Source organism: Rissa tridactyla, chromosome 5, assembly GCF_028500815.1.
Source record: "Rissa tridactyla isolate bRisTri1 chromosome 5, bRisTri1.patW.cur.20221130, whole genome shotgun sequence".
Classification (NCBI taxonomy): Eukaryota; Metazoa; Chordata; class Aves; order Charadriiformes; family Laridae; genus Rissa; species Rissa tridactyla.
In genome coordinates, this window is record NC_071470.1 from 31,060,192 (window position 1) to 31,204,370 (window position 144,179).

General features: G+C 38.2%; 2 protein-coding genes across 5 annotated transcripts; both read right to left on the bottom strand.

The window, feature by feature from the left end:
• Positions 1–548: 548 nt before the first annotated feature.
• RGS12 (regulator of G protein signaling 12) lies at positions 549–89,453 on the bottom strand. Of its 4 annotated transcripts, none has more exons than XM_054203237.1 (18): positions 89,295–89,453; positions 81,172–83,118; positions 65,658–65,777; positions 44,804–44,825; positions 36,840–37,009; positions 33,560–33,652; positions 32,627–32,770; positions 28,050–28,229; positions 26,652–26,805; positions 25,365–25,441; positions 23,419–23,619; positions 22,378–22,451; positions 19,502–19,628; positions 18,436–18,532; positions 16,920–16,996; positions 16,248–16,401; positions 13,029–13,607; positions 556–1,365 (listed from the first exon to the last, which is right to left on the bottom strand). In XM_054203237.1, exons 2-18 carry the CDS (start codon positions 83,026–83,028, stop codon positions 1,001–1,003), a joined length of 4,491 nt encoding a protein of 1,496 aa, XP_054059212.1. In that variant the 5' UTR covers positions 83,029–83,118; positions 89,295–89,453; the 3' UTR covers positions 556–1,000. The 4 variants fall into 4 exon arrangements, with proteins under 4 accessions (XP_054059214.1, XP_054059212.1, XP_054059211.1 ...); XM_054203236.1 differs by having other exon boundaries at positions 12,990–13,607; XM_054203239.1 differs by lacking the exons at positions 65,658–65,777; positions 81,172–83,118; positions 89,295–89,453 and adding an exon at positions 55,588–56,236 and having other exon boundaries at positions 549–1,365; positions 12,990–13,607.
• A 13,837-nt stretch (positions 89,454–103,290) lies between these two features.
• MSANTD1 (Myb/SANT DNA binding domain containing 1) lies at positions 103,291–139,150 on the bottom strand. The gene is given in 5 exon segments (XM_054203390.1): positions 103,291–103,531; positions 113,644–113,928; positions 124,806–125,070; positions 138,887–139,084; positions 139,087–139,150. Coding segments are annotated over 5 exon segments (1,053 nt in total).
• Between the last annotated feature and the right edge of the window lie 5,029 nt (positions 139,151–144,179).

Here is a 144,179-nt window from a genome sequence, read left to right on the forward strand (position 1 = left end):
CCCAATGCTCTCATTTCTTCGTGTACCCTTTTGCTTGTCCAAACTCGTAACTTCTTCTGAAGAAAGGGGAAAGGAGGAAAAGGAGTGGGTGGCAAAAGCAACATGTCAGTAGTCTTAAGTATCTTTTCTTTCTCAAAACTCTGCCCAAGGCTAGAAGATTAACTGAAACTAGAATTAACGACAAGAAGATTGAGGGGCGCTTAACCGCTTATTGACAGAGCAATAACAAAATCCACCTTCCCCCACAGCTACGGCACCAAGAGCAGTGATGAGTAGGGACCTGGCTGACCCTCCCACCACTACATAATTAGTATACGCATTTCTGGTACGGAAACATCACCAGTGTTGGCTACAGGAGCAGCTATTATTCCCAGAACAGGAAATTCACAGCTTTTTTTTTTTTTTTTTTTGCTTCCTACTGCTTGTATAACAACGGTCTTATTGCATATATCCTTCCAGGCAATGCATTAGACAAGACTGAATTCCACCTGGACCTCTTCCCAAATGTTATGAGACAGATAGGAAGATATTAAGAAAATAATCCTAAGCTTTTTACACCAGCAACTGATTTTACTTCCACTTCAAAAGTCTACCGACACACAGGGAATCCAGCAGACCAGGAAAAAAACATTAGAAGATTAAAGTGAAATTATCTTAAATAAAAAGTTTGGATAGGGGAATTTAAAGTGAGTTTGTCTTTATTAAAGACAAGAAGGGTAGGGTTGGAAATAATAATTTTAATTGCACTGTGCAATGGAACCATCCCAGGGAAAATGATATAGAAACGGTAAGAGAACAAAACCACATAGGTCAATACTTGCATTGAAATACTATTTTCTCACTGTATGGGCTCTAACTCGTATCAGAGGAGATGGTCTGGCAGGCTTATTGAAAGCAACTGAAAACTACTTATAACTTGCAGAAACACGTCTCTAAGGGATATCTCCGTTGCTGCCGATGCCAAGCAAAAATACCAGAACTCTTAATTAAAAAGAGAGATTTAAACGAAAGTAGCTTTATACTGATTCTCAGTGCCCTTATTCTTCTCACTCTTGACAGAAATCAGAGATGGAAGGTCTGATGTCCTATAAACTCCAGTCCTCATCCTCCCTTGGCAAGATCTCAGTTCAGAGATGTAACCTTCAAAGCTGAGGTTCCCTTCAGAATCGTCACAGAAGCGTGTGCCAGCCTCTTCCAGCTTGACTCCATCCACGTCAATGATCCTGTTCACAGGGAGCTCCGTACGAGGGTTCTCTCTCACACCAGGAGGATTAAAGCTTCTGCTGGTCTTCGCTTTGTGAGAGGTTTGTTCACAAGAGTTTCCTGAAGTCCCTTGTGAATCTCTTTTCTTTCTGTGGTTTGCACCTAACAGAAGAATTAAAAACAAAAAACAAAACAAAAAACAGAAGAGTTACGTATCACCTGGCTTTTAGCAGTTTTCAATATTGCAGCCTCCTCTGAGGTCCTAATGGTAGACAGTCAGCTGGGATGTTCCTCTGCCCCATACAGGAGACTTGATGTACCAAGTAGGTAACTAAACAGTAGATCTCAAAGATACATGTAAAACAGTAATATGTATCTGTCCTAATTTAGCATTTTTCAAAGTTTTTAAAAGAACTCCATTAAAAATACCTTAGTATAAATTTTTACAGCTCTAGAACAAAAACTGCCACACCAGCAAACCCAAAAGTGAAGGAAGAGAATGCAGAGCTTCCACTGGGGCAGAACAGGAGATGTTCCTTGACTTGAACTGGCCTCTCATACCAGATCCCTGCTGAGGTATTATATTTACTTGGCTAGAGATTAGTTCTCTAACAGGCCAAGGAAGGATGATTTGAAGTTGGAGTTCACTGTTCTGAACTGCAACCGAGCAATTATGGGCCATGGTTTACAAGAGAAGAAGAAAAGAAATAGATCTGCTGAAGGGCTTTAGACATTCAAGAAACACCTGAGTTACATGTGATTTCTTTAACCTTGAGGTTTCTTTTTGGTACAGTGCCTCTAAAATCACAGTCATTAGGATTTGGGTCTATTCTCTACAACTGCTCATACAAAGTCGTTACTATCCCGAGGTAACCCTAGATTAAAAACTATGAGCTCCCCAAAAGGTAGTTTTGCATTAGGTGTGATACTGCAAACTGTGAGGCACTTGTTAAACAAATGCAGATAAAGCTGCTTTTCCTGTGTCAAAGGCAGCTTCTTGTGAAGGGAAGGATGAAGAATGAGCTGATTTCATGATTTGCACCACCGTTATGAATATGATTTCTGTAGTTGAGATGCTCGCACCATAATGATATAAAAAGGGGCAAAATTTGCAGAGAGAACTGCTTTTGTTAGATCAACTGGTATCCAGGAAAAAAAAATAGAAAACCTTTGAAGGCACAAAGGCAGACCCGAGGAAGGCCTTCCATATTTAATTTCATTTTTCCATGTACACCAGCTGGTCTTTTAAAATATACCATCTTGTCTAACATGTCTTACCTACACCATTTTTAAACTTTTTACCACAGTACACACATGTGTCTGACCAGCACATTTAGCCACATAAATCCCATGAGACTTGTGTGGTAAAATCCCATAGCTGGCTTTGAAATTTTTCATTTGTGTTTGTTCCATAAATTGATGCGTACTGGGCTTTTTGCAAGAAAAATAAATGTTAATGTATAATCATCATAATCAAGAACTTTTTGATATGAAGAAGGGTAAAAATGCAAATGAAAGGGACACAAAAAGCCATTTCATACTGTTTCAATCAAATCACTCCTCTCAAGGGTCTGCTCAAGGGTTAAAGTTTTCTATTTAATGAAAATAAGTTAAAATTCTAAGTAGTGCAATATTATTTTAGTGCTTTAGCTGCAGCGCAACCCCACATTAATAATGTGGATATTACGCATCAGTAATGCTTGCCTTTTTTCACATCCCGAGGAATTAGATCAAACTGCAAACAAATCAGCTGAGCAATAGCAGAGAGAAGGCAGAAAGCTTTCTCAGCCCTGTTAGCCCAGCACGATTCCAGCCTACTAAATTACAGCTAACATTTAATGGGACTATATTACGCTTCATGTTTACATCTCCCTACTGCAGCCGAACACTGGCTTAATTTTAACTGCTGTTTGCATGGCTGTGGTGTAAAATGCTATTCTTCTATTCTAAACTGTTTATCTTAACATGAATGTACTGAATTGTGTTCTTGATCTTTTTAATCTACTATTCCTCCCTTTGAGGAAGATCTCTAATTCTCCTTTCATCTTGGTTTAAGAGAGATATTAATTTCAAAAAAGCCATACTAATGAAAAATTACACCAAATAGTTTGCATTGACAGAGCATGAGTCATCCAGTTGTCCTAGTACTGAGGATACATCTTTCTACTGGATGGAACGTAAAGAACCAACTTCAATGGTAGTGTAAGATCTCATAGCTCTGTTGACTTGAACTAAGCTAGAACGCTTTCCACGGTCAAAAGACACAGCCTGCATTAACAGGGGACAACAGATGAAAGAGCTGAGGAAAGCCATGGAAGGCATAAGTGTTGCTGTATTCATTTGGTTGCTAAGTCTTTCTACAGCTACGTGCAAGAAATGCCATTAAGTCTTGGAATTATGGTGTTGCTGAGTCACCACATGGAACAACAGGACTTGCGAGTTGTCTAATAGGAACAAAGCAAAAACAAGGTCAGCATTACCTCTCAGGCTTCACAAGACATAAGTCCATCCGCAGAGGAATAAACCTGTACTATGGGCAGTTTCTTCTATTAATGCCCTTTTCAGGAGCAATCCCTCTGAAGTATCTAATTTATTATACTAGAGGCAGAAGAGTAACAGGGAAGGTCTTATCTAAAATACTGGTTCAAAAGAATATGGAATGACTAAGGAATGACACTGTGAAGATAATTTCTTGTTTCCTGGCAGGGTACAAAACATCTTGGCTCATCTACACCAAACGGGAAGATGATTTCAAGAGTAGCACTACACTGAAAAAACATTTCAATGTGCTTTTTTCCCCCCTCATTTTTAAAAACAAAACATTTATGAAGCAAGGGTATTTAGCACAAATAGTAGAGGAGATTCCCAAAACCAGTTTGTGTATAAACTTATCCCACAAGTTTTAAAATAGACTCAAGATTTGCATGAACTCAGTGGAACTTTATAATGAGGTTTAAATGATGCCTACAACATTTCTGCACTGGTCTCCTACTTGTCTTCTCTTTTTGAGTCACAAATACCCGCGCAAACTCAGCTGTGCCGGGCACCATCGAAGGTGCAGAGGGCTTTCACAGATAACATTTCTCTTCACACATTCTTGCACAGAAGTGACGAAAACTTCCATGGATATCTCTGCGGATTGCTTTGCCTTACATAAAGCATGTCAGGAATTATACCACATTTTCCTGAATCTGACCTGTCAAATGTCCTACCTAACTTCAGAAGGGAAAGGAAGCCAGTGCTTAGAGCAGCAGTTGCACAGACCAACTTCCAAACAGACTGGAAAAGAATAATCACGCCTATTGGTAACCTTCGGCTCCCCTGCTAAGCATTCCATGCAGCTCTAAGGGAATTTTCTTGCACATCTGGTCCCATTAATGTGTTCCAGCTGGTCTAAAGATGGGACGATGCATGTCGTCTTCTGTCTTTAAACTGGAGATCTGCTATTTTACAGGCTCGCACCTAAATGACTGCTTAGAAGGCTGCGTGTACTGGTCTGCATTTTTCAAAGGTAAACGACCAGGCAGTGTTTTGGCTGATCTCCTCATTTCCTTTACCAATATTCCTCTTTTTCTGAAATTTTGATTTTGTGTACTATTCTCAAGCTCTCTGAATTTAATATTATGAGTATAGAAAAGTGTCTTTACAGACGAACACAAAGGGATTTTCTGTTCTGCTGTATAAAATATTGCTCAAGCTCCAAGTAAGATCTTAGCAAGATATTGGAAGACATTGTCTTCCAAATAGTTTAGGACCAAAGGAGCATTTGGCTAAATTCCAGGCAAAGAGGAGGTTACAAAAAACCTGGAAATTTCAGGCACAGCACTAACTGTCAAATGCAGATAGGATCAAATAACCGTAACTCAATGCAGATGCTTGGGATTTAAAGGCCCACCCACAATGTCTTGCAATGATATTATTTCTATACCATAATTATTAGATCTATTTATTTTCAATGTTCTAATTTCAGTTATGATTCACTTGTTAAAGCATAATTTAGATCCGATCTGAAATTCAGCACCTTTATTTAAGTGATCAATACTCGATTTAGTTCCATTCACTTTAGTTCCATCCATACTTATCTTTTTTTATAAAAGCAGGTAGACGGTTATTAAGTTTCACTGTAAGAGATGAGCTTCAAAGTCCGTACTTAGTGGATTTCATATATGACAGAATGTTAAAATTCTATTCCGTAATTTTCCCAACACTATTTCCTTATAGACAGACACCTCTTCCATGCAGATTCAGCATTTCATTTAGCTTTCTGCCTTTGCCAAAATCCTACTGCTCTTGTCAAAACCATTTACTATTTAGATGGCTCATTCCTACTGAAAGATAACAAGAACATTCTGCTGACTTCTACACCATTGATCCCAGGCATTCAACTTCTAATGCCAGAGAGGATCAGATATTCTGTTAAAAAGAAACGAGCTCCAGTTTAATGATTTTGTGCTTACAGCAGATAAGAGCCTGTTTGAAGTATTTCACAATACTCATAACTCTTGTGAACAGAAACGACTAAAGTTTTCAGGAACAACTCCTGGAATTGGTTATTTACTGGCATACACCACCTCCAAATGCAATCGCTCATTTTCAGTCCCCAGATTCTTTAATGCAGGAGGTTGGGCAGATACTGTTCTCATCACTGATTTCATACAACAACCTGTCCTAAAGTGATAACACGCTGGCTGAGAGAGCATTTTTTTACATGAGACTATAAAAAAGGAGCTTTGCGAGGTCACTTCTGCAGTGGCATTCACTTCAATGTCCTGGAAATATTTCAGTATGAGTAATTCTTTTTCCTTAAAACACGTGTAATCTGGCAGATTCACTCTGGGAAAGACACTTCTCCCTTCCTATCCTAAACTGTTGTGAAATGGTACTTGAAAATTTTAGGCATTCCCACACGTGGATTCTTCTAAGTGGTGGATACATGACTTCCACACTGGCTGATGTACTGTTAGCACTGTAAGAATCTTTTTTTTTTTTTTTTAAGTTTGCAAAGCGATCTATGCTTCCAAAGGGGAAAGGATACTTCACATTTAAGATTCAGAATTCTGCAGGTTAAATTCCCTTCAAAAGTTTCCTTCCTTTTATCTCTGAACGGATACAACACCAAGGAGAAAGAGGATTTAATAAAAGATTCCTACCTACAGTTTACGTTAAATCTTTTCCAAGGAAATTTGACTTTATATGCTGCATTTCACTTGCATGATGAAACACCAATTGCAGCATATGCTCAGGGCCTTGAAATCACACTCAATAACAATGTGGGCATCAAGCTAGGAAATGGCTTATTCTACAAAGCAGCAATACTCTGCATTATCAGTCTATTTACTTTTGTCCTGGGAATTTCTGGAATACATTTGCAGCATTACGTTTAGAAGCACAGGGCGGATAGAAATTCTTTCATTGCGCTCACCTCAAAAGCATTCGCAAGAAGAACAAAGCACAAAACATTTGGAAAGACAAGTTCTGAATATCCCATAGCAGACGGAGCTGGTATAACTACTACTACTGCTCACCGGTGGCATAGATCATCAAAAAAGGAAACACTGCAAACTGTCTTTGCTGGGGGCAGTGACCTTTTATACACACGGCTACCCCAGCTGCTGAAGGGAACTGCACACAACACCGTTTAAAAGTCAGGAACGGTCTGAGTAGAAATAAAATACGAAGTTCTGAACGCTGATCCCAAGTGGCACGCGTGCCCTCAATAACTGGCCAATTTGCTTCAACTTTCTGTTTCTCTACTGCTAAAATTGAAGTAATTTTTTAATTCTTCCGAGCAATAGGCATGACAAAAATCTCTGCAAGAGCCTAAAAGTATTCAGCCCTCGGTTTGATCCTCCAGCATTTCTTGTTAACATTGGTTTTGCTTTTCCATCAGTAGACAGAAACAGCAGGTTTAATTATTGCGGAGAGTAGTATGTTGGGAAATAGTGGGCTGAACTACTTCAATCAGTTTTAATTTAATCTGCCATTCATTAAGTTATTTTTCAATTAAGAAACTCTAAAATGCGGCTTAGCAGGGCTACCAGTTACATTTCAACTAATAATTCACCTAAGTTCATTTCACCGTCTAAATGTAAGTCACGCATTTGAACAGCTCGGGTTTTAGCCTGGGTGCATTTGTTTCAAAGAGCAGTTGTAATTTTTCTAACATTTTATCCAGTCAGTGGTACAATTTGTGATTCTCTCCAAAATGCGTATCTTGCTGTTTGATTGAAATAAGCTTACATTTCAAGTAATTACCCCTCAAGGCCTTCCTCGCTTCCTGGTTGTCTACTCTTAACATAACTCTCCTTCTCCTTTGTTTATTATTGATCTCAGTCATGTACTACATTTAATTCTCCGATTCCATCGTGCTCTGATTAAAAGAGGATTAACAGATTCTGGCCTTAGTATTACTGGATCCCCACGAGTACTGCTTCATATTGATCCAGAATCCAATTATCTTCTACAAAATTACACAGAGCCAGTGAGGCTATAATTAACTGCAGGACAATAGCCTTTGTCATAAATAATGATTTATATTATTTTTACATCTTTTAGTCATAATCCCTTCCTTTTCTTAAATTTTTATTTCATTTACTTTTTCATTCACTTGGTTGTCTTGATTTACATAGGAAACGGCTGGATTTTCTCTAAAATATGCCATGTGAATTAAGGGATTGTGTAAAATATTAACTACATAAAAATATTATAAAATTTCTTACAAAAATAAAGGTTTGGTTTGAATTTTGGAAGATACACGCGATTGACTTTAATCTCCTTAACTATCACAAAGTTTATCGCACGTGGAATTCATTACCCTTATAAGTGAAAAGTTTAGTAGCCAAAAAGTGAAAGTCACATAAATACTGCTGATATTATCTGATCTCTATTGCTTGGTTGCAGCGCACGGCGTCCTCTCTGTGACTAATAAAAAAGAGCAGTTGGGAATTTTTTTTTGTCTTTGGGAACAATAGCCAGCCCCAGGCTCTGAGAGTCCACCCTGCATTTTATTTCTGCATAATTTATCTTTCAAAGCAAAAAAAAAAAACCAACAAAAACTGGCACAAACTCTCCCATTTCTGAAAGAATTCTTTTCAATAAGAAAAGCAGCAAGTTTATTTTGAGGATACCATTGCCCGTCTATTTCAGAAACAAAGAAGCATCTTCAGAACAAATGAAGTAACTGTTTATATAGTCTAAATTCACCCTTTATCTTCCACAGCCTTATTATTCAAGTATAACTGCAGAGAGTTCACCACGCTTTTATTTTCCCTGGCTGGCTCTCTATCTTAACGAATGACATTATCCACCTATTAAAAGGGAGTTTTGAATAAACTCTTTATTTGACGGAACTCAATTGCTGGATCCAGGCTATGCATCTACTCAAAAAAAATACCTTCTTACTTGGTAGGCAATAATTCCATTGACTGTAATTGTAATTTCCTTTTAAGAATATTTCTTATTCAGAATAAAAGAAAAAAAAAGGGATTTTTTTAATAACAGGAGGAAGAACAATTTGATGGAATCAAATCTACAGTCTGCACTCCTTCAGTCTGTTGACTGAGCTGGTATAACTACTACTACTGCTCACCGGTGGCATAGATCATCAAAAAAGGAAACACTGCAAACTGTCTTTGCTGGGGGCAGTGACCTTTTATACACACGGCTACCCCAGCTGCTGAAGGGAACTGCACACAACACGGTTTAAAGGCCAGGAACAGTCTGAGTAGAAATAAAATACGAAGTTCTGAATGCTGATCCGAAGTGGCACGCGTGCCCTTGATAACTGGCCAATTTACTTCAATTTTCTGTTTCTCTATTGCTAGAGTTGACCTATATAAGGACGAAATGGCGCTCGCTGAAAAAGCCCAATGGCTACTAAGACTAAATGCCCACCCACCCATAGAGGCAACAATCCCAGTGAACAACTCACTGGCCCCCGTGGAATATCGCTGAATAAATTATCTAGTGCAAAGCCTGTGGCCTGATATTCACAGCTCCCGCGGGCACTAAAGGTCTGAATGGCTGCCTCTCCCATGACAGCTATTTTTCGCTTGGGCAACGAACGTGCCTAACCACCTGGGAAAAACTGGACAACATTCAAAGTATCTAGACTATACTATGCAATTTAAAAAAAAAAAAAAAACAAAACAAAACAAAAAAACCCAAAAAAACAACCTCAAAACCAAAGAGATTAAATCAGTATTTTAACACTTCCAAAAATGAATGCAGCACTTCAAGCCAATTTCACCACACAATAATTAAGTTATTTCTTCCACAGATGGGTACCACCACCATTATATGTAGAGGCATGAAGTAAGCGCATTTCAGTATTAGTGTTCAGACTCACAGAAACCCCTGACTTTTAAAGTGGGAAATTTGCCAGAACTAGCAGGCTTATTTAAAATAAAGGCATTTTCTTCTTGATGAGTAATGCAACTAGAATCAGTAATGATTCTTGTATTGCAAACTGATTTGATATGTACTTCATAGCTAAATATTACTGCAGTATAAACACATTTCACCAATTTAAGAAAGTTAAGATCTGTGTTTGAAAAACTGTTCTCAAAAGCTCTGAGCGATGCAAACCTCATTCTGCTGTTTTCCGTTATGCATATTTTGCTTTCTAGATCTTCAAATGAAAAAAACCTCAAGAATTACCTGTTGGAGGGACAGATATTGGCCTGGCTTTGCTACATCGCTCTGCGGTTAGAGAATTGCCCCCTGGAGAATGTGAGGGACAGCTACAGCCCTGCCCAGCATACACAGACCCAACGTATACAAACCCAACGCACAGTGTAAGCACACATGTCATTTGCCTTTATACCAATTTGAAAGCAAGATTAGAGACCACTTTAAATTACGTAGTCATTATTTTTCTTTTTATCCCAACATTCTAATTCAATAAACCAATCAGAAATGCATTTTCCATTGATAGGAGATTATGAATGGAGAACCATTAAAGCACTTAAAAAAGCAACCATTATTAATGATTTAGTCCTTTGAAATACTGATTATTGACTGGAGATAGTTTCCAGCAGTCTTTATTATAATTACTGTACATCATTGAATAGTCTTTCCATGCAAACTCCATGAAATCATGAAAATAGAAAAGTTTTGTTTCAGCCCACATTTTTTCCATAAAATCACCGTTGTTTTGTAGAATACAGTTCCCATAAAATAGTAGTGTACTATGAGAGGAGTGTAGAATACAGTTAAGTGTATGCAATAAAGTTGTAGAAAAAAAAAAGGTGTTTTACATCTTTCTTTTAGATTTTTGTTATTCCTTAAAAAAAAAAAAAAAGATAAAATCTGGTTTGTCACAAAGCTAAGAGAAACTAAGATATTAGTTTTGCAAAATTATTTTGATTACTTAAAGGTCTCATAGGCGACTATGATAGAAAAATAAAACACAATCACCAGTGAAAGTAGACCAGACCAGTTGGAATACATGAAAATTAAAATCTGTAAAAAAAATAATATTAAAATAATTCAATATGTAGGATATTAGTTATTTGTTGCGGTAATGTTGAAATAATTTTAAAAGGGGAACTGCTACAGAGCTTTCAACTGCTTCATTTTCTTCCATGGAGGCCCACAGCTATGTGGGAACACAGTGACTTTTGGAAAAACTATATTTTCAGCCCCCAGAACACAATGAGACCTAGCTAACAGCACCACAAGCCTCTCGAGTATTTTTTTTTTAATTAGGCTTCACAGCACCGTTATGTAGGACCCATCTCTAAGAATGAAAAGGGTAGTGTGGTCTCCAGCACCCACCCAACCCTTCCTTTCTTACCCAAGACTACTCAGTAAAGAGGTTGTTACATTGGTTACGCCACATCAAATGAACCGAGATCACCAGCTCATTTCTTAAAGGCCAGGGAAGAATTGCTTTAGTTTAAAATAAGAAGGAAAGTAATGAATATAAAGTTTAGCCCAAGAACCCAAAGACAGAAGAGACTCTCCTTTCAGGAGTTCCTGTTATGACTCATTTAAAGAAATCTCCTGTCTTATCTGCCTTCTGGTGCACATGTCAATGCTATGGATTTCACATGTGACCCATCAGCATCTCAAGACAGCATTTACCCTTTGATATCCAGATTATTAACAAATATAACGTTTGTCAGCTTTGTCTCATGGCAATTGCTAGTTCATATCTATTAATCTGTTTGTTATTAGAAGATAATTTCAATCAGAATTCTTAATCCAGGACTGAAAGAACCATTTTTAAATAATGAAGAAAATCAAAGCTTAAAACCAGTTTGCGTAACTAGGTCTAGAATTTATTACTCCTGAGAGAACAAAGATACAAAATACATGTGAAAACTACACAAAGATTTCTACAAAGTAAAAAGTAGAAAGTGGGAAAAGGGAAAGCTACAGTTCAGTGGTTACACAGAAATGTATGGCATGCATTAAAATACTGTAAATTCATGAAGTTTTTTTTAAGTGCAAATGGTTTTTTTAACAGTTCTCACTGAAAAATATGCAAATTGATACCTATGTTGTACACTTGTCATATTATCAGAAAGACACCAACACAAATCTATGCATATACACATCAATAAGTCTGAAGTACATTTTGTGTTTTTGTTATGTGTAGGCACTGATTACAAGTCTGTTCAATACCCAGTTTCAGAAATTAAGTGGTAGCGCTTATAGAACATTTCTCAAACACTACTAATAAAGGAATTTGTTTTTAAAATACCGAGAGGAAGAAATAATCTGCATTGCCATTTATAAGCATCCAACAACCAAAGAAGTATTTACAAATCATTAACCATACAGATAAAGAACAGTATCAAATACTCTGTGTAAAAAGATAAATAATTAAAATGTATATTCCCACATCACAAAGAAATGTGATCATACAAATTATGGCACCACATGTTTGTGAAACATCAAAAATAAATGAAGCACATAGATACCTCTTCTTATATTTTACATTAAAATGTACAGTACAATGACTGTAAAACGTCAATGTCACAACACCCATTGTCTTCAAACTCTTGTTTCCGGTAATACCAATTACGATTAGAGTCCGTGTTTATAAAGAAATTCCATACTTCAGCCTTGCGCTAATATTGCTCTGTGATATTGCTAGACCATGAAACTTACATCCTAAAAAAAAGTTACATATTTTCTTTAAAATGATCTAATAGGAAGAGTTATTTCACATGTGAATATTCTGGGAGAAAGCGTGATAGATGCAACCTATTTCTCTGTGTAGCAAAGTATGGGTTAAAAAAAACCTAACATTTTTATTTTTAGTCACAAAAATCTAATTTACTAGAGAAATATTTCTTAAATTAAGGTTTACCCATTTCAAATTTTAATCATAAACAGGAATGCAATTTTCAACACATAATTAGGGTTCCTGCTAAAGCACTTAAAACTTCCAAACCCTAATCATGTATCTCATTATGACAAATGGATCAGAAAATCTGGAACGCAACAGTGTTATGCAGCTCAAAATGCTGATATCGTGTTTTGTACTCCTAGGGTAAAGAGTGAGATAATTATAGTACATGGATGTATTTTAAAGGTTTGTCTGCATGTGTCCATTTCCGGCCACATGCCAAAGCCAAACAAAAGTACATTGTTAAAGGCAACCAGAAATATTACAGTTAGTACAGACTAAGGCAATGAAAATTTTTTTTTTTGTAAAAAACTTAAGGTGCAGAGAGAATTTTCTTTCTTGTTTTAATGGGTGCCAAATAATGATTAACAGTGCCAAGGAAAAGTAGTTTTACATGAAAGGAAAGACTATTAAAATCTAGAAATACCTGAATTGGATCTTTGATATCCAGATTTTTCCTGATTACCTGCAAAAGGAGTTGGGGGTGGATAGTTGGCTTCTGTGAGTTTACTGATGTCTGACGGTGGTGTTGGTGGTGGCGGTGGTAGCAAAGTGCTGTTAGGACTACTAATATCTCCTTCAGCCACAAGAGTCAAGTCTGCCACATTCTCATCATCTACCGTCTGTATGCCTTCAGCTTGCAATTCTCTTGACTGCCTTTTCCATATTGTTGCATTGTTTTCCTGTGCATGCGGAATTGGAGACAATGCAGTATTAAAAGGAACACTGAAAGTCTTCTGACTGTGGAGTGCTGTCAAAGCAGATTTATGTTTATTTTCTGAGTAACCCATTTTCTTAACTGAATTTTCATTAAAGTTTTGCAAGGATTCCTGTTGTCCAGTTGGTGATGTACATCCATCCTTGCCATCATTTTTTGAAACTCGCTTGTTGAGGCCTTTAGGGCCTACGGGAGTAGATGAGGATGGTTCTGGTCCAGTGGGCGGTAAACGAAGAAAGTCAGGAAGAATAAGGTCTTCTTTCCTTAGCAGTCCACGTTGGTCATCTGCTCTGTTACTTTGAGCTTTGGATATGAGTTCAAAAAATTCTATTGGGGAAAAACCCAAAATTGACAAGTTTTTGTCAGAAAGTGCAATGCCATTAAAACGTAAATTTTCAGCACATTTATTTTCCATGAAGATCTTCAATTCTTTCAATGCTGCCTTGAAATAAGATCCCATGTTAATTAGGAACTTTTTCAATTGCAGCAATGTTCGCTAGCATCACTATAATTAAGACCATCAGGATTGCTATTGTAAGAGTTTTGCAGTTTAGAACAGCTGCAATTCACTGAGCCTTGAACACATCTTCTATTTTATGCAGTTAATAAATCCGTACACACACACGGGATTTTTTTAATTCTTTATACAAAACAAGGCTCTGGTCTTACTGACAATGGGTGCGCATTTTTATATTCTGGATGGTTTTTACCCATCTTAACTCAAAAATAGCCATGCCATTTGAAAGTTCAAAGATTCAAAATGTTGCAAACTTCCTTGTTATACTGAATTTATCTCAGTTTAACGATATTTTATCACAGTTTAAATTCAATTCACGGTATAGTTTTAATCCAGGATGTTATCATCACAGGGCATGATGAGATGATTTTTTAAGTAACCCCATTTTCATTTGTGCTGCAATTAATCAGTAGCATATAGGCAGTCAATAACCATCAAAGGCACCATTACTAAAAGCGATGGGGCAGCTTTTTTTATAGAGTTTTTAACACAATTAGAAGTGATTTTCTGATCATGCCCTTAATGATGTCCAATGGTTTAATATGTTTCTATATATAAATAATACTCATAGTAAATCACCACTGTTCTAGAAAGTCTCAAAACTTGGCAACAAGAAACTTATCAATCATAAGCCAAGAATTATACCACTCCTCAAAAACGAAGCATCACAACAATAAACAAACTCTTCGGTACAAAACATATAAATATAAAAATATTTAACTCTTAATATAGGGTCTCTGCATGTCCTAATTTTTCAAGAAGAGAGCATTGAGACTACAGAATATTAAAGATGCTTAAAAAGACCATCTCCAACAGATGAATTAAAATCAATAGCTTCAACCCAGCTTATAAATATCGCTTGAAGCAAAAGCCATTACAAAATAAAGCACAGAACCTTAGTATCAGTTTTAACTTAGCATAATATGAGGTCATACACTTGCACTTCTATGACCTTGTTCCTAATCCTCTATTCATATTTGGCAGGCTTTGCAACATGTCTGTAAAAATGCCATTTTAACATGCTTTGTCAAATGCCATAAAATCTGAATGTGGCCGAGATGGAAGCTTCAAAATGCTTCTTATTGCCAAAGTTTTGCAAAATGGCGGTATGCATATTAAAACATGCAACATTTCTGAAATATGCGTCATACAAAAATGTTCCTTTTTGAAATTTCAAACTTCATAGAACAGGTTTTGTGGTTTTTTTTTTTTCATTAAAAAACAGTCTACAACATTTGGTACGTATTTTCCAAACTTGGACAAATTTCACAAAATGCAAAATAAAATGTGAAAGCCTCGAATTCTGAAGTTTTCAAATTATGTTAATGTTTTACTCAGCCCTAGGAAGAAAAATGAAAATATTAAAATATGGAAAACAAGTTAACAAAATAGTAAGCAACAGAAAATAATTTAAAACGCACTAATATTTTGTAATAACACTTATATTAACAAATATTTATTTTGCAATAAAAGTTTCAGTCACAGCATTTTTTTCCTTTCCGAGACATTTATTCACAGATGAACATTCACTTGCTGTATAACTATGCATAACCAGGTCTTGGATATGCATATTAGATAACATCAGCAGTAAATTTTAATCTGTGGGTAAAACATGTCCTCTGATTTTTTTTTTCTACTTGGGGAAATAGGGAGGAACGTGTAGGGCTGACAAGACTGGCAATGGCTTCAGTTAATGCCCTAGGGCACAGGATAGTATTTCAAGTTTTCTACTGCTACACTGGTTTTATTCCTCTTTATCCCATGGACATCTTTCTACAAGAAAGCAAATTATCGTATGAGTTCTTTTCCAATGGTATTCCCCAAACTATTAAGATGTAATTGGAGGTAAAATAGGCCTCAGAATATACAAGACTACCAATAACCTCTTTGCTCATTTCTGCTTCTAACCACCTTTTCAGAGCAGTTACTGAACATAAACTAAGCTTTTACTTTTGCTCATCACAGCTCCTCCAGAGTCATCAGATTATACTGCCCTGACTGTTATAAACTTTAGCATAAAATTTTCAAAAATCCTTTCCTGAGTAAGTTAGGGCCTATACCACTGTGCAGAATATCTTTCAGTGAATTAAAGGCTCTTAGGTAAAGGTGAATAGAAAGGCAAGCTTTGACATGGCTTGCAAAGGGTATCAAATGGGATATTCAACTGCAATTGAGTAACTAATTCCTTCTTATTTTACCTGGAGTTAGGTAGCTTTCACTTCTTAAAATCCCACTAGGCACCTGCGTCTATCTTTAGGTATTCTTGAAATTTTACCTTCAGCTTCAAAAACTATACAATTCAAACACAGTATCAAACAAAAATATAAGGATCATGACTATGATTTTCACAATGCAGTATTAAACACATGGTACCTTTTCCTACACAGATACAAAATCCTAATTTTTCTAAGACTACTTATGTTAATACATAAACTATAAAGTTCACATACCCTCTGCTTCATCCAAATTTATTTTCTGACATTTTTTTTTCCCAATCTTTGCAATAGAGTCTTCTCTCTTTGACAGCCGGACTTCCCTAGCATTTTTTCCATTTTCGCCTTTCATTTTGATAGAATTAGACTTTCCTAGAGTTCTTCCCTCTCCCTGCATTAGAAGGAAAGTTAAGGTACTACTTACATTTAGGTTATATCATTTTGTATATAATATGGTCTAAGTGAATAAAAAAGTTATTTTGAAAACACATTTCTCTCACACCGCCACAACAAATGTTTTAATCTTGATTATTTTAAAGAACATTTGCTATAGTACTTCCCAAAAATGTATAAATAAATATAATATTCTTTACTCTGAAGAATTCACATTACAGAAAGGGCCTTTGAATTTCAGAGTAATTCAATCATTTTCAAATATAGATAAACCAATGAGACACGAAACAACAAATACAACACAGTGAAAGAGCTATTTGATTCATCATGAAGACAAAGTTCTCACAAATAAATGCCGTTGACAGTGCAAAAAATATCAGATGAATTACAGCTATACTCAATCTAGTTACATAATTTGATCGACTAAAAATCATAGATGAATGCAGCTTTTAGTACAGAATTCCAGAAGGAAACAAAAGATGATCTAAGGGACAAAAATCATTGCAGAAGACTTACAGTAGATACTTGATTTCTTGAAGTAGTTACAGTTGCACTCTGTTTTACTGATGCACCTTTTTGTTTATCTGTAAACACTGAACATAAACATACCTTCTATAACTACAAATTTATAATTTCCCAAAGAAGTAATATTACAAGTGACAATGATGCACAAAACAGATTTTTTGCTTTAAAATTTCTCAAAGATAGAGTGAGCAGTTGATAACCCTGATACTTTTCAGTCAAAACCTACTAGAATCTCCCCCTCATCTTCAAATTTTTCTAATACAAGCAATACTTTTAAAGATGCTGAAGTTTCATTTAAGCTCGCCTAAATTTTCAGTTGATTTCAGTTTGTAATTCTCAAATTTAGAATTTAAACAAGAATCAAAATTCAGCAGAGAAGACTATTGAAAGGTCCTTTGAACCTTTTCCAACCTGTTTTATGCATCAATTGTTTTCTAGACATTGCCATATTCTCCTTGTCTACTTCTAAGTAACTAAATGGCTCCTTCAAATACATCTGCCTACAACAAATTTCCTAACTGAAGATGGGGCTGCAAACACAGATTCATGGCCCTTTTTCACTAGTACATTGCCACAGAATCAGCCTACTGCTAGAATGATTTAGGCTTTTACCGCAGCTGGCAGCACACAGGATTACAGTTTTACTTGTAATCCTTAAACTAATTATCTGTGAGAGTATTTAGATTGATACCTTTTTTCAAAATGACAATTGGTTCTGTTTCCTAGAAAAATGACCAATCTGATTCTCCTCAATAAATACCTCCATGTTTATTCTCCTAGTTCTTCCTCAAAGAGGATGCCTGCTTTAAGTCAATTTAATTTAACTATATCTAATTTCATTTTTAAAACTAAATGTTCTATATCTATAAAAAGGTTTCCTAATGAAATTGAACCTTTACTCTCAAGGCTGCTTATATGAATCTAGCGTGTTAATTGTGACAAAAGATTGTCAGCTGTTCAGTTGATCAGCTTCTACTTTTCACATTATTTTGTCCAGGGAAATCACAAATTATATCTTTTTTACTATTATCTCCAGAAATCATCACTTTAAACTGGAGATGTAGGCTCTGCATGATAAAGAAGGGGGTTATCTCAGCAGTATCTGTAGCTGCTGCACAAACTACATCTGTTTTACTTATATAGAATGTTTCTTTTGAATTAATTGCCAAATCCACAGAAGTTATCTGGCATTTTATTCTCATTATTCTCACTGGGTACTATGTCCCTAAATGTGTGCACGTGTATCTATGGCTGAGCTAAGCATTCAATTATTACTACTACAAAATTTCTTACTGCAGCAGTAAAGTACTTGGTATCAACAGATGAATTTAATCTTCAATCTTTACAAACTGCACTCCTTTTTAGTTAAAAAGAATATATGCCACATGTGACACGTCCAAATCTAATCACATTTACCTCACCTTCGCATCAGCAGAAGAAACTGACCACAGTCAGGGTTAATGAAACTGTTTTGACATTGTAAATAAAAGCTTTTATTCCAACGTACCTCTACCCTTTGTTGGCTCTTTTTCATCTAGAACAACTCGCTGACCATCCAGATTAGATATAGGGACACCAAGATCAAGTGGTTCCTGCTCACCATTCTAAAGTCGGATCACAGTTTGTATATAATAGAGAAAAAGCTGTTTTCAGAACAAATTTATGCAGTCTTGACATTTTTTGAAAGAAAATGAGCAAAGCATTTTTATGTTTCAGTGTAGGCTCAATATATCTTTCTTCCACCATTCTAAAAATGTTTATTCCATTTGTGTAAAACTACCTTGATTACAATGAGTGTAACCCATACACGTGAGGAGAACGATATTTGGGGAAAAGAAGATACAAGGAGAAAAAAAAAAATTTAAAAATCACCCAATTTGCAAGCATACACAAATACTCTAGGGCTATTAGGGTGTATGTTCAGCAAATCATATTTTTCAGAGGAAGCTTGAGATTATTTTTATATTCTAAATTGGTTGTACTCTGTTAATTTTTATAATTCATTAAATTAAGTTATCTTTATACCAACATGTTTTCCAGTTATTTTAAAAACATGGACTGGTTCAGCCAAGACAACATACGTTCTAGAAATATCACAAAAGTAACTTTCCATTCCCTGATATTCCATCGTAATAGAATAGAAAAAATGCTAGTCAAGCGTTTTACTAGTAAAGAAGTTGAAGTAGTCTGCCTCCACAGAAATTTTCTGCAAGGAGATTTGAGGTAACTTTCATGATTCCCAGGATAATGGAACAATAGCTTTAACTAATCTCAATAAACATTCCCTGGCTAATAACGCAAAAAGTTGAGCTCTGGAAGAAGCTAAATTCAGGCTTTACTACTTAGGATGTTAGACTTATTCTGAAAGAGAATATAAAACAGATGCAGACTACTTTGAGGTAGTTACTATTATGCATAATGGTTATGACTACTATGCATTCTCATCTCAACGTGTAGTTATAAATACAGATTTTAATGCCTAATTATAAGGATAGGAATAGTTTCAGGGACTATCATATGATCTTCTCCAGACAAAAAGTACTGCAGCTTGAATTACATCAAAAGATACTTACTAGTCTTGCCACAAGTTCATTAAGATTTAAACCATATTTTGCAACCACAGGCCTTAAGACCTCTGTTACTGGTTTGGTGGGTTTAGCTTTCAAACCAACTGATCGATTGATTGGAACAAGATCCAGCCTGAAACATATCAATTTTAACATTAAGTACGAAATATTCCAATAAACAAAATGTACAAAATATACAAAATCCAATCTACAGCAAAGTTATACTGGTTTACAGCTACTGACCCTGAAACTTCACTAGCACAAATCTATCACAACCTGAAGGTATAAAGCACTTTAAATACAAATAAAACTTCCACTGTTTCACTCGCCAGAGCTGAGTGAAGACACGAGCCAACCTAATTGCATGGTGATCCTCACACCAATTAGATACATTCCATAGCACTTGCATCTTTACAGTGAGGTTGCTGTGACCACTCTGGTCCAGGAGTGCTTCCAAAGTGATTCCATGCCTTGGATGGAAGAAAAATATCTCTCCCACTTCCACAGAAGAGGATCACAATGTCCTATGCAATTACTTGAGATGGGCTTGGACGAGAATTTTTATTTTTAAGCATAGGAACAAATACAGTGAAATTCCAGAGGATGCTAATTTCATGCTAGATGCCACCATATCACCAAAAAATTGCTGTAAAAGAAACTTATATGCCAAAGCTGTAAAAGCAATTCAGTTGTAATTTAAAGAATAAAGACAGCCCTGTTCAGTCTATTATGCAATTTTATATCATTTCATCAAAATAGCAAAAAAATAATGAAATAACAAAAATTTTAAAACCCAAACAACTATTCCATTTTTGTGTTTTCCTGCATAGAACTGTACCTAGTTGGTTGTTTGGGTTTTTTTAAATGCTCGTCATCTGTGCCCCAGTTCCTCCATAACAGCTACATTTGACTATAACGGCACTATAGTTACTGACAAAACTACCAAAAGCAGTGTACATCATCCGAAGAAATGAAAATTATTAGTGATTTTGTCAGTCACGATTAAACGTAAACCCCATCTTCTCTCTCATACAAATTACTTAAATACAAGATTTTTAGTCTTATTGAGTCTTCCCCTCCACAAGAAACATGAATAACTGAAACTTTGTCTTTCATATTTTCTTTGAATACAACAGCTACTAAATGAAATGATCAATTTTAATCATTAACTGGTAATTGACACAGAAGTGGCAGACATTCAGGTAATGAAGTATATCCACATAGTATTTGTCTTATGCCTGAAAATATTCCAAATATTTGAGTATTTTTGCTTACACAGTGTCTACCCACAGAAGGAAATAATGTAGAACATTTCTACACTTTAATTAACACACAAGTAACATATGGTACTGCCTACTTAAAAGTTCCTTTTTAATTTGGAAACTCAATAAACTCACACCTAATAAAAGACTGCTCAATCTCAATTTCGAAATTGAATATGCTAAACCACATTCATTAATCTGAAGTACCCTTAAATAGAAACTAGCCCTATTTCCTGAAGAAAAGTTATATAAAGCCACAATGAAGAATGCCTGTTAAAACAAATTTTATTCACTTCAAAAACTCAACTCAATAATATAACACAAACATTCTACTTCATGACTTTTTTTTCAGGAGTTTTCATAGCACTAGTTTGGATTGTTAGAATTTAGGAACTTTAAAACATTTTCTGGCATTTTGGAAAAAACAGAAACATAATTTTGAAAAAAAATGTATAATATTACATAATACTAAATATATGATGTACTGAATTATATTGTACCCAAATTAATAATAATATTATAATATTGACTTAAGATTCAGGGTTAGAAATCTATACTCGGATGGATTTATATACTCAGAGGAATTTATATTTATATACTTAGTCTTACTGTAATCTGCCAGTTAGGCACATAATTACAGATGTAACTAAATGGGAATATGTACTCCATAAATACATCCATTTAATCTTAAAGGCCTAATTTTTTATTGTTGCATTTAGGATTAGACTTGGAGGCTTGCAGTTCAATTTCCATCTCATTCTCATGCTGCTCCATCCTACTAAACATGTCTCTGACTGATGTGGAAGGTCCCCCTGTGCCTAAAGATCTGTCCTATATGCGTGTTCACAATTGCTTCAGCTTAGGCAGTTCGACATCATAATAATATTTAAAAGTACCTAAACTGGAACACTGGCATCAAAATCCCACTTGTATCCAAGACAGCAATCCAGAAAGCTTCCTCTTGCAGCATTTAAAACTTGCCATGTGCTGTTCTACTCAGTTTGAAATGTTCCTGGAGGCCCACATTTCTCCCACTGATCCTTACCCTGGTTGCCCTCCTCTGAATTACCTTTTAAAGATACCCTAATCTCACCATTACCTGTAGAGGAAGCACTTAGCAGCTGACTCTAAATCTAAGGGATATCAGTGCCTAAACGCAGGCACGGTATCTAACTTAGGCACTTGTGTAACACGAAGAATCCCCATACTAAATGTATGTCTCTTGCCTAAGTGTTCTTGCAATCTAAAGTAAAAATGGACTTTTACTATAGCAGAAATTCAAACTGTGACTTAACTGCAAGATGTGGAAGTCAATCATTTTCAGTTATAAATGTTACAATGCCTTCCTTCTTCACATGAGACTCTTTGCTTGATACTAAGGTCTATTTCTTCTAATGTGCCTGTACCATGAATGGGAATCTAACATTCCGTAATGCTGGATTCTGGATTACAGTCTAAATGTTGCATTGCATGGCTAACTGGATTTTTTGCTGGATTCAGATAAATTCTTTTCTGTGTTAACTACTGCTTTGCTGCACAGGTGATGGACAATATACTTTAGTGCACTGACAAAAAGTAAAATGGAAAATGCCAGAGGAAGATAGTATTTTTGACTCTTACCGAAATAAAGTGCGTTTTTCTAAACGTAGGTCCCGAGACTCCAGGATACTACTGTCTTGGTGCAATACAAGCGGCTACAGAGCATATATCAGGAACAAAAGAAGAGAGCAGGAATTAATTTTAAAATATGTACAAAAGAACAGCTAAGTGGTTAAAAAAAATAATTTCAGATAACTCAGAAAATTATTGATATAGGTTGCATGCATTCTAGTGGATATTCATTTACAATATGCAACATGATTAAAGTGTATTTTCTTTCAGCTAGTTGTGAGACAATGGCCAAACTTCAACTTCCCGTGGAGTCAGCAGGTATTCAGGAACTCAGTGTTTTAAAACAAGCCTAGGTTCTTCAACTTAAATAAGTCATTACATAGAGTGATGCATTAGAAAATATGTCAAGTTAACAGTCATTAAAATATTTGAAAAAACAGGCACATATCTATGCACATTCATTGATTTTTGTCATTGTAATCATCTAGATTTATCATAAGCACAAATTTAAGACAATAAATGTTTCACATCCACAGCTTCTATCTGAATCGAAGATACTTCTGTCGGAGTAAGAGCCATCACCCCCCACCAACGTAGACTACTGTCTTGGAAATTTCCTTCAATATTAAAACATATATCTAGTATGAATTAATCTCATTTCACCTTTGAACAACTGAATGTCATTATGTTTCTTTGCTTTAATGAAGTACCATCTACTGCAACACGTTTGTTTTCTTTGTGGATACTTTCAATTAAGTACAAGCTAACCATTCCCCTGGACAAACTACGTGGACTAGATACCTAAGTTAATTTAGTATTACAAGGAAATCCTTGTCATAAGCTCTCTTCTGCTTTCTGTAATGTATATACCCCAAACACAGTACTCCACCACTTCTAGTTGTACTAAAATTCTTCTTCAATCAACTAGCATTGACAATGTAAAGCTATAGGTAGAACCAGGAGATACACATTGCGATTGTCAGAACAGAATTCCTTATTAGTAAAATGAGTATGAAATCGCCTTAAAAACAGCACAGGAATATGCAATACCTTGTCACCTCCAACTAAAAAAAGGTCCACTGCAGCTATGTTAATGCCATGTTTCTCACAGAGCCCAGACAGCACCTCTTTGATAGAGAATCCAGATTTAACAGCCATTTTGCTGGATGAACCATCCGGAAGGTTTATACAGCAGTATTTGGGGGATTTCTCTTTATCTGGTACAAATGCAGGTAATCTTGAGGCTTCAGACTTGACAGGGGAAAGAAAGGAAAGTCAGTGCCCAGTGGGAAAATTAGGAATATGCATAAACTTTTAGAGTCCTTACAAATCAAATCAAGCCAAGAAGCATACTTTCTACCCTGTTTACAGTTTAGAAATCCTTTTAAATATCACAAATATCTAATAAATTTAAATCCTGAAAAAAAAAATGTTTAGATAAAGATAACAGCGCTGCAAAAACCTAAATGTATTTCAGGAACATATGAAGTTTTAGACAGCAAGTGTGTAAAACAGATTACAAGATTCTCAAACTGTAGAGCAGAACTCCTAACCAAAAAGTATAAGAAGTAAATAAATCTTATTCGGCTTCCAAATAGTTACGTGTCTATACTCAACAACGACCTGCTGATGTAAAAATTACCATTGGCACATTATGAATCAACATTTAAGTGATGACGAACACCTTTAAACACCAGACTCCTCAAACAAAATTTCCTCCTCTTTTAACATCATCTGAATGCTACACATACAAATACACCACAGAGAAATTAAAATTTTAAACTAATTCACTTAATGACCATGCTTTTTTTCTTATTAAAGGGAACATGAAGTACAATATTACGGGTTAAGGCCAAAGGGCACACCATTAACTTTTATTCTTGAGTAACACTAGAATAGTAACACTAATATGACATATCAAAAGTATCTTTGAAAATTTAACAAAAAGCTCACTTATAACTTAAAAGGATGCTACCAAAAATACTATTTTCTACAGTCTTTTATGGTACTCATCGTGCTTTTTCTCTTCTCTAATTTGTTAATTCTCAGCCAAATCACAGTAACTTTCTGATTTAATCAGTTGGAGTGGGAGAGAAAAGAGGGGTTGTTGCTTTAGGGAGGCTTTGCATTTTCTGTTTCTGAAGATAAGACTTTTCCACAACAGAAATAAACACGACTGCCATGCTTGCTTCCCTGATCAATATTTTAGCATAGGCAAAATTACATAGTTGCTAGAATCTAGTCTGTTAGAGGGGTATCAAGACTACAAAAAAACTTCTTAAAATTTCCTTTTTAATAGTCTTCCTCCATATCAACATAGTTATAGTATTACATTACATTCTATTATTAGCAGTGTTTTAATTTGGCATTTCATTAGTTTTACACTGCAAATGTAGAACTTGATGCTTAGAACTTACAGCATCTTCAGTGATTATTTTCCTACATACTATGACAAAATCACAGTGTGTGCAATGACATTCCCTACCTCTCTTTTCTCAGATTTTAGGAGAAGAGTTAAGTCATAATGACAAGAATCAAAACTCACAACTTTACAAGAAACGGGGGAAAGAAGGACAACAGACAACACAACTTGCATACAGGTCAAGCAGATGGAAAGCTTTAGCATGTGTCTGTTCAGAATAGAACCTCAAAGCACTGGCAGGTGGAAAAAGCTGTTTATAAAGAGCTACAGTAGCTCCCTTTGAAAGGCAAACTTTTATCCTGGACGTTCACTGGTGCCTGAAGTTAAGACAGACAAGATGCAAAGGATGTCTTTCTGTTACAAGGACAAAATCAGAAGAAATATACAAATGCAACCTCTATTACATTCCTAGTATTCTAAAATTGCTTAATACTACATCTTGCCCTCTAACTGTATCACTTAAAGACCCTTTCTCAAAATACTACTTCAAGCAAATTACTTCACACTGCTTAGAAAATTAGTAATTCAATGTTTTCACTGCTTCCCCACTTCATTATAAAGAGCCGTCCATTACCAAGTCAAGACTAGCAGTTGATGACATGGAGCCTTGTGATTCCCGTCTGTATGACAATCCATTGGACTGAATAGAATCTGTTTGTAGAAAGAATCAGTGATCAGAAAAAGGCTTATTTTTATTATTTATTATAATAGAGAAAGCTATTTCAAGTATTAGCACCTCTGGTCACAAAAATAATTCTTTTCATTAAAGGAAAAAGAAACACATCTTCATACTGTGCACTGAAGCATGGAAACCAAAACAAGTATTTCTTGGTTATGTAGCCCTTCAATAACCCCATTTGATTTTATATTTAAAAAAATTAATCTTAAAACGTCTTTGAAAATTTAAAAATTATTTTACATCTCCAGGTATTTTGAAAGAAGATAAATATTTTTAAAAGTGCAAGTATGGTGGTAGAAAACTAAAACCTAAGACAATTACTAGTTGCTTTCAGAACTTTAAGTCTATAGTTTTAGCAAATGCTTCTGATGTCTTTTCACATGTGACTATAATGAGAACACTTAAACTATCCATATGATCAAAGATATTTTGTGGGTCTGGGCCTTTACTAGAAAATAGAGAAGAAGAAACCACAGTCACATTATGGTCCAAATTTGGTGCCTTGGTGGAATTTCTCTATTATTGTTAACTCAATTGAATGAGTTAATGCAAAACTTTAATCTCTTTCTCTAGAGGCCATGCACAGGTGCTTTCATAGGGGTACTCTTCCTTGAACTCTCAAAACCAGTTAAGTAACAAAACAGCAGATTACAAGGGTTTTCACAACTCTGACTCTTCTTTTTCCATTTTAGTCAGGAAAGGTGGAAACAACTAGTGAGCGTGTTCAAAAGTGAACATACCTGTATGGTACTAAGAAAAGAAAGAAAGGTAGGATAATGCAGATGGAGGAATTTTTAAATAGCTGTAACTATAGCACTATTTGCATGTACAGCTCTTGAACTTCTCTGTAAAGAAATCATCTTGCTACAAAAATAGTAGGCCCTCTGTTTGAAAAAGCAATTGCTAGCACACAAAAATGCAGAGCCTACTGGAAAGCAGAAAAAAAGTCTCTTGCAAGTCAATAAAAACAAATTTAAATATTTTCATACTTTTAACTATCTATTTGTAGATCTGCTTCCACAAAACTTCCAGTGATACTAGCCACGCTATGGCGTTCTGACTTGACAGTTTCTTTTCCTTTGTCACACCCAAGGATGCACTTAGATGCAAACTAAACACACTGAGATTAGTCACATCTATTGTTGAAACAACTTTGCAACAAAGTGGAAAGTGAATACTCACCATTTGGATAATCACCATTTTCTTTTCTCTTCTGTGATTTTCCCAAACTCTTACTTCTTGACCATGAGAAAAATGTTCCCCTTTTTTTCTTCTCAGTATCCTCCTCTCCTGACTCTTCATTTAAAGATCTTCCTGACTTTGATTTGCCACTTAACTACCACAAAACAGAATTAAATCATTGGTTGGATCACAGCTCTAAGAGTATTATCTAAAATAAACCTTCCTACACTTCTTCCCAAAACAAGAGTGTGATGGTCAGGTTAGCTGTCATCTTTATACCACTCAAGCATATACGACAACATCCCTCTCTGTAGCAATCAAAAAAAAACAAAACCCAGTGGAAACAAAAAGAAGTATATAGATGGAAATGTGCTACTCGGTAGGAAGTACAAAACGGAAGGTGGAAATAAGCCGCAGAAAGCTCCTGCAAATATGAAAGAACTCTCCACAGCTCACCAGTAATGCCTAAGTTAACATGAAGAGGACACTTGCCTTGCTTTTAAAACACAGAATTTCATTTCAGTATTTCAGATATTTTTCCTAGGCTAGGCTTGAACATGAACTGCATTTAAAGACAATGACAAAGTATTGTTTAACATTTACAAGTATAATCAAAGTATTTGTTAGTGCTGAAGAATACAAACATCAGGTATGTTTGATATTAAACTAAACTTGCTTTTAACAAGCTAGTATTCTTCTTAGATTATTAGAGTATTCCTTAAAATGCTACTTTTAAAAAGATTCCTAGTCATAAAAATACATAATAGCAGATGGGCTGATGTGTAGTGATTGACACAAAAAATGCAAAGTTATAATTTACCCATACAGTTATGTAATACTATGGTGGTATTATCTACATGAAGAAAAAATAAACTCTAAATAATGTTAGGAGACCGGTAAGACTTCTGATCTGATTTTTAAGAACTGTATCTGTTTTACACAGAATTATCTTAGTTCAGTAGGGGCTAAGAAATTTAAAAACTATCCTCTGCAAAGATGAGTTAGATTAGGTTAAGCATTCTCCAATAACATCTCATAAAATGTCTGCTCTGAGCAAAGGTTAAGATACCACACCTTAACTCCAATATTCAATCAAAATAAGCTTCTGAACTGATGCATTAAAACAGTCCTAATTTTTTATTTGTACAGATATATTTAAACAATAACAAAGATTTAAAATTATATTCAGAAAGTCAATCGCTAGAAATCTGATTAAAAGGTACAGATTTTAAAAAAATAAGTTTTTTCCTGAGTGCATAAAGATTTTGTAATTATATTTGCCAGCACCACTAAACAAACATTCTAATTGTTTCCTATATGTTATCTTTGATCTTCTGAAGAACTTGAAAAACATTATTTAAGAACATAGTTTTCAGATAACAACAAAACAAAGGTAACCTTTTTCGGTGTTGAGATATTGGACTTCTCTGAACTGATACTGTGTTTAGAAGTGGGGCTGCTGGGAACACGCTGAGGATCAGGAAGAGGTCGACCTTCTACTTCAGCTAAGATGCATTCTTGGTACAGGGGGGATTTGAGAAAGCGAGTATAGCTATCAAACTTCATCAGGTTAAATATCTGAAATTAAAATGCAGTGGATAATGGTTACATAGCTTAAATAACACATCAAGAAAATGAAGCTATCTCACAACAGCCAACTCCCGCAAAATTTAGGGCATTAACCTGTAAACAGCAGTAGGCATGATTTTGTTTAGACCTGGTTAAGTACACTGCACCAATTTAAAGTGAAACATAATTTGATCTATTCCCTTAGCACAAGTTCAGAAAAATGCTATGATTTGTGCAAAATGCATGAGAAGCTGAGAAGCTGTAGAGTTTTGACAACACTATCCTCATAGCCATCTTTTACTACATTTATGCCTTTGTACATTCTATGCAAAGCACACAGCAAGCTATCCATTTTAAATATTATTTGAAGATTATTATATCAGTGCTATATGTGACAGGATTGAATTACATAAGTGTGTTTTAAGGTAGCTGTGAGCAAGAAAAGTTTATGGTCTAAAACTCAGGAATATTATACAATCACAATACACAATACCATGCAATGATACAAGATACACTAGGTTAATTACTGACGTGGGGAAGAGCAAAGAGTCCTTTACAGTATTATATGCACAATCATAAAGAAAAAAAGATCAATATCTTTGGAAGATTCAATAATCAAGGTGCTGTAAAATCAAGACCTCGAAAAAGAACAGTTTACATAAAATGGCTGCTCTGGGCAAGATCAACATTTATCTTTAAATACATAGGAAGGAAGCAGCTCTACACCAGGCCTGGAGCAAATGTCTGAGGCTAATTCAGCCAAAGCTAAATTTATGAAAGTAAAGGAAGAGAATTTCTTTATTAAATGCTAAACAGAGTATTTTACTTTCTTGTTCCATTCTTGCAAACCTTTAGTTTTAAGTGAATTCATACTTTTACTTTGTATCTTCTCCAGTGGTTCACTTGATCTGAAAAAACAGTATGAATGCCACCTTCTTTGGACGTGACAAATTCCCTATAAGTGAAGAACAGTATGTGCCACACAACTAGTTATGGCATTCACAAAAGTCTACAGGGAAATCCATCACTAAATCACAGTGGCCCAGTTGCACATCGAAATAATTTTTCAGGTTGTGTCAAGACACCGTTCTCAACAAGCATTAGCCCAAAGTTTTTCTGGCAAACAGCAAGATAACGCAGAGAGAACTTGACCCTGCAGAGTCACAAAAACCAATATTCAAACTGCATGCTGACTTCCACGTTCCTGCCTTCCTCACATATATTCCGATTTCTGCTCAAGTGCTACCTGTCATGTTTGTTGGGCCTTCTAATGTGCTGTTTTCCACACGGTAAGTTATGGAAAAAATACTTTTGTAGCGTTAGTTTTGCCAGCTTAATGTGCTGAAATGGCTCAGCACAAGGCCTGATGTGCCCTCAATGCAGTGTCAAAGAGATAACCCAGTGTCATAGATTTCCCACTTGAAAAACTGCTCACAAAGGGGAATCTCTCTCTCACACTATGAAAAATATCTCTGACCACAGGTACGCTGGCAAAATTCAGAGAGACAACTACTTTCAGAGCACACATGGTCTTCAGGCCAAGGCTCAACAAATTATTCAGCACACACAACACACGTAGCTTCAAAACATTGCTTGAGTTCTGTTGAGCTCAAAGAATAATACTTTTGTGTATTGCCAAAACAGTGTAAAATACAGAACAATTACAAGAAATCAAAATGCCTCAATCTCAAGGACTCACAGATACACTGATACAAGGTTATTGGGGAAAAATGCTAAGTACAGTCTGCGAACACCAACACAGATGCAAAACCCAAGCTAACTGAAAAATACAAAATACTTCATCTGTCCTTGAAGTTTTTAAGAAAATGAAACTTAGAAGGTTACCTTCCTCAACAAATCACAAAATTTTAAGCTAAATGCAATTTGTGCCTCCCAAATATAAGACATGATTCTACAGCACAGCTAACACTAATACCCTAACTTTAATACAGTTTCAGGATGAAAACCAAAGCTTTTCGTAGTTGCCTCCTGTCACAGAATCTAGCACCAAATGAAGATAAAATTGTTATTCCATGATAGGTAGGAAGACTAAAGGAAAATATTGCAGAGAACTAAGAGACAAAGGAGTGTTACTGCAAAGATGAAGTCTGTAGATTAAATATACTTAATACAATAAAACATTCCAACCTTTTAATTTTGCTGGACAGTGTGATGATAGCTTAACTAATTTACCTTGAGATGATCATCATCTGCCCTACTGTTGCTAGCCCACACTACATCCCCAATTTCCTATATTTAGCATTATTATCATATTAATTTACACATTTGGAAAAATCTAGCAGATGCTATTTCTTGTTCCTACAAATGAGAATGAGAAATATAGCTTACAAAAGTGTAATTTGAACTTTACACATAAACAAGGGTAGAAAAACTTACATGCATTTACACAACTCTACATGAAGTAAATGATCTTTTATTCTTATTTTAGTATCTTCAAGTGACCTACACCGCCTTGCACCCAGAAACACTCAGAATGCTTGTTCTTATTCTATTCTAAGAAACAGTGAAACCCTAACTAGGTATTTTGGCTACATCCACACTGTCACATTAAAGCATCTCTAACAACAGGCTCAAGGGCAAATTTGTCAGACTATGGACAGAAAGCAACTTCCAGCAGCTTTCCCAATGGGCAGTACTTGAGAGGTAACACCCTCAGAAGTCCTTTCCAAGGCACTTTCCCACACACACTTGCGCAACTCCACTGCAGCCTTACAGAAACACTCCCTATTCCCCACCATCATGTAACACTTATCTGACAACCACCACAGATCAGCGCCTTTGCACTCTATGCTCAGTGCTGAAATCTAAAAAACTCTTGTGAAAGACCACAAAAACCAGAGCCTTCGCATTATTAAAACAGTGTCACCACCACAAGCTGAATGTTGGAAGTCTGTGGGCATGTTGCAATAACTACACGCACCCAGAGTTCTGCGTTCCTAAGGTCATGCCACCTATCAGGACCACAAACTGACCTACTGCAGAACCACCACTTAGTGAAACCAAGATACTAAGGGCCATCAAGGCAACTGATCACCCAGCACCGACCTCAGCCAGGCAACACACCATTAGTACCTCAGCTGTACCAGCACCTAGCTCCAAGGCTGCTTACTTTGGCAAAAGTAACTCTCATCCTGCTTCACCTAGTTTTTCAGTGGGAAGAACGGGCCTGACTGAGGGATCTGATGGCAGAACTACAGAGGCATTGATAATTTGAGAGAAGCAGGTGAGGTCCAGACAGGCCATGTGGCTGGGATTAGACCCACAGCAGCACTTCACATCAGCATTGTCACCCACTTTATAAGCCCTCCAACCTAAAGACACAGCATTTTCAAAGAAGGAGGAAAACCTGCATCAGCCCAGCCACCAGACTCGTAAGAACACCTTCTGCTCCACCAAAAAACTGGGAGAGGATGAAGAGGAATTCAGGCTCGGGCTCCACAAAGCCAAGATGAGGAATACATGAAAAAAATCTCTGGGAAGATCATGGCTGGTAGTTCCCACAGTACCCCCAGGCCTTCGTAGGTGCGTGGAGGGTAGCTGTAACGCTAGAAGCTACCAAACCAGCAGTTAGCCCTTCCTTCCTATCTTCACTTTGCAGATTGAGTAAGATACTATACCCACCTGCTCTTATGGCCCAAAAGCACACAATCTGAGGTTGCACTAAGACTGTGACCTGCTTCATTTATGCAGTTAAAGCCACAGCCTTGATTTCTAAATAACATGATCTCAAAATTATTTCTACTAATAAATTATTAGGGTAGGAGTTACCAAAGAGATTACTTAGGAGAAAAAAGAAAAAACTTAAATTCCACAGAAAATGTGAAATGTATCCTATTGTTACATAACTGTTCTGTTCTAAACATTAAAAATTATTTAAAATTAATCCACTTCTAAGATCTTCAGACACCAACAGTTTTAACCAGCTCTTTGTTTGACAGTTCTATTAAAGCACAAGGGAAGGACTCCTTCAATACAACAGACATATTTTACAAACCACTTTAACCAAAGTTAGATGCTATTTGTGTGCACAATTGTCCACTACAGAAAAGAATAAGCAACTAGATGCAAACACCATATGCAATGTTATTGACCACATGGCATTATTTACTTGCACTAAACTTTCATTTCAATAATAGCATTTTTCAGATTATTTTTTTAGTTAACATCGTTTTTCCATACATATGCAGATGTACAGAAAAAGTCAAGACACATTCCATTATACAGTGTCTCCCTATTCTGCTAATAGAATCTATATGATCTTGACTTCTCTCTTTTTATGCACAGTAAAACATACAGCATGTGAAACTACTTTTATAGATTTTAAAGCACTTCAGTGGAAAAGATAATAGACATAAAAGTACAACAGTAATGTTTTTTATGGTTACCTGAAGTTGCTGTTCCTTGAACATATCTGGATGTGGAGAATTGAGAATATCATCTGCCAACTGTGCCTGGCTATCAATATTAACTGGGGTTGTAGCTTTGCTACACAAGAACTTACTGAAGATCTCCCGTGCTCTGTAAGAAAGCTAGAGAAAAGAAATGCTAAATGTATGTTTGCTTTGCAAGCATATTTTTATACAGGTATTTTTTACACTGATATATTCCACACAAACATATACAGCCACTCCACAGTTTCCTTAATATATAAGCATTTTTCATTTGGTAGTTTTTGTTAGTTTTAGTCATATAAGTAGGGCTTTTCCTTGAATATTACAAATATTCATAAAATATTTCTTAAGCAGTAAAAGTTGCCATCAAAATAAAACTTAAAATAATGAAACTATGAAAATAATAAAGGTAAATCACATCAAATCCTGTCTTACAAAGGAGAACGGATTTTTTTAGATTTTAGACCTTTTACATAACAGCTACTATTTAAATAAATCCTCTAAATTTCAATTTCTAGAAGTTACAAAAATGTAAACATATATTTGGATATTCACTGTTAAAAACATTCATGCTCTGTTTTTAACTTGTTTACTTTGAAACATCCACATTCTGGAAATAATGAAAAAAACACCAAACTGATCTTAAAACCCTTAAGGAGAGTGTTCAGAAAATACACTGTTCAAAGACAGAAGCAAGTGGGAAAAATCTGAATGGTCCCCAAAAGAGCAAAGAGGGACTTGCAAGATGAAACCATTTCCACAGTGTAAACTTGACTAGATTTGGCTGTGGTCTCAACAGAAGTGTTGCCAACCTGCACTGAAGTCACAGTACAAAGAACAAGCACAGCTCCAATAATTTCAATAATTTTGAAGAAGTAACAATTTTTAGTAAGCAACACCATATACTGAAATACCACATAGACTTACCTCTTTTTTATCATGTGCAGGTACATGGTTAAAATATTCACAGGCCTGCCAAAATAAAATATTTTCTTCACTAAATTCTTTACGTAGAAATTCCTAGGGGAAAAATAAACAAATACAAAATGTCTCATAAAAAGACATTACTTGCCATTTCAAAAAACAAATTTGTAATGCTTGATAAGAATATTAAAGTTTGCTTAATGGTAGCATCTCAGTCAGTCTCACAGTCCAGTTTTCTTCTAAAGTAAAAATCAATGCATGCCCAATATAGGCCTACTGCTTCTCCTCTTTCTCATTTCTTTTTAAACATATACAATTTAGAAGAATCCATCAAGTTACAATCAAATCATTTGCATGTACAAAGACGAAGTTTGATACTGCATGTTAAGTAGCGCATAAACTAGTGAATAAAGTTTTAATAAAAAATTAAATAATTTATAACTACATTTAAAAATTACACTGTTAACCAGCTGTCTTTAATTGCAGTTCTACTAGTATAATAGAGTAGATGTTTATCAAGAAGTGCCCGTAATCAATTCTGTATTCATCACAGCGTCTTTCTGCATCACATGGCAACTACAAAAAATCGTTTATCACTGCCTGCTGATGTGGTTACATGGTTCTCCTTGGAAAATGCATTCCTAGAGAAAAAAAAAAAATAATCTCCCAGTACAACATACAAAAATTAGGACATTAATATTATAGCATCCAAAGGTCCAAATGAAGACCGGGATTCCATTCAGTGGAAAACTGTACAATCACAAAACTGTCCCTGACTGAAATCTGTATAATTCAATATTCTCTCAGTATATGTTCCTTGAAAGCGTTTTAACCATTGGGGAGAGATATTAAAAAAAAAATTAACTTGGTCCTCTAAAAAAATTATCTAGGCATTCATGTAATTGGAACAATGCTTGTTTACACTTTAGAGCTTTAGGTATCAGTGTTTAATTGGCAATTTCATTTTAAGTCAGCCTGCAAGCAACAACCTTCACACAACTGTCACGCTGGTAAGACTCAAGCTTCCTTAATATACAAGGCAGTCCCAGTAAGAGGAACCTTCACAGAAATACTTACTTGTGCTTTTAAGATTTAGACAGAGTTTAGGGAGTCCAACCATCAGAAAGCAATTGAGATAAACTACAATACAGGGAGTCTAAATCCACTAGCAACCTTCTCAGTTTAAACTAAAAGTTCCTCAGATCCCTAATCTGAGACACCAAAGGTATAAAAGACAATCCAGAGAACAGTCAGGGGACCTTTCCGTATTTTACATGTAATTACAGGTTAAAAGAGAATCAAATTACTGAGCAGGAACTGGAACTCAACTACTTACTTCCTCACTCAGTGCCTTCACTATGAATCTACCATCAATCTCCTGCCTGCTTTCTTTCTGGCCACGTGATTTGGGCACAGCTGGCTGTACAACATTTCAGCTTTGTTGGGAAGACCGAGTGGTGCCCCAGTTGGAACATTATGTAGCCCAACCGTTGTCACACATGGCTGGGAAGCTGGAGATGTTGGTTTGAGCCACTTGAGGAGGGAACTTGCAATCAAGTCTCACTTCCTGGATGACTGCTCTAATCAGCAGACTATTATGCAAAATATGAGTATTTGCAAAACATGCAAAATCTTTTCTTCTTAGAGAGTAAATCCTGCTCTGTGACAAAGCTGTCCTCAGGAAAGGCCTATGCATGATGAATTCCAAATGCACAAAGATGCTTACTAGGCAATTGTAAATTAAAATGCTGATGTTCCACTGTTCTTGAATACTGGCAGAAATCTGTATCTTTCAGATAGTCGTAGGTGAATGCCTTTGCAGTTCATGGGCTTTCTGAGCTTCCCTTTGAAGGAATATTAACGATTGGCTTAAAACTGGAAGAAGGTAGATTTATATTGGATATTAGGATGAAATTTTTCACTATGAGGGTGGTGAGGCACTGGAGCAGGGAGGTTGTGGATGCCTCATCCCTGGAAGTGTTCAAGGCCAGGTTGGGATGGGGCTTTGAGCAACCTTGTCTAGTGGAAGGTGGAACTACACGATCTTTAAGGTCCCTTCCAACATAAACCATTCTATGATTCTATCACTTAAAAAGGCTCAATGATTCGGCTTTATGCCAGACTCTAAGGCACTCACTCTTAAGTGTATGTTTTACTGGTGTCTCAAAAGTAACGAGAAAAGACAACTAAACTATCAGTAGCACTCCCTCAAACTATATCAGTTTTCAGGTGGATTCTAACATCAGATTAAAATTGTATTTTTTCTTTCAGTCTGAGTAGTCATCTCAGTTATCTAAGCAGAACCGCTAATAACTCTTGGGCTACTCTACTAAGAAAAATGGAAAGACAGGGAATATAATATCCAGGATACATTATTTTCCTTTCATCTTCTCTGTTTCCTCAAACAGGTTTTCACTGTTAATGTGGTTTTTTGGGTCCCCACACCATTTAAGATGGAAGTCCGCTTATTAATCATTTGATATTTTAATGTACTTTTGTATCAAGTAAAAGGAGTCTGAGTTACTGCAGATTCCAACAATCTACATCTCTCAAATCATGGGTTTCTTTAGGTCCTGTTTGTGAAAAGTATTTGGGCAGCAAAAGATGTCCTTGTGATTCAGAATCAGCAACAGACTTTCAATGCAACAATGCAAAAGTGTATAAACTTTTATTTCCTCACACGTAAAAGATATGATAATACTTACAACTTCATAAAAGTCCTGCGAAGAAGCTTAATTTATTTTTGCAAATACTCAGCACCATCCCTGCAAGCTGCAGCTTTAACCAGTGCTGTTAGCTACCTTAGAAATACTTTTTGGAAGTAATTAAAAGCCTTTTGCCGGAAGATAAACCACTGTATCATTGAAAAAATGTTCTACGTGGCATCCAACATTTCAGTAGGCAAACATGAACAGATTACCAGTTCTTAGGAAACCACTGAAACTACTGCCTCTTTCTTTTTTCAAAGGCTACAGATACAAATATAACCAAATGTAATTGTTTTATAAAATGGGGAAGATGTCTAGAAGTTCAGATTCAAAGAAAAGTACAGCCCTCATTTTTATCTGAAACTTTTGCTATGCATGGCAGTATGTGTATTACTATGAATTCTTACTCAAATGCGAACCAGTTCAAACTTAGATGCCCAGATAACAACTGTGCAACAAGGAACGCCTGTCTCTTGTCCTATGTCAGAATACTGTCAAGGGAGAAAAAATACAGAAAAGTTACTGCAGCAATATCAGGTATTTTGAAAGGCCTCTTACTGTTCCTCCAAACTTACCGAAAAATATTTAACACCAACAGGATCCTGAAGAAGACGCTCAAATGAAACAGCCCAGCTTGCAACTCTTCTCTCTCGAAGTCGTCGGCAGCTCTGTACACTGGGAAGACTAGCATTGCTGCTGAGGCTGTTTTCACTGATGCAGTCTTTTAAATCAGTACTATTCAGCTCTGTAAAAAAAAAAAAAAACAAAAAAAACACCAAAACAAAAAAACATACTTGTCAATAAAATATTATTCACTTTTACTTTTCAGCATTGTTTACTTGATTTATCACACCTCCTGCTGAAGCTGAAAGTAGTGCAGACTTCAAAATATGCCTCTCCATGTTTATTAGGAGGACCTGCATAGAAAAAGCAGCCCCAACCACCTCTCAATTTTCTTCTGTTGCACTGCAAAGTAAATTAAACGAGTGTCTTAACGGCAATCCCCTGCCAGAAGCAAAATGAGCAGACACAAAAGGAAATCTCTTTTCTTGCTCAACAAAATAAATATTTTGGACAAAATTTACTGCTCACATTCCTCACCCCATGGACTGCAATCCTTTATAAGATTATCCAAGGAAGGTAGACCACTGTTCACCAGAAAGTGGGCAAAAGCCCATTTAATGATAGGAGATAGCAAAATCTCATAGAGTCTTCAGTCAGTAGACAGGGACTCTGAAGTTTTTCATGGAAGTGAGAGATTCCTGTTAAATGCAGAAAATTTAGGGAAGGAGTCAACTAAGGAAAATACCAAGGGAAATGATCTAAGTAATGGATGCCTTCCTCATCTGTGGAAAGTAAAGGTATCAAACCATAGATCCTAAATTTATCAGGGTTTCTGACAGGAACAAGGGTCTGTGACTCCCTCCCAGATGCAAGCAACATAGTGCAGCTGGGAACCTCAAGTTGTGAAATGATAGAATTCTCTAGATCTCAAAAAACCAGGAATTTCTTTTATATTCCGAAAGACAAATTAACAAGAGCCCATAAATAATTCAGGAAAACACAACCTCGTGTATGTCATAATTTCAAGTATTAACCCCAGATCATCTTTGTCAATATCTTTTATTGATATAATAAAACAGAGTACCCACAAAAAACTCATAAGTGACCGCTTGTTCACAGAAGAGGAAAGGTGAAAGAAATAGCTGCTCTAAGTAAAAGAGAGAACTGTATACAACAGGGTTCTACTCACAGACTTGTCATTTATTTGTTGTGTGCCCTTTTACAAATCACTGCTCTCCATCTCGCAGTTTACACAAATGTAAAATTGGTATAGTTCTCCTCACAGATACCAACTTCACAGAGGTGATCTGAAGTTTAATTAACTGTGAAGACACAACTAAATAAAGCCCTGAGCTACCTGGTCTGGTCTCAAAACGGACCCTGCTTTGAGCAGGAGAGGTTGCACTGGAGAGACACCAAACTGAATAATTCTGTGATAAAGGGAGAACAGTAAAGCAGACATTCAATTCCTTGAAAAATTAGCAGTAATAGATGTGAGAAAACAGTACCTTCAAATAAAATAGATGGTATCTTCAATAATTCTATGCCAAATGGAAAAGCAAATATACAGCTCACTATAAATGTAAACTGATTGAGAAAACTGAATTCACAACCAGTAAGAAATGGTCTGTTCTTCACAGAGACATTTCTACTGGTGTTTATTTTCCTCACTTAATCACCTGGACTAACTAAAGCTATTTATAAAGATAAGAAAAAAACAAACAAAAAATAGTTTTAAAACTTCATTTTTAAATGTATTCTGTAGCTTAGAAATATTTACTCAGATGTAACAATTAACTATTACAAATTTCTGTAAGCAAAGCTATTGTTTAAGACAAAAATAAGTCAAAATAAGACAAAGATACAGAATTAGATTAGGGAGGAATGAAAATGTAACTTTATATTTTCAACAAGGATAATATTTGAGGACCATAATAACACATGAGGTATATAAATATTTTTCTTTGCCTAATCGTTACATTAATCAAAGCTAATTAAAAACAGCAAATAATGCCAATTTTTCGTATAAGAAATATGTATTCATTTTTTTTCTTTAAGACATATGAAAAAGCATAACTAAGTCAACTGTTAGCTTCATTAGAGAATACCTGTCACCGCAGTGAAACTATTGTGAAAGAAGCTAATGTGAATCTGAAAAGAATTGTATCTAAATTTATTATCTGAAGTATGTTGCTTTAACTCTGCAGGTGGATACATTTTATTTTACAGTCCAGGATATAAATAGACACCCACTTCTTGATATATCTGGAACAGTTTCAGATACCGCCTCACTCCTAGAGGGTTCAATCCCCAGTGTTCTCCAGTGATGAATGATGAAAATTTCCTTTTTTCAGAAAGGTAAACTCATCCCACACACCAAACCGTTTAAACCTACTTGGCTGACACAGGGAAATTAGAGAGTAGCCACACAAAATGCTCAGCTCTGAATCCACAAGTCACAGCGCCTTAGGACTCAGAAGGGATTACAAAATGGTAGGCACAGCAGTCATTAACAGGTCAGCTTCGCCTTCCTCCCTCCAAGTGGCGGCTGTTCAATTTCCCTATGGCAGGCAAGAAGACCAAACTGCAATTACAGTCTCTGGGTGTTTACACCAGTGGGTGACTGCTAACTACCTTTAATTGCTAGCAGCTGCTCACGCTCTCTAGCTTGTCAGAGTTACATTTGCTCTTAAACTACACTGGGTTCTCGTTCCTCTAATATGCTGCAGACTCTGGAGGTCCCATGAAAACAAATGAACCAAAATAAGACTCCATTTTCAACAACTTCAAGAGCTCCTGGCACAGGTCGTCCAAAGTGTTAAGGCAGCATTAAGGAATTACTCATTCACAGTAAACTGTCTCTGTTCCAGTGGATTTTATTTAGCTAATTCCAATTTTTTTCAGAAAGAACTATTGGAACTCATACTCAACCCTGACACTGCTTTGTTTTCCCTTCAAGCAAAAGTGCAGTTGGTTTGCTTTTAAAATCTGTATAGATTTCTGCTGGGGTACCTATCAACCCGAAAACAACACAGAACAAGGCTGTTTCCCAGAAAAGGCTTGGTTATTCTAGTTACTTTTACCACATGTATCAACAGTTGCAATTAAAACAGCTACAACCTACTGCAGATAGACCATTTAGAATCAGCGAAAAAGAAAGGTCGGATGGGAAGGAAAAAATCCCACCAACTCTAACAACAGTGTGCAATTTATCCAAATCATGCTAAATGAAGACTGCGTACGCCATAACTCCTGCTCCACTCCCTTTGCAGAGGAACGTTTCTGATGTAAGACTTCAGTGTCAGGTTTCCTGACTCTCACAATTCATGCATTCCTAGGTACACACAGCCCACCTTGAAAAGCAGGAATGCAGAAACTTTCGAACCGAGTCACATATTTCATCCAATGATCACTCTGTGATGATCGTTAGAGGAAACGTAGAGTCCTGATTCCCACCCTCAAAGGTTCTAACCGCAAGGCTGTTGTGCAAAGTGGCCTCCTCTCTCTTTTTAAGTGTTTAAAAAAGGAAGATTAGCCACTGGGAATCCCAGGATGCCAAAGGAGCCAACTCAGGTGCACGAATGATGTAGCAGTGTGTGGAGTTTCCTAATGCCTGCCTCCCTTTCTCCTTAGTGCGTGGAAGCATCAACGCATCTTGCATTACCTGTAAAAAGAGGTAAGTATCAAGTATCCTGAATCCTAGGGACCTAAAATTTCTGTTCTGTTCAAGAACCACCATACCTAGCGAGGAAGCACTACTTTCTGTGCAAACTCATTCAGGTTCATTTATTACCTTCTGTAAATCGAGAATTGACACACAATGTTTTCTAAATATCCCGCAGAAAAACAATCTTTTAGTGTTTACACATTCTGTGGAGGTTCTTGGTTTTGTTTTACAAAACCAGCATTATGTAAGAAAATACACGCATTTAATCAGCTAAAATCTTGAATGTATGCAGAATAAGATGGCTTTGAAAGTTTTGATTTAAATAATACAAAGCAGTAAATCTGAGTACAATTAATTAAGGATGGTTTTCTGTGCATTTGTTTGTAAAATCTGTATGTACTTTTAGACCTATGAATAGGTTTTATTATTGTGAGAAGCTAGACATAACTCCTTGTAATCATCGAAGTGCAGAAATTCATATAATTAAGATATTCCAGTTAATCACTAAGTACATTACCTGGATAAAGCTGGTAAGAACCACTGTGGTGCCACTTAATCAAATACTTCAAGCCATTCACTAAAAGCCATCCTTCTGAATCCATACCAAGTTCAGCTGTAACGTCCTGGAACCCACCGGGTGCAGATTGGTCTTACTATACGGCACATTGTTCCTCTGCAACTTCGGGATAAGGGAAGCGAAAGCATTTCCCCCAGCAATTCCTGGTAGCCTCTAACACCATTCTAAACAAATTGATTCTTTACCCTCATGGCTTCAAGCAGAGGAAAGCAATAGTATACTTAACACAAAGCATTCTAAAATGCTACATAAATAATTTAAAGAAAAGACCTTTTGCCACTGCTGTTAAAGGAACCTGAATTATTTATGTTACAGTGGAACACAGCTACAACAAGCATGCGCTGCCAATGTAACTGAAAAATAAGTCATATACATGCTGCAGGAAATAATCCATCTGTATTTATAATGTAAACAGCAGAGTTTTGTTTTATTTTGGATTTCCTTGCGGATTTTTTGCTCTACCTTCTTTAGTTAATTTTTAAAATACAGTTTTACATTATTTATTATTGTGAACACCAGCTTCCTTTCAAAAATGACTTTAAGAATGCTTTTCCTTATGAAAATTCTTTCCAGGTGATGAATACTAAAAAATCAGCAAAAACTACAGCAAAGTAGTACCTTAGGAAAAAGACACGCACACAGTATCTGTTATGCTTAAGTATTTGGAAATAACAGACTTCAGCTTTGTGGAACTGATCTCTGTAGGGAATAGCAGGCAAGAACTACCTTAGACTTTCTCAACAGCTCAGATATCTCACCGCCTGTCTGTCTGGGACATGAATGATGATGTACTTCTATTATATGTCCTTTGACCTTAAGGTTTTCCCTTTGTAAAGCACCATCTAGGTATCAATAGCCAAAGTCAGACATTAGCTGGGGCTATTGATCATCCCTGTGATGATTTAGATGGCACAGTGCTCAAAACATCCGCCACAGCCAGCATGCTGTGTACGCACTCTCACTATTCCCACAGTCAGCAGGAACATACAGTTTCCAAGATAGGAAGTGGGAGAAATCTGCTAATTACAGGTCATTGTATTAACATATAATGGTTTCTGCTATTCCTAGAGCATAGGCGCTGCAGATTAACCGATCTATAGCAGTGATCTTGCATCTAAGCATTATTACAATTTGCATTCTCATTGTCTGCAATTCATGAAGCAAATCAACTACAGTTAAGGGTTCCTACTGGCCCCCACCTCTGGAAACAACACTATTTCAAGTACTTTTATCTTTTACATGTTACCTATCTTGCAAAGCCCAAGTGCAGAGTTTTGGCTAATAAGAACATCCCAGCCTTGCACAAGCTGAGTCACCACGTAAAATAAATGTAACAAAGGGTATAGTTGGTTTCCAATGCCTGGCTCTAATGTAATAAAGGCCGTATGACATGAGGCTTCATTGACCTTGGAAAGAAAACATACAGAGAGCTGTCACGCCTCCTATTATGCTGAAGAGATGTATAAAACCACATAAAATTACTTTTCACACATAAGTTTCCCTTCCTGAACTAAAGGCTATCAACAGTATTTATAGTAGCTATTTGTATGTACAAATACTATTTATTAAGATTTAGTCTAGGAAGGGAAGTAGGCACTGCTATACTAATGGTTACACTAGTGCAAATTTCTCTAATCTAGACATGCCCTAAAACGTGTAAATCTGTGGATCTATTAACAAATTAGTGAGATTAGAGAAGACTGAAAAATTTCAGTGCTGTGACATATTCAATAGAAGTGAAAGCCTGAAAATGTAATTCAGACATGAATCAGAGCTTTTTATTCAATGAAGCTCTAAATGAAATAAATTAGGATTTTTCTTAGGATTCACTTTTTCTGGTTACAGTCTCTCTGGTTCTTATTTTTCCAATCCACTTTCTAGGTATTTAAGCATTAATACAATATTACTTAGGATAGCTCAACTACCCCTTTTTACATAAAATACACTACCCCGCCCCCAAAAGTAGCATATAACAATGAAGAGAGAGTCCATGTTAAATCTCCAGCACTAGCTGAAAAAATAGGTCATGCAACTCAGCAGAAAAATACATATAATTTATTGTCTGTTCTTTCACCTCTGCAACCTACATGGGCTTAGATTTCATGACTTCAGAAAACTGTATAGAATTAATTGTTAAAACAAAATTACCTATGGAATTGGAATGAAATACACAAGTCATATTGGAAGAACTGAAAATAAGTCAGAACTTTAAAATAAATTTTCAGATGGAAGCATAAAAAGCTTGAAGTGACTATCACATGAGTACTATCATAGAGATCTCCAAGTTTGGGTAGGCAACAGAAGTAAAACAATTTTCATTAACATGGAACAAGAATCTTTGTGGAGACAAGAGGCAAGTACATTCCACTTTAGCTACAAAGCATCAATCCCTCAGCACCTGGAACTCAATTCAACTACATACACAAACCAAAAAAAGTCTGTGCTTTGTCTTGATTTTTGTATCAAACAGGTAACATCTGGGGGAAAAAAAACCAAACATATTTTTACTACAAAAACATAGGCTGCATTTTAGAAACAGAAAGCAGAATAGACACAATTATTTTCTGTTTCCTTCTTCTGTCACTTTGCAGACAAGACAGATAGAATATAGAGTCTATCTTCTCATCTAGACAGAAATACTGTTACATCAGCAGAGAAGGAAAATACCTGATAAAGTCAGTCATCCATTGGAAAACGGCTCTGTCAGAAGGACCAAAACAGTGACATTTCTCTCAACTGTATTTTCAGTTTTGCAAGGAATCAGAAATTAGGACATGATGGAGTTTTGCAAGTAGTATTTCTAATTTTGCATTTACATTTGCATGTAATATAAAATATTATCCTTACCATTCAAAATATTTCTTAATTTCACTGCTCTAACTACAGCAACATAGTCTGTCCCCTTTTTATTTAATAAAATTGTCTTGTACTATTGTTAAAGAATAGCAAAAGTAATAATATTTGTGTAAGTGAGTTTCTTTGCAGGACCAAGTGAACCAACTCCTGCCAAGCAAGACAAGTGAGAAAAGCCATCTCTTGTGCACGCTAAACTATACAAATTCCTTTATACCATTAAGGAACCATACTTAAACTGTTTCAATTAACTTCAAAGGTTCAGAGAAACCATCTTCTAATGTTTAACAAAGAGTGGCATTAAAGCCATGTTAACATCAAAACAAATAAGCTTAGGCGACATAAAGAGGAGTTTATTTAGAAGTACTCCAGAACTGCAAAAGCTCCATGCTGGGATTTTACAAATACCAAATTACTTACCTCCTTCTCAAAACGCATCACACTGTAAAGAAAATTCAACCTCGACAAATGCACCAACACAGCTTACAACTTATGAGCTAGAGCATATCTCTTCAAAAGCAAACAGCATACGTAAAAGACAATAAAATACAGAAGAAGACTTTATCTACCATCTAATTCTACAAAAGTCTACCGGCTCTGCCCCTTTATTATTATGAATGAAGGAGACTAGTTACAATAAAAACATGCATATCTAGAGAGATGTGCTTCCAAAAGAATTATGGAAATAAATCAGTGCAAGTATGTGAACATAATCCTGCAATATTTTCACTAGCACAGTTCCCAAAGAAGTCACGGACTTCTGCACCACTTTGGACTCACATCTTGTAATGCATCACCTTATTTATCACATATTATATTGCTTAATGTGGAAAATGGATTCTTTTTCAATGTAAAAGTAAAAACAAGCTTCAGCTTACCTCCATCAGAAACAGTTGCTGACTGCAATAAGAAAAAGAGAAATACGCGTTACTTAAGTTTCATGGTATTAGAAACCTCTGAGCTTCAAATATGTGAAGTGTTAGCTACTTTTGTCATCTTATTAACAGATAATATGAGAAAGGAAAATCTAAAGAAACCAGCTGTTGCTTTCTCACTGGTGTTTCCTCCCCACCATGAAATTCACCACAAGCCCTTTAACCACTGTCCTGGAACTTGATCCCACAATATTTACTGGACAAAGTACTTCCTGCTGTGAGTAGCTACAACAGTCCTTCTTCGACGAATAGTCAACTGGTTGGTATATGTGAGAAAGCAGGTACCTTAACACTGACCTGAAATAACTTAAAATGAAAACACCACCTCGTAATACTTTATTTTGCTGCAATATCTGGAGATATGTGGAATCAAAATTAAAATTCGGTATTTCATCAGTCAGATGACGTTAAAAACGTCCCCTGCTGATCATTTCTGACTTCCACAGAGCCAAAAGGATGTTAAAAGTGTTTCCAATAAGCTAGGTAAGAACTCCTCACCATCTCTACTAATATTTTACATCAAATTTTCAAGGACAGTTAGTCTTCTAGTGAAATGTTGAAGTTTATGTGCTAAACTTCTCAATTTGATCGCAAATTACCTCAAGGCAGCTAACACTTCTGTAAAAACAAGTAAGTGACCATTTCCCAAACATGTACTCCAGAGCTTGCACTTCAACACTCAGCTGAGTGAAAAACTACAAGGGCAGCTAATTTTTAGATTGAAGTTTGTATTGATTTTAATCACTATTAAAAAAAAATTATTATCTTAATTTGGGGAATCTTTTCTTGGTCATTTAAAGTATCCTTGAACCTTTAAATAACTTTCTAAATAGTTAAAAAGAAACACTTTTGTTTTGTACTGCTCTTTAAAAAGGTAGAGAAGAGTGCATTATGTATCTACAATATTTCCAAGACGGAATACACACAGAAGAAAAAAACATACATACATAAACAACTCAAAAGAAAAGCTATTTCTCCATAGTTTGTCTATATTTTCCAGTCTTGGCAACAAACACTCCCTCTCCCCTTCAAAATCCACAAAAACCTTAAAAGAATAATATCTTCTCCTATTCTTTTAATTTGTATTTCACTGCAGGATTTCCTACTGTTGTTAATACTATCTGAAAAATAATATCACCTGTTATAAACTGCTGTGGCCTCAACATTCAAATCATCAGCAGAGGATCTGATCTCGTTTTTAATACAAGTATTTTGGAACTTTCAAAGTCGAAACTAGTCCCTACTGACATCATTCCTCTGGTTCTAGTTCAGATAAACACAAATAAATCTTTCATGGAGAAGGTCAAAAACATGATGGCACTTCTTATTTAACTACACAAAAATAAATGCTTCTGAATCTGGGAAGCATAATAATATAATCAAAAGTGTATCCAGGCCTCTTACATTTTTTAATGTTTCAGATAGCAAAAAAGTACTGCTTTGGGTACAGTTCTTCAGTGAGGCTCAGGACATCCTTTCTACTTCTGTTTTGCACATAGTCTAGCAAGCATATTATGCATTCAGAAGTTGTACCTTAATTCTTGCTTGTAAATTAGAAAATTTAATTTACATTACTGAACTCTGTTTTATACATATGATTGCTTCTAATTTCTTACTCACATACAGTACAGAACAGCTGATGAATAAACTATTTCAATGTCATTTCTCAAAGAAGATAGAAAGGGATGAATCAAAGCAAAGTAACAGTATCAGTTTACACAGTAGACAGAAAAAAATAAAAATACTTTCAAAATGTATTCATTTTAGGAATGATCATTTTACTTTGTCAGCTTGCATGAACCTAGATTCAAACACCAAGCACAATTCTCCTCCATGTTTTTGAAAGGTATCAAGTAAAACGAAAAGGATTCCCATAATAATAATCATAATATTTACACTTCTATTTTCAAAAACTGGGAAGTTAACTATTGTAAAATATAATTTTAAAGGAAAAATTGTGTGATGTCATAGAAAAGCTCAAATATTACTGTAATAACACCACTTAATTAAGTTCTATGGACAATGAGATACTGTTTTACCTCAATCCATTTAGCATAACTTAATGCAGTGACCTTTCTACTCACCATGGGTTGGTTTTTTGTGTTCATTTTAAATTCTTTGTGTAATGCACATTGCATTACATGTATCAACATCTTAAAATCTCTCCAAGCAAGGACTTAGTTATTATGTTTAAACATTAAAAAAAAAAATAAAAGAGTACCCACAGGAAGAACACAATTTCTTATCTAAATATCAACCACCTATTTCTGTGCTATCAAAGTATTTCAAATTTCCCTTTGGTTTTGATATAGTCCAACTTTATGTTATTTTTTTTTTTTACGTTACATTGTCACTAAAACTACTCAGCACGTTCCAAGCATTATCAGTTTACTTCTGTAGATCACAGAATAAAATTTATTTTAAGAATATTTTTTAAATTCATTTATGTAACTGAACTAAATCCATCAACAAAGCCAGCTAGCAACTTAAGCTTGTAATTATTGTGTAAGAATTTACAGTACTATGTTCAAAACATGTTTGCGAGTACTTAGAAATCTTAATATAAACCTGTCAGAAACTGCATGGAGTTCACATTTAGACAAAGCAGTTTCTTTTCTAAACTGTTCAGCTGAAACTTGTCTAGATTTGTCCAAAGGTATAAGTTGCAAGACCAGATTTTTTTTAAATGCTATGATGATCTCATTTTAAAAATTCACTATATGTTGGGGGCTGTTTTTCATTCTTCAGCGCTCACGCTTACCACCATTGGAGGCTCTTCAGGACAAAATTTGATCTACTGTACATATAAAGTTTGTTTATTTGATGAAATATAACACTTACCACATAGGTATTAAGAACAACCTATTAAAAAAACAGATCTATTAAAAAGCTGTAAAATTTAACAGTTCCTGTATGCAGCCATTTCTGAAAGATAAGGAAGGATAGAGTATGACCCTGTGCCAGCTAGGGCTAATGTGAAGATTTAAGAAAAAGTATGTCATTCCAAATGACAGGACATACCTGTATTCATTTTGTGAATGTACATATGAACTATCACCCAGAGATAAAATCTAATTGTATTCAACCCTCAAATCTTTCACAACCAGATAAGAACTGAAATTAGTTCTTCAAAGTACCCTGACTTTCAATTGGTTTAGGAAAAAGGCCATGGTATATGTCAGGACTCTGATGGTAACAAATTACCAAAATTTAAAAAATGAATCTAGTTTAGGAAAACTAAAATGTCTTCCAGTATATCTCTTCGTGGGAACTCTGCTGGCTCATCTAGCTGGATCAGCAGCTGAGCACACACCACAAAGGTGGAGGATGCAACTCTTCCCTAGACTTCAGTTCAAGATCTTGATCCCTGTGATCCAAGTGAGGAACCCAGTGCCAGGGCCAGCAAGCTGAATAGTGACTTCCCAGGTATCATACACCATAAAAGATGTTCTAGGTCTCTGTAAATTGGCAAGTGCTTCAGCATATATTATATAGCATAAAGTTCTGATTAAGAGAAAACATGTAAAATTTCTCTTTGTATCATCTCTATTTGCTAGGTGGAAAAACCAGAAGGGCTCATGAGTTTTTTGATGTCATGTTCAGGATTTGCTTGCAACAAATCTAAAAGAAAATAAGTTTACAATAATTAACCGGGACAAAACTACTTTGTGAGTACATAAACCTTTTGTTGCAGTCTAGAAGTCAACAATGTAGTATCTTGCACCAACAACAAGGCAAAAAGGGAGAGAGGGCACGAAGGAGAATAATTCATAATGTTGAAACAGCCTATAACTTTTAGCTTTCATGGTCTATAACCTGCTAGATGTGTGCACCACTGCATGAAACTAGTCTGATGACATCTTTCAGTTGACAGAAACTGTTAGCCAGAAAATCCACTTACTTCCATTTTACATGGACCAGGTCACAGGAAACTAAGTACTATCAAAGTCTGACATAAAACCATGATGCAGAAAACCCAAAAACACCCCACCCAGATCCCAGACATGACATTGAGCAAATAAAACCATGTGTACAGACTACCCATGTAACACAATACATAAATGTCCTTTTTCTCCACCTCAAAATTTGTCATTCAAGTCAAAGTCATGCTCAAGCACTTGAGAAGAGCAAAGGGAAAGACGGGAATAGCAGGAAGGTTGACAGATACTGGGAAATGCCAGGCCTTAGCAATAAAATGGAGCAACATGAAATCATCTGTGCTAATATACTGTGGGTGAGTGCCTTCTTGAGTCAAAAAAGATATATATATTTCCAACTGCTTCTGAGATGCAGAGGGATAAAATCTACAAGGAGGCTGAAGAAGTATTCCTCTCTCCCACCCTAACGATGACAAAATCACAGACTAAACAGAAACATCTATTTATTCCCTGTGCATCCAGAAAGATTCAGAGAAAAAGGGATCTAAAATGACCTCTCTATGTGTCCTTTCTAAAGCACACTTTCTTCCAACACAGGCAGGCATCGACTTTTTGCTGTATCCAAAGAATTCTCTGACTGCTGCCTTCAGAATCTGTTAGAGTTACCTAGTACAATATTATACTACACACTATTTACATTAATTAATTAAGCCTTTCAGCTTGGAATAGCATACCTAGCTCCACCAACCCTCTAAACTGATTTTCTTAGATTATTTTAATATACAAAAGAAGTTTGGGAAGCTTGTGCTGCTTACAAGATGAAGATTTATAGACCGAATACAAATAGCCAACTTTGAAATCTGTCACTTGGCTCAGGGAAAGCCTATCACTCAGTCAACTGTCTGCTTCCATCGAGCTTTGTTCAAACTCCTTATTAAATCACCTGAAGCAACTTCTTTTGCCAAGGTATGAATTACGAGCAGGTCCCTAGATCTTCTGTCACATTACTCCAAGACTTATATTACATACGTGTATTTTTATCCTTTTAAATGCATTACAGCATTAACATTGTACAAATGCCATGAACTCTAATGATCTCTGGGACACAGATCACGCCTCAAAATATGGTAAACATTGTTTTAACATTTTAAATAAAAAATAAAGCCATATTACTTATAAATTTTGCTAGATTTCCCTTCTAATAAATACTCCCAAGTGTCTTCCTCACCTAAATATTTGAGTAATATTATTTTTATCCTCAGTTAAAAATATTATTGCAATTAATTTAATGATTTAGAATTCCACAAAAAGGATGCCCCTTCAGAATGCCACTTAAAGGAGAAGTATTACATAATTTGTCTTTTCAATTCTCTGCCACCAAAGAGGTGCATTTCTAATAGTTAATACAAAAGTATTATAAATGTAAGAATTACCCCCCCCCAAAAAAATACAGTACAACTACTGTACAATAATTTTACTGAATACATTCTTCTCTGAAGGTTAAATATTTTCATCAAATATTTTAATGTACAAAAACAAAATATGATCAGTAAATGATGTGACATTTGGAATGCCTTTAAGAAATAAATGTTCAACTTTTTACCCCAAACAAAACCAATCTTATCACACATAAACACAATGCCTTAAATGCCAAATCCATCCCCAAAATTATTTTGATAAAGACTTATACAAAATATACACAATTTTACCTAAAGATATAATGTTGATATAATAAGACAGAAATCATATACAAAATATATTGCACAGAATTAAAAAAATAGGCATAGATTATAAACATACTGATTTTTCAGCTTTATACATATTGGGCACAGTTCATAAATACATCTCAAAATCTGAATGTTAGTTGGTACAATAAGATTCCCTTTACTCTTCTTTGGTAATAAAACCCAATGTTTCCATTTACAAAGGAATTTTAACTCAAATACTTTAAAGTAAAAAAGCTTAAAGGCTAAGCAAAAAGCATTCTGAAGCTGATAACATTCTTCTCCAATTTCTTGCCAATAACAATAGCCTCTTTTAATTTCTCACTGCAACAATGCCTTGCCTTAGCTAAATATAATACATATCACTTACCCGCTCTTCGTAAGAAACAGCAGTTATTTTTCCTAACAGTACTCTTCCTAAATTCATCTTCACTTAATAGGGAAAAAGCATTTCCTTAACACATCAGCTTCTCAAAGATTAAACTAAAAAATTCAACCCCGTTCCATGCCTGTACATGCCAGTAAAGTTTAAAGGCATTTCGTATGAAGTTCTATTTTACTCCCTTTATGTTACCCATAGCAACAGGCCAATGCAGGAAGCTGTGGTTCGTCAGGGATTCAGATTAGATCTCAATTATCTCTCAACAGAAAAGCTAGATCATTTTATATAAATCATGCTGATTGTATTTTAAAACATTTCCTACAACAAATCAGGAAAACAAAATCACGTTGAGTTGTGTGATAGTCCTGTATTCAATAAAGCAGATTTCCAAGACAGTTTTCAGAAAAACATTAGTTAATCACCCTAACATTAGTTATAGAAACATTTACATAGTAAACCACTATTTTCAGAGGTTTACATAATGCAAGCCAGAATAAAGTAGGACTTCAAACCGTCTATTCTGCTTAACTTCTCAGTGGTTAACACTATAAATTGCATGTAAAAATCTGCAGTACAAGGAAACTTGGCATATTTGGTTTAACCCAGGGGCAGCCTGTTGTCACTAAAGACAAAATTCTCCTTTCAGAAACTAACTGATATTCTGCCCTTTCTTCCTCTCTACCCAAGCCTGTGCTGAAGTGATGTCAAGGCAGTTCTGTGCACAGCGCCTTGGGAACAGAGAGCAAAATAGGAGACTTGTAATGTAAGAGGGAAGTGCTATTAACTTGCCTGTGACAGCAGTGTCTTCAAGAGACTGTATATGGAAAGTATAGGATTTCATGAAGTTTGCTGCTATTCACTAATACATAGGAATATGACCTAAACCATTCATTGCTGTTATTTTTTAAGCAGACAGAATACGATTTTCTGCTAAAAATAAACACCAGAATTGCAAACTGGGAAAGATCAGTGGGCATTTTTATGCTAGTGGGATGTCCTTAAAGCCAAGGTGGACTTACTACTACTAGTAGTTTAGGAAAGAGTAATCTTCTCCCTTGCTCAGTGCAGCATGTGGAATCCCCCACATCCATACTGTTCCTAGGTTGAGCCCCTACTATAAAAACAACTCTATGAAAAAGGCAAATATTACTCTGAACTTATAGAGAGAGAAAATGAGGCCAAAAGAAGTTAAGAGCCTTTACTCAAGACCTCACAGTAAGATTGCCTTGCAAAAGACAGTCCAAATCTGCACATCTTCCCATTTTTGGATTTAGGATGAAGAGACTTCGTTAACAGAAAAATTCAGTCTTCTCAATTCAATTTAGAGTGATCAGAGAAGTTGTTTTAAGCTAATTGCAGATGAAAATGGAGCAAGCATACTTCAACAAGCATTCCAGAGACATAAGCAAATTGCTGCAATGGACAAAGTTCATTTTATGACTGATTACTTGTTTGAATAGGCACACCACAGCACTTTAGCATGCTGTCTTCTACAAGTATTTAATATCATGAAGAAATGCAATGGAAACAAATGGGTAGGTAGACAGGGAAGGAATGTGTTTTACAAATTACACCCTCCATTATCTTAGGACTTAAGAAGCAACTTTCCTATGTCTCTTGCACTGAAGAACAGTTTTACTATGTGTGATAAGTATTAAAAATGTATAATTTTATAAAGAAAAAATACCAGAGCTGTTTAAATACTGCATTTTGCTTCACACTAAACCAAGAGGAATGCAGAATGTATTTCCACTGCCAATACTTTAACCAAACAGCACCACCATTACAAACACGCAGGTGACCAGGTACATAATAATCCTTACATTGGATAAGTAAATAGCACAAATGGATCAGAAATGCCCAGAGAACTTTCCTGTGAACACCCCTTTGGGGTAACACAAAAAAGGACTTTTATCAACAGAGTTTACTTAATGCTCAACCTAAGCCCTCTAGGAACCCCCTAGAAAGATCAAATGTACTAGCAGAGTTTTCACAGGGTACCCAGGGATGTTACCCAGAAGGACACAAGAACAATTAGGAGAAAAATAACCCCACATGCAATGGGATGTAGCTGCAAGACTAGCAGTTCACCAGAGCAACCACAGTGAACATTGCTAGGAACACTGTGTGTGGGCAATGCTTTATACGTTCTAGGCACTCATACTTGGTGTTATAAACCTAATAATCCCTTAGTTTAAACAGACCTTTAGAGTTGTTGATTTTATTTCATTGAACTAAGCATTGCATGTCCACATTTCTTCCATACAGTGACTCTACTGCAAATAAGCTCTACCAATTAGAAAGTAACAGTTAATGATAATGGCTACGAAACATTATGTGACTCTGAAAGCCCTTTAAAAAATTCATATCCCTCTAAATTTTCACAGGTTATTTCAGCATCTGCCAGATTCAAAATCTTGTGATTTTGTGTACCATATTCGTAAACCAGGCAGGCAACTCAAAGTTCAAAGGTCAAAAGCAGAAGGAATGTTAATTTGCCAAGCTATTAATGGAAAGTGTTAAAATATGACACAACAGCTTTAAAAACCTTATTACGATATACCAAAGATGACAGTTGTAAACCCACATCCATCTGCTGAGAAGCTAAACTGTGGGAAGGGGTAGAGACCCCAGATATGGTTGATCCATTTTTCTCTTCCACCCTCCCTCCACTTCCTGCTCATATTTTCTTTTGTACATTTGTTTTTGGGGCAGCAAAAGCTGAAGAGAAAGACAGAATGACAGGAAGCCTGGATAAGTTTTAACTTGTCAAAAGATGAACAGGATTTAATATATCCCTGAGTCCTAAAAGAAGAAAACACACACAAAGAACACCAGGCAACTAGAAAGAGGCAATCCCCTGGGCCAGCTCCTAGTCCCACAGATTCCTAACGTAAATTTGACATTGGTGGAATGCACCATCAAAAATCTTAAATCTCATCAATACCAATTATTTCCTTTTTTTATCTCATATTAAAGAAAGTAACAGCTACTTGCATGAAAGCCAGAGAAAAAAAATAACTGTTAAGAGTATGACTTAGCTCACTGACCCTAGTTACTGAAATAAACGCAGGAGTATCAAAAAGCCTACACACAAATTAAGGAAACGTTGCTATAAAATAAAATAGAGGTTTTTTTCCTAATTCTCCAAATTTTCTATAATCTGTCCAGATATATTTTTGTCAATGATTTGGCAGCTACTCAACAATAAACAGATCCCATACGTTCCACTGATTAAAAGAGGGAAGATTCTCGTATTTACAACATTGTGGTTTCCCTCTATCAATTTCAAAGATAAAAGTCCTTCCTATTCCAAGGCGCTAGTAACAAAAAATATTTTCATGCCAAACTATTTGGAATTTGTTCGTTTATAAATAACTGAAATACAAGCTGCCTTCTTAAATACCAAGATATCCTATACAATAAATTCAGTGAAGTGACTGGATGCAAACTGCTGTTCCGAGTGCCCCCTGCTGTCTCTGCCTACACTTCTGAGACTGACGTACACATTTTAAACTGTTCAGTTCAGGAAGATTTGCCATCCCAAAATCTACTCTAAAAACAAATATTTGGTTTGGAAAGCCATGTTGTAAATTTTGAAAAATACTTCTGTAGAGCCTGACTGTAAGCTGACAATAAAGAATACACTTTTTCACAAATGTTTTTGAAATAATTATATTTTTTTCCCTTCTGTTGATCAACATTTTAAGACAACTGAATTCTCTCCACTAATGCAAACATGCAGAAACAGCAGCGTAACTTGAACATCTAGATGGAAGGTGACTTGCAGCCCAATAAAAAACTAAAATTCAATTACATATTAAGGAGGATATGATTAAGTGACTGATCACTGTAACATGTTGAGCCACTTCTGAATTTTTTACTACTGCAGATGGAGCCTCTAAAAATCAACAGATTTTGAGGAAATCAACGTAAAACTGAGCATGAAAACTAGTAATTTTAAGTAAACAATGCATAGATATCTTCCTAAGCCTTGCAACTGTTTCTTTCCCTTTTCATTTAAAAATATCTGATAGATTTGCTGCTGTACTTTTAGCATTAAAGACAATATACTGAGATATATACACATAAAGAATAAGACTATAATGTCAAAAATTGGTAATACAGCTAGGACCTTTACTTAAAAAATACGTGTTTTCTGAGCAAAAAGAAGCTGAAATTGGTTTGAAGTCTCTACACCTCAGAAATTTTGTGTTCTATAAAACTTTTCATTTCTTTTCAGTTATTTTTATAACTCATACCATCTGGATTCTGTTTTATCAGATGAAAATCCAGCTGGAAGAAAAAAAAAAATCACTTTAGCTGCACACCTTAAAAAATGCTGTAACAATTAGAAGGTAACTTATAATTTTAACATGACATTCTTCCTTTACAGAAACACATGTGCAAGTATAGTGAAAATTAAAGATTTATAAAAAACTTAATTAGAGAATTACCTGTATATCTACTAAACTCACTCCACATTTTAAAAACAATACAATGCTAAAGAAAGATTTAAAACACGTCTATAAAAAAGGTGTATTCTTAATTTCATAATAGAGCTTATATAGAAAGTCAACTTAAATACTTATACTTACGAACTTTGTCTCTTTAAAACCTCATTGAATCCTTAGAAGCATTATTTATCATATTTCACTGCAAGATTTCTTAGCTCGGAAGGCTACTCATTAAACCATATTCCTGTTTTCTGTTCGCTTTAGACAAACAAAACTTTATACTTACAGACACTTGACTATCAGTAAAAGTTTTCTCCATGTATAAATAGTTTAATAGCTCATTGTTAAGAAACAGTCCCTCCAACTTTATTATTACGCTCTTTCTGAACACATATTTACTTCTTCCAGAGTCCAGTGAAAAAATGAGGCTTCTCTGTCTGTTGCCCTATCAACACCTCTCCCATTCTCCTCCCTCCCCACCACATTCTCCGCCCTCAATACTGGTTCCGTATCTTCTCATCAAAAGGAACAGGCAGCTTTTAAAATGTTGTTTAGGCAGGTCCTGTGTAACAATAAAGCCTCTGTAAAGACAACAGCATGCTGCTGAGGAATCTGCTAATGTAAAATGCATTCGGTAAGGGCCTACAGGACTCTGTCTTAAACGTTTGTCCAAACTTGTTTAAGCATTGAGTCAACATCATTTTCTCCTCCAAAGTATTTTCTTTTTTTAATACATTCCCCTTTGATGAGTATGTTATCTGAATGAAGTAGGCCATCAATCCCTATTAAAAATACTTAAAATATAATCTAAAAATCCTTAAAGAAAAATATTGTTAAAACTTGTAAGACTCACAGCAAATTTATTTCAGTTTCTGGCGTGTAGGTACATGCCTCAGTATGATTACAATCACATGTATGCATATTATGCAACCTATCTCATCCTACCAAAACTCTCCGTGTTCTTTTGAGTAAGCAGGCCATTGGCATTTACAAGGATCGCGTTCCAAGTGAAACATGATTCTCGTAATTTTCAATACCACACCTACTCTCCAGACAGACCAGCGAGAGACGTGTATTTTCAGAAATAAATGCATACGCTTTCTGTCCAACAAGTAATGCTTAAGTACTATCCTTACGTGATGGAACTTAAGTTCCTCAGTCAAGAGCGAAAGAGGGGAAGGACTTATACTATATATTTTTAAATATCAGAAGAATGATGAAATGTTTTGAGGATTTAATATTGAATTAAAAGCAGTAGCTCATCTTGTAGAAGCTCCACAGGTGATTCCTCTGATTTGTTTTTTGTTGTTTTTTGGTTTGGTTTTTTTTCAGACTTCACTGGACTGATATATCCACAAGGACAATGAAAATTAAATAGTACCAACACTCAGCCAAAATCTCAGCAGTTTAAGCATGGAGACAGGATCAGAAACAATTCACAGATTGCTACAATGGTATCATTTCTGCCGTACGTATTCTGTGATTATACTCTAGAAACACCAATTCAGTTCATTCAATAAGGCCTTAATATATTCCCTAACATTAACCAGATCTCATAGAGCAAAAATCCCTCCTCACCCCCGTTAGTACGTGACACAACAAAAAGGCATACCAGGTAACAGGAAGAGCAGCTGAGGGAGGGCAGGAACAGAGAGGCACGAAAACAGTCACCCAGTTTCTTATTCCCACCCAGAATTACATGGGCAGCCTGTTTTGCAGCAGAAGCTCTACACAATAAAGCTGCAGGTGCCCTCTCCCGCCCCCAGCCCACAGCAGTTAGGCAGCGCTAAGAGATACTACGATCAGAGAGCCCTTGGCTCTGCAAACAAGTTTACACCAAGTGAAAGGTAATGCGGCTTCCTGTGCCAACAGCACAATCCATAATCCCACAGCTAAGGAGAAGCAATGTCCATCCTTGAGTCTAAGAACATAAGAATCAGTTCAGAACACAGGTTTATCAAACCTAGTATTATGTTTCCAGCAGCGGCCACGTATGGATGTCTACTGACAAGCGGCACAGGGCAACACATGGGACATTTCCCTGATTACGTTCTCCCACACTCCAGGGACTTTTAGTTAGGAGATTTCCTGAACCTGGTGTTGCTTGTCTCCTTAATAATCCCCAGTGGCTTTCTTTTACAAATACTTGTCCACTTTCCCCGCAGGACATGCAAATTTCTTGCATCCACAGCACTCAGTGGTGGGGCGTCCCACAGACCGACTTACCTCCTGCATGAACAATCGTGTTCTGTTTGTTTTGCTCCTGGCTCCAGCTACCTTTAATTAATGGAGCTGACTTCTTGTCCTGAAGGAGACAGCAAGCAGTCAATCCCAACTACGTCTTCTGTGCCAACCATGACTCTGTACTCTTGTTAGGCCTTTCTCAACCTTTTCAACTTCTAATATATTGTAGCCTTTTTGAAATAGAGAGACCAAAACATAACACTCAAGCTGTGGGCAAATCATAGATATATACAATAGAATCATTATGTTCTTCTTCCTTTATTCCTTCCCTAATAATTCATAATATAAGATTTTGGTTTATTGCTACTGTATTGAGGTGGTGTTTTCATGCAACTGTCTCATAACTCAAAGACTTCACTTGTGAGAGGAAACAGTCAGCTAAGAGACGTATATATATCATTTGATATATGAAGCTAGGACTATTTTGCCTCATTTGCATTGCTTTACATTTATCTGCATACATTTTCACCTGCCATTTCTTTGTCCAGTCATCCAGTCTTATAAAAGCAGCCTGCTCTTATCTTCAGAGACTGCTCTTGTCCTTACTACCTTGAATAACTTCACCTCACTGCCCACCTTCTTGGGAGGAGCCTTAAAAGAAGCTCTTGAATCAACAAGTGTAACACAAGCAATTGAAGCAAGGGCCAGCCTTAAGCAGCAAATAATCCTAGGTTTCAATAACAGACCCCAGTGTTGTAAGCTATTACTATGCCTTAATGTCAGGTGGTTAACACGCCTCATGAATTAGACCCAGGAAAGCAAAGAGTTTTAGTTCAAAGAGAGCAAGCACAATTTTAAAAGAATGCTAGGTACCAAAGGTTATGGAGAAAGACACCCCTGAGAGGTTGCTTGCCTACCAAGAGTCCCAATCCAACAAGCACTGACTGTTTCGTCACTACACAAAAAAAAACCAGAACCAAAGGAACAGACCCAAAATGAAGGTCTGATACCTTATATTGCTGAACTAATGGATAAGACCCCTCTGTAACTTCAGGTAGTTACCCTAACTTGTTCACCCTGGCTGATCCTTGTAGTTCCACAAAGGTGACTGCATCAGAGACATTGAAGCTTATGAATTCACCTGTGTCCATTTAATCACACGTCTTAAGAATGGCCAAACTGTCTACTGACAAGAAGTAAGGCCTGCTGACTGAGGATTTAAGCAGACTTCAAGTTCTCATCTAGTCCCTGAAAACATATACTGTGCCTCTGGATCTGTGACAGAAATTGGCTTGTGTTGGAGAGCCAAGCCCAGAGGCAATAAGGCTTGGACAGCACTTGAATGACAGGGTCGGACAATGTACTGATTGCTTCCTCAGGAAGAAATTTCTCCATACAGTGCCAACCGTCTTTGCACATATGGGGACTGAATTCCCTATAGAATCCATCCTAGGCAACACTGTTGGTTTCTTCTGAGGCACCAAAGTATGGGATGAGCACTGCCGTGATGAGCAGTGCCATATGCACCTCAGAAAGCAGAGATGAGCTCTGGCTCTCAGCACATTCTCTGACTACTCAGCCTTTTACAAGCAAATTTATATGGCAAATTTCTCCACAATCTGAAGTAAAGAAAATATCCCAAAAGCAGCAGAAAAGAGTAAACAGTAAAATTACAAAAGTACAGTCACTTTACCAATTGCAAGCACAGAAAAATAAAAAAAATCCTGTTTTTCTCAGTGTATGGAAAAAAAAATCTCACAGTTTAACATTCTGGATTTTATCTAGAGATAAATATCTCCAATTCATGATAAACAAGAGGTTACAGACACCTGTACTCATCTGTTGACCAAGGCACCTTTGTGCCTCTGACACCTTAAAAAACAGTGTGAAGAACATAAGAACTTTCCATGATAAAGTCTACAGATGTAAGGAAAACTTAGGAGCATATATTGATAATTTTTAAACATTATGGTACAGTATAAAATACCAGCGAAGACTTAAGGTTAATGCCAGTGCACAATCATGGAAAAAATTAATGAATGTATAGCGCTAGCATGATGTTGTAACTCCTTTAGGTAGTAACAATGGATATAACTAAAGTACCTGATAAGATCACACATGCCAAAGCAAAAGCCTGGAGAAAATCCTCTAGAATACACTGAAAAGAGTTTGAAATTCTTAACAGAGCAGTCTAGAGGAATGATGTTTTTGTAAATCTTTTAAGCACATTAAGAATGACGTCAGAAAAAAAGAAGAAAAAAAAAAAAAGAAAAAAAAAGAGACTAAGGGTCACCATAGGCATCATCCAGAACAAGATGACAATAACCTACAGACATTCTGTCTATATCACTATATCACTACTAGTCAAATAAATATTGCCATAAGCTACTGCGTAGTTCTAAAGACAACTGGTGCTTTCTGGCCACTATCATACCACCAAGGTCTCACAACCTCCTATCAATAAAGGTGGTTGCGTCCAAACTGCCTGCTGGGCACAGTGATAATAGCTATTAGGGCTAACATCTAAACCATGTCTGAAAACATTTGAGAAAATGCAGTAGTTGGCCCAGGATGAAGCCACATAAATGACAACTCTAACACTGTGACAGTACAAACATTGCAATCCCCCACCTGCCCCCGTGTCCTGGCAGTGTTTCATTTACCAGCAGAGGTGTGCAGCCACTATACAGCACAGCAGGTAAACAACTCCAGCCAGGACTGTAACAGTCAAAGGTCTGAACAGAGCAGAAGAATGCTTTGCAAAAACCACTGCATGCTTTCAATGCCTTATGGATCAGCCCCATGACCACATACGCTACAGTAATTCAAGGTAAAGAAATCAACATTTAATGACTAACTTACACTATTTAAAGCTATATATTATAGTTCGACAAGAGGGTCTGGGCTATTATAGCAAGTGACTGTAAAATCACTAAGCATACATCTTATGCTTCGCACTGATTTAAAAGCTGACCCCTGGTGGCACACTCCAAGAAACCGGATCTGTCAGTCATTGCTCCTCCATCGAGCCACACCAGACAGGTCCTAGCAAAGGGAAACAAGAAACAAAACCTAGGCTGTGGTCACAGATCCATGAGGCTTCCAAAGAGCCATGCCAGGCGCTGGACTGTGTTAGCATTCAGCCTTCAGAATGTATGTATGTAAGACAGGAGTAGCCCTTTAAGAACTCTATTATTAACATGCTAGAAATACAGAACTTCCTTTCACATACAAAAATGGAGACTTCATTCTTGCATGCAGTTTTATTTCACAACTGGCCTTTTCTCCACCTCCATGAAAGCAGACAGCAAAATTGTCAATTGGTCAGTTACATCTTAGATAAAACTTCGGACAAAATACATGCAAAATATGCAATACTTAAGGGTTGTACATGGTGGAACCTGTGTATACTGGCAGCCCGTGGCGAGTTATCATAGCTTAAAAAAATTGGTGAAACCTAAGGCAAAAATGTACATTCTTTTCAAATTTTAAATTCACAAATATAAGCTGAGAATGAAGAGGCCTCTTGATTTCAATCACGTAATTATAGTAGCCACAGTGGTGGCGTTGTGGCTGTGGTGATGATCTAAGAACATCAGTGAAGCAAGCTCTGCAGGGCGCATTAATACTTTTTATTAGATCAACTGACAGGGTGGGAAAAGTTTGGGGCATGTTTAGCTCTTCTTGTCTGGTTTTCCTAGTATACTAGTTGGTCTCATATAAGCTATTATCTCCCTGTGTAAGCTTTGTCTGATTATTTAAATAAGTCAAACAAAGACAGGTACCCACTTAAAAACTCATTATTAAGTCAAATGAGCATTTAGGGGTTTTTGCCACCCACAGATGCCAAAGCTAATATCCAGCAGAGACATGTCATTCATTAGTATAAAAACCTCATACCAAAGAGATGCGTTGTACGCTTTTAATTAGCAGATGAAATGCAAAAAAAGTTGCTTCAGTGGAATTAACAAAACAGAAAAAATATCAAGCATTATTATCTATAATAACAGCTAATAATGCTACATTATTAATGGTTATAATTAAGATAGAACATTCTCACAAAATTCCTCACACTGATTTTTAAAAGGAATATATGATACATTCCAACTTTGAAAAATTACTAAACTCTAGAAATTTGATCCAACAAATGTTCTTTTTCATATGGGATATAGCTTCAAGGTTTCCAAAGCGGGATGAGGACCAGAAGAAAAGCAGCAACACACATCTTTTTTGTCCTGCTATTTACTTAAAAGAATAAAATAATCTTTAATTTTACAAAAATCTCTACATGAAAAGATTATTTAACAATATTCATTACATCTCTCATGATAATATTCTGCCTTATTTTTAACCACTGCAAAATACCAAAAGTACAAGTGCTACAATGATTTTCAGGAAACACAACAGCTTTGAATGTTTTCCTTGGTGAGGAGGAACCTAAATTTGTTGTCTTCAAGGGAATACTGCAAGGCTCCCCCATTTTTACAGACCTCAAGAAAAACTAAGATATGAACAGAACGAGCTACAGTCGAAAGTGTATGGAATCTGGTTCCAAAACTGTTCATCAGTAAAAGGATTACTCTGTTTAATGTAAATTTTTACAAAGGCAGTGTTATAAGTCTCTGCAGTCTCACAGAGTCACCTTTAATGTGTTTATAAATCTATAAACAGTGTCTTTGCCGGGACAGAATCGTGCAAGAGGATGAGAGTAGTGGCACTTATCTACAGGGAAAAAAAGTATGAAGAAAGATAGGGTAATGCTCTCTTACCAGTCCAAATATCAAATAATCCTAAATCATGGCAAGTTCCATTTAGCTTAAGCTACACCTTGCAAATATGAAAAAAAAATATGAACCAGCAAGCATGCTATAAAGTAAAATTGGTGGAAATCACAGAATTTTAATATGGTTGTTAACAGATATTATTTCATAACGACAGTTGATTCATGTAGGAAAATTTAGTAATAAATACAAAATAGGAATGTGTCTGTTCTTAATAAATATCTTGCAATTTAATAAAGAAAAAGTTCTAAATACATTTCTTGTGAAAACAACATAATTAAGGTATATAACAGACACACTAATTTTCTGAATGCAGTTCCAACTTACAAGATATTCATATTCAGCCCTGGTATCAATAAGCTCAATTTCCACAGTTCAGAAATAAAATTGTGCATTTTGTGACACGTTTCCCATACAATAGTCTCAGTACAACTGCATCCATTAATTTTGTACTCTCATCCTATTTTGATCCCTGCAGATTTAAAATAATCTTGTATACAGGTTCTATTAGTAAAAACAGCATCTAGAGGTTAATCCTACAAACTTGCCTAGTTTTTCCTATGTACAACTCACTTTCTGCAGGTAAGAGGAAAATGCTTAAGGGGGGGCAACTATATCATTACAGCTAACTCTAACCTTATAAGACTATTGTCTCTGCATGTATAGCCAGCCATAATCAACAATTTAGATAATAATAATAAAGAATTTAAAAGAAAAGGTGACATTTTATCTTGCAATACATTTTTATTTACTAAAATAATATCGATAAAAATATGTTTTATGCTTGGATAGATTTAAAAAGAAACTGCAAAGAAATCGCGCCACCTTATGGCAGAAGACAGCAAAACTGACGGCTAGCATTTCACAAACTACAGGTCCAAAGACAAGAGGAGCAAGTTCATACTTCACAAAAAATCCAAATACAATCTTCTTCAGACCTATAAGCAAATGAACAGTGTTCAGCATATGCCCATAAAAGAAACTTCATGGAACCTACTTATATTGCTCAATTTAGATGACTAATTTGGATGCCAGCAGGAATCAAACCCACAAGCTGAGAGAAGCATATTCATTTTCAAATTTCATGTTTGGGTTAGTATCTTATCCATTCTGCTAAGATAACTGGAAAGAATACAAAAGAAACTAAGTAGCCTATATAATATGTCCATGATCATTATTCCAAAGGTGGAGTCTCTAAGAATTTCCTGGTATTGTTATTTCCTCTTCCAGTAACTCTAAATAGATGGCCTGAGATAATCTAAATGTGTACGAACAACATTGTGTTCTACTACACTTTATGTAACAGTACTTGGGAAAAGTGCTGCAGTAGCAACGTTAAAGTTAGAACCAAAATTGAAACACCTCAACACTATCTTACTTATGAAGTTTTTTAAATTCTTCTCTGCGTTGGTATTTCTCCTGGTGGCTAGGATATCATTCTCTAATGACATGCAGATGAAAAAAAAGAGATTTCAAAGTGAAAAGAAGCAATTGATGGAGAGCCATCCACACCCAAAAAGCTACATGTAGTCAGGGCATTCATCCAAATACAGATTTTGATACAGATTGTTTCTTTCTCCGATTCATACCATGATCTACAATGTAAGTTTCCCCATCCTAATTAGGACACTGGGTAACACAGAGAGCCTCTCAACCCCTCTTGTTGGTGCTACTCAATTTATATACAATAATGAATATCAACTAAGACATAATGAGAGAAAAATGGACTTTTTAGGCCAGTGCCTATGACATCTTTCTGAAATTAACAGAAATTAAGTACCACATCCCTATTTTATTGAATATTTATGCAATGTAAAACAGCTCCTACAACAGTGTTTAAAACACTCTCTCAAAATACGAGATACACACATAAATCTCTATGAAATTTCAACCTGGAAGAACGCGGCTGAACCACGTTCTTCCTATTGCAAGTGCACTAGGTTCTTACATATTCTGAGAGGATTCTCTCTTACTGTGACCAGAAATTCTGTCAAAACTGGTAATATATAGTAGCAAGCTTTTTAATTTAGAAGAATTGCTGTTTTCTGATGAAGAAGATGTAGCTAGACAGCTCCCAAACAACTTTATCCAGAGCATCTTGCTCTGTTTTTTGTTTTTTAAAGTTATGCACTTACTGTATTACTGTATTAAATGTCCTTTAAAGCATCTGAGAAATAAATAATTACAGTTCCTACCTGCATTCCCCAAGAACGCCAGAAGCTCCTTCCATATATTCTGTTCCCTAAAAATCCAGTGCACTGAGCTCCCCTCTCCTTTAGTTCAGAGTCAGTGCAATGCCATTCTTCCTACATTTTCCCATGGCACCAAACTCAGAATATCTCCTTCTTTCCTCCTCCCATCTCAAACGCTTTTTAAACACCTCCTTCCCATCTAGAGAAATCAGTGTGCCACATTCCCTCCCATGCTAGAGAGCAGTATAATATGCATTACATGGCTCCTATGCCAAGAGCTCTGCACATATGTTTTGTTTCTTCCCAACCACAAATGTTCTTACGGATAAGCACGATAAAGGGGTAAGGGAAAAATGTCTCTATTTGCCTTCACATCACTATGGGTCAGGTTTTCCCAAGGAAGTGCGCAAGAAGATAAGATACAAATGAAGCCACATTCCTACAGCTGGTTGAGGGAGGCTCTCAGCAGAGCAGGAGGAGCATATTTTTAAATTCAGATGGCTTTTCATTCCATGTTTTCACCAGAATCAATAAGGTTTGGCCCCTGGGGCCCAGGCATCAGCTGATGTTATACCAGATGTGAAACAGCATTGTTATATTACCCTCAGAAAGACCCAAAATCACCATAACCAATGACCAACACCAACCTGATTAGGAATTCCCTTTTCTCAACGGCTGACATGTAAAGAGTAAAAACCTATTTAAGCATTTTTTAAAACTTTTCCATACTCAGTAAGCTATGTTCCTTAGGAAGTTGCTGCTGCTCCAGCAACAAATTTTAACTCCCCCCCCCCAAAATTTTCTCAATGCCATGATCATCAGCTTAATGAAAAACAAGTATGATAAGCATTTGGGTTTTTTATATGATATCATGATACAATGATTTCTAAGATATGATGAACATTTTGGTCAGCAAAACTGTATTGTTTTGCTTTACATGAACAACTGTGGTGGGGAAAATAAAGTTAAAATTTCCCACAGAAAGAATGGTCACTGATGGCATCAGTGTAAATTATTAAGGAAACACTGAAAAAGTCAGACAATACCTGAAATCTCTATTCCCCTCACAAAAATGTCATGTAATGATTAGTAACTTTATTACACTACAGATATTACTTTATTTCATTAATGATCAGCATTAACTACTGTAAATTCCTCTCCAGGACTCACTTAGAAAGTTTTAAGTGAAAGCTGATTACCTCAAGGTCATCCAGAGACCGAGTAATACTAAATCGCTTAGATCTTCCAAATGATCTTCGAACAGAAGAACGCGGGGGAGGAGCCTGATTTAATCCCATTGGATGTCCAAATTTTGCACCCTAAACAAAACAGGAAATATGTATTATTATTATTTTACTTCTTTAATTTTAGTACATTGCTGGTCATAGCGACAGCATCTGAACTTTAAGCATTGATAGGTACAGAATTCCAAGGAGATGGACTTGCAAACCTGTAACAGGACGCTGGTTACTTGCCGTGCCCCTGTAAAATCACGTATTAAAATTGTTAAAGTTATGACTTTTCCAGTCTCAAGTCAAATATCATAAATATTCAGCATTAAGGCACTGTATAAACATGAGTCATCAGTTAGGTTGCTAAAGTTTACAAATACTACATGTCAGTATTAGTATACAGAGCTTAATTAAAAACAAGACCATTCTAGCTCTTTAGTGTCTTAATGGAAAATATTTACAATGTCAAAATATTTGTTCTTTCTATAGAAAATTACCATCCTAGAAATCATCTCACCCAGCTTCTGTTGGAATCTTTCTCCACACTTTTAAATATCTTACTTTCACTACTCTTTTTTTTTTTAAAGGCTTCCTACTGTCGAATTAAACTTTTTAAATCACACAGTACAAAATGGAGGAACTTTTGTTCTGTGGAAAGAAACTACCTCATTGGATGTTCCATGACTAGAATTGGTGCTGCAATAATTAAATCTAATGGCTTTCTCTCTTCCCCATAATCATACTCTTTGTCCTTAAAAAGTCACCAGATGTCAGTTAGGCTACAACAGCTCAGCATGTACATATCTAGTTTATGCTAATTGGCAAAGTGTAAGTAAACCTAAGACTAAGCACACAGTTAGTGACTGGTGCTAAGCAGATGTACATAAACTCACTACATTATGAAAACTTGTGATTATGTGCCTGAAATTTTGGATTCCTTTCACTGTAACGACATTCAGTGCAGGGAAAATTCCTCCCTGTCTTCCAACGCTTTTTCGCTTTAGAAAATAACGGAGTTTAATTCAGAGTAAATTTTCTTCTATTTTATTTCAGCATTTTTTTTCATCACAGTAAGCTTAAAAATATATTTATTAGTACTTTTAAAATTGCTTATTGGCAGCTTTGTTATATTTCTTGAATTTTGTATTTGTATTTGTTTCTTCCTTTGGACAAGTTGCTGTGTTCTCAATTCTGAAATATTTTGGCATCCCTTTGGTAAGTTGTTTGAAAGTCTACATACATCAAATTAACAAAAAGAACAATCATATATTTCACATTCTTATAGTCTCATGCTAACAACCCCTCATACAAAGTAGAGAAGAGCATCAAGAATATTAGACAGCCTCCTTACTGCAATAAAAGATAAGGTATCCAACAGAAGCTGTCTGCCTGTTTGCTTATTCCTTTGGAGTCAACACTATTCTTCAGCAACAGGGCTCCGACTGTCACCAGCACTCACAACAGACTGTTTACAAGCTCATAGAATTGTGAAGACTTAACACAGTATACAGGAGTCTGGATCCAAAGTATGTAGCAGGGTTCATCACTGCAACAGGCTGAAACTCCAGCTTCTTCATTCAGTATTAAAAGTGATCCATTTTTACATGAAATCTCCTCCCCTCAGAGTTTTCAGTTTACTAAGGGGGGGGGGGGGGTTATTGGCTGAGAAGAAAATTGGGCACGTTCTGCCACGGAAAACTAGAAATCTAGCAACTGGAGATTAGCTTCTAAGGTTTTTAAAAGAACATTTACAAGTGCAGTATAAACATGCTAAAATGGCTTTTGCTAAAATGATCAACTAAATGTGAAGACAGGAAAGTTGCTCTCTGTAAACATTCACAGACAGCACCCACTGGAATGAGGATAGTGCCTGTCTTTCTGAGCAACTTTTAAAATCACCTGTTCATCCAGGTGGGTCACCCTTGGTGACTACCTTACAGTCACAGTGGTTTTTGCTGTCTAAACTGACAGCTTATACCTAATGCAGTAACCTGTGTCAAACAGTGAACTCCACATTAACCCATGACTAAATTCCGCAGTATCCATTACTATTACTGCATAACATACCAAAACACTGACATGGCTTCTCCTATATGAGTGTGTTCCTGTTAAAGCAGCCTGAATATATGTGTACAACTACTAGATTTCACCACTAGTTAAGTATGACCACATCAGTTTTGTAATTTTAAAATTTTTAATCTGTGAATTAGTGAAAAAATTATCAGACTACAAACAGCTCAGAAAATTCTAAGGCTAGTGAAATTAATGACATCATTAGTGTGAGTACAACAGGTATTTTGAAACTAATGAAATAGTTAACACAGTATGGATTTTGCTTAATGGTCTTTCATGTATTTCTCAAAACAAGATGCATTCCTCAGACAACTTTATCTTTCATGAAAGGAAACAAAGGGAAAAAACCTATCAATAGCAGTCGTATCTATTTTGAGTAACAAATACATTTTCCCTTTTCTTTCTAATGCAGCCCCAAAAGAAAATAAACTGTCCAGTATATGTTTAAGTAATAGTGGGGATTGCCGTGTGTGATCCTGGGAAGTTAAGACATACAACTAGAGAACATACACTCAAAAGATTTTGAAACAGTAACATTACAAATTGAAGGAAGAGGAACAAACTGCCTGAAGACAAATCTAATTAGATTCCACTGAGAAGCAGATTCTAGATAAGATTAATTATCACCAGATGCCTCATTTTAGAAATAAATGCTGCTTACCTATTTGTGGTGAAAAGCAAAACAAAGACAAAGAGGGAGAGTGGACAAAAAACACTTGCAAATTGTGTGGTAGTAGAAAAGGGAACAGTAAATTAGTATCCAATCAAAATTTTTATTGAAGGTTTTTGACATTCTTATACAAAACTCACTTCTAAATCCTGGATGGAATGGTAGAGATAAGGGCAGGAAAAAAAAGACCCTAAGAATAAAACAGTGCTTAAGAAACGATTACAAAATATAAAAATTCACTGAGGTAACCATTTCCTCAACCTATTTGGATAAAAATTGCAATTAGGAAAACGTTTTCAACTGACAAAAATCTCTTCCTTGCTCTGAAGAATCAAATTAATAATCTAGGAAATTAAGGAAGACATTCCTAAAAAAAAAAAAAACGACTGCAGTTCACAAAGTATTTAATTTCCTGGTAATGGTGCTGAGAAGTCTCCCTTTTCATCCTTTCTTGACTCTATTCCAGACATTCAGACTATGAAGGCAGACCTCCTTCTGCGGATCAATTAAAAAAATTGCCTTGCATACACAGATAAAGAAAGAATCACATAGCTTAAGCAAACAGCAGCAACATTTTGGCAAATGTTTTCCACAGGACTCTGAAGAGCTGGAAATAAAAGCATCCATTACTTGAAAAGAGAACAGCCATTGCAACTGGAATGTACTAATCACCATGGCTAAAGAAATCCACAGTATTTGAGCAAAGAGAGATCACTATTGCAATGACTAATATTAATGTAAATTTTGCAGTCTGTTAGACATAAAGAAATTGTCATACTTTATTGTACTATTAAACAGGTATTAAAAAACATTAAATGAGCCTAAAAAAATTCAAAACAGTACACTGTATATACTAACAGTACAACAAGAAAATGCTATTTCATTCACTGTTAGCTCTCACACTAAAACACTGAATTTTGCTATGTGAACATTGGGCTGGGGGTCTTTTTAAATACAAATTGCCTATAACCCATAGAACTATTTACTACTGTATCTTAAAGATTCTCTTCCAGAAACACTGTGTTGCTGAATCTATAAAAGAAAACTCTAAAAATATCTAGATATTCAAGAAAATTTAAGAAATCCTATCACAGAACAGTATTAGAAACCAAAGTCCATCTGATACTTCACTAAGTGTCCTCATTTTAGGAAGGCAGAAACAAACAGAAAAGCCCAGAAATTTGTGAAAACAAGTTGATTAGTGAAAAGCATGTGCTACAGCAATACATCCTCTGTATTTTGCCATACAAAATACTTACAACGCTGCTACTACTACCTATTACGGTGCAAGTACAAAAGAACGTACCTCTAAAAGCCTTTATCCTGTTATGATTTGGCAGATGGTGAGGAAAAACAAAGGATTAAAGGAATTAACACACTGATGCTATAAAAAAATCCATTCCTTTTTCTATTCTTATAACAAAGTAAAAATTGTAAACTAGCATGGACTAAATACCAGTTCAATGCATAATCATAAGAGAAAAAGCAGGACAATGAACGGGTCTGCATAATTTTTTTTTAATATATGACTAGATCACCCCTTTTCCTTAGGCTAACAGGAAATGGTAAGTGCAAATACATTCCCCTGAAATAACCATAAATGATTTACCAAACTATAGTCTTCAATACCTTTTTTTTTTTTAATTTAATTTTTAACTTGCTTATTTGGCCTTGTGGATGAGCTACCTCCTAATCTACTTGACGAGAAAGGCATTAAAAACAAGTCACCAGAGGAGGATTGATATAGCAGCAGTTTGTGAATGTGACCAAGTGAGAACAGTTTCTGGCTGATAAGAAGAAAGCTGTACAAGAGGAGTACAAATGAGAAAGTGGAAAATGTTGTACTTCATGTATTAGCAAGACAGAGGGAGTGAAAAAGCACCTGACTCACGTTAGACTGCAAACAGAGGGAAAGAACAAAAATGATCCAATACAAGCTGACTTGCACAAATCTAGTTCTTTAAAGGCAGAAAGAAAAAGAATAGACTTTTAGAAGCAATTTTAACTGATAAACAAGTTAGGCAGTAGTTTCATACAACATTTTTGTCAGCAGCTGTGCTAGCTAAAGGACTTTGCATGTAAATCTGACCACTCATGCCAGTTCCCAGACTGCAGCAGGCTGCCCCCTCATCTCCACTAACAATAAACTATAGTTTACGAAATGAAATAATCCTGTTTCTAATGCACATCCACAGACAGTCGATGCTCACTGCCTACTCTGGCCTGAGCAAGACAAGAACTCAAAGTTGGTACTACCAAAGAAACGCAACGTGAAACTATGATAGTCAATACGATACTCTAACCTGGAGCTTGAGTGCACAGAAGCAAGTTGATGAAACCTTATCAATTATTCAGAACTCAAAGAAACCAAACACCTTTAGAAAACATCTTCGATTAGCTTAAAGAAATTCCCAGCTATAGCATGAACAGTATCATGCTCTTTCATATTACAGCAAATGCACTTATCAAGTACTATAACTTTTTAACAAATTGCCATGCGTAACAACCTGAAATTTCCATTTTGTACCACATAGTCTTTGTGCCTCTCTATGGTTAAACATGCATTGTCCTCTCATCCAAATATATGGATACAACTAATAAAACAATGCAATTCCTCTGCTCTGGTACAAGAGTTTTAAAGCTGGAGGAGCAGTAAGGAGGTAGCAAGGAAAGAACACTGTCTGCTCTTGGAGTACCAGAGACTAAGGAAGTGGGAGATTTTTGCTAGGTGTTCAAGCATCCTTGACAACAAAATAATACAGGGAGCTGGCAGCAGGAATCCAGAAAGGGCAAAAAAAAGGAGAAAGAAAAACCGTGAGGCTTAGGCCAGCTTTACAACATCTAGCAAATTTAATCTTTTCATGGAAAACACATTACAGTTTGTGACCTTGAGGGGAAACTAAAGGGGCTGAATCTTATGGGACCAAGATTTTGGCTGCTGTGTGGAAGAGGAGGAAGAGGGAAATGTAAAATATAAGAAGGGAAGCTCCTCTAAAAAGTTTATAAAAAATACTAACAAGCCCGATCATCTACATTTACAGACAGCTGTTTTAAAAACTCTTTCACAATGAAAGCTAATCTCACAAGATTCTCAAGCATGCGAGTGAAATAATTTTTTTAAATGTTTGAGGAAAAAAAGCCTAAGTAATTGAATGTCATGAACAAAGTTATAAGAGCTCTAAACCAAAAATATAGTTACTGGTACATAGTAATTTTGATAGAAATTACTTCCTCCTCCTGTTCAAATGGAATGAGTATACTGTCCTCCGTCCTAACTATTTATGATAATAAAAAAGGACCACGCGTGTGCTAGAATGGTCATGTGGGACTGCTTGCCAGCTGGATTAGAAAACTTCACCAAAACAACAGTCTGGGGAGTCTTATACAGTCCAGCTAAACCACTCTTGTCAATTCCCCAGGTAAGCATCTCCCTATACAAAAAGTCCAATAAATTAAATTCTTTTAACAAAAACTCTGTCTATGACTGTCCGTACAAGTAGTCTCAATTTGAGTACTTATTTCTGATTAATTGCCTCTAAGAAGCACATGACAAAAGGAAGGTGCTTATATTCACTGATTTTATTGAAAAAGAAAAAGGAACAGCACCATCTAAAAGGCCTCAATTTAAGGAGCTCAGCTAATACCATATTTGCAACCTTCTATGTGTCACAGAGCTTAATCATACTAACTATAAAATCATCAAATTTTAATTTGTCCTACTCCTATTTCCAGCTATTGAAGCTTTTAAAAACTCACTGTTTTTAGGTTTGACTCTATGACTTTGTATGGTAAAGTGCATAATAGTTGAGAACCCAGATACATAGATAATATAATCTGAAACTTCTGTGGATATTCAAAACGTGCCAAATTTACTCTCAGATGTTAAACAGCAGAAGGGTCAGTCTGGAGTGGCAGTTCATATTTACAAATAACACAGGTTTAAGACTTCAGAAAGACAGTTCCTGATTTAGACCCTTCTGAAAAGGGCTGGGAAACAGGGATGCCACAGTAATGCCAATATTAGTCAGTGCACAAAATCTCAAAAAAATACTGAAAGTCGTGGAGGATCATAGAACAAAGTAGTTGATACAAATACTATTCTGTCATCAACATTAGTCTCAAATTCTGCTCTGGATCATTTGGCTTAATCTTCCTCTGCTGTCCACTACCATCCCTAAGTGCCCATTCTCCCAATTATGGGTGCTGTTTGCTGAGTGACCACCCCACCAGAGCAATGCAGAGCAGGCAAGGCTGTAGGCCATGACCCCCTTTACCCCTCATCCTATCAGCCAGCCTCACATGCTCCTCCACCCAAAATCTGACAGTGCAGACTTGCATGACTTGCAAAGTGAGGGTCTCTGGTGCCTGAGAACAGGATGGATTGAAAAACGGGCTATGTTGGCTCAGGACTTCTCGTACCCTTAAAGAGATAAAAGAATCCAGGAGGTAAATGGGAAAAGAGCTTGCTGTGGTCCAGTCCCGTGGACCATAAGAGGAACAGGAGCAGTAAGTCCTGGGGTAGTAGCAGGGACACTGTGGCAGAGGGCTCCATACGCTATGGAACTAACCAAGAATGAAGCAAAACTCTCCAGGCTGCCCTGCGCTGCTGCCATCATCATGGATTAACATCACCTTACAAAACTGGAATAGGTGGGGGAGGGTTAATTAAAAAAAGTCTAGCATCATTCAGACTTTACAGACAACTTTTCCACAGGCTTTAATTACATTGCAAATTCCTGTAATGATTTTTTATTTTTTTGGCACCATTATGACAAAGGATTCAAATGGTATTATTCACCATTACTGGTCAATGAATTTGATCACTTTTAAGAACACCTCTTTACTAATCATATGATAATGACACGTTTCACTGCCTTCTAACCATTACAGTGGCATTTTTAATGGCAGTTAAGCCCATCATATCATCAAGAATGATGTAAAATTTCATGTAAGATCTCTATGCACTCTGGGAAGACATAGAAAAGAGGCTGTCCTGTCACATTGGACATCCAAGTAAATGAAATTTATTGCTTGTCTCCTCTACTAAGGATACTAGGCACAAAACACTGATCACCTACATTTCAGTACTATCCTAAGCCCTTTTCAAACAGAAAACCCCCGCATGCTGATGGTATTAATGCAGATGGAATAGTAAGATCATTTTCTCAGTATAACTAGATAATAGTATCTTGTATGAGTTGGAAGCCTATTAGTTGGAAATTGCAGAGGAACAGAAAGACTATAAAATTTTGGTCATGCAGCTCTAAGATAGAAGAATTTAAACTAGAGTAGTTTCAGAAAAGGGCTACTGAAGTTATCCAGAGAATGAAAACTTTACTTCCCAGAAGACTAAAAGACTAAGCACTTTACATCAGACAAAATGAAAGCCGAAAGAGAATATGATTTCTATGCACAAACAAAAAGCTAAACATTGAAGAAACAGTCACTTTCAACAAGGGAGACATTAACAGCAGAAGAAATGGGTAGAAGGTGGCCATGACTAGATTTCAGACTGGAAAATAAAAAAAAACCTTTCCAACATCGTAAAGTGATGGAATATTGTTCCTGTAGAAGGCAGGGTGGAAGGGAAGGCAGGGTGCAAACGTATGTTTTTCAAAGGTACAGCTGCTAAGTGTATGGAAGGTATGATAATACATGATTGTCTAAAAGAGATAAAATTTGGTTTGGAGATAGAATGATGTAGAACATCCTTCTCTGATACTATCTTTGCAAACTTATTGATGTCTTAATGGCCATTTTATTGATGGGATTAATTTTCAAGTCTTTCTCGAAGCTCCATTTTTCCATGTTTCTGTTTAGACACTTCAGGTAAGTTTTAGCAATTCCATCTTTATTTTTGTTAATTAAAGACTTTTGTTCCTAGAATCATAGAATGGTTAGAGTTGGAAGGGACCTTAAAGATCATCTAGTTCCAACCCCCCTGCCATGGGCAGGGACACCTCCCACTAGACCAGGTTACTCAAAGCCCCATCCAACCTGGTCTTGAACACCTCCAGGGATGGGGCATCCACAGCTTCTCTGGGCAACCTGTTCCAGTGTCTCACCATCCTCACAGTAAAGAATTTCTTCCTGATACCTAATCTAAATCTCTCCTCTTTCAGTTTAAAACCATTACCCCTCGTCCTGTCACTACGCTCCCTGACAAAGAGTCCCTCTCCATCTTTCCTGCAGGCCCCCTTTAGGTACTGGACGGCTGCTATAGGGTCTTCCTGGAGCCTTCTCTTCTGCAGGCTGAACAACCCCAATTCTCTCAGCCTGTCCTCATAGGAGAGGTGCTCCAGCCCTCTCTCTGATCATCTTCATGGCCCTTCTGTGGACTCGCTCCAATGGGTCCTTGTCTTTCTTATGTGTTGGGGTCCCAGAGCTGAAGCAATCCTATAGACAATCCCATCTGTAATGCAGCTCTTCATACAATTCTGGGGACTAAACACCTAATTCATTTTAAGATACAGGTTCACATATTTACAGAAGGGATTATATGACATGGTTGCTGGTGGTAGCAGGCAAGGAATCAGTAGAGTTCCTCCATTCCTGTATTCCTACAGCTCTGGAATTATTATTCTCACAGCATACAAGGAGAGGGGCTACCTGCTCTACGGTAGAAGGTTCAAATATGCTGCCATTGTTATTGCTCATTAATGTGATTTAATTGCTATAAGGTTCAAGTAGATAATGTCAGTAAATATTATTAGTTCCCAGTGTCTCACCACCTTCCCAGTACAGAATTTCTTACTAATAGCTAATCTAAATCTATCTGCTGTCAGTTTAAAACTGTTATCCCTCATCCTATCACTACGCTCCCTGACAAAGAGTCCCTCTCCATCTTTCCTGCAGGCCCCCTTTAGGTACTGGAAGGCTGCTATAGGGTCTCCCTGGAGCCTTCTCTTCTGCAGACTGAACAACCCCAACTCTCTTAGCCTGTCCTCATAGGAGGGGCTGAGATCCCAGCCGTCTGATCATCTTCGTGGCCCTCCTCTGGACCTGCTCCAGCAGGTCCATGTCCTTCTTGTGATGAGGACTCCAGAGCGAGATGCAATACTCCAGGTGAGGTCTCAAGAGAGCAGAGTAGAGGGGCAGAATCACCTCCCTCGACCTGCTGGCCACACTTCTTTTGAAGCAGCCCAGGATATAGTTGGCTTTCTGAGCTGCGAGCATACATTGCCGGCTCATGTTGAGCTTCTCATCCACCAACACCCAAGTCCTTCTCCTCAGGGCTGCTCTCAATCCATTCTCCGCCCAGCTTGTATTTGTTCTTGGGATTGCCATGACCCAGATGTGGGACCTTGCACTTGGCCTGGTTGAACTTCATGAGGTTTGCATGGGCCCACAATACTGATATATTCCATATTGATCTATTTCTTCTCCAGTGAAGAACTGGTATTTTACAGATCCTTTTCTTCTCTAAATTTCACAACTGCAAGTTGTACCTTTGTACAACTGAAAGGTCAGACAATAATTTTATAATCTCTTATATCAAAGCTTCTACATTTAATACTTAAAATAAAGCCATTTTGCATTATTTCAATTCATTCTGTGCTAATTAGTTTTCTCCACACTGTTTTCTTCATTGTTTCTCTTTGTTTCTCAAGATGCTACCTTCTCCGGTGACTTTGCAACTCAAAACTAGCTTAGAAATCCTTAGATGCCTGCATCTCCCCTTAATTGTCATGATGTTAACTGGAGTACAAACCCACACTTGATCTAGAAAACATTTAAATTCAAGTGTAATGAAAAGTTCTAGATCTCTAGCACATAAATTTGAAATGAGAAAATTTCACAAAGTCAACATTTACTGTCCAGATTTTATCTAATTTCTTTTTCAGAGAGAAGCACCCAGCATTATTTTGGCTATTGATACATTTTAAAAGATCCTAGAACTTATCATTTTTTTTAAAACATTCTTTTCGAAGATGACATATGAAAAGGCTGCATGAAATTACTAAACATTTAATTGCTTTTCATTTTCTCATAGCAAAATGTATCAGAGGACCTATTTTATATAAATGCCTCTTCGCAGATTAATTCATGTTAGCACATTCTCAGATCCAGCCTGGTGTTTGGGATTTCAGTTGAGTTCTCTTTAAGGTATACATACGTCTCAAATCAGATCAAAGCCTATAATTCCAATGGTTAACATTAAATTGTACTGCATAAGAATAGCAATCCAGCTGCCATTAATTCTGCTTTATAAACAGCTGGGGTGGAATAATTTAAGCTAGTGAGCAAACAGAATTGTAGAGGAAAGGGAAAAAAACATGTAATTATACAACAAAAAACAAATATGGGAACCACACAGCTTTGCCAACATTGTCTTTGCATCTAAAATATCTGCCTTTCAGTTAGTTCACCATCCAGTTACCAACATTAAAAACTGCAATTCTTATATTTGAAGAAAATTGTAAATTTTCACACAAAAAACCCAACTATTCCATTTCTAACTTGAACAGCATAACTTTTTCAGTAATACTTGCTTTAGAAACAAAGACAACTATGAAGTAGTTATAGTTAAACTTCTGATCAAAACAGAATAACAATAATAGTAACCCAGAACATATATTAGCAAGGAAAGATTCATTAGTGAACCCCACAGCACTGCTTACCTTTCTTCTCTCTTCTACATTTTTACAATATTCTCAGTAGCTTAAGTCATGAAGGTTACAAAGCAGTTGATACGTTTTAAGGTTAAAAAAAAGTATTTGTAATACTATTGTCCAGTGACTCTCAGACAATGAGATTATCTATTTTTTCTTCCTCTAAGATCTACAAACAGGATCAATTTACAAATTCACTCTTCATGAGCACAAACAATGTGGTCAAGACAGAAGTCTTACAACAAATGTGAAGCAGAAAAGGGTTTCTAAAAATCAAGACCCCAAATTTTAAAAGGCTTTTTAATTAATTTGTAATAGATTGGTCACATTCACTTGGAATAAACCTAGTACCCAAATACTAGCTATTAAGCTCAGGTTGTAAAACCTCTTGTGATCTTAAATGTTACGCTTGCCTCCACAATATTAAAACAGACTTTCTTTTTTTATTTTCTTTTTTTTTTTTAAAAAAAAGTGTTGAGAGGTCAATGCCTAAGATTCTGTCCTTATCGAGAGAAAATCCAAAGACCAAACTGACTTTTATGAAGCTTTCCAGTGGAAAAAGGAGTATTTTCCCAGTAAAATTTAATTTAAAACAGTAATGGGTAGACATATTTTTGGCCAGGCGCTAGCCCGACAACAGAGTGTGAGGGTTGAACAAAATCAAATGTATTAGATTAATTTAGTCTAGAGGGGAAGGAATGCTTCCCTGGTCAGCAATTTCTCAAGTCCCTTGCCAATATTAACATCCCCTGATGTCTTCATATTGCTTATGGTGCTTTTTTTTTTTTTGTGTAACCCAAAATCATGCAAAAGGATGAGTAGGTAACTGAAACTTAGTGGGACGCTGAAAAAGGTGGAACTAACAAGGCAAGAGCAAAGGAAGTAGTACAGTGCAAAAGGAATAACAAACAAAAAAGCAACAATGATTCCATTCCCACTGAAACCGTAACCAGTCTCCTCATCCTCTAGTCTAGTAGATATCATGAGACCACACACCCCTACCCAGTATCAGTCTTGGAGCAATTCAGAAGTTTCTAGCTGCCAGAAATCATTCTTAGTCATTCTGAGATTCAAAGCCACCTTCCACGATCTTCCTTTTCAGTGAATTTCAGGAACATGAGCAGGGCTCCCACTAGTCAAGGAGACCCAAAAAAATTTTATAAGATGCTTCAATAGAAATCTGTTCACGTGAAACTTGTAAGAAGCATGGGAAACATTAAGTTCAGTACAGGAAATAATTTTAGAGGTGCATAAGGCCAGAGATACCTTCCAGTATATCTCAGTCAGAAGAGGTGGAATAGAACTAAAATTTCCCTGATTTGGTTCTCCTCTTCCCACATACAACAACCGTTTCAAAAGCCAAAGATTAAAAAATAAAAAATACAGCAATAGCGAAAGTATGAGTTCAGTAACTTAGGGATAAATTCTTTACAACACTTTAAAGTAAAACAAAAAACCTCATGCTATCCAGTAACATTGAAGCAAATTAGGCGTTTTTAATTTTTTTCAACTAGTCACACTTATACTGAACTTTAGAATGCTTTGTAGTAGTGTAAAGAATATTAATATTTAAAAAGCATTTTTGCCAATTATTACAAAATAAACCACAATTCTAATTTGTGAGCTGAAAACATCATCATTAAAGGGACTACAATACTAAAGGGAAAACAAAGCTCAGAAAATGTGTTTACTTCGTGGTAACCGTGAAGTCTGAAACACCATACCTTTTGCTACCCACAAGAAACATTTCCCAGGGCCAGTTCTGAAAGTGCCATTTTAAATATGTGTGTTCACTAGCGCTTTCTCACATCTGCTTTTGTGTTCTGTACAATTCACAAATGCTTTATCAGTGCAGCTATAAAATCAAGAAAGAGTTTATGCCCTTCTCTACCCCCCACTAGTACTGTACAGTACAGCATATTTTCATGCTGTGATCATCACTGTTTAGCTGCACAGCAGTTCTGCTAGATCAGAATTGCATCCAGGAACTCATGTTCTTTCCCAATGTAATGAAAGCTCCAAGGAAGATGGTACACAATATGGATGCACATCACAAAAAAAACTATAGCTTTGGTAACCTTTTCTCCCTCTAGTGGCTTCTGCACATTCCCACTCATGGGATATATTACCCTTCAGCATTACTGTAAAGACAAAAAAAACCCACCTTAATTACACAGCAATTTAAAGACTGCTCTGCCAAATGAAGCACTAGAATCAGTCACTAGGCTGTAAAAATATGAATGTAATCCCATGTGGGCCACTTTGTATACTTTATTCCATGGCTGGAATGTGTCTGAGCATGCTGCGTAAAATCAGTTCTCACCACTTAAAAAAGGTCACAGGAAGATGAGGACATATAGTTTTCTAAAAGGCAGCATCTAACCCATCTGAATGGATGGGTTGGAATAGACGGTCTTACCTCTTCTCTTCACACAAAGCAAAAAGAGAGTCTGAATATCATTCTGTTATGAAAGCAAGTTAGTGCCCTAATATGCAAAAACATAGATTTTTCCCTATTTCTGCAGTACCTAAAGAAGTACAGTGGTACATTCATCAATAATGACATCCCCTGACTATTTTCATTAAAGATTTAAGATGAGAACATAGTACTACTTCATCTTTATGAATTACTCTGAATAATGCTAAGTGCTTGCAACTCACACTTGCAAATGATTTCAAGACTTTCATGAGCTTTTCTCATCAGTTTCAACAGCCTTCAATAATATTGAAAAACAAAATTAAAATGCAAAATAGGTGCTGTAGCCTTAATGAGGAGACTAAATGCTAAAGCCATGTAGAAACATTTTAAATGTGTCTTGCAAACAAATTTGTTATTAATCAAAGAACAGAATGCCTGTTTTCTTAGTAAATAGACTTAAAAGACAAGACTGAGAGCACTGGCTTCACAGTGCAAAAGCAATAAAAAATAATTTTTCTTTCCACACTGAAACCAAAATGTCCTGAAGTTCTGCATTCTAATCCACAAAAGATCTATGTCTGAGTGTCATACCAATGCAAAGATTTTGTTTATAACAGTGTGAAACAACTAATGAATCTCTACTGTCATCCACTTGAGCAGCAGTTGGATATTTTTAATCAGGTGAAAAAAAATTTTTTTCAAACAGATTTGAATGGTATGATGGACACTTGAATCAATCATATAAGCAAGACTTCCTCATGGAAGGACAATGCTTCTTGAAGACTAATTTGGAGTACGAGGTTCTGACTTGCCCTGAAGTCAGCAAATGTTTTAGATACAACTCTGCTACTAACTCTTTTAGTGTAAGATCAATGACCTCCACTTTACCAGAATCCTAGTTATCAACAGCAGCCTCCCATGAGATTAGTTCCCTCAATAGCAAAACGTGTATGTGACAAAGGGAACAGTCTGTAATTATGTTGGATGCTCATCCCACGCTTTTTTTTAAATCTTCTTGCTTTGGTTTATAGAAGCCTAATAGTAGACAAAACAAGTAGATGAAGCAGTAATTTGGAGTAAAATTTGAATTACAGTTTACTGGCAGAATGTTAGATTTGTGACCTAACAGTGGACACCATAATCACCAGTAACAACTATCCTCTGATGTAGGTTTAATGCTACTTGTATTGAGAGGTTTGCTGGAGTGCATTTTTATAACAAAATCGTGTTTTTCGGTTAAAGTTAGGAGTATATAACACAAGTTTTTGACTAATGATTAGACTACATCTCTATAAAAATAGATGGCACTAAAATAATAACATTTGCAAGCCAGCCTCCTATAAAAAAGGAACCAGACTGAAGATCCAGACTGTTTCCATTCTTTTGCTGCTGGAGGTCAGAAGGAACTGAAATTGATAGAATGTCATGTCTCTTTTTATTGTAATGCCACTGCAACATTTGGAAACAATGAAGAGACAAGAAGAAATGTGAGAAAGCTCTTAACAGACTTCCAGCAGTACAACTCCAGAGCTGCTCTCAATTAAACAGGAATATGCAAAGCCTCTGCAAAGGAGAAAGAACCATATTATGTTCTTAATCTGAAATTTTTTAAATTATATAATACACGTTTAAATTTTAGTATGCAAATAATACCATAGGGTGTTGGGTTTAGGGTTTTTCTGGGAACCAGTATCAACATATTCTTACCTTTTTATCTTCTTTAGACTTCCTAATACTGTGTGAAGGGCCAAATTTGTTCTGCATGCAAAACATCTTCTTAGACCATTCGTTTTTATGAGATTTTAACTGCGGCTGACCAAAGCTGCCATCAACTCTGTATCTGTCAGCTGGAATCTTATTCATTGGTGGGGGAAGGGTTCCACAGTTAACACTTGACCAACCGTCCGTAGAATCAGTGTATGACTCCTGATCACTGGCATTTCCATGCTGCCATTCCTGTAAAACATGCACAGGCAACCACCTTTGATTGCCTATGCCTGCAGCATTTTTCTTTGCTGGGGGTACTGAATTTCGGGAGGAAACCAGTGGAACTTCAATACGAGCAGAAGGACTTAAGTGTTTGCTTACATTTTGGGACTTATCATTCTGAATTGCTTCTAAAGGAATGTTTCCTTCTTGTTCATGACAAAAGCCATTCCAATGGGAAGCAGGCTGATTTTGTCCCCTTCCTACTGGATTTTCCCATATGCTGTTAGGAATGTGTTTACTCGGATTGCTGCCTAAATCAACCACCAGAACTCTATTATTCTTCTCTTCTTGGTTAAAATTTCCAATTCCACTGTCGCTGTTACTGCTTGTACTATTATTCTGATGAGCATCTGCATCACCATCAAGAAAAGCCCTCGCACGCATTCCCTCAATCAATTCGCCCATATCCCTATACAGAACAGAAATAAACTGAAGAACAGGTAGAGACGATGTTGGAAACTCTAGACAGCCATTTGTGTCTGGATCTGCTGTACATTCTAGTCCGAAACGCCTTGCTATGCCCTGGTGAATTTTATGATGAAATAATTCAGGATCCACCATAAAAACATGGCAAGATGTCCTCAGAACCCCTTCATCTTCCTGAGCCAAGCTTGCATCATCATTTGTCTGCATTGTAACTAGTCCAAAGAATCTTCTATCATCCGGACAAACAGCACTGAATGCCAGTTTCTCTGCAGGATATTCTGCCACTACACCTGATTTATCACTGCAGAGCTGAATACAGTCATGCATTATCTTCATCATGACTAGTGAATGGATTTTTTGTTCTGCCCGCAGACGTCTCATGCATCCACGAATAGCCTGCAAACTCTCATTTTCCAAATTCGAGGTTGTTGAAGGAAGTTCAATTGAGCCTAGGTAACCTACAATCATGGCAACATTTAAAATGCTTGCATCTAATCCAAAGTCTTCCGCACTTTCCAGTCCAATTCTAAAAACTGAATCATCATTCAGGACTTTGGACATTTCTTCCTTTGACAGTAGGTTTGGATTGCTTATGCTTTCATTGCCAGTTTCAAATCTAATAGCAGCAGAATCTGAAAACGATCTTTGTTTTGGTGCAGTATTATCCACGTTACCAGCACAAAGAGTAGGATTCTCAAAGATCATGTTAAAAATGCCACCAGACTGCATTTCTTCAACAACTTTCTCTGCTCTGTTTATACCCAGAGCTTTAGAGTCAGGTTTGGGTTTCAGCCACCCCTTCCCATCATAAAAACCAACTTCTTCATCACTTGAACATGAATCTCTATGACTAATCCCTTCAGCAATGACCATGTGCAGGACTCCAGAACATTTTCCTATAAGTTTCACTACATCTTCATGAGAGGCTTTTTTCACATTGATTTCATTAACTGCAAATATCTGATCTCCTGCTTTAAGTCCGACATAATCTGCAGGGCTTCCTTTCATAACACAACTAAGAACACAAGGAGCTTGTCCTGAAAGGGTAAACCCATAACCTGCTCTTCCTCTAGCCACTTCCACGCTTCTTATCCGAGGAGGAGCATGCATGTTGAGTCGACGTTTTACTGTTTCCCCTGGCCTATACATTTTGGCTTTTTTTCCTGAAATAGGAAAACTTTTAATTAGTCCAGATCTTTGTCATGTTTCAAGAGTATCGCTCCTTCATCTGATGAAGCTCTAAAGAAAGAAAGAGGAAAAAAAAAAAGACATTTTAATTCTCAATCATATTTCAGGGGTTTAGTATTCCCTTTACTGTTCAGAAATATTGCAAGTGAACTCTAGCAAAAACTACTGCTAGGGAATTAACACAATACTCAAAACAATTTGAAAAGAACAGGTACCACAGTCTTAATTTTACTGATGAGAAAGCAGTAGCAAATGTAAATACAGTGGCTGTCCAAAACGACAAAGTAACTGAATGCCAATGCAAAGAATGGAATCTAAGTCTTCTGGTGTACAGCCAGTGTTTTTATACTACAGCATGTTACATCTTCCACGTTATCTACCATTCAGTTAACTTCTGAGTTACTGCACCATTGCAATACCATATTTTACAGCACAGTGAAAATCCTGGATGAAGCTCATCTACCCTTTCCCAGCAACATAAAAATTAGAGCTCAAATGTATTTACGCAGCTATAGCCCACTCCAACTTTACACTCAATGTACAGAAACAGGTACCAAATGTATCCATGTAAACAGGTTAGAGAAATTACCCCTAGAGTTGCCTGTACCTCTCCAATGACTGAATGTAAAGACAGCTTAAAATAAGTATCTCAAACTTTCACACATACATTTTAGTTACATATGCAACAACAATGGAGATCCAATCATGTATTAGACCAAAGGGATCCAAAATCAGATTTACTGTTACACCAACCAATTAATCCACTCAAAAATAACTTGTCAGAAAGCAAACACTATAAAAAAATGCATTTCAGTCAGTCATTCCAGCATCCATGTGTTTTAGTTTAGATAAAAACTTCCAAAAAAAGAGGAAAAAAGAAAGAACTCCACATGCTGCCAGTATTAATCTAGTCATGACTTTACAATTAAATGAAAGCAGCTTTATACGTACAGCAAGAAATAGTAGATTTCAGTATATTTTGGTGTTGACATTGAAGTCTGGATGTCTCATTCTAATTATACTTAGGTAAATTCCATTGTTTTAGAGAGGTTTCTTCCACTAAGCAGGTTAAAATGCATAAAAATGTTTTAACACAAAGAACAGAAATGACAACTTGTTCAACTTTTGAAACTATCCCCTTGTTGCATGATCTTACTTCCACAGGCCTGGAGGATGACTGACTGAAATAACTGGAGGACTACAGCTACATAAAATTTCAATAAACCCGGTCTGAGCAAGTGAGAACTAATCTGAAAATAATTACTTCTCTGAGCTGGTCCCCAGGCTTATTCATAACTCAGTCACACTGTAACATACTTAAAGTGTATAAGGTACTTGAAAGCAAGTATCACGTATAGGTGAGCAAAATGTGGGCAACATTTTGGATAAACAGATGCACATTAAAAAATATATGCATATATATACACATACACACATTTGTTTATCGTATCTAAAGTCTTGAATTAGTGGACTCAACCCACTACGTGCATGGAAGAAAAATGACCAAGAAATCCTTCTGACATTGCTCTCAGCTACAGAAATAACAAAAAAACCCACACTCAAAATGTGATGCAATGCACAGCACACTACTTTCACAGTATTTCTGCCTGGGACATGACTTCAAAAGTTCCACAAAAAAAAAAAATACCATTTAGGATCAAAGTGTTAACTACATATGAGCTGTATGATTACCCAATTTAAAAAAACACCGCTGTTCCTTGAATATTCTGCTAAACACTCAACTACAGGATGTGATGCCCTTAGGAATCTTCCAAATCCTAAACAGGACAACCGTGAGGATACTACAGAAGAGATTTACTTGGCTCTACTTTAGGGTTTTAGCTTGTATTTTTTTGAACAAAGGGGCATCAGGTTTTTATGTCTCCATGGTGCAGCTGTGACTGTTCAATGTAGTATGGTTTTTGCAAGTTGTTTTAATATAGCAATTATGTAGCTTCAATAACAACAGTTCCCCTATAATTTGAGAAAATAACTTAGCTTTAAGAAGTAATGAAACTTCACACTTAACCTTTGAATGGAAATCATAACATAAGAAATGCTTTGCAAACATTTAACCAAACTCACACATTGCTGTAAAAGACCCCTGTCAACTCGCATCCAGTCTCATGCCTTAAACATAGATTGACCTTTTCATGATGAGGCTAAAATTGTGAACCATGAGATGACTATGCATTCAGCTATCTCTAATTAGGTCTGGTACTTTCTCAGAATAATCATTAAGCATTTCAAAATATAGTTCTTCAACTAAAAAAAAAAAATGAACCAACAAATACCTAACAGTAAATAAAAACCTGCTATCTAGGAGCATGAATATATCCATGTTTCCATTTGCCTTACAGTGAATATTTCTGTTCACAATTATCTGGAGAACAGCCTAATGTGTCCCTTGGGTACCCTCCAAAATTGTGCTGCTAACCTGGTCAACATAAAGCACTGTAGGATCTGGCACCTAAAAGTGTGCTACTAGCTTGCAAGAGGAAAGGAAACAATTAAAAGAGTATTAGATAATAAATAATCTGATCCAAAAAATATAATAAAAAGCAGTAGTTACAAAAAAAAATTAAGATTCAATATTGTAATGGTGAAGTGCCTGATAAGAAAAGAACAGATTTTTTCAACTATCTTTCTAATATATAAAAAAATACCCTATATGCAACTATATAAATCACACAATGAAAGCATAGTCAGGCTGCTCTTGGGAAGAAACAAACACCAGCACTGTCTTACCTCACAATTCCACATTTGCTACAAGAGGATTCCTTTTAACTCTATTGACAAGTCAATTTATCTACTTGCCTTCCTAACCTATGTCCCTTACACATCAAGCATTTATTCCAGATGGCAACCACTGATAAGGGAACGTCATTCCAAAACCTGACCATTATAAAAACAAAAGAGCAGGCTGCTAATACATTACTTTTCTCTAATGATGAAGTTGCAGAGGTGTGAAGACTTCCAGCTATTAATTTGTGTAATTTTGTGAGTGTAAAGTTAGGAAGTAATTCAACGTTAACGGGTTTTTTGCTATTAATGTATATATACACTAAAAAAAAAAAAAAAAGAAAAGAAAAGAAAAAACTGTGTTACGTCACTGGAAAAGCGATCTCTTCCCTCCCTCAGTGGCTAAATATTATTCTGCATTTTTTGTGCCAATTACGCCCATGACAAATAACAGCTCACTAAATTTATCGAGGAAACTTCAAGACAAAAGACAAATGTAGCCCTTCAGCAAGAACCCTCAGCATTCAAATATGTTTCACTGCAACAATGCATGACAGGCAAATGGAAAAATTACGAAAATAGCGTTTCTCATAACCACAGAGATTATAACAGAGATTAGCTGAGTTACAAACTGTTAAAAAACTAGTTCAAAACTAAATTATCAGATTATCTAATTGCCTAAATTTTCTTTTAATTTCTTTGCAGACTTGAAATCTGGAGCTAAAGAGATATGGCACAAAATTCCACAGTTTCAAAGCAATCATATGTCTGAATATCCTTTTCCTGTAATAGATTACAAAATGTGTAGTGTATGCAGTGAAACAAAGACATAATTTTAGTTGCACTGATACAAAGCTTTGCAGGTGTCTGCATGTTTACTAACACGTGAAATTGTTAGTGAACTATATAAGCCGTGATAATTGTCATAAGTAACCAAAGATAAAATGATTTGAGCTCTTGATTTTCAGTATAAATACTGAATCTTACTGACCCTACTAGTAATATACTACCATAATTACTTCTATTATAGCACTGAATTTTATTAATTTGGTAGCATATCTACATTCAGTCATATACAGTAAGTCAGAAAAAATGGTTACACCACAATACTACACATGGACAAGCTTACTTCGACTTTCTGCTATCACTAAGTATGACAAAGTAAGCCTTAAAGAAAAAAGTCCATACAACAGAAAAAACCATTTGTATTAGTCAGATGATATATGCATTTTATAGGAGAAAACAGGCCTATAAAAGCATAATAATTTGTAATACATAGTAACTAAATCTTAAGCAAATAATATAGTTTTGTGACATTTCAATATACTTATTAAAAGCACCGAAAATACAGAATTCTTACTATCATATGAAAAACACTGCAAGTATAAAATTACTACTATGATTTCAGAAATTTCAGCAAATTTTGTACCAACACAGCTTAGTTTCATAACTACAAAATGTTTCACAGGACATTTCAGAGAGAAACACCAACATACACAAATTAAGAGGTTTTCAGGGATATGAAATAACGTAATTTGCCCACATACATCAGCTTTGTCACAGAACTGGAAAACAAAAATAAACATTTGAGTTTTCTGCCAGCATACATTCTGGTCTACCATTTCAATCAATTATTTTGGCGGTATAAAACACCAAAAATACTAGTTGTGGTAGAATTGTACTTTATCCCACAAACGCTGCATTTCTTTCTGCAATGTTTTTACATATCCATGATAGCTTTACATGTCATTTTCAAACCCTCTACTACAGAGAAAATAATACTTATTTGCTTACTTTCAAGGAAGAGAGGTGGTTTGCTTCCCAATTCTGCTCTTGTTAACTCATAGCAACAAAAAGAGCAAACAGAAACAGGAGGCATGCTCCTGTTATGGTCTATGTTACACTATAACCTTAACACCTACAGAAGGCAGTGAGGGAGCATGTGAAGTTTAAGACTACATTACTGACCACCAGTTCATTTTGAAAAGCCTTTGGAAATGAACTGATACTCAGCACTCCAGTATCCATGTTAGTGTGCTGCTTTTTTTTTCTTTTCTTGTAAAGCAGAGAACTGTATGGCTTCACGTATTTTTTCAATAGTGAGACTGTAAGAGGAAAAAACATGCAAAGTGGAAGTATGTAGAGGAGAGTGACTGTTCCCTCATCCCTCACACACATCTTTGCAAAAGACTCTTCAGCATGGGTGCCGCTCATTAAGGCAGAACTAACTTTCACAAATTATGCCACTACAAAGATCAAATGAAGTTATAAAATTTGAATTCCACTCACTATTCAAATGCGGTACATGTTTATAGACAAGTTACACAAGAAATATAACAGCACAACCTGTAGAAGACAACTACCAGTTGTTTGAGAACTTGGGCGGGACAACATTTTAATAAAAAAAAAAATCTTATCAGCATTTCACAATTGGCAAAACATACCATTATGTTTCCTGTGTAAGCAGCAACTGCTTTGCCAGAAAACAATTAGGCGTACCTAGTGCGATCATTCAAAAAATACTGACTTTAATTAGCAACAGCAGGCTAAAAAATTGTTGTTAATAAAAACTCTCCTCACACTGAAGCCAGTGTATAAAGCGTAAAGAACACATTTGCCGTTTTGTCTGACAAGTCTCATGGGACTAAGGACAAAGTTTTCTAAAGCTATTGTATAAACAGTCATGAGTTTACGACCCAGATTGTTTGATGTATTTAAGAACGTGAAAAGGTTTTGTTGGTAGTTAGGCTTTCCCCCCCGCACCCCGTTCTTTACTTGCAAATACGCTCCAAAGCTGCTGGGACGCCGCGGAAAACGGCAGCATTTCAGACTGGAGCAGCTCAGGAATAAAAGCGGCGGGGGAAAAGGCTTGGGATGGTCGGGGCTCCCGGCCGCAGGCAGGAGCCGGGAGGGGCAGGTCCGACCCCGGCCGCAAAGGCTGCGGGAAAGCCGCTCCGAAAGTTACGCTGCCGGCTCCTCCGGCGGCACAGGGGGACCCGGCTTTGCAGCCCACCCCCCGGGGCACTCCGGCATCCGCGGGCTGACCTCGGCGGGGCCGGCAGCATCCCGGCGGGCGGAGGGCGAGCCGTCAGGCCGCCCCGCAGAGCCGAACGGAGGGAGGGGCGGTCAGCGGGTCCGCGCCGCCGCTCCCCGCCTCCAAGCAACGGTCCGCGGGGTTACACATTAACCGCCCCGCGGGGCCCGGGGGGGTGGAGCCGCGGGGAGGGGAGAAGCGGCAGCACCTGAGCCCGCAGGGAGCGTTTGAAAACTCAAGCGGTAAAACGACGGGAGGGCGAGGAGGACCCACGACCACCCGTCCCCTCCCCTCAGCGCTGCCTCCCCCTCGGCGCCCTCAGCCGCGCTCCCCTCCCCCCCGACTCCCCTCACGCCGCCCATCGGCTGCTGCCCCCCTCCCTCCCTCCCGCCGCACCCCGAGCCGGGTCCCGGGCCGGGCGGCGGGGGCTCCGCCACTCAGACCCACTCACCTCCGTCCCCCCCGGACTCCGGCTCACTCTACTGAGGCACCCGGTCACCGAGGAGATGGGCGCCGGACTCCGCCACACGGCGCGACGGCCAATGGCTGCGCGGAGCTGTCAGTCACGGCGCTCAACCCGGCAGGGGTGGCGGTCGGGTTCCCGGACAGAGAAAGGGGAGAGACAATACCCCGCCCCGAAGAACTACAGCTCCCGGCGTGCCCTACGAGGCGCCCACTCCCTGCGGCTGTGGGCAGCGGGCCGCGCGGGGCATGCCGGGACGCGTAGTTCTTTCTCCTCCCCCAGCTCCCTTGCCGCCGGCGCCGAGGGGAGTGCGCAGGCGCCCGCTGAGGGGGCGCGAGGCTGAGGCGGGAGGGAGAAGGTAAACGATCGGTGTCGCGCAGTAGCGACAGCTAGTTCGGTCCCCTCGGAGTCGGGAGGAGAAAGTGAAGCCGGTTCCTCGTATAAAAAGCCCAATGACGTTAGCTGGCACGGGAGAGACTGGTTAGAATAGCCTGCAGCGCTGGAGTGGCGCTGAGGAGAAGGGGCAGGTTGGTCAGGGAGGACGGGCCGGGAGGCGTTCAGAGGTGCATCAAACAGGTATGCCATGTCTTTGAAGCCCAGGAAGAAAGTGAGACAGACCTTACAAGGTAAAGGTAAAAGTGGGAGGGAGCAAGGTGGCACTAGGATCAACCATGAAGCCATCCGATGATGGTGAGGAGGTACGTGAGGCATTTCATGGTAATTAAGTGTCCAAGGGGCAAGAGTAAAGTACATGTAAAGAGGAAGTTTAGCAGGGCACAGCCAACAAGTTTTCAAAGTACGCTGGGGACAGTTCTTTATTTCAAAAGGGCAATATTAGAAAACCTTATTTTAAATAGGAGAAATAGGAAGAGGGGAAGGTGGTACACAAAAAAGTGAACATCAGTTAAGAGATTCCCAAGGAAAATAAGGTCCAGAACAAGAGAAGAATTAACCGAATGTATTTGACTTTCCTACAGAACCTGAAAATACTTTGTGATCTTTGCAGAAGATTACAGTCTTTAGTAGTGGACAAGGACTTGCAGAAATCCTTTGTACATAGAGGATTTCTTCACTTAAGTCTATGCACTAGAACATGAAATGGAACTGAACCTACCAGGCACAAGGTGTAGAAGAGAGCTTACCTTTTCTTTTAAGTTTTTTTCTGTCTCCAGGGCAGGATATGTATCCCACATCTCACTGCTGCTGTTAGATCATTAAGAAAACTTTTAAATTTCAAAACTGTGGCTTGGTGGTTTAACTTCAGGAATTTTTTTAGTTTTTATCCAGTCTAGGAGTTTTTTCCTAGTATCGCCTTCCCTTTCTGAAATGCATACAGTATATTGGAGTCTTCAAGAAAAACAAAAAGCTTTTTGGAAAAACGGGATCTTCCACCTCCAGTCCTAGCTCCATCTTCTCATTCTGCTGTTTTTTTCTTTGACAGTCCATTCCAAGGGGGTTTCTACTAACATGAAACATTTCAGATTAACTTAGATGCCAGTTTTGTTATCTCTCTCACAAGGTTTTATGGGAAGAGCCTCTGAAGGGGAAAATAACTGAATAAAACGCACATAGACCTCGTAATTTCTCCAGACATGCTGTGTCCTATAAAAGTAATTATTAAGGCTCAAAATTCCAAACGTAAAGAAGAAAATTGACTGATTCATTTTTAAACCTCACATGATTGATTCTTTCAGGTGTGGTACAATAATTAAAAAAAATACCCTAGAAATCTAAATTTGCCCAAAGAAGCAATATATATATATATAAAGATAGTTCTTTATCCCCTTGTCACAGGGCTGAGAACTGCACTCTACAAACAAAAGGTGTTTTGGGTTGCCATTCCTTAATAACCTGATTATTTCCAGCTTCCATATGAGGTTGTCAAGACTTTCTGTCTTTTGCCTCTATTTCTGTTGCCTGTGCTACCTCAACAGAGCTAGCATTGACTTGCACTACCTCCTTGCCTACAGAAGGGAAGATTGGTCAACCATGTATTTCAAACAGTCTGACCTTGTAAACAGCTGTAACAGAAATCTCTTTGAAAGTGACAAAGGGGAATTGTAACTATTCCACAGAGGTATCTGCAGGTCTCCCATTGAGCCTTTATGAAGTTAATACTAAGAAATTATGCTTTATCTTGTTTTGAAGAAGAGGGGAGCTAGGAAGTGGCATCAGCATCTACTAACTAATATAATTACTCCATGGTAATGTCAGATTACCTCTTCCACAGATATTGAACCTGCCCTATTTGTGATAGCCAACAGAACTGATTGGACTTTTGTAATAGCACGGAAGTATGTAATTAGTGAGATTTCACAGAAGGCTTCTCTGTAGCAGAGCAGAATTTCCTACATGAGTATTGCTCAGCAAGGAAGAAGCAAACACCCAAACTGATATGGAAACAGGTATGCTCACACAGCCTACTTACAGGCAGAAATATCCAACTCATCGTGAATGAATTTAAGGCTTTTCTTCAGTGATTAAGACTTTATGTTAGAATCTGGAACAAGGTGATTAATGGTCCCTCAGAAACCCACACAAGGTCTCAGCTGTAACTTGGCTTACTATTTTCACCACTGTTGGAGACAAGGAAGAAAGGGTGTGAAACAAAGTGATAAGGATTTGTGGCTTTGGGGCTGTAAAAGCTTTGGCTTATAAGCCTAAGTAGCTTAATGTTGGGTGTACAGACATCTCAATCACACTGAGGGTGGCTGTCACAAAACAGCTTGTCAGATTTGATCTGGAGAGATTTACAATGCGTCCTGTAATGAAGTGTGATTATTGCTGTCACAAACACCAGATGAGAAGTCAGAAAATAAAACTTAGTCCAGCATCTGATGCAAAGTCTATGGTTTTAATTACCATTGTTTAATTACCTTGGTTAAAGGAATGAAAGCATTGGTTGCTCAACAAAGCTTTTATTTTAGACATACAGAAATATCCTCGCATAAATGTCAGTTTTCTCATTTAATGTTTTCAACATGTTCAAATAATAAAATTGTATGTAATTGTCAGCATTAAATGCTTCTTCAGTATACAAACCTCATTCCAAGTGTCCTAGCTTAATTTTGTTCTGAATATCAAGTAGGATTATATATCATATGCATTGTAGTTAGTTTGAGTTGACCAGTTAATATGTAGCTTGGAGCAAAATCCTCATTAGAGAACCTATTTCTTAAATGCCGAAAGTTCGTCCTCCTTCAGTTAACCATCAGAGTACAATCCAAAGGATCACTGAAGATCGTGTTTTCCGCACTGAGGACTGCAAGTTGAACACGTAGCCATCAATCTCCCTTGGTTTACTAGTTAGTCTAATCTTTAGAAATACCTTTCCCTTTATTTTAAACGTAGTCTTCTCCTTGGTGGGAGACACTCTTGACAGTGGGAAAAGGAAGAAAATATTTTATATAAATGCATTTTAGTTTGGATGATGGTGTTTCCCACCCTAGCATACTGATGTAAAAAAAAAAATCTTTACAAGGAGCTGTGAAGTAGTGGAACTAAACAGGGATACTGATCTCGTTAAATCTTGACAGGCCAATAGAGGACATATCCTCCCAATCCTATTTAGACATAAAAGGATTGATCCTACCTACCTTGTGCATCTACTTGGCTTTGTAATTGTGACCTTACCTACTATGCTATTTAATTAAGCATTAAAATATAGTTAAATAGTTTTTATGTTGAAAGATTCTTGTGTGCACCCGCTCTTAAATATGTGAATGGTACCATTTGCAAAATTGAAGGTTTACAAGGTAAACAGTCGGAAGCATCTTCCTCTGTATGAAAACAGGCACAGGTAGGCGATGGTCCTGACTGCTCCTTTCGATAGCACTGCAATATAAATAAAATTGTTTAGTATCCTAAGAGAATTTTTTTCCCTGCAATAGAATGTGCTGTATTTATTTTCCCAAATTCGCTAACATAAATCAAATTAAGCATTTTGTTACATACAAACATTGAAAACAGCAATTATTGCTCACTGATCTCCAGTTTTTTTCCCTTACCCATGACTACATGTGATCAAAGTTGGTGTCTTGTTAAACCTCCAGTGCTGATGGGCAACCCTAATACCTATAACCAAAACATCTACTTCAAGTACACAAGCATACCTAGTATGCTTCTGCCAAGAACTGGAAACCCAAGAATTCATTTTGGCCTTACTGGTGTCAGGGGAAGCACAGAAATGTGTACCCCATCATTTCTTGTGGGCAAATAGTGCATACCCTAAATGCCTCAGTTCCTGAGGAATACCTTGCTGAGCCAGAATGATTTTAAATTCTTAATTTCATATTGGGTCATGGACACCTTCTAATACTGTTAAAACACACAAAAAAATTAAAAAAATATTTTCTAGTATATTTAATTCTATTTTTTGCTCTGAAGGGATATCTCTGAAACACTACTGAAGGGTTTGTTTGTGGGTTTTGTTTTTTTTTTTTTAAGCCTTGGAGCTTTAATCTTATAATTCAAAATTGCTTGACTAATTACCCTGACATGGCCTTGCTGCTCCATTCAACCTGTGTCTTCAGTCCCATTGGGCTTTAAAATGTGTATCGTGTAGCAGCTGAACATACATGTTCTGAAGAAGCACTGTATATGTTTGGTGCTGTAAGGAAAAGGGATGTCTCAGGGAAGTATTCCCTGGGGCTCTGTGGCGATGTGCTCTCCCCTTTTCCCCTTTCCTCCCCTCCCCGGCTCCTGCTCAAGCCATGGCCATCAGCAGGAGTTGTTATGAGTTGCACTTGAACTGTGGGAGATGGCTGGCAACATAACCAAAACACTGTCTGGAGTGGGAACCTAGGTATCTTGTTCCCGTGCGAATACGGCTATAGGTCAATTATCTTACTCCATAAATAGCGGACAGACCAAGAGCCCTTTGAGCTCTCCTGCACGGCAGCGGGCTGCACAACAAGCTCTCCCCTTGAGCGGGGATGCTCGCTTAAGGTTCTGCCCCTTGGGGTTGAGAGATTCCTTGCCAAAACAGATTCTTAGTAAGTGACTAATAGCATGCTAAACTTTGAAATCTTAGCTAAGTGATACAAGGATTGATTGCGCATATATAATCCATTAGACATAAACCGTCGACCAAGTCTGGGACTGGGATTGGATCCAGCCGCACCTAGACTCCTCTCTGAGAAGGAGTTTAGAAAGCAACGGGGTCCTTTCCGAACCTCATGACTCAATGGGGGGTCCTCCCTGACAGCTTGTCTGACCCTGGCCTCTATGCAGTAAATAATCAAGTGTACCCTGGCATCGAATCTCGTAAAACACTGTCGCATTCACTACTAACTTTGTTAAATCACTGTTTTATGTTAATAAACATTTCACTACTTCTCTCTTACAAGTGAAGTCAATCACTCCACCCGTGACAGGCTCTAAGTACCATGCCAAAAAAGTCATTATCAGTGTATTCAGCGATAGCTTCTCACAGAGTGAGCAAGCTCTATCCTTGCATCTAAACGGCAAGTTGAATTAGGATCACAAATGACATCTCCCGGTGCTCTACTCCTATCTCCTTTTTTTGTCCTCTTTGAAGCCATTTTCAGTGTGGTTCTCGGGTTCACATGTCATACAGTGGTGAGATAGCAGGGCTCTGCTGGCTAGGTTTATTGCTAAACACAATTCCTAAGTGACGAGGCACAAATGTCAGTGCAAAAGTGTCACTTCTATCCCTAAACCTCAGGAAAAACATGCTAAGAGTTCCCCAAGTTCACACACGATTCCATGAAAAGAAACTGAGTGAAAATGAGAGCCTGAGGCACTGAAGAGGTGATGGCAGTAATAGACATAGTGACTTTGCATATTCCTGTTTAACATAATTCCCTTTATAAAAGACCCTGGCTTCAGGACAAACTATGCACCATCAAAGTGAGGAGGAGGGATCCTCTACCCCCAGTCATTAACCCTGGAATCAGAGAACGCGTTTTATCTCCTCTCCACTGGGGATGTGACAAAGTCAAGTCCAAGCATTTTCCCATTTCCTCATCCAAGCCTTTTATCTCCAAACTTTGGAGAACAATTGAAGGTCCTTTTGGAACAAATTCAGTCTGTCTTTAGGATCCCTGCCAGAGATGCTGCTCTGCTCGTAATCTCTTCTCCCGAAGTTCAGCTGAAAAGGCATGACATGACCACAGTGATGCTTAGGTCCACCTTGGCAGAGGCTTTTTTTGGAGCTAAGAGCTTCCATGCTTAATGACACGGAATTACAGGATTCTGCCCCACAACTCAGGCTGACTTAAACTTCCTCCACCTTATAACTACATTCTGAATGACTTTTATGATTAAAAGATACCTGCATATTCTGGGTAAAAATAATTATGATTATTAGTATAAAAACTCATTAAGATATACCTACATAAAGTAGAACAATTTCTTTGTCTCCACCAAAACTTTGGTTTCATTTAAGGCTAGCCTTGCAGTTATTCTAAATGACCTTTTGGAATGAAAAGAAATGGATTTCTCCATTAAGTTCATTTTTTAAGTCATGTTGGCCTTGATGGCATTTGTGGAAGTCTTCTCAGTACTCTCACCATTGCTTCTTAAGGTTCCTCTCAGAACTAGGTTAAGATCTTGCCTCCTATTAAAATTTCTGTTCCATGGTAAAAGTTGAATGCTGATGGACTGTATCTTTGAACCTGTGGCATCCAACTTCCTCTTTTTAAGGACACAACATTTGTGGTGGCCATTTCATGAGCCAGGTGGTTCCTGCTGAAATCCTGGTGATTGTGGCAGATCCTCCATAAACATCCTTTCCTTGATAATTGGCTTACTCTAAATTATTGCCTAGCATAACATCCTAATTTAATCTGAAATAAAAAATTAGCCTATGCTTTTTTCATATTATTTTTAAGACTGAACCTGAATCACGTACCTTACACATCAAGTATATTTTCTTTTTGTTTGGAGTGGGCAAGACAAGATCACAAGACTTTGCTGTGTCTCCAGCTAAGAGATTCAGAGGCACAGCTATATCTGGAGACAGATGACTGACTATAAGGGCTATTAGAGAGGAATTTTCTTCTAGCACTGAGGAACGCTGGACCAGTGTTCAGGCAACTCAGACTTTCATTAGGTGCCATCCCATTCCTGGTGTTTCAGCACATGGGCTAACTGTCTTCAATTGAAGACACTGGTACCCTCCTGTAGATGAACTACAATGCACAAATGAATACGTACAGTCAGATAACTCACGCAGAAGGAAAGTCTGTTTAAGAATGAAGTTCTTCAATGTGTATTGTACCTTCTTTAATCACCTTCCTACTCTGTTTTCGTGAGAGTCTGTAGAAGTTCCTGGGATACCAAAAGTTAAGCATAAATTGGAGTAGGCACAAATTTTCTATGTAAATCAACACATGAAGGGAGCTGCATGCTTTTACAGATACTACTGAGACAAAGAATTTTCTCACCTTTAGAGCATATGTAGCACGTCTATATGTACAGAAAACACATCTTTAAAGATTCCAGCAATCTTCCTGCTATATCATTTTTAATGAATGCATCTCAGTTAAGGTCACGGCTTATTCACATGAGAATGCATAAACCAAATCACAAGAAGTTCTTGCCAGGAAGGAGACATGAGACAAGTACATAATTTCTGGTATAATCTGAATTATGCCATTTCAACTGTGGTGAAATTCACAGTTTGTACTGAATGTTAACCAAAGCGAACAGCTCTAAATAGGCTTAAATTCTTGAATGCAAATTAGATGTAGATTTAAACCCTATGTTTTATTTTTAATAAACCAGTTTTGGTTTTGTGGAAGATTTAACTGGTGTATTTCATCTTCATGTAGTGAAGTTCCAAGTTAAGCTAACTGAAAAAAAAAAAGCATATAAAATCTTATTCGTATCAGTTTAAAGAAAGTATACCATTATAGTTAACATTGCACAAGTTCACGTAGGCAAGGTTTTATGCATCCATAAAGGATGCATTTGATCTAATTATATTCAATTAAAGATAAATTATAGTTAAACCTGTGGGGAGAAGAATGAGGATCATGGAGAGTTTTTAAAGTAGTTTTAATTAATTTTCTAAATATGTTTACTTTGCAGTTCATAGAAAATTGATATTCCTATAGCTTCTCTCACTGAAACAAGCCTTCCTCAAGCTGTGATAAGTACTTCTCAACATTTAAGTATGTAGCAAATTTTATACCTTTAATACTATGCACCAATTTGGGTTTTTTTCTTGCAATGCATAGCAATCCAGAACTTACCCCTAAGATAACAACACACAGTCAGGAAGTCAGCCTTTCACTGAAAATGCTACAAACACACTTAAAAATCCAAATTCGGATATATATTTTTTTAACATCTTAAACATTTTAAGAGTTATTGCCCAAATTTTTAGAACTCAATGGAAGAAGCATAGTTTAAGAAAAGACAATTATAAAAGGATCCATTTTCAGATGACTGAAGGCAGCTACTTTGAAAGATATTTTTATATGAGCTACTTTCTTTAAAAAATATTTTAGTGTGGAACAATAGATTCGGAATACAAGCAACACCTTTCACTACATATTGCAAATACTTTACAAAGACATAACTTTCAACCAGGATCAAACTGAGATCTTATCTGTAGTAATTAGTCAGCTCTAGATAACTGGATGTCATTCGGTGCAGATGACTGATCTGTTTTTCAAAGAACATACTTGAAATCATTCATCCTTATTAGAAGTGTGTTTCAATAAAACACCTTAAAATGAGCTGCAAGAGAATGAAAAATTTCCAGCCAGAAAAATTATGCACAGAAACAACATTTTACTCCAAAAATGGTGAAGTAATTTAAATGTTTCTGCTAAAGCACTAAAAAAGATCAATACAAAAGTTTAATGATATACTCTCAAGCTTGCACACACAGGAAGTGTGCTACCCATAAAATCAGGGGAAATAGATTAGCAATCTAGAGAGCAGATGGTTGGTATTTACTTGCTGATATAACACCACCAAATGTTCCTAAATTTCTTTTTCAAATTTGCCTTTCACGTTACTTTATCAGCGTAGAACTGATCCTGCAAACATATACATACAGAATTCAATAAGTTTATTCATTTGAGTAGTCACATTGACTTAAGTAGAAGAGGCTATTCACAGAACCAGGCTGTCAACTTAGTGTAAATCTACAGAGTTGTAAACTCTTTATCCTGCACTGAAGTGGGCAGACTAAGTCTGGGAAAAGAATTAAAAAAAACCAACCCTGTATGTGTGTTTTTCTGCTGGTTTTGTACTTTGCAAGAGATAGCTATTTATGGAGAAAATGATAAAAGACCTTCCATGTCCATAAATATATTACCTGTTTTTGTGGATCACTGGTAAACTTTGCAAGCCCTGAAATAAATTGAAATCTTAAATCATTTCTCCAATTTGAAGTAAAGGAGAAAGAAAAAAATAGTTACAAACTATTTTATCCAGCAAATTGTTACTACGAACATGAGAAAATGCTGTTTAATTATAATGGAATGTTTTTACAAATTACTTAACCACTGCAATCTGTGAAAAATATTTTTGCTTACAAATACTTGCCCAGAGACTTATTTTTCTCTGGTGGGAAAAAAATGTCACTACTTGCTGTACATTATAACTTGTCTAAGTTATCTGTAGGAGCTGTCTGTTCAAAATAAACAGAATTTCAGTAGTGGTAGCTCTTCATACCATAACATTTTCTCCTTCAACATTATGTTTTTTCTTCCATTTTCACTTTCCTGTCTTTTAAAATGTTGTGTTGTTGCTTCTTGTTCCTGTCCCTACTAGCTTTGTTTGGAGGCATTTACTTTGTCCCTTTGCCCAACATTTTTTTTCCTATCTTTCCTCTCATCACAGTCCACTTCTCCTCAACTGCATGCGTGTTTCTCAATGTCGCATTTGCTCATCTGCCACCTCAGGTTCCTTCTCATTCCATTTTCACATTACTTTCAAAGTCACCTGCCTCCAGGCAGTGTGTTTCCTCCCCTATTTATTTTTTTCCATTTGCACCATCTGTGTATGCGTATATTGAATACAGGCGCTTCATTTAGTGAAAGTGATATCATACTGTGTTGACCCCGTTACTGCCCTGAAAATAAGAAATTTGTTTTCCTGCGCTACAGTTTATTTGTTGATCACACTTCTAGAAACCATGAGGGAGTCTCTTTAATGTCATAGTTACGATGATAAACTTAAGTAACCTCTGACGTGCTCTCCTTGAATACTTACTGCCCTCTAAACTCCTTACTCATGCAGACACGGAAACAGTGTCTCATTTTTGCAAAACCAGGAATTCTACCAAGCATTTTAATTCTAGGCAGGTCTTTCAAGTTATAATTAGTCTGAATATCTCAAACATTCAAATATCTTTACCTGCAGCTAACTGTCCCAAATAATGAGAAATCTGTGCCTACCTAAAAAAAAACAACCAACCAACCAAAAAAAACCCCAAAAAACCCACAACCAGAAAAATCACTCAGTCTATATTTTCAAGTAAATGTTCGGTCTTTACTAAAACAAATGAAACGGCAGCAAAAAAAAAAAAAACTATGGGTAGATAGGAAATTTTCAACCTCTTGTCAAAAAGAGAATTAGAAAAATTCTGTCACACATGAAACTAGCTATATTAGTCTACAGCAGTGCTGTGTTCACCTTCCGGACAAAAACAGGGCTAGAATACAGATTATCTGGAAGGATGGGAATAAAGCCTTTTGTTAAAATTGAACTTCTAAATTTAACTACTAAAAAAATGATGGTTTATATAGAAATAAAATCTTACAACCTCCAGAAAACACCACTTCCTTTAATGCAGTTATGTAAGACAACATTCAGAGTCTCATCCAGAATGCTGTATATCATTCTCTAATTCAATTTAAGAAGGATGAACTCAAAGAGCAAAATTAGTGAAACAGTCATCATAATAATCCCTACCTTATAAAAGAGCATTATTCTTCTGAAGAAGGGCTGCATGGGACACGTCCGCTTTCTCTCAAGAGTAAGCGCTACAAAAAGCAGCAAAGTCACAGTGTTGATAAAAGAAGAAATGGGTATGAATTGACCAAGAATAACCATAGAATAGAATCCTAGAATGGTTTGGGTTGGAAGAGACTTTAAAGATCATCTAGTTCCAACCCCGCTGCCATGGGCAGGGACACCTCCCACTAGACCAGGTTACTCAAAGCCCCATCCAGCCTGGCCTTGAACACCTCCAGGGATGGGGCATCCACAGCTTCTCTGGGCAACCTGTTCCAGTGTCTCACCATCCTCACAGTAAAGAATTTCTTCCTGATACCTAATCTAAATCTCTCCTCTTTCAGTTTAAAACCATTACCCCTCGTCCTGTCACTACGCTCCCTGACAAAGAGTCCCTCTCCATCTTTCCTGCAGGCCCCCTTTAGGTACTGGACGGCTGCTATAGGGTCTTCCTGGAGCCTTCTCTTCTGCAGGCTGAACAACCCCAATTCTCTCAGCCTGTCCTCATAGGAGAGGTGCTCCAGCCCTCTCTCTGATCATCTTCATGGCCCTTCTGTGGACTCGCTCCAATGGGTCCTTGTCTTTCTTATGTGTTGGGGTGCCAGAGCTGAAGCAATCCTATAGACAATCCCATCTGTAATGCAGCTCTTCATACAATTCTGGGGACTAAACACCTAATTCATTTTAAGATACAGGTTCACATATTTACAGAAGGGATTATATGACATGGTTGCTGGTGGTAGCAGGCAAGGAATCAGTAGAGTTCCTCCATTCCTGTATTCCTACAGCTCTGGAATTATTATTCTCACAGCATACAAGGAGAGGGGCTACCTGCTCTACGGTAGAAGGTTCAAATATGCTGCCATTGTTATTGCTCATTAATGTGATTTAATTGCTATAAGGTTCAAGTAGATAATGTCAGTAAATATTATTAGTTCCCATGGCATCAGGGGAGAGTTTCTTTACATCTTACTGTACGCAAGTTAAAGTGTCAGGAAGCACTACAACATGGATACATCAGCCTACCCTAATCTGTGACAGATCTACATTGGAATGTGCAAAACCATGACAAAGCACACAACATATGTTCCCTCTCTCTTATATGCCTGTATGGCAACGCTCTTGCAAGTATTCTGACCACCTTTATGACATTAAGAACAGTCCTGCTTTTAACAGTAATTCTGCAGGCAGAGATATAATAAGGTTTCATGATTTTCTTTCAGCTATGACTAATTCAATTTACATACACAAAAGTATTTGGAATTTCACTTTTGCTACATGTCAGCTATCACCCTATCTTTGCGGAGTCAGACCAGACACTTTTTCCAACCACCCGATCACCGTAGTAAAGATGGAGTGAAGGAAAGTTATTTCATTTATACTTCAGCAGCCACCATTTTCTGCAGGTTCAGTCTACTACATTTGCATTACCCTGTTACCATGAATTAAACTGTGTAGGAACGGGGCACATTTACATACTTAATCATTCTTAATCTTCATACCTGCAGGATCTTCTAAGAAATATTTCCATATATTATTAAGTTACTTGGTGAGTATAACCTTTATCCTGTTCACCAAGCATAATTACAGATTAATAGTTGGGTCTGGTTTTAAAATAGTTTAGCTAACATTAGCTTAGGTGACAATACATTAAATTATACAGGAAAATACAGACACCTTCAAAAATAAAGTTTCAAGAGAGGAAATTATAGGACATTATTTAATAGTGGGAATGGAAAATGGCCCAAGTTCCTAACGTTAATTCTATACTTTCTATACTTCTATATCTGAATCTAACACAGTGAAAGCAGAAGAAATATGTTTTTCAAGGAGAACGCAAGAAGAAATGGTATATAGGAAATTCAGCTGATGAATTTTGGAATTTATGTTAAAGGATATTTCAATGTTACATTTCACTGAAGAACCGAACACTTGGTACATCATCCTAACGATTTAAATGCAATCCTTTATGCCTCCGGCTCCCTCTTGTGGTGTATCAATGTTGATCGGCCTTACAGACCACACCTTCAAACATCTAATTGCATACCGAAGTTGCACCACGAGCAAATACCACTGTAGAGATGTTGAATGTTCTTCATGACTTCCATCTCTACGTTTTGGGGTCAGTATAGGGGATCTCACACTGCAATTAAGAATTAAAAAACTTTGACCATGGTTATCTCTCCCAGTGTTTTTCACTGTCCCAAAGCATACTATCTGCCCAGCAATAATAAATAAGTTTCTTCTTTTTCTTTATTTCATTTGATAGATTATATATATATATGTATATACACACAGTACAATATTTTTCTTTTGTGATCAAGAATAAATGAGAGTTTTCATTGCTGGTTGTTCATTAAGTCAACAGATTCCAGTTAATAATGAAAAAAATTAAACATTTAATATCAAAAGCAACTTCAAGTATCTTCTATACATTTTAGTATTCAGTATATAGTAAGGTGGTTTGGGGGTTTTCTTTTTATATCAAAAGTGTATTTGAATAGACTATTTTTACCCTAATACTTTAGAGTACTATTCATATCAGGCATGGAGTTTAAAATTATGTATCTCATAGTCCCAACTAGCTCTTCACAAGAACCATAGGTCACTTGTACAATCACGGTGTATGTTTCAAAACAGGGCTTAATCATCAGCAAAGTCAAGATGCAATTACCATGTTTAGAAATGCACTATTTTGTTATCCTACAACAGGTCAGGCTATATTCCTTGATGTGAAGCAACATATAACACCACTGTTTGTAAAACAATACCTGACCTAGGCATAAGTAGTATTGAAGTTCCCAGAGCTATTAATCCCTTAACCTTTCCGTATAAAAATAATTCAATTTAGGCATTTATTGCACTAATTTTATCATACTGGATAGCTCTCACCCTGCATTATCTCTTCTCTTTGCTTAACTAAGATTACACTAAGGTTTTAATTTCCTTGGAAAACCTGGGAATAGGGCAACAGACACACGTATGGTGTGCAATATAGGGATATCTATAATATCAATAGTAATCTCAGAGGCATTCACAAAGGAAACTACACATTAGATTTGGAGATCATTTTCTCCAGTAGATTCATCATTCTCTCCTGCAACTGTAAGCTTTGAACTTGAATGATGTTTTGCTGATCCAGAATCCTGCGCACTTCTCTACAGGTTTCTTCCATAGCTCTACTCAACTTCTTTTGTTCTTCCAACATGGCCTCCATTAATTTTAGCTTCTTCTTTTGGAAGCTGCAGCTTTGCATTTTTCTTTTCTTAACTGGTCTTTCTTCAGCTCTGAAATATGAATATTTGTTAACAATTAAACTCATATTTATATATTTAAAAAATAATGTTAGAACCTAAAATTTTATACTTCATTCTTGGCCAAGCTATAACCTAGTCCTATTTTTAAACCCCTCTGTGTTTTCCAATAAATTTCTTCTCAAGTTCACGCCAAAACATAAGTATTTACTGTATTATTGCATAGCGTTACAGACTGTAAAAAAAAGAAGTTTTTAAGTCTCATTGTTTTTAATAAGAATTTTCCCTGCAGAATACTAGGCATCTTTTTTTTTGCTTGTTTAATCTTGACATTTCTTATACATTGAATTTATAAACTGTATTGGGAGAGACATTTTGCTCATCTGGCCATTATTAAAGCTGCAATAACCATCCCATCCGCCAGAGAACATGCTGCACTGTTATGTGTTACACTAAGTTACAGCTTGTTTTTTAATGCATCGCATCACTAAGGCTGGTCCCACTACAGCATACTAGTCTCAGAATTTGCCCTTGCACTGAGACACAGCAGTTGCACTGACCACTCATTTATATATACCATCACAAAACATAATCGACATAAAAGTTTAGCAGGATACAGCTTACAAGATTCCCTCTTTTCTTACAGGTCACAGATTGATCCCATTTCATATTTGCTTTTAGAGGCATTTGCCAGTTGCACTTTAAGATCTTTTTTTTAATTAAATGTATTTGTCACAAATACAGGATACTGTGCCTACCTTCTTCTCATATTTAGGTTAATGACAAGTTTTATCAAGTAGGACAACTAACAAAATAAACCATACTTCCCTCAAACTCCTAACATTTTAACGGACATTTCAAGTACACTGTAACCCTCTGCTATAGTTTTGTTTTCGCCATAATATAAAGGCAAGACTCTGTATTCAATACAGTGATTAATTGCTATTTGGATTTTAAAAAAGTTCTTCTGAAATTCAAAAATAGTATTTGTAGCCTTTGAAAACACCAGATTGATGAATCTAAGGCTGTCTGTGTATCCAGTCATGTTGAATGTCTCTGAATTCTCTCAGGGTATAAAAGTTAGATAAACATGTATCAAATTGTACGTCCTCATCTGTAGTCTGTAGAACTACCATGTGCAATTTAGGTAATATTTTAAGAATTTCCTCTATGCTGCATCATGCTGAGTTTCTGTATTGGAAGGAAGAGATAAACCTAGCAATAAAAACAGTGCTTTCATGATGTAGAGTTCACACGGCTGTCCTAACTTGGGGTGACAGTGCAACACGTGAATTCAAAACCAGCCTATGTGGCATACAAGTCAGAACACACACGTGGATAGATCTGTTTCTCTTAACCTGTAATCTAAGAAAGAAGTGTGCTGAATTGTGAGGGAGGAAGAAAGGCAAGTAGAAGGCAAATGTGCAAGTGAACCGCACATCAGAAAAACCTGCAGTTACAGCTAGATAACTTCTTTTCTAACTTAAAGTGACAGTCCACGTGTTCATTTACACTTTTTGTAACTCCAGACTGGAGTCCCCAACATCAAAGTTATCTGATGGTGGGTCTTGAAGTCCCTTCACACAAACAGCAATCTCAGTTGTGTTCTGCCAAATACAGTATCCTTTCTGGGTGAAATGTAATAATGAGACAGCACAGTGGTGACTAGTATGCCATGTCAACGCTTTGCAGATTTCAAGACGTCCTTGAATAAGGATACCTTGAACTCTTAAGGAATGTGTTTTTATTAATGTGAAGAAGGGGAGTGGGGAGAGAGGTCACTTGGCTGTGGCAGATTTGTATCATAATTTCGTTCATGTTCTTACCCTACTGGACAGGATTTGTGCAACAGTGACTGTGACATTCAGATCTCTCAGCAAGAGAAATAAACAATCCTAAGCACCTGAAAGACTTAACACAAATATAACAAAAAGACACACGCCCCTTGACATTTAAGAGTGCAATGACCCAAAAAGTGTGAGGTCTATGAAAAGAAACAAATGGATTAAATTAAATGCTATTAAAATACAAGAGAAAAAAATTCAGAATTGGTCTTGAGGGAAATTGTTTGAGTAGTGTTTAGTCATTTGAATGTGATGTCCCCCTGTCCATAGGTAAGAAAGAAAAACAATCTTCCTTTATAAATGTACACTAAGATGGTAAACGAAGACCACTGGCTTTTAGATTATCCAAGAATTTAAAGTTACTTGTACGATCCAAAGGTCTTTAGCACCATTACACTGCTATGATGATGCTAAGGAAAAGGAAAAGCCATCATCTTTATGCTAAACATAACTTTGGAAGGTATACAAAATAAACTCACCTTTGTAGAATCTATATATCATATTTGATTTTGAGCATCAAATATAATATATATAAATTATATATAAAATATATATGTAAATACATGCTGCTGTACTCAAACTGCGGGTCAAGCTTATAGCTGATCACTGAGATTATCGCAGCCAGACAATCCTGCAAGAATGGGTCTTGCATGACAGCAAATTCTGTTTCCCCCATTAAATCTAAGGGCCAGAATGATTTGAAATGTGGTTCTTAAAGAGGTCAAGCAAGTGGAAAAGTTCTACAACAGTTTAAGGACAGCACTGAATCTCTTATTCCAAGGTTCCCATCACTGCACTCACATTCACAAAGAATGCATGCTTTGTGGCAGGCAGAGCAAGAAACTTTGACTAAAATAATACCATCATTTCAGAAAGTCACCTTTTGAATTTAAACTTGTCTTCACAGAGGATTTAAATACTGAAAATGCGATGGATCTTTATCCTCTTCCCTATAGAGTACTAGAAAGTAGCTACAGTAAGACCTCTTGTCTGAAACAGGTAAGAACTGGGTCCAAGAGCAACAAGAGGGCTTGCGTCTTATCAAAGTAAGCGCTGGTGATAATGGTCCTTGATAAGGAATGAGAGAGAAAACCTGAGGCACGTCAATGGTACTGAGCTGCACTGAGTACTGCATGACTTTCTTGGCAATTGTGGCTACCGTTTGTGTTTTAATTTCAATTGAAATAAAAAAAAATAAAGCACCATAAAAAAGGAGATGGAATGATTTGGATTGAATGATTATTTTTAAGAGAAGAAAAAAAAAAACCTCTGAAGTGTTGTCCTAGAGTCTGTACAGGATTTTATCTGTTTTTCAGTTAAACAAATGTGGTCCATCAAAAACCTGTGAGACACATAACCATACATCCAAGACAATAACTGTCTTGCGCAGCTCCAGAGAGGAAAGAGAGGCAAAATGCCTGGTGGTGATGGCAGCTATCTGGGGAACTGTATCAGCAGTATCTGCAGTCTGCTAATAACCGAGAAGGTACCTGTTGACAAGTTCTTGCTCAAAATTGTGTTTCAGCACAGAGAAGTTCCCCCAAAAGCCAGGGCAAAAGGATTCTTCAAGGTTTCCTAAGTACTCTCTCTGTTTCTTTACAATTAACAAGCAAGACTTGGTAATTAGACAGCCTTAATTGAAAAGAAATACTTATTTCAGACAACCCTAGCTTTGGTGGTGTTCCAAACCTCCTTTTCTCTCCAGCCATAGTGACTATCAGTGAGAGGGTTTTATGATCACTCACAAGTCCATAGTAAGGACTTAGAATTTACAATCCTCTCTTCTTGCAGGATAGCTCTCAAAGGAGAGCTCTTGAGAGGGGGTCTACAAAAGAAGGGTCTAAAGAATCTAATTTACGAGTAAAGAACCCTCAGCAACATGAAACAATGTAAAATGTCCAGTGATGCCTGAAGGAGTCATTTGAATGCTGAAGTGTTTCCTCAGATATTGAGCATCTTTCTTGAGAAGTTCCAGGTCTCCTAGGTAGCATGCCAGAGAGATCTCTCCAGCGTCAATAACTTTTTATAACAGCAAGTCAGGAGGGAAGCAGGGATAGGAATATGGGTTCAGCACTGAGTAACCCACCAGCATCAGTATCCTCAGGTAGTTTCAGCTAGATGTCTAGTTTGGCAATCTATAGGCACGAGCATAAGAAACGATAATGTTGGCTGTAGCGAACACCAATCAGTTCCTGTTGCTGATTCTCCATGTTGCTTTCCTGTGCAGCCAACACCTCTGTGACAATAGGGGTGCAACAGATCCTGACGGCCTCCACAGCCTCTGCCAAAGAAGTATCTCCAGTCTTTGCCAAGCCTAGTCTCTGAAGGTAGATTTTTGACATCTGGAGAAAGAGGGGTCTAGGAAATCCAGGACCTCAAATACAATCTGCTGATAGTCTTGGGCCTCTAATGTCTACGGCAGGGAGCCTCCAAGAGAATTTGCACTGGTATTCCCCTGACCACACACACAAAGTGTGGAAGAGCTCTGGCATTGGTACCACGTTCCAAGCAGGACCTTGCAAAGCTAGGGGTTTTTTGTATGTTGTAGGGGTTTTTGTGTGTTGTAGGGGGTTTTTTTGTGTGTGTGTGGTTGGACTCGATGATCTCAAAGGTCCTTGCCAACCATGAAGATTCTATGATTCTGTTTCCACATTATGCTCCAAGACAGACAGGCAGGGTTCAAATTAAGCAAACCAAGGGAAAGAAAATGTTCCCTCTCATCTAGGATGCTGAGCAGAAATGACAGTGTGCATTGGGGACCAGGGGGAAACAAAGCAAAACCTCCAGATATAATTAGGCAAGTCTCAAATGTATTTGCTGTCTACCTATCTAAGATCAATTTAATTCACTGTTCAATTAAAAGTTCCTTGATTGATTGCCTACACTCACCCAGTAAGGCTCAGTTCAGGGATGTGTGAATAATTAATGAAGCAGGAGTTGAATACAAAGAGTAATCTGTTTGCCAAAAATGTGATACCTCCACAAAACCATAGAAACAATTCTTCCTTTCTGACTACTTCATGGCAAATGGGTCTCCAGTACCATCAGTTTGTGGAATTTATGGCTTTCAACTACTAATAGTTGTTTCTGGCTTGGTTCTGCTTTTTTAGGTACATAAAAATCTGAGTAGGTCTCCATAACACATATCTTTATGGAAAATAATTAACAATGATCTGGAAATAAATAATATTCATATCAGAGACAGCACAAAGACCTTCAGAATTTGGGGACTGAGAATCGGGCTACCTGGATCTTCTGGTAAACTAGGCTCGTTCAAATACAGCCAAATGCATTCAGGAATTAATGAGGCTCATCCTTGAAGTAAAGGGTAGAAAAGAACCACAAAAATGGCTTGGAGCTTGGGCAAAGCATCTTGCTATGATAACAAGTCTGCATAATGAGTTACGATGCACTACATAATGCGCATAGCCTAAAGCTCAAACTTCTTTGTAGATGCTGCCCATTCAGATTTTAAATAGCCATGGCATAATTTTAGAAAGATTGAAGGCTTTGCCAAAACTGTTATTTCCTGAATTAGCATCCCCACCAAGTTTTAATGCACTTCTATTAAACAATTCATATCTTGGTTAATTCATGTTACCAATTCTTACTCTTTCTCTGTGTGTAAACCTTCTGTATCAAATTATTTAATCTACATTTAAAAATAAAAGAACACCAAAGACGGTATTATCATGGTACAAAACTACCTTGAGGCAAAAAGTGAAAAACACTGAAAGGATCTCCTACGTAGTGAAAATAAACATAAGTAACGTCTGAAAGTTTAGTTCACTATATTCACATTAGAAACAAGACACTGGTTTAAGCAAGAGATTAACCACTGGAACAGATCCCTGCAGGGAAGAGTGAATTCTCCATCTTCTGAATATATCAGATCTAGACTGAATATCCAGTAAAAAATTTCCAAGAGTCAAACAAATCACAGAGACAAAGAAATGGAGGACAACAGAGACGTGGGGCTCCCAAGTGCAGTAGGCCTCTGCTGAAGGGAAGCATGTCACAGAACCCCCTCCATAACATTTCTGGGCTCCACACCAGAATAACAGAATTCAAATGCATGGATAGTATTTAACAAGAAGTCCAACTAGGTGACATGGTGGTTTTATTATGGTCTGTTAATCTATAAACGTAACTCTCACACCCATTTTCAGTACGATAGAAATGGCAGAACGGATGAAGTCTGAACCACATTCACAGTCTGGATAATTATGTTCTGTCATTACTTTAACAATGAAAATAAAGACTATAAATTAGTCCACATGGTGAAAAAAACACTGTTTTCAATTAGATAAAAAGTCATTTATAGTGGTGTCGGGAATTTTTGTTTTAAAAGTTTAAGCTGCAGTACAGACTCTGCCACATTGCATTATATTATCTGACCATAATAGAATAATTCTATTATTGTCAGATGTTTTATGGACATTGCAGTATAATACAAGCTTTGTTCAAGCCCAAAAGCAGTTAGAAAAATACTAAAAAAATACCAGGCACCCCATTAAAGGGAAACAGGGATTCCAAATGTTTTTCTCATCTGCAAATTGCAACAAAAATAAAAATTAATTCCCATGTTAATTGTATTATCACTAACTAGCAAAATTTGGCATTTGCAAGAAGGTCCCACACTCAAAGAATTTCAAATAAAATGAAAAGAAATCCAGTTTCATCTATTTTCGGCTTGAAAGTATGTATGTATTGATTGAAGTATAAATCTTGACATTTTTCTTTATCATGAAAGCTAAGCATTAAATTCAATACATTTTTTTAAGTTGAAATTTATATAGCCAAGTAGCCTCCTGCTATGTTCAAGAATACTGTCGAAAATACAGAGCTGACACGCAAAAGCTGTGTTTGAGAGTTTAAGGGAATAACAGAAAAGTTTTCATTAGTTTAATAGTTGACTTAAAAAAAAGTACTGTTTGAGGGTTTTTTTCCACTATCCATTGTTGCCATAACATTATGATTTTTATTACTGAAGAAAAAAAAATCCCATAGCATAAGCTTACTTTGCACACTTGACTGATCTGTGTATAGTCTGCTTCATAGAAAAATAAGGAATATACAGTTGTAAAATATACAGCTGTAAAATGCATCTGTGTTTTACATATAGATATGTGTGTATATTTTTCAAAATATGTTTCAAAATAATTGTTTTGCATAGCCATCAAGTACAAAAATTGAGAGGGAAATTGAGGACCTGAAACATTCTTTTAATTTCAAATGCCAGTGTTGTCTTTAGTTCCTTTTTTGAATCTATTAGATCAACTGTGTACCATTCAGAGGCAAGGGCATTTACAAAAAAGCCAAGATGGACTCAAATTTTATATGCCAATTCTCTTCTCTCTTGTTGGCTATTTCAAAGAGTTTTTTCAAATACAGGATGAGACTCTAATTGCTTAAGCTGAAAATTGCTTCTCAGTTCATAATTTTCCATTAGTAACTCTAAAAGAATTATCTCCCTTGTCTTACCATGGCAGCTCTAAGTGATTTTAACCCATCTGATATCATTAGCAAGCGCTTTATTTCCTTCTGGCCAAGAAAGGGTTTCCTACCCTTCTCTCATTTGTCAGACTAAACTGAACAGATCACAGCTGTACAAGCTTTTCAAAACCCTCTATGAGTATTGGAATACTGCTTTTCCTCTTTCCAGATACGTGCCTCATTAATATCACAAGCACTTGCCAATTTTTAATCCGATCGCAATACTCACCTAAAATGTTACACTAATGTCTCAAGTGGTATCTACTGCTCAAGTTTTTCCTATTTTTAATCACATTAGAACTGTATTTTAACTTGTGAATATGTACTCTTGCTGTTACATGACATGCACAATATTATATTGCACAAAATTCTTTTACAGTAGAGACTATGAGAGCATGGCTGCGTTGGTAAGTTAGGGAGCAATGTCTTACGGAAGTCTTACCACACTGACAGCTGACCTACCCTTTCCTCCAGTTTCCAAACCCTGTTGCACAGCCACCTTTAGCAGGTGGCAGCAGCCTGACCTGCTGCAAGGACAAAGCGTCATTACCTGCCAGACAGACTTGCAGCCAGTTGAAAGCCAGTCTCTGCCATTAAAGGCTAGATTTAAATCATAGAATCATAGAACCATAGGGTTGGAAGGGACCTCTGGAGATCATCTAGCCCAACCCCCCTGCCAGAGCAGGGTCACCTAGAGCAGGTTGCACAGGAACGCGTCCAGGAGGGTTTTGAATGTCTCCAGAGTTGGAGACTCCACCACCTCTCTGGGCAGCCTGTGCCAGTGCTCTGCCACCCTCACAGGAAAGAAGTTCCTCCTCATGTTTAGGTGGAACTTCCTATGCTCAAGTTTGTGCCCGTTACCTCTTGTCCTGTCACTGGGCACCACTGAAAAGAGCCTGGCCCCATCCTCCTGACACCCACCCTTTCAGTATTTATAAGTGTTGATAAGGTCCCCCCTCAGCCGTCTTTTTTCCAGACTGAAGAAACCGAAATCCCCCAGCCTTTCTTCATAAGAGAAGTGTTCCAGTCCCCTAATCATCTTGGTAGCCCTTTGCTGCACCCTCTCCAGCAGTTCCCTGTCCCTCTTGAACCGGGGAGCCCAGAACTGGACGCAGTACTCCAGGCGCGGCCTCACCAAGGCAGAGTAGATGACCTGCAGTTTCTAAATTGGCCAAGTAAAGTTAAAATATTTTTTACTAGAACAGGTTAGGTAATTACCTTGAACAAAGTAAAAAAAAAAAATACTGAACCTGAAGCTAGCTAAAATGCATTATAGCCTAAATTTTCCAGATCTTATCGCTATGGAAGTAATTCAGTTAGAGTGGCTTAAGTCCACTTCAGCTGCAAATGAAAGCATCTACATGAGCGTCCATGTGCAAGCTGTAAGCACAATAGATAACGCATTCGTGGTTGATTAGCTTGACTTCTGTGATGGCTTGTCTACGGTCTGCAGTGAAACCTGGCGTGGTGACCTCTGTCCTCCCCTACCAGTCACCTACGGTACAAAATCTGTCTTGTCCTGGAGTTCTCCCTAAGCTGAAGAAATTTAACTTCTGGCATTTTTTAAAAGTCTGATGTTATCAAATAGTCTAGTGAATAGACTATACCTCATGCGTGTGGAAAAATGACCTTCTAATTAAATTTTATTAAATAATATTACTGGAAATCAAATTACGAATTGGGGGCAAAAGTTATTGCATCAGAAATGTGATCTTGGAGTCTGCAGATCCTAAAATCAAGAGAGACCATGTATCAGGGATATCAACTACTTACAATGAACTACAATGAAAAAAAAATGTTGCTTGTGAACAAAAAGGTTGCTACAATTCAAGAATTATGTGCCATAATATATATTTGATTGCAAAAAAAAAAGCTTTAAAAATAATCAGCTATTCAAGGACTATTTGCTTAAATGGTTGAATGAATTTACCCTAGGTTTTATTCATCCAAGAGCAGGCTTGGAAACAATAATCCAAACTTGTTAGGTTGGTTCTTGCAGCTCAACACCTTCTCAGTTGCATCACTGACAGATAATTTTACTGTTATAGTCAAAGCTTCACAGACTCATGATAAGGATCTCTAGGATCAACTTTTGTCCTGCCAGAAAACTGTAATCAACTCTTATTTCACACCACTCTGGATGAAAAATGAGACCGGTAAAGTCTAAAATTTGTATCAAGTGTACAACCCTGCCTTTTGTTAAAATGCCGCTTTCCAGAGAACTCCAATCTTATCAAAAAAGGAAACACATGTTTGCATTCTCAAACTAGCACTTACTTTGAAAAAGGGATATTCTCAATTGTATTTGAAATGTTGCAATGTACTTTCAAACTGCATAAATAGCATTTCAGTGTCCAGAGAAATATTGTTTGCATCTTTTCAGCATTTTAATAATAGCTGAAGCCAGAGAATTTTCAAACTCATACCAAAAGCAAAACTAGAGCAAGCCAAAAATCTCATCTAAGCAGTATGTTATATCTGACTGCACTGCAGAACTCTCTGCAGAACATGCCTATACTCCTATTACAAACACTGTACCTCATGTGAGCAGTGACATGCACACTGAGTTTTGGCAATATTATACAACTTTTTGGCCAGTCCTCCTACTCACTTCCAGCCTCTCATAAAGGAATAAAGAAAATGCCCCAATTCAGCAAAGTGGCTGAGACTGGGGAACAGATGTCATTTGTGATTTACAGAAAAGATACAACAGCTGTTAGAGAAAACTGTGCTCGGGTGTCCCCTTTACCTAGCAGATATGGTTCATTCTGTGAAATACAAGAAAGGGGGAAAAACAGATACTACCTCAGCTTGTAAGAAAGTAAGCTTGATGAGCTCTCTGAATGTTCATCTTCAAAGCACTCTTCCCTTCCTTCGTACGTAAACTGGTTATATGGCAAATAGAGAGGTGTGGACTTGGCTGATGGAGACTGCGAGGCCTCCGTCTGTGATGTAGAAGGACCTGGTTGCTGATTTTCGTGCATTTTCACATCGCTGTGGTCTGTCACTTTGGATAAGATCCTATCAATGGTTTTGTAGTAAGGCCAGTCAGGTGCAACAGTTTCACTGTCAGTCATGCATTTTAATTTCCTGTAAGAAAAGGCATACAACGTTAAATCTTTTTTTCTTATAAAAGTACTTTTAATACAGATCTTCTATCTCAAAACATTTGTTCTGGTCACATTTAGGTGTCGAACTGAATGTTATTAATGAGAACAAAATTAGACACTTTTTTCTTTTGATCTCCAGTGAAGCCTTTCAGTTTCTTTTCGTAGTTTTGACCTGTGATTAAAAGTTGCATGTAAACCCCAAATGGAATTCAATACAAATAAAGAACATTACAACCTCTAATGGAAACAGTACTTACTACGCTGGTTGTAGAATAATTTTTCTTCCCCTTACAGAGGGCCAGACTAACCAATCTGACAGCAGACCCTGACAACCAGAGTAGGCAACACACCACAGCCTTTACCAAACTCTGAGCAGACCTGTCCTTCCATGCTTTGAAGAATGAATATTTATTTTCCATGGTGAATACAAGTGGCTATAGATATAATTCATATTCTTTTCCTAATATTACCTAAAAGCTCTGAATTGCCTAGGTAAATATCCTAGTAACACCCATGAGATGTAAATGTCTGTTCATCTGTTACAGAATAAAGATCAGTGTAGGAAGAAGTTTAGGATTTCATTTATTTACACACACAAAAAAAGCAGCCCAATGAAGACAGTTAATAATGCATTATAAACAGCATGCACAAAAACCTTACAGTGAAAGGACCATCAACCATGACCTTGTCTTTCACATGCATCTTATCATGAGATCTATTATTCAGTCCTAACACAAAGTTCACTGCTATCCCACTTGGTAACTTGTTATTTTATTTACTTTTACTGAGAAATATACAACTGAGGTGTACAGATGAATTACACATCTCAAAGAAACTCCAGTGCTCAGCTAGAGTCCCCAGCTTTCTTTTTGTTTGCCTTTTCCAGTTGGGATCTTGTTACTCTCAATCAAAATGCAGCAAGGGAACACAACAGGAAAGGCAAGACCAATGACAAATGCTCCATTTTCATAAACCAGATTTCATTCAAATTAACAAAAAGTTGAACCAAATCTGATTCTCACAGCTAGCAAGAGGTTTCCATTCACAGAAAAAAGGATAAAAACTATTCCTGGACACCTGGCCCGCCCCCTTTCCTTGAAGCCTTTCAGGTTTTTCCTCCTCAGAATCCATCCTGCCCCCACCTGTCCTGCAAAGGATAGAATTAAATAACATGTAAACATGATAAAAATGGTGCCAAACTTAAAAGTGAGAACTTGAAGTTCTTCCTTTTAAACAGCTCTCAGTCTAGGGTAAGGGGAAATCCACCAGTGAGGAAAGAGGGCAGAAAGATTTGCTTAGATTTTAAAGCCATTTAAGGATTCTTCTTTCTTTCTCATCCTTGCAAGGTCTGATGAGCTTTTCCAGCTATTTAGAAATGCACACCATGGTCCTGCATAGCAAAGCCTCCACAGCCATCTGTATTTTTATGCCCTCTATGCATTCAAAATTTTAATTTCATACATGTTTCACGACCTACTGCTGCGATTTCATAGTCAGAGAATATCTAGCACAACGTACAAATACATGCATATCCATCCAGCACAGATACAAAATAGCTAAATACAGGGCTGACAGCAACCATCACTTGATACTGATTATTTTTAGTTCAATTGTTTAGGCTATTTGCATGAAAAACGTATCAATTAAACCACTATAAGCTACTAGCCAAGTCAACATTCCACAAGTGTTTGCCCATGTTGAAACCCCCAATACATTCAAGCAATGGGGTTTAAAACATTACCGTCCTCAGCTGCTCATTGCAACGCATTCACCATGGTCGGCCATCCCTATGGGCGAGACAGCAAAAAGCCATGCGTGAGGACATCTCAGCCACTCCAGTGCAAAGCCCAGCAGCTGCGCTGAGGCTTCACGGACATGGTCTGATCCTGGAGGACTGCAAAACACTGTGCCAAAAAGGACAGGAAAAGCTGAGAGCTGGTATTCTGCTGACTCTGCTTTTGTGTTTACCCTAGCATTAGGCCAGGGCCCCCAGGTCCTCATCAGCAGAGCTGCTGCCCAGCCAGTCCATCCCCAGTCTGTATCAGTGCAGGGGATTTGACCATCCCAGGGGCAGGACTTTGCATTTGTCCTTGTTGAATTTCACGAGGTCCCTGTCAGCCCATTCCTCAAGCCTGTCTAGGTCCCTCTGAATAGCAGGCCTGCCCTCCTATGTGCAGACTGCAGCCCCCCAGTTTGGCATCATCTGCAAAATAGTGAGCATGGACTCCACCATCTCCTTCTTTGGATTGTTGATATTAAACAGGGCATATCCCAGTATAAACCTCTGCAGTCCTCAACTTGGAATGAGACGCTAGGTAGAGTACAAGCCATTAAACACTACTCTTTGAGACCAGAGATCCAGCCAGTTTTTCAGCCAGCTGGTAGTCCATCCATTTGAAGTATAACATCCCAGCTTGGATACAAGGATGTCCTTGGAGACCGTGTCAAAAGGGTTTCTACTGTCAAACCAGACAACATACCTTGCTCTGCTGTCACCCACAGATCTCATCATTTAATCACAGGAAGCAAGCAAGTCAGTCAGATATGGTTCCCTCTTAGTAAATCCACTATGGCTATTTCCGGTTACCACCTTCTCCTTTACGTGTCTGGAAATTGCTTCCAAGATGGCTTGCTCTGTGATCTTCCCAGGAGTTGAAGGGAAGCTGATCAACTTTTAATCCCTGTTCTTGCCTTTTCTGAAGATGGGTTAAACAGTGGCCTGTCTTCAGTCCCCAGGGACCTCCCTCAATCTTCACAAACTTTCAGAGATGATTCCTGACTCAGTCCTTTTCTGCTGATGGTATTTACAGAATCACAGAATCTTCATGGTTGGAAAGGACCCTTAAGATCATCGAGTCCAACCAAACAACCTACAATCTCTGCCACTAGAGCATGCCCTGAAGTGCCACATCTAGACGTTTCTTAAACACCTCTAGGGATGGTGACTCAACCACCTCCCTGGGCAGGCTGTTCCAGTGCCTGACCACTCTTGCAGTAAAGTAATTCTTCCTAATACCTAATCTAAACCTCCCCTGCCGCAACTTCAGACCATTTCCTCTGGTCCTGTCATTATTTACTTGGGAGAAGAGGCCAACACCCACCTCTCTCCAACCTCCTTTCAGGTAGTTGTAGAGGGCAATGAGGTCTCCCCTCAGCCTCCTCTTCTCCAAGCTAAACATGCCCAGCTCCCTCAGCCTCTCCTCATATGACCTGGTCTCCAGACCCCTCACCAGCCTGGCAGCTCTCCTCTGGACACGCTCCAGCACCTCAATGTCCCTCTGGTACAGAGGAGCCCAGAACTGAACACAGCACTCGAGGCCTCACCAGTGCCGAGTACAGAGGCACGATCACTTCCCTGCTGCTGCTGGCCACGCTATTCCTGATACAAGCCAGAATGCTGTTGGCCCTCTTGGCCACCTGGGCACACTGCTGGCTCATGTTAAGCTGGCCGTCCACCAGCTATTTCGTCTAACCATACTAACTAACCATTTCGTCTAACCCTACTCCAGGCACACCAGGCTCAGAGATCTGGGCAGTGAAGACTGAGATAAAGAAAGTACAAAGTATCGTTGGCCTTATTACTTGCATCTCTTTCACTAAATCACCTACCCTGGTCGTGATTTTTGGGGCAACCCCCAGTATCAACAGAGCTTGGGGGATGAAGTGATTGAGAGGAACCCTGAGGAGAAGGACTTAGCAGTACTGGTGGATGAAAAGCTGTACGTGAGCCGGCAATGTACACTTGCAGCCCAGAAGGGCAACTGTGTCCTGGGCTGCATCAAAAGCAGTGTGTCCAGCAGGTCAAGAGAGGTGATTCTGCCCCTCTACTCCGCTCTGGTGAGACCCCACCTGGAATAATGAGTCCAGCTCTGGAGCCCTCAGCACAGGAAAGACATGGACCTGTTGGAAACGGTCCAGAGGAGGGCCACAAAAATGATCTGAAGGATCAAGCATCTCTCCTATGAGGACAGGCTGAGAGAGTTGGGGTTGTTCAGCCTGAGGAAGAGAAGGCTCCAAGGAGACCTTATTGCGGCCTTTAAGTACTGAAAGGGGGGCTTATAAGAAAGGGGGACAAACTTTTTGTAGGGCCTGTAGCAATAGGACAAGGAGTAATGGTTTTAAACTAAAAAACGGTAGATTTAGACTAGATATAAGGAAGAAATTTTTTACAGTGAGGGTGGTGAAACACTGGAGCAGGTTGCCCAGAGGGGTGGTAGATGCCCCATCCCTGGAAACATTCAAGGTCAGGTTGGACGGGGCTCTGAGCAACCTGATCAGTGGAGATGTCCCTGCTCAGGGCAGAGGGGTTGGTCTAGATGACTTTTAAAGGTCCCTGCCAACCGAAATCATTCTATGATTCTATGAAAAGTTTTCAGGCGTAGGTATTTTGCCTGAGTAGGTCAGTTGGTTTTTGTTTGAGCTCCACTGTGTACCCAGACCCTTTTTTTTTTTTTTTTTTTTTTTACGAAACTATCATGATTTTGAAGGGAGAGCTGTTGTTTATTATCTGCCCACACAGCTGTAGAGTTGCAGCTATATAAACCCAGGTATTTCTCTGGCTCCGAATGCATTCAATGGATACTAATTCTTCTACTTCTGACTGCTTACCATAGCTCAGGGCTAAAAAAAAAAGGATCACTACCAGGAGGTAGGCAAGAGAACTTTGTTGGCTTAAAAGCAGCACCAGCAGCAACCATCTACCTGTATGGAGTCTGGCTCATACATAAAGAAAAAAGGATGAAACAGACGGAAAGATGAGAAGATAAGGGGGGAAGGGAGTGTCAGTCCTTTGGAAAAGAAGCAGAAACGCTGCAGGTGGAGGTAAACAGGGAGAACACTCACTGGAACAGTGGTGATGGTTTAGCTTTCTGGTAAAAACAAACCAAATAGCTAACTTGGTAATATTAATATCAAGTTTCAGGACTCACTGATTTTTAAATATTTTTTTATACAACTGCCAGAAGTCCAGAGAACCTAGCAAGACAGCTGAGAGATTTTGCCTGCATCGAGGTAAGCATAACCCTGGCAGAACTGAAGTCTAAAGCAAAGATGAATTTACTATTCTAAGTCAGTTATTACTGTAACTCATCCCAGCAGCTCTTAGTTGCATCCAAAATGTAAAGTTGGATTATTTTTTTTATTATTATTGTTTTGTTTCTCTGTGGGTTTGGTTTGTTTGTTTTAATGAAAAATGAAGAAGTCAAAAAGAAACAGGACAATAGCAAGGCTGGGATGCAATAGTCCAGAAATGAGAGAGGAAGATGAGCCAAACATTCAGCACTTTGACATTGGGCAACTCACTGCCTGAGTGAGCAAGCCAAGGCAGAAAAATTAGGTAAAAAGCAGGGGTAAGTGAGAAAGCCAGCAGAGCTTGCAAAATAAATTCACACTGAGTTTATCTAGAGCTGTTGCTGTTTCATGAGGCTCTATTAAAATCCAGCTGAGAGCAGAGGCGACTGAGAACGCTCTCCAAAAGCTCGGGGATCAAAGTCAAGTTTCCAGTGGACAAATATCTGGAAAACATTGTCAGCTCAGTTAATCTGAAAGGTGGTGGCTTGTCTCATTGCAGAGAAGTGAATAAATTAATGGGCTTTGAGATCCTACTGCCAAAACACTCCACTGAATGGACTGAGACACCAGTTGAGTAATTTGTGCTGCCGTTGACCTTTCTTCAGTCTTTATTCTGTGCCTATTAATCCACCTTCTAAAATAAAATTATTACAATATTATGTTCTAGAGAGTTTTTTAAAATCATCATTTAGTCAGTAAAAAACAAGCAGTCTGTAACTTGCCTTTTTTTATTTTTTACATTTTTTTCTCAAAACACTATTGCTTTTTTATTATTATTACAGTATTTGATATTACTACTTGCCTTAAGGAATGGATACGAGATCCATCTCCTGGGGTTTCTGAGAAAAGCTTTCAAAATAAATAATAAATAGCAACTGTTCATGAACCAATCAATGGTGAGGAAAAGAAAGATGTATAAAAGTACAGTACTAAGTTGTGCATCTGCTATAAATTATTGAAATTAAAGAGAAAGCTAGTAAAATATTGAAATTTAACTTTCTGCAGTAATTTGGCTGCACTTATATTTTATCATTTGCTGTAGCAGAGGTCAAATATTCCCGTTGCTTAATGTCATAGAGTATAGCAACGGATTACACAAGCAACAATGTTTAATTGCTATCATGTACACATGAAAATAAAAAATTAGACTAATCTTTCATTCAAATCATGAGATTGATTCAAATTTACCAATCATTAACATTAATTGACTGCGATTCAAATCAAAAAGCAACAGCTGCATCCTGTTTCCTAGGCTTTGGGGAGGGTGATGTTTTTGAAAATAATAAATTTGCATTCACACAGTTCTTATTTTGAAACATCAGAAGGAATCAGTCAAAACTGTGGACCAGTGTGCAAGCTTTACAAACCCTCCTAGCTTCTTATAAGCCAGTGTGTATTATGCCAGTGGAAATATTATATCAACAGATACAGTTACACATTAAGACCAGCATCTTAGTGGTGACGGGACACTGCTTTCTTTTAGAAGCACTAATTATAGGTTTATATGTGCTGAATGCCCCAAGTAGCCTACACAATAGAAAGAATTCAGCACGTATTCCAAGTGATGCTAAAGTGCAAGAGCTGGCATGCTAATCTCAGCAAAACTTTTGATGGCCAGCACATCAGAAAGCTTAACTTGGAATTCCAGCAGGCTTGACTCAGCCCTTCCTCCTTCCAAGATGGATAAGTAGGGAGGTTCACGCAGCTCACCGCACAGGTGTCTTCAAAACTGAACATTAAAAACCTGGTGGCTGATCTAGCCACAGCAGATATTTCAGATTCTACTGCCATTTCTAAAAGCAGAATTTTACTCAAATGCACCTGCGAAAAAATTTTCCTTACACCTACGGTGCTGTGCAGAATTTTCCACCCAGCCAATTTCCACCGCGGACGAAACGGTCCTTTAACATACTGAGACACCAGTAAGAATTACTTCAGGTCATGGTACCGTTTTCCCTGAATAATTTCCTCCACATGCACTTGGACTACAGTAACGCAGAGGAATACAGGAACCGCTCCCAGATCAGCCCATCGTCCCACTGCCTCACTTCTGACAAAGGTCAGTGCTAAATACTTCAAGAATTATTTTGATGGACACGTTTTGGGGGGGACATTCACCCATAAAGACGCTTGCTTGCTTTTCCATCAACAGCTAGTAATATCCTGAAACCCGCTGTCTTTCATAACTCTAATTTGAAAACAAACAATGTCTGTATTTTTATTTAATAAATCTAATCTTTAGTAAAAATAATAATAATAAAACAACCTACTGCTCTCTTGGTGTCAATGATTTTCAGTGGTAATGAGTTCCACATGCTTATCATGCAGTGTAATACAAATTTATATGACTTTAACTAGCTTTATGTTTCTTGCCTTGCAATTCCAATAAATAACTTCTTGTATTACGGCAAAAGAAATATCTGCTTTATATTCTGCAAAATAGTACCATATATTTTTATGCACCTCTAGAACTCCTTTATATTTCTTTGCCTTCTTTCTAAGCAACTCACAAACTTTTCCATTTCTTTTAATTAAGAAAGCTTTCCACATCTCAGCCTAATTGTGTTTTCTAATCATCTTCTCATTCTCTTGTCGCCTCATTGAAATATAGGGCAGTCAGAAATAAACACAAGAATTCAAGGAGGAAATAATGACATAAAATAGATTTCTATAATGGCATTTTAACATCTGAATAAGGTTTTTACCTCGGATGTGGAGGAACGGGATATGATCACCCTAAAGTCGCTTTCGTGATGGATGCTCACGTGCACTGAACTACACCTCAACTAACTTTATCTGGCAGCAGAAAATTCCATGGAGGATCTAAACATCCCCAGAAGCAGGGTGAATACGGGGGCTGTGAGCCCAATACTGCGCTCCGTGCCACCGTAAGCACACACACAGTTGCATTAACTGCGGCAAATGCAATAATTACTGGCTAAGAAATGCTCCTCCGCTACCTATGTATACGTTTGTTTGACTTTGACTCCTTCTGCACGATGAGTAATGGCTTTCACTGAGCAAAATAAGCAGAACAATATTTGCAGGACTGCATCTTAAAACGCCGTGGGATCCTCAGACTGGAAAGCACCGTTATAAATGTGTTCACTGCTTTCTATTCCATATTCTTTAATGTTTCAAGTCTTTAATATCTGTTTCAAGAGTTGTCCCAAGATAAGACGTGCCACTTTTAACACCGAACTTGGTTAAAAGGATTAGTAGAAATATTCAAGTACTGCTTTTTCTTTCGTAGGCAAAAGTATATGTATACACACGTATACATATGTATAGCAATTTGTAGGACAGAAAATTTATTTTCCTTCAGGAAATTGTGGCACATCTCTGAATAATACAATTATCTGATTAAATATTCCAATCCAGTTAATTTCTGACTATCAAAGTCAGGCTACAGACCATAGCATCTTTGCTACGCTGTGAACAGTTGCCTAAAAAAGTAAAGGGTCATGAAGCAATGGGAAGAAATAACCACTTGGGTGCAGAACACCCCCCTCACTCCTGCTGCTGGTGCTGCACTCTCCATGCCACGCTAACTAACCCTACGTAATCATTACAAAATATTATCTCAAAAGAGAGCGTTTTCCCACTCTCGGGATCTTCTTTTTCAGTTTATGCCACCGTGCAGTGATGATGCCCAGAAATACAGCGAGGTAAAGCATCTTCCTCAAGTATCCTCCAGGCACCAAGACCTGGATTAAAACTCAGCTGCCTCACAGCAAAGCCAGCAGTCGGTGGCATCTCACATCATTTTCAGTTTCATCGCAACGTTTCCCATCCTCACACACCAACAAAAAGTGCCCAGAAAACCCGAGACTGTAAGTCAGGCATAGCTTTTGTTTGTCCCTGCTCTCCCTACCACCTCGCCTTGAAAGCAAAGCGCACAGCCGTGCCTTGGGTAGGAACAAACAAGAAGAAAGATGCATTTCATATTCAAGAGTACAAAAATGAAACAGCACCGTGACGGTGCAAGGCAGTTTTCTAACTCCCCTAGATTAGCATCTTAATCAATAAGCAGGGAGCTGCAACGCACTGCAAAACAGAAAAGCAGCATGACAACACGCAACAGAAGCAATCTTAGAAGTTCACAGAAACATAAGAAGAATTTTTTAAAAAAGCACTGTGTTCCCCCCCCCCCCCCCTCTTCACGTACATGAGTGATTTTATTTCTTCCCTTCCCCCACCGCAACTTTAAAGTAAAAACACTAATTAGAAAAACTGAGACGGTCTGATTGACGACAACACTGAAAATTTAGAACAAAGGCTGACAGAAATAACCTATTCCACTTGGCAATTACGGCACTTAAATATCGTGCAGTGTTGCTAGACACCTGTAAAATCTCGGTGCCACAAGACGTGTGCCTCAGCAGGGAGGACTGCAGATTTAGCAGACTAAGCAAAGGCCTGGTAGCCAACAACTCCCGACTTCTAAATCTGCATCCGAGTAGGGAACTGCTGGGTGATGCTGGGCAAAAATAAATCGTACTTCCAGCTTTCTCATTTACCGACTGGGTGAAGAAAATTGTAAGGATTATAGCAGGGTTAGTACAGTATTTTGGAGACGTTAGCTTTTGCTTCAAAACATCAGGTTTAATATTATGGGAAATGATGTTAAAGATTATGCTTGTGGATCATACAAACGCAGAAGAAGGACATTCAAAGTTAAGGGGTTTACAGGATTTTCCCTAGTTTTCTATTTGATGAGTAGTCTCTGCATTAAATACAGTGAAGGTTCCTTACAGAAAAGCGAGCAGTTTTAACATGGTTGCCTGCTGTAATAACCTTTTTTATTATTAATACAAGCTTTGAGGAGAGATTAAATAAAAGAATCACATATTTGATTTTCTTGCATTACAAGCACATAGCTAAAATCACCACTCAGGATTTCCAGTATGAGGCAGTTTGTGCCTCACAGAGATAAGAATTTAAAAAAAAAAAAAGAAAAGGAGGGGGAAAAAAAAAAGATATGCAAATATTTCTGTTAAGTTCTAATTATTTTTTTCCCCCTGCAAACAACAAACGCACAAATGCCTCGCATTTTCTAAAGCCAACTTCCCCTCCTGACTGACACTGCCTGTTCTTTATCATCCCCTTGTAGACACCTCCGCCCTCCCCCCCACTCCTCTGGAGCAGTATTGACAGTGCACATTGATTCTCTCTCTGCAGATATAATAGTTCTTTCGCTGCTGCTGCTTATAATTATAGCAATGTGTGTCACTCAGTAATAAGACATTCAATTATTCTTGGCCCCGTGAAGTGTAACCCTTCAACTCACAAGAACAAAATCTAGGAGCTTCAGCCCCCAAAAAACATTATTCTGTTTAGGGGTGGTTTGTTTTTTTTTTAAAAAAAAAAACAAAAACAAAACCAAAACTTTGCCTTGCAATCACGATTCTCACTGGCCACTTCAAACTGCAGGAGTTTCACTGCAAGGAGCCTCTGGCAGGCTAACACAATCAGTCCCCTCAGCAAAGAGAGAGAGAAAAAAAAAATAAATCTGTTTTCCCACTAAATACATTTCCATCCCTCTGCATCATAACAAGGCTAGCTAATTACAAAGAAACAAAGTTGTCCCAGAGTTTGACATGAAATGGGGGAAAAAATTAACAATGACGTAACAGCACTGGCAAGAGAGAATTTTAAAAGCGATATGAACAATCTTTAATCTTTTATCGACAGATTTCCTCTAGGAGACTTCTTTCTGAAAGGCAAAAATCACTGCGTTGCCCCTGCTAAAATCTCTTAAAATAAAAAGAATGAACTGAAGCTTACCTGTACTGGAATGTCATATTTGTAATTTTTATCTTTATTTCCTCTCCGTGGCGAATTTCTCCAGTCATTTCAAAGAGTTTGTTAGCCATTTTCTCATAAACTTTGGCATTCCTTTTAGTTTGTTTCAGCTCATCAAAAAATTCTTCCCAAACCAGCATTAAACCTCTCATTTCTGCATCAGTCCAGTTTCTGGCCCTCCTGTGTTTCTCAGTCTGAGAAGAGACAATGTAACTGGGAATTTCTGCTGCAGCCATTGCTGACTGACCTAAAAGGGTTTTAAAAGAGGACACTTAATATAGATTGAGTTTTTAGTTTAGGTTTTTTGTAGTGCAAGACATGCATATGTGGATAAAGAATTTGAATGACAACAGAACATATGAAACCTTTTTGCAACAGCTTGAAGCTTGAGTGCACAAAATGGGGCCTACATCTGACAGGCAGGAATTTAGTTAAAAGCTTTTAAACAGAGAAACGTCATTTTGATGTCACGTTTCCATAGCAACAGAGCAACTGCATAAGCTACAACAACAAAAACCTTTTAACTGAAAGCCAAAGAATCAGGACAAAGTTGACAGGCCATCAATATTAAAGCTTTTAAACACTTTAGGTTTAACAAAAAAAAGATCTATGCAGCCTTTGAGAAGCTACTTTTAAGTTTCTACTTCTTTTTTAGCTTTCCCTTACCTTTTAGGCAGACAATCTGCTAGCAGGGGGTCATGGTCGCCTGAACGAGCTTTTAAGTTGCGCCTTGACAGACTCTCTAGGAGGTTGCAAGGACTGAGGCCATGTACACAAAAAAAAAAAAAAAAAAAAAAAAGCAGCTTTTTTTTTGCAAAGATATTCTGCAAAAAAGCTTCAGCCAGCTTTATGAAAACTATACATCTCTAAGCTAATAAATGTTTAAGCAGGCAGGCTCATTAAAAAGGAGCCTGCATCTGGGTTTAAGAACATGCACAAAATAGTATTTAAGTGTTTAAAAATAGAGAGAAACGTATATACAATTTCAATGTAAAGCCACTTTTCTTTTTTTTTTTTCCCCGAGATGTTTTGCTGCTGATAAGCACACACTGCAGTCCTGTCAGTATGAATTTGCCTTTGTAGGTATGTATTACTGTATGTGTATTTTGTATTCCTAGTAATTTAGATGCTATTTATGCAGCCTGTGTTCTGCCTTAGGACTGCAGCAGAAGCATTTCACCTGCTTTATGGGGAACCTAAAAGGATTATTCAATGAGTTAAAAAAAGGCTGCGAGATGCTTAGAACTGTGAATAAATTGCTTTGCTGTAAAACAAGCATTTTGAGCCGGTTTCTGTATCGGGCTATATCCTGCCAGCAGTTATACCGGGGAAGCACCGCTTATTCATCGCATCAAATACTGTGCAACACAAGCGGTGGGCCAAATTCTGCCCCCGCTTGCGCTCGTGCAATCCGACAATAACCTTCCACAAAAGAGTGAGATGCAGGAACTGCATTAATTCAAGCAGTACAAACCAGCCGAAGAGAAAGATGCTAATTTCCTACAGTCCCGATGTAACCGTGTTATGTAAAATATAAATAAATAAACCGGGGACCTTCCTTATTATTATTTTCTGTTTCAGCATATACCAGCAATAATGACCTCACTGCAGGGCATTTCCTGAAGATTAATGACAGGCAGGGGTTAATGGCCTGAGGCTCACCCAGTCAGTCCTTAATCCCCAGGAAATGTTCTTCGCCTCAATCCTTAATGCTTAAGTATCCTATAAATTGTAAGTCTTCTCATAACCACATCCTTGATCTTAACAATAGTTTAAAAATGCACAGCTTGGTTTGCATCCTGGAGATGGCAAAGAGAGCACATAATGTTCCTAAAAGGTACACTAGTAAAATTTGTTGTATCGTTGCCTTCTTTTTATTTTATTTATTCTACTCTTTACTACAGAAGGCACAACAGCATACCACAGAATAAGGGGTGGGGGGGGTGGGGGAAATCACACAGAACTTCCACTGAGCCAACCCTGAACACATCTCTGTTAGAAATATACCTGCTGAGTCACTGGCTTCCTAAAAAAAAAAAAAAAAAGGAAGAAAGGAAGGAAGAAAGGAAAAATCCCTTAGCTTCCAAATAACTACTCTTAACTACTAATATGACAGCCTAGCAACTATTACCTTTAAAAATGTGTAAATAGCAGCATATGTTGTGATGATGATCTTGCATGGTTTGTCTCTTGGGTGGCCAGCTGGGAGACATCACATGATCAGGGGACAGATGGTGGTCAGAAGAGGATCAGCTGGTGACACGTTCATTTTATTAATTTATTGTTTTGTTTTGTTTTGAAATTCCCATCACTTAACCTTGGGCTCCATGCAGCTATGTTAATAAAACTGTACCAAACTCCGCTGTCTGGGGTGGCTGGGGATCACCAGGGCAAGTTTAAGGAAGCCATGCAGGGTCCGACAGAAAACCACCACCATCCCAGCGCTGGGTCTGACTCGGGACCGGTGCACGCTACTGCAAAGCCAAGCTTGCTTTTCAACCTTTAATCATCCATTAGAGGTTTGGTTTTGCCCTCCAGACTTTAATCCATCTAGGTTCTGAAAATGCCGATTAACACCACTGAACCATACAGCATGACACGTATACATTGTAAAGAAAAAAACTTAAAGAAACATATCATCTTTGCTTTAAAGATTATTTTTTTTTTTAATGCAGTTTCAAGCATGACAACCGGGAGAGGGTGGGAGAGAACCTGTCCAGCTGCAACAAGTTCTTTTCGCAGCCGTTCCTTCCCCTTTCCATGCCCACATGCCGACCGTAAGCACGGCTGCTCCTTGTGCTCCGCACCCTCCGCTGGGGCCATGCCCGGCCCCAAACCCGGGACCCTGCAGAAGGGGGGCGGTTGTTTCCCGGTACAATTCACATCTCTTAACTTTTCTATACGCTGTTTCCTATTAGCCTAATTGACAGGTTGATATAGTGGTATAGCATTATTTAACATCTGTTAAATAGAAGAAATGCTTTCTAATAATACCTCCTTTATTCCCCTCCCCTCAGGACCAGAAGGGAATCTAAGTTTCCAGGGCTCAGGTTTTACCCCTTCCTCTGAGAGAGTTGTTGATGTTAATTACGGAGACTCAGTGTGCCTTCTCTGCCTCGCTGAAGCACACGTGGCCAAGTGGTTGATAAAACGATTCTTTTCCTACACGGAGCTGAAAGCAAGGAAATATTTAGCCCCAAATGAAAGGACATTGTAGAGAGGTTGGTGCTGGTCTCTTCTCACAGGTAATTAGCGATAGAACAAGAGGGAATGGGTTCAAGCTGCAGCAGGGTAGGTTTAGGCTGGACATTAGGAAAAAATTCTTCACAGAAAGAGTGGTCAGACACCGGAATAGGCTGCCCAGGGAGGTGGTGGAGCCACCGTCCCTTAATGTGTTTAAGACTCGTTCAGATGTGGTGTTGGGGGATATGGTGTAGGGGAGAACTTTGTAGAGTGGAGTTGATGGTTGGACTCGATGATCCCAAGGGTCTTTTCCAACCTAAATGATTCTATGATTCTACGAAATAATCCCTTCAGTCCTCAACAGCGCCAGGGGAGGAAAAAACCCACCTCTCCAGGCTGTGCCGCTCTCTGCTGATGTTCTGCAGATCTGCCCAGTCCCCAGGAATCGCTAACTCCTTGTCCTGGCCCGTGAGTCAGGAGGAACTGCTAAGACAGGACCAGCCATCCTTTGGGTGAAGAACAGCCCTGCGGTGGTGAGAGAGCTGGACCTCCCCAGGATGAGGGCATTAGGAGGAAAAGGTCCATTAGGACTTAGCTGCTTCTCGCCCCTCTCAAGCTAGAGGCCAGACAAGATTCATCGTCTCCCTCAAGACTGGCTGGTCACCAAACCCAGAATAACTGCTGGCATGACAGTCTGTGCCTCTGCCAGACCCGAGGCACTGATGCGCCTGGCACTGACATCCCTCACATGTTCCGCTCCAATGTCTCCACTGATGGTGGAGTCCTCCAGCATTGGCTTCCTCTAGACTAAGGACCAGCCTGGCACTGAGTATCCCACAAGAAAACGAAGCTGCAACTATTCTCAATAAAATAAGGATGTTACTTCTCTTGGAAACCACTGAAATACATAATGGAGCTCCTAAGGACATCCTTTGTAGATGACTTCCCTCTATAGGAGAAAGGTGCTGTTCTCCACTCTCCTGCTCATCCCAGTCCCTCCTCTGACGGGCACTACAATGACAAGTCTAGAAGATATGAACTCTGACTTCAGTGGGCTTGAGGATCTCACTCATGCCCTTCCTTTCAATGCACGTCTGCACCTAAGAGCTGAAAGGAACATGAATTTAAGGACCCTCTCACAAATCTGTTCTTCATATCATCTGTCTAAACACCCTACCTTTTTTTGCAATCATTATATATCAGCTTGAATAATAGCTCTCACGAGTGTTCCACCTTGCATGGTGATCTCCAAAGATTACAAAACCCAAACAGGGTAGGAAGGGTTTCTAATTTGCAGATGTGGATCTAATGAAGTTTGCCTATAGATGTTTCTATCACAGAATTCAGACAACTCCATTAATCCTAACATATCTGTTGACAATACTTCAAGTGATCCATGCTAACCAACTGTGTATATAGCCTTCAGCTTTGCAAGTGTGGGCTAACGCATGCCAAACAAAACTTTCTTTAGCCAAGGTTTAGGGCAAGGGGTTTTCCCTCACATTTGCAGGGAGATAACGGCTCTAGTCAGTCAATTACCAGAGCTCAGCCCACAAACTATAAGCCATTAAAGTGTGATTGCAGAAGAGCATGTCCGATCCTGCTGATGGGGATTGTGGTAGGAGAAGTCAGGCAGCACCTTCTTGGCAAATCAGAACTTATTCCATTAGGATGCAAGGAATTTCTGGAAATGTACTTCTGTGCCTGAAATCCAAACGGGCAGCTGCCTATAGAGGTGCTGACACACAGGTTGCTGCCTCCTTGACTTTCAGAAATGGAAGGACATTAGTAGATTAGTCTTGAGACCAACTGGTCTGCTCCCAGTTTTACCACTACTGGCAGCAAACACCCTTTTAGACAGCAATTCTAAGCAGTGACACTGGGAGGAGGAGGTCTGTCCTGGAGGGCCATCAGAAGCATGCATCACCGTGCAAAGGCACAGGTCCAACTCTCTAAAACACCTGGATATTTCAGTAGGGCATCCTGTAACATCTTGGTTACATATAACAAAAAAAACCAAAGTTGCTTGCACCCTTTTGTGTTTAGGGTAAGCTGTTGAAAGCAAGGTTGTCCAAAGTCACAACTCCTCGCAGTCCTCTGGTGTGGCCCACCAGGAGCACAGCACACGTGGGCAATAACAAGTGTGGAAATTGGATAGTGGCTGCAGAGCATGTGTTCATCCTCTGGTTATTTCAGTGCAGGTACACCTTGGTAACTCTGTTTATAAGAATGTAAAACTACATACGTGTCTGTTTAAAAACAAAGCGGTTGGGTTTTGCATTGCAGTGAGATATTATATTTTAAGTTCATAAAAGCTGTCTGCACCTGCTGGGAGGCTGTCTCCTGCCCCACATTTTGACATCCACCCAGGTAAAATGCCCACTTTCTGAAGTCTTAATAAAAATGATGGTTTTAATGTCTCTGATCACTGCACACTGCAATTTGCAAAGAGGGATAAACATAATGAGAAAAGAAATACTCTTCCTCTCCTTCTGAAAAAGACACGCAGGGACAGGTGTTGACGGAGGAGAAGCTGCCTTCTTTTCATCTCCATTAAACCAATAGGTCCAGGGCAGCAAAGCCGTTGTGCTCAGGAGAGTGCTGGAAACCAGGAGCTCAGCCCTAAGGTAGGGAAGCCCCTTGCAGACAGGGGAGCTGGGCTTGGGAACTCTGATAAGGTCCTTGCATCTTTCAGTCACTCTGCTGGTCTTCCCTGGGTGATGGAATTGCATGGGTTTGTAAAGGCTCAGAAGCTTTAGAAAACCACAAGGTTCATGAGCAGAGAGCCACCAGGTCAGTGCTGTAAAATGGCACGTGAACCACAGCTCACGCTGTCCCTGTACCTGTGGGGGAAGTTTAACAGAGGAACAGTACAATGCCGTTTGTAACGGAAGCAAAAAAAAGCTACCTAAACTGCAGGAGGTCCTGTTACAAAGACAAAAAGAAAAAGTTACTCAGGCTGAGTAAGTATAGTAGGTGTCTCACGGTACTTAAAAAAAAAAAGGACAATCCCTTTCGTCAGAAGGTCTGCAACCTAACTGGGACATGCCACAAGGGAAGCAAACAGGATAGACAGGACAAGTGACAGCAATACGTTACTGAGCAAAGGCCATCATATGGTTGAATAGCTTTTATGTACATCTAAAATAAATAACACCTGCAAAGTAGTGTGACAACAGGAACAGGTGCTCAGGAGGAGGCTGGCTGAGAGGAAGGTGTCCTGGCTGACACAGGGCAGAGAAGATTTGGATACGTCAGTGCTTGGAACAAAACGAACAAAAACCCAATCATTTCCACACAAGTGCCCTGCCACGAGGTCGTCTGTGTGGCAGGTTTCCCTGATGGCAGAGCGGGGCACAGGGCAGCCCAGGAGGAGAAGGTCTGAGAAGATGCAAGTGGGCTGGAGGCAACGGGGAGAGGTTTTTGATTTCATTTTGCTAGACCACATCCTGCTCGAATTTCACCACAATCAGAACACTTCCCAAAAGCACGTTGATCTTGCTGAACTGGCAGATTCTGACCAAAAATATCTCCTTTGCCTATTTTAGTAGTAACCATGGAAGCCAGCTTTGCACAGACATCCAGTCGGAGAGAGAAGGGTGGTGAGAGAGAGCAAGGTGAACACAGACAGGCCGGGAAATGGGACTTCAGCAGTTTTTGTGGTCAGACCAGGAAGCATCAGCACAGACGGGGGAGAACTGGAATTATGTGGGGCTGTAGAAGCAGCAGCTCAGGGACTGCAGTGAACCCAAGGAATTCACTGCTTGGGGAAACCAGGTATAGACTGGTATGCTGGTAGTAATTATATTAAATATAACACCACTAAGAATGTTTTTAATTACTTTGTATTTTTTTTTAACGAAGACACAAACAGTCATGCTACAGACAATAGTCTAGCATATCGGGGTGGGAAGAAATCACTTACGTCCAGAAGTTACAAATAACCACTCCTAAAACATCTGGCACTTACAATATATGGAGGAGGCAGGATGCCAGGCAAGATGGACTTTCAGTCATACATGTTCCTAGATTTTCAGGCATACAGAGAGAGAGACAGGCCATACTCTTAAGAATTTAGTTATATAGTATAGAGAGCAAAGATATCAGTTCTACATGTGTCATATTCCCAGCTCAATTCATAGCAAAAAAAGCATTTCTGAGACTTGCTTACTCTTAAAGAAATCATTTTTAGGTCCTCAGCATATGGAACAACCCCGCAGTACACAGTATGAGACATACTCCTTTTCTGGTAAGCAAGCAACAAATCAGATCACAATGAAAATTGCTAAGTTCCCAATTAATGGTTTCCCGAATCCCACTTGAAAGAACTTATTTTGGCCCTGCTTACTTACAAGGGTTAGTCAATAAATCCTCCTGCCCATGTTTGGTTTTTAGCACATTTTAGCAAGCTACGTGCTGGAAAGTGTCTAGTTCATTAAAAACTGCTCCTAAAATGCCATGCAAATATGTCTCTTTCAGAAGTAAATTCTTCTGAGAACCTCTCCTAAGCAGTTTGCACTTTAGACGTAGACCATGATTTAATCCAGTTTGGATCTGAGCTGTACCGCAAAAGAAGAAAAATAATCCCCGTTGCGCAGAAGCCTGCCCTGTGCCTGAGCGACATTCCCACCGCTCAGCAGGGCAGGAGAAAAATGCTGTGTCACTAAAAAACAGATGACAGCAGCTGGTTTGACCGTGGCGGTGCTGCGGCTGCACACAGCATCGCTTCTGCCCCAGCAAGAATTAATGCTGCTGGTGTCAGCCCGTGCCAACAGCAGCGTAAAAGGTAGCCATATTTAAATAAACGCTTGAAGGCGGTTATCGATTCATTGATCCGTTAGTGAGAAGCCATCCCCGGGATTCAAGCAGATGAGAGCGAGCCAAGCGCAGGGAGCTTGGCACCGGCACGGGACTCCAGCTAAGCAAGTTTTTGCATCGTTGTGGTAACAAGCATTAGAGCTGCGTTGAATCCATGGGTTCTAGCTTGTCGTTCTTCCAGAAAGGAGAGCAGTTTGGGCCCTTTTCCAGCAACCTCAGAGAAACTGCAATGCAAGTCGCTGGCAATTCCCTGCCAGAAGCCCAGCCTCGCCGCTCGGAGCTTGCTACTAGCTTGGCAGCCTGCTGCATCCACCTAGCAGCTGCCTGCATCCCCACGCTGTCTTTCCCTGACTCCCTGCCAAAGCCGGCGGTGGACGCGCGGAGGCTCCAGTCCCTTCTCCGTACCCTGCCCTCCGCCCGCAGCCACACTCCAGGAGAGCCCAGCAACTAGCCCAAGGCGGCCGGGGAACGCCTCGCTCCAGCTCGTCTTGATGGGGGACAGTGGTGGAATTGGGTCCTGTTGTTCTGCAATTTAGTCAGCCACAGGTTTTGAAAATAAAAAGCGTTATAGATCAAAGATGTCTGCCAAATCGAGAAAGGCAGGAGCTTCTCCAACTCTCCTTCTGTGCTTCTGCTTGGAGACCCCGGACTACCCCCTAACTGTGGGATTTTCCCCTCGCAAGGGTTCTCTCAACTCTCCAGACCCACAGAGGAAAATTTGCAAGATTAAAAAAAAATAAAATATTTCAGTTAAAATATTTAGGGCACAGGAGATTTTCATACCAGTTCATAAAAGATTTAAATACTAAAACATAAATGGTGTTTTGGGTATTATTGCGAGGCAGCCTCAGGAATGGAAATTTGAGAAAAGTGTTGCAACCTATAAAGTTCAGACGATACTCGTAAAAGACTGCCTGATCCGAGAGCTGCCAAAAAGATAAGTAAAACCAAATTCACCAGCACTGCTGTGATGGCCAAAGAGCTTATCTGCTTAAGTGGTTGCTAATGGAAATTGAGACCATGCAAGAGGTAGCTGCCATTTCTGGGACAGACTGTCAGCGATGTCAGCCATCCCTCAGCATCTCTGTGTCCTTCCAGGGGAAACACATGTGGCTCTTAAGGGACTGAACTGGAAGTATCGCACAGCGGGTCACAGTTGTTCTTGACTTTATTCCCAAACCTGTTCTCAAAGTGTTTCAGGGGAGTTCAGTACTGCGTCGGAGCGCTACATGGAAAAGCTGCTATTCCCATTGAAAAAACACAGGGTTTCCAGTAGAAGCACAGGTTTCCATGTCATCCCACAGAGACTGTACGGCCACATGGCCTGTGAAGTCCTGCATGGTCTGTATTTCCAAATGCTTCCCCTGAAAGGATGACTTCTGCCTATGTGCAGATGATCTATGCAAGTAGCAAGCTACTGGGACACTGAGTTGCAGCTCCAAGACAAACTTAAGCATTAATTATGACGTCTCGTGCTAGGCAGGAGGATGACCCGTCTCAGCATAGAAAGGTTTATTGCGATATGCATATAACGTTGCCCCTTTAAACACAAAGTGGCTTGCCAGTATTCGGGGTCTTGTGATTCCTCCTGGTTTACTGCATGCAGTCGTCCTCCCTGGACATCCCAGGGACAGCCAGGAGGGGTCATCTCCCCCTCTCACATCCAAGCGTGCCCCTGCAGCCAGCCTTCTGCCCTGGGACGGCATGTCTCCTCTCGCTGGCTTCACCATAAGCCTCTAATGCAATTGCTTCTACGTTCCTCATTGACTCCTGGCTTTTTCCAGCTGTTTTTTCCCCTCTCCGTGGCTCTCTGCTGTTTATCAGACACAGCTCTGCCCCAACCACACTCCAGCAACCAGGGTTCAGTTTATATTCCAGCCTGAGCATGCTCCTCTGATCCGGGCATTACCTTCTATTGTTTCAGCTATCACTAAACTGAGGAGTGTGTATTTGCTTCCTTTCTTGGCTTCAGTGAAACGTTGCCAGCAAACCCATCGGCCCAGAGATCAAAGAAACATTTTCTAGCTGTTGCACACAGGAGCATTCCGGCCAGCCTGAGGAAGTCCATCTGCCTCCTGAACTAATGCACACCCACAGACCACTTCTGGATGCAAATTTTTCCACATCCAACACCAGCTGTCCAATACCACCAGTGATTTTAAAATTCTCCCCCACACTTTTCATTCAACGTGACATTCAGTGTTGTGAACGAGAGGATGTGCCCCGAATAAGTGTAGGTCTGTGCAGGGAAAAGCAGCATGACTTGTTTGCCTGTAAATACCCACCACAACGTGGGTATTCATAGAATCACAGAATATCCCAAGTTGGAAGCAACCCATAAGGATTATCGAGTCAAACTCGCTGCTCCTCGCAGCACTACCTAAAACTAAACCATATGACTAAAAGCATCGTCCAGATTCTCTTTGAACTCTGACAGGTTTGGTGCCACAGCCACTTCACTGTGGAGTCTGTTCCAGTGACCGACCACCCTCTCAGTGGAGAACCTTTTCCTAATGTCCAATCTGAACCTCCCCCGATGCTTATTTGGAGGCATGCAAAGCTAATACTACCAAAAGGAGTGAGAGCTTAACCTGCCACCATCCATTCCTCTCCTGAGTAGGTCATGCAATCAATAAGATTAAATTATGGACTAACTGGACTCAGTTAGCCTGCAGCAGATTAGCGGGCACTCAAACGACTCTCTTTTGGCAGCAAAGCTGCCTCCGGTAGGTGAGCAAAGATTATTCTGAACAGTAACAAAGCTGAAGAGCTATGGTTTTCAGTACTGCAGAGCCTACCTATTTCCAGCCAAACTCCACAGGGCTCTGGGCGTACCCAGCATAAGTAAGAAACCTAACCCAGATGTTTGAGGGGCGATTTGGACAGATAAATGTATGGAACCTAAAACCGCACAGATGCGGGAGACATCCAGCACGAAGATGCAAGTACAGACAAGCTGTCCGAAGGGAGTCTGTGGCCAACGTGAGTGGCACTAGGGAGTTCTTATTTTGTTTCATCTCTAAACATTCGATTGACAGACTTCTGCATAGCCAGAAGGAGCACTTTTGGATCCCCATATTCTAAGCAAATTTTCAATTGCTCAGAAGGTTGGGATTTTTTTGTTACATAAAACAACTTTAATGACTGCAGGACTGGAGACCTTCTAAACATAGCAACAAGGAACAACCATCTGATTGCAGAGATGCAAGACTAAACAATTTACAAAAAACCAAGCCAGTTCACAACACGGTATCTCATTCTCTTTAATGAAAGTGGCCAGTGTTTTCCATTTGCTGTGCAAACCGAAAGCAACAGTGCATTTCCCAAGGGAGGCACTCTTGTGCAACTGTTTACTGGAGGCAATCGGCCAACTCCAAAGGACTTGGGAAGTCCGTCCTCTTCTCCCCCCAGCTCACTCACCTTACTGTGAAAGGGCGTTCTAAAAACTACTTGGACTGGCTTTAGCTCCTGTTTTGCTGGGGATTCAAAAAATATAAAGCTCAACAGCCCGAGCCAAAAACCTTCGCAACCAAGGGTGCGCCAAGCGTGCCTGCTTCTTGTCAGCACCTCACTAGCCGTATAAATGAAAATATTCTTCTCTGCCAATATGCTGCAACTTTAACCCAACAGCGATGGCTTACATGCTTGAACATACAGTTTGCACTGACTCTTCCCTCACGCTGTCTTTAACACCCCGTAGCAATATCCCAGTGGCTGAAGCCACTCCAGCAGACCAAAAAACCCATCGCAGGCAGCAGTCTAGAATACTCGATCCTAATGCCATGGTTTTCTCCATTTGCAACATCTTTCCTCTCTGCACACTATGCTTCATGACAACTGGACAGGCAGATTATATTAAAGCTCACGCGTACCTTTTCAAATGATTTCTCATCAAGTCTCAGCGGGAACTAATTGAAGATTAAACTAATCATTCCTTGAGGCCTCTTACGGAGCGTTTTATCACTTTTTGTGAATACATTATGGAGAACTTCAGTGAAGTGCTGATCTGGCAGGACCACTGAACACACAAGCTGGAGTGGCTGGACAACACAACACACATCCGGGAAAGGAGGACTTGGAACATCCTCGACGAATGGGACAAGAAAAACCCTCATCCATTTCTTCTGGCTGTAAAAACCAGTCTAGCAAAACCACAATAGTAAACATTTTCCAAAATATCATCCTGCCTTTCTGAAAACAAAGGTGCAGATCTGACAAGAGCTGTTTGACATTACATGAAATATTCCTGACGAACTCTCTGATCTTCTCTGCCTCCTGAAATCTGGAGAATACCACGACACCCAGCCAAAACCCAGCTACCGTAACTCATGTTGATCCCTGCTTTAAGCTGCTTCCACAGTAACGAGATTCTTTCATCGACGGATCTGCAGCCCCATCCCTGACCTCTGATCCATACAGTGCCTCTCTGGGTATTGTACATGGCTATCAGATAATGACAACTGACATCCAGACTTCCACCAGCCTCTGGGTAAAAGCCGTAATATGATGGGTCATGGCAGAACCCCAGACAAAAAAAATAACCTGCTTTTTCTGCAGTGCCTTGCAGGGTTAAGGAGTCATTTAACCAGAGATGAAAGCTGAATGAAAGGTCCAAAAAGGTTTTGAAGCAACAGAAAACACCCTCTGGAACGTCAGAACCAGACACTTCACTCAGTAATAAAATTCATGGTCCCAAAAGCAGGATCAGATATATCCTTATTAGTGTTTGCTTTGACAGAAATACACATTTTCAGGTTTCTTCTGCTGTAAAGACAGGAGAGACTCCCGAACACTGGTCACCACAACTACTGGGAACATTTTGAGAGTATTTTATACGTCTTGTTACTGTAAATGCTTTAGAAACATTATTGTTCTCTATTCTATTCTGCCTCCCTACGTCATCTTTATCTTGCAAAAAAGAACTCCTTCAGGCAGGCATCACATGCAAGTTCCCATTTAAGTATTTTAACTATTATAGGTGGTGAGAGTTATCAGTCAAAGTTTCTGGAGTCACTCTTACTTCTAAGATGATTTAGATGCTTCCCACTACTTTCAACATGCTACAATATGGGAAAGCAAGATAAGCTTTGTTTTATATTATCAACATGATACGATTGCAGTGCACTCAGAAATCAACTCTCTCTTTCATTCCCAAATGCTCAATTCTGTATGAACCAGAGTAAAATAGTAAGTAAATCTTCTGAATAAGGTTTTCATTTACATTTGACTGTGTTAATTATTGTCAGAGAGCCAACATCTGTGCCACTACCTATTTTCTTTATACACACACACACATATATACACACACACACACAGACTTTTTATATCTAGATATATAGATATAGATATGTATACGCACATACGCATTATTTTACCTCGCTGATTTCTAACAGCAACTATTCCAACACAAGTCTTGGAAGAGGAGAGGAAGGGACAGCTTAAGGAAGACCAGGCCATCACCTCACAGCAGAGCCCAGGGCAAGCTCTCTGCGCACAGATCAACCCTCGGGAAGTGGAAGAGCAGTGTATTTTCCCTCCAAAAGTTAGGAAATGCATTGCATGTCCCTACAGACTCTGCACTATCTCTCTGAGACTGCTAAAAATCAAAAACTTGTTTGGATGCCACAAGCTGTTTTTCTGTGTGCTGTAGTTTTACATAACTATCACCAAAAAAAGAAATTATTTTGCCTTTCTTTAAGTAATATTCTCATCAGAAAATTCTCCATGTAAAAGCCTGGGGAGACAATGAGACCAGCTGCCATTCCAATACAGGATTGTAAGAAGGCACGTCTACCACAAGACACAAAAAGTTGTTGGACTCTCAAAACTGTGAAGAAATATTAAAAGGCAACAAATTCTAAAATACACCCCCCCTCCCAGTCTACCAGGTAACATCTCTGAAACAGTCCACTCACACGGCAACCTCGGAGCCAGTACACTGAGAGAAAGCAAACGGGTTCAAGGAAAAGTACTGATCAGTTAAACCCTATAAAACCCAAATCAGCAATCAGCGCAGAAAGCAGGTATTATAACATGGACTTGTCTGTCCACAAGATACAAACCTGTGGAGCGACTCCTTACAAGGGACTGAAAGAGTGACCAACTTGACCTCCTCTGGCTGAAGAGAAGGCAACACAGTGACTTCTCCATGCTCAGAAATTGCAGCTCTGAAACACTTGGCCCTGTTCGCTTGCTCTGCTTTTCAGAGGTGGAGCAGAAGAGAGGCATAGACTCAACACATACCCGCACTTCTAGAGCTTTGGAGGTTTTACGGAGTGGAAGAAAACCTTCGGTACCTGCTGTCCTAGGAACAGAAGATCCTCCATGAGCCTTGAAGTCAACACAGGAGTCCTCGCAGCAGATCACTGACCCGGAGCAGAACTTCGTGTCTGGGGAGAGAGAGTTTGGCAGAACAAGGCACTGTGCAGGGAGGGGAGCGAGGAAAAATTTCGTAGTAATTGAGGAGGAAGGTCAGCCGTGATTAGCCAAGGTTATCTTGTAAAGGTCTAGTGAGGTCGGTTTAGTTTAGTTTGCAAATTCTAGCCTTTCAAACAGCACAGACAAATATATTCCCCACGCTATATAGTCCCATCATAAATGACTTGAATCAGCCCATAAGCCTTCAACAACCTCATTCCTGTGTGCTGAAAGCTGCACATTTTAAGCCAAAAGAATACGACAAACATCCTCACCTACACATTTTACCACTGCCAGCAAAAAGTGCCTCTTTAAAAGACATCCCAGCCTTACCCAGGCCACCACCGGACGCAGTTTTTCCCGACTTTTCTGTCATCTGCCGAACTCTTCCATTAGTGAGTTAATGCTCAACGTGCTGTCCTTCAGAGGATCACAAGTCTTTTTTTAAAACATGGTGGGTCCTGAAGGTATTGTTATCTCTATTTTACACAAGGAGAAGCCAGAGATAGCAAGAGGAAAAAATTCAAAAGCTTCTAAATGACTGTGAAACTGAAGTAATTTTCAAAAGAGAATTGGACACTGCAGAGCTGAAGTCAACCTTGCACGTCCTTCAGTCACCTCTCGAAATGAAACATGCTCTCAATTCAATTAAAGCAAGGTCCTCAAAGCCACAGAGGTACCTAAAGAGTGTTGCGATGGGAAGTGGTTTCCAAGTCTAAGACTCAGAGTTAAATTAGCCATGACTTCTCCCCTTCTCCAAGAAAATAACTGATTAGGTGCCTAACAGTCCACAGGAACCCATTTTTTCACCAAAAGAAGGTATTTGGGTACCTCAAGTTTTTCTTCCTCCGTGCTGAAATCCCACCATTTTGGCCAAGATGAACCTCTTAGCACTTAAGCCCTTGAAAGCCCACTTGGGATTGGGAAGTTGTGAGCACAGCCAGCACTCCTCAACGCAGCTCTGGCATTGGTACAGGGGAGCAGCCGCTCCGACTTTCATTTAAAGACGTGGCAGGAGGAAGAGGGTGGGGTTGGGGTGGTACCAAAATAGCACCCGCTGTCAGGGCAAGGTGGTTGCAACCTCTCCCTGTGGAGAGAGGTGCTGGGTTTGGACTCTGCCTCCGGGGCCGGTTTTGATTTTTATCCAGGGATGTTTTCATGCAAAGCGTGTAGTAAGCAGCTTTGGGAATGCCGCCAGATACCTGCTCCCCACCTCCCTCCAGGGGAGGTCCCAACCGGTAGGCCACAGTCAGGCTCCCACTTGCTTCTCTCTGGCTCTGCAAATCCTTCTCCGCACCATGGCACAACTTCAATAGGAAGGGCTGAGAGGTTGCCTACAGCCTGGGAAGGGACAGGTGGATTTGAATATCCCTTGGGAGAAGGAGGACCCAAACCCAAGTTCGACCACTTCTGAGACAAGTATTATAACCATTAAGTTATTATCCGAAAACCACCACACCAGTCATTTGTATCTTAAGCAGCGAGCGCAAGGCTGTGAGCCGAGGCCTCGGCAGCAGGGGCAGGTTTGACTCCCCTGGCCGGGTTTGGAGCCTGCCGAGTGTGGGAGCCGCTGGCGGGATGCAGCGTGAGAGCTGGCACAGGGACGCAAGCGGGAAAAGGTACCCAGGAGCCGAAGCAGACATCAGTGCAGAGAACTCAAGGGACAAGTATCGGGGAGGGAACAAGGTCCTGCAAACAGGCCCTCTTGAAATCACCAGAGACACATCAGTTGCCACCAGTCAAAGTCCTAATCTATTACTTTAAGGTTAAAATGCAAACTGAATTCTCTTTTATCACCACCAAAGTGCTTTTGCCTTGAATTTTTAAGTGTTTGTTTAAGCTGAAGTCAAGAATAATCTGGACTGTTAAGCAGATCATAAAACTCTGTAGTATAGAAACTTTCTATAGTGGCCTAACTAATGTGTGCTTACCTTTCTCATCCTCAAACTAAAAGAGTTTAGCTGCAGAAATTTAACTAAAGGCGTTTCTGAAAGGAATTTTTAAAGCCTTTGTTAGACGATGTGTTTTTATCACAAACCAACACAACAAAGTAACAGCTAGCTCTACATTTCATTGTTAGAAAAGAGTATGTTTGTAATTAAAGAGCAAGTCTATACATGTGTTTTTAAATACCGTGAGCCTGATTTTCTTCAAATTCGTTGTTTCTTCCAATTCTTTAAATATGCATTTGAAAGAAGTGGAAGGACAAGTAACTCTATTTGGAAGTTGCAAGTAAGTCTCTTGAGAAAATAAGTATTTTAACATTTTAATCTCACTGAAATATACTAAACATAAAAATTGAGCTACACAGTAGAAAAGTGGGACTTTTTGACAAAACAGGAGGTATTTAGAGGTGGTATCCCTCTTATAGGGGTAGATGAGTAGGCTGAGTAAATGGAAATATCTGCAATTCATTTTAGACATTTGTCAAGATAATTTTGTAGCTAGATGTGTGCAAGAGCGGCAGAATTTGTTCAGGCCCATTTGGAAATAAAGTCTGACACAAGATTTTGATTTAGATTTCAGACTCATCTCAGTGACATAGTCATTAGTTTATCCAACAGCATTAAAAGTGAACAGCAAGTACCCCTAAACCTCCTCCCACAGAATAAGAAAATTACAGCTAGATTTCTGCATCATTCCACGCTGATGATTTTTAGACAGAATTTCCCACTCACTTTAAGAAGGTGATAATTTAAAAATCTCTGCCAAGGAATACAACCTCCTCGCTGGACCCCCACAGCTCTGCAGACCCCTGCCGGTGGAATTTGATGTCCTGTATCTAGAGCATTCAGAAAGCGCTTGGGACACTCGTGTTACGAAAAAGTGCACAGTTCTACAGCAATTAAATTCCTTGGAGTTCTTTTTTATTCTAAGAAAAAACAAGAGAGGAACCTACATTTTTAGAAGTCTGAGCATAAGGACACAGAGCTTCATCTTTTCAGCCAAGCACCTGTTGGCTATAGAAGAAATACCATATGTCTCCACTGACTTGCTACGGCCATTTTTTCAGCATTTGCAATGGTGTGGGAGCATTACAACAACTAACCTTGCTTCTATCATTTGGAGAACAATGCTGGCCAATCCTGCTTGCACTGTGACATTATTTAATTAAACATCCAAAAATTAATTCTACCACCTGCCAATACACCATGCAGTCTTACCGGTTTTAGTGTTAGAATCTAGCTCAGTTTTCAACACGCATGACAGGAGGGGAAAAGGTGGAATGAACAGGAGTAGGACAGATACCTACTGCAATGTAAGCGGAGCTGAACAAGCTTAACGCATTCAAACCGGAGACCAGACAATTCTCGGGCAGCATTTGAGAAGCACATGAAAAAGCTGTATGCCACGGTGCCAGCAGTAGTAGAGGACTGAACGTGGTGACCCCAGGGGTCCTGTCCAAGCCCGTGTTTAAGTTCTCTTGGCAGAGAAACCATTCTGTATGTAGTCTCATGATGGCAGCTTTTCTGTGTACCATTTCTACTCCTGCTGTATTCAAGACACAGTTATCACACCGTGCAACGTGAAGACACAAATCTAAATTATTTTTTTTAAGTTGTCTTATACTATTTACCTTCTTGAGCACTACGAAGGATTGAGCTGATATTTTCCAAAACTATTCAAAATTACACCAAGATACTTCTCCTGAATGGTTACATCTCTGTGGATGCATAGGTACGGTTCTTTTCCCTTATGCATTACTTTGCAGTTGTTTAGGCTGGGGGAGAAAACGGAGAAGAATATTCACAGCCAGTTTAAATTTTGACTACTGTGAAAGTTTCTTATATGTAAAGTTTGTCATCTCTCCTTTTCTCCTAAAACATTAGTAGATAATTTAACAGTAGAGATACCAATAGAGATTCCTGTAGCCCCGTGATTTTCCTGCAACACGAGAACTGACGATTCAGTTCCCACCCTCTGTGTTACTACCATTAACTAATTGGAGCCATAACCAGTTCAAAACTACAGCAGCGCTTTCCCTTTTATTTCTCTACAATTTAGGGGGCCTGATGACAATTAGCAAGGGACCTTGCAAGTCCAGCTATACCTTATCATTTGAATCATCTCTACCCATGGGCTGCCGGGCTTCAAAGCACATATTTGTCACAGCTTCCTTCTACAAAATCCATTTTGACATCTACCCAATATACCATATTGACTCTACGAATTCGAGTCTTCATTTTAGTTTCTGTAAATTTGCCCAAGGAAGGCTAGATTTACCAGTGTACATAGCCCTTTAAACATCAATTAGATTTCCCACCTTCTCTTGACACAGCAATCATTTAATTCATATCAAACAAAACCATTAATTCAACACCTCCACATTTGGGACTCTTGGGTGGCTACCATGGCTACCGCCTATTTTTATCAACAGTATTATGCATTTTATCCAATTGTTCTAAACCTGTTCTGCTGACACTTCAATTTAAAACAGCTCTTTACACTCTTTCGGATACCAAAATGCTCCAGAAGAGAAAGCTCCCTGAGATCCTTTATAATGAACAGCAAAGCAAAGATTTATTTAGCCTTTCTGCAACAGCCTCATGTACTTTGAGTGTTCTCATTGCACTGCAATCGCCTATCAGTCGCCTGCTGATGGACAGGCTTCCTACTCTTCCTGTGTTTGAAGGGGTTTTCTCATTGTTTCTGTGAGTTTAGCAAGTTGTTCCTCAAAATTGATTTTACCTGCCTTGTTTAACTTGCCTTATTTAACTTGAATGTATGCTCTTTTCTCTTTTCTCTGTTCAAACATGACCTCCACTTTCTGAAAGATGTCTTTTTACTTCTAACATCTCTCTGCTCTTCCATTGAACAATACCAGCTTTTCAGAGAGTTCTGCTCGAGCCTTTTGATGGAAGAGAGAGATACACACTTTCTTGAGCTCATATTATTATGTCTTCTCACCAGTTGCATGTTATTTGCAAGTATCTTACT

What these genes read in the sequence shown, in the direction of transcription:
- RGS12 (XM_054203236.1), bottom strand. Translation starts at nt 83,028, where the DNA reads ATGTATAGGCCAGGGGAAACAGTAAAACGTCGACTCAACATGCATGCT. An exon ending in TTTTAGTTGGAGGTGACAAG is followed by an intron (nt 22,452 to 23,418) that starts GTATTGCATATT and finishes TATGCTCTGTAG; the next exon opens with CCGCTTGTATTGCACCAAGA. An exon ending in AAATTTGGATGAAGCAGAGG is followed by an intron (nt 13,608 to 16,247) that starts GTATGTGAACTT and finishes TTTCCCCAATAG; the next exon opens with AATTTTTTGAACTCATATCC.